This window comes from Schistocerca serialis, chromosome 1, assembly GCF_023864345.2.
Source record: "Schistocerca serialis cubense isolate TAMUIC-IGC-003099 chromosome 1, iqSchSeri2.2, whole genome shotgun sequence".
NCBI classification, from domain to species: domain Eukaryota; kingdom Metazoa; phylum Arthropoda; class Insecta; order Orthoptera; family Acrididae; genus Schistocerca; species Schistocerca serialis.
This window is the reverse complement of record NC_064638.1, coordinates 1,206,489,369-1,206,633,547: the sequence shown is the minus strand read 5'-3', so window position 1 is coordinate 1,206,633,547 and position 144,179 is coordinate 1,206,489,369.

Here is a 144,179-nt window from a genome sequence, read left to right as displayed (position 1 = left end):
TCGTACCTCTTAACTGGAAATTGGTGATCAACCCAGTATATCTTTTAACGAGCGTTATAAATCGCCTGAAAACGAACCTCAGGTTGGTGATACGCTAGCAAAGTCTATTGATGCAAACTTCTCATCTGTATTCCACTGATCTTCCTTTTCGATGTACGTGATTTGCGGTGAAAATAAAGATATCTTTCTTTGCAACCATAAAAATAATCTTTCCCTATATAGTCTTACCGTCTGAGAGAGCGCCGTTTTAAGCAAAATTCTTCCGGCCGTCAACAATGATGCGTGAATGGTGCACGTATGTCCATAAGATGACACTGATGAGGATATTTGCCATGATGAACGAAATGTTGGCGTCAATTGTATCAGGGCGCCGAATTGTTGCCGTAGAAGTCAGTTTTATCAATAAACAGAGAACTTGAAAAAAAAAAAAGGAGGAAGAGAACAACTTCTGGTTGGGTAAAAACGTCGTGTTTAAAATACTTTAAGTACTTCGGACACTTTAGGAACCCGAGATATAATTGCCTATCGTACTTATCATATGTTTGAAATTGCTAATAAAGACTTTGGTAAATCTGCTTATGATTCTACGTCTCCACTTGTATTGTATACACGTAACAAAAGAAAACTTAATCCTGATGAATCTGTATTTATTTGGATAAAAGGGAAAGGTGTATGTGAATATGTAAAATTTGTTGGTGATTGTACTGTATACTTCCATAAATAAAGATCTGTAGCGTCAGCCACTGACCGGTCAAGAGTACATCTAGAACCGGAGGCTCAATGATGCAACAGTTTTTTTATGTAAACACAGTTATCTTTTAAATGACGGACGAATCTTGGGATATTTTATTATATGGTTAAAGCCACACTCGGAATGTGTTTACCGAAAGTGGCTCCGGCCGTAGAAGTCTGCGCTCGCGTAGTGTGAAGATTTCCGCTGCCGTCATCGTGCGGTTTAAAACATTTTTAGCCCAGCGCATCGCGTCATCTACCGTAGTATTCTTCTCAACATTTTGGCGGCACTGTTGGGGCCTTTCTCCGGGACCTGAGGTGTAATTCCGACGAAACGAACAGCCGGGGATACCCGCGCGGCCTCAGTACTCTTGTCACGGTTCTCGCGGCTGCCCCTGTCGGAGGTTCGAGTCCCCCTCGGGCATTGGTGTGTGTGTTTTCCTTAGCGTAAGTTAGTTTACGTTAGATTACGTAGTGTGTAAGTCTAGGGACCGATGACCTCGGCAGTTTGGTTCCATAGAAACCTACCAGAAATTTAAGTTTTACCGACGAAACGAAAGGGGCGAAAAGTAACGAAACGGATGCGGTACCTCGTTCTGAGAATGTTATAGTTCAAAAAGAATGATTCACTTAAGATGTTAGTTGTAAAAACTCTGAGGTGTGCGTCCAGCATGAACAGTTACAGAGAAGTTAAAGGAAGTTTATGGTTTATTTGCACGCTGACATCGTTTTCGTCATAAATAAAGAGATAGCTCCATTTCATGTTGTTTATAAACTTCACTGGTTGTGCTCTGGAAGAGTAGTTTTCACATTCGCCGGCACAAATTTGGGGATGTTGTCGTTGTTGGCCGCGCGGGATTAGCCGAGCGGCCTTAGGCGCTGCAGTCATGGACTGTGCAGCTGGTCCCGGCGGAGGTTCGAGTCCTCCCTCGGGCATGGGTGTGTGTGTTTGTCCTTAGGATAATTTAGGTTAAGTAGTGTGTAAGCTTAGGGACTGATGACCTTAGCAGTTACGTCCCATAAGATTTCATACACATTTGAACATTTTTTGTTGTTATGGTCTTCAGTACGAAGATCGGTTTGATACCGATGTCCACGCTAGGCTATGCTGTGCCAGCCTCTTCATCTCCGAATGACTGCTGCTCAAACATCCATTTGAACCTGTTTACTGTATTCAAGCTTTTGCCTGCCTCTACGTGGTGTACCCTCCACAGTTCCTTCCATTACCAAACTAACAATTACTTGAGGCCTTGGGATGTCTCCTATTAAACTACCTGTCCTCTTAGTCGTGTCATAAATTTCTTTTCCCCGCAATTCGACTTAGTATCTATTCATTAGTTAATCGATCTACCGATCTGTCTTTGGCATTCCTCAGCACCATCACATTTCAGAAGGTTTTCTCCTCTTCTTGCCTGAGTTGCCTATCGTCCGTGTTTCACTTTCGTACAGAGGTACACTCCAGACAAAAACCTTCAGAATAAGGTTCCTAATATCTAAATTTATATTCCTTGTAAACAAACTTAACTTTTTCATAAATTCTTTCCTTGCTATAGCCAGTCTGCATTTTATATCTTTCCCACTTCGCCCGCGTCAGTTAGTTTACTGCCCAAACAGCAAAACTGCTTTTAGTGTCTTATTTCCTGATCTAATTCCCTCAGCATCGCCAGATTTAATCCGACTTGTTTTACTGCGTATGATGCTTATCTTATAACCTCTCCTCAAGACACTATGCATTCGCTTCAACTACTCTTCCACGTCCTTAGCCGTCTCGGCGAGATTTAGAATGTCATCGACAAAACTAAGAATCTGAAAGACCGATATGATGCTGCTTAACATGATAGTCCATCCTGGGCAAGCCTCTTCATGTCCGTTACCAAAACCAATAATGTGGCCAGCATGAACCTCGCTTCCCTGTAACCATGAACAGTGCTTCAACCAGTTCGCCAACTCTCAAGGCTATAATCAGTTATACGACATACTTTTATTTAACATCTAAGCGAAAAAAAGCTTGTCAGTTGTTAAAGGGAAGAAGGAAGTACAGGAGTATAGCTGAAGGTCTCGTCCATTATGAGTTCGTTCGACCGCAAGCTCGGATTGGAGAAGGAAACCGGTCGTGTCCTTTGAAAGGAACCATCCCATCATTCGCCTTAAGGCGCAGGTAAATCACGGAAAATATAAATATGAGTAGCCGTACAAGGAAACTGATCCTCTTTTCTCTCGGTTGGAGAGTACTTTTAGTACTGATAACTGATACATCGAGTTATTAATATTGGGATAGATCTAGAGTGAAGCAGCAGCATGCGAATTAAGCATCCCATTTCTACATTCTTTTACTTATAGTGAAGAAATTTAAAACAGATAATTAGTGAGAATATTACGAAATCGATTATGTCTACGAATATAAAGTGAATAGCAACCGTTTTCGTGCGATAGGAATGGTCGGCTTGCATCGGTACGATCCACTCACCATTCTATTACTATGTTGTAATGTCTGTTGCACCCAGACTGACACACTGGTGTACGTTGTGCTTCGATTAATAGATAGTAACCCATGAGTTTCATATGAATTTGGTAAAAGTCTCGTTGGTAGAGACACACTAGTGATAGTGGATGATCGGCAGGATTCCATACAAGAAGCCTTGAACCTTAAGCAAAGCAATAGTATATGGTCCCACGTAGAACACTTTAGCAGCCAGGCGGCCGGAGTGGCCGAGTGGTTGGTTAAAGGCGCTACAGTCTGGAATCGCACGACCGCTACTGTCGCAGGTTCGAATCCTGCCTCGGGCATGGATGTGTGTGATGTCCTTAGGTTAGTTAGGTTTAAGTAGTTCTAAGTTCTAGGGGACTTATGACCACAGCAGTTTTATCCGTGACAAGATTACGATCGATAGTTAAGTTTTATCTCTGACAAAGGTTATCTCTGCATATCACGTGTAACTCTGGTCACGCCCACTTTCTACGATACATAAGTCGCTCTCAGACGTCCGACCCGTCAGTCGGCAAGACTCACCGGAGGAGAAACACCCCTCTGAAGATGTCCAGCGAAGCACTGGACGAAACGTTAGGAGCTGAAGAGTTTCATGGACCACGACCTTACATCCCGCAAGGTTTACCACAAGATATGTCATCCGGTCGTGAAAGCCTTCATACTATGAACACAGCAGTTGAGTTCCATAGTGCTCAGAGCCATTTGAACCAGAGTGCACTGAAAATACCTAACTGTTCAACATATTTAGTACCAACCTCAAAGCGTACAACTATAAAGGAGAAACGTAATTTCTACTCTTCTGAGCAATTGTTAATTCGCCTATATTTAAAATATAATTTAATCCCCTTTATGCGTGAACTGCCTAACGGTGGGGAATTACGAAGGTAAGGAGATTAATGTTTATCATTTCTTCAACGACCAAGTTTTTACTGACAGTGCAAAGGTATAGAATTGAAAGATAGATGAAGTAGGAAAGAGAGCGTAGTCTTTTCAATGAAATCATCCCAGCACTCAGTGATCTAGGTAAACCATGCAAAAGCTTCTTCTGAATGGCCCAGATAAGTATTTAACCTCGTATCTCTGCGCCTGCGAATCTAGCCGAAGCGCAAAACTTCTGACAATACCACGAGCAAATTTTAAGTTCCCTTATGTGACTCTGGCATTTATTAGACAGTTGTGGAAGACAACGAGCCAGTGGTATCTGTCTGAAACAACAACAACTTCGTCCACATTCAAAGACTTGCTCGTTCCCATCTGTATGTGCATCTACATCTATACTTCGCACTCTGTGCTACGGTGTCTGGCGGAGGGTACTATGCGTACCACTGTCGCTTTCCCCTTTACCTGTTCCAGTCTTGAATAAATCACGTAAGAGCAATTGTTGGTAAAACAACGTGTGAAATCGAGCTTCTCCAATTTTACGCTCATTTTCTTTTCTCTAAGTACACATAGAGGAAGCAATATAGTGGCTGCCACTTTAGTTGACTCAGAATTTCAACGGTAAACCACATCGTTTGGTTTGATCCGTTAGCAACGTTTCGTGAAAGCGCGCGACTATAAAAACAATGGGTTTGTTGATGAAACGATTGTTATGGTATCAGTAACGATTTTATTTATATTTATATTTTGTGAGAGGCGTTTCGGGAAATGATTCCCATTTTCAGGCGCGTTTTTCATAATTTTTAATTAAGGTTAGATCGTTATATAGTAGCGAAATTTGGAAACAACTTCTACTTACAGTTTTATTGTCGTTCAGTGATGCAGAAACTCTCACGTATTAAATAGCACGCACAAAATTTCCTGTGCGCAGTACACAATGAAAGTAGCAAATTTACATAAGCAAACAGTCGCAAGGTGTTTTTGCATGAAGTTAGCAGAGATAACGCTATAGATCGTCCACAGAATTTGAATACGTACCTTCGTACAGAGGGTGCTTACCTTACTAATATGGATCTTTATTTGCTTATATAGTATATTCACACTGGTATTTAATTCTATGTGTCACTATTTTATTTAAGGATACTGTCGAAGGATCTGAAGAAATTCATTGATTCAGTGTCCAGTTTTTAATATTTACATGTCCGCCCTCGGTAGCTGAGTGGTCAGCGCAACCGAATGTCTATCCTAAGGGTCGGACTCGGTACCCGCCTGGGTCGGAGATTTTCTCCGCTCAGGGATTGGGTGTAGAGTTGTCCTAAACATCATCATTTCATCCCCATCGACGCGCAAGTCGCCGAAGTTGCGTCAAATCGAAAGACTTGCACCCGGCGAATGGTCTACCCGACGGGAGGCCCTAGTCACACGATATTTACATTTTTAATATTTACGTAAATTTTATATTGTGAATGTGGCTCCAGTCCTTTCAACAGATCCATTTTATGATCTTCATTTAGTCGGTGGAATACTTGCTCTACTTTTCCAAATGGATGTCCTGTATTGCATATGTTTGTAGCTACTGGTGATGTTGTGTCTCTCTTGTGTGTGTGTGTGTGTGTGTGTGTGTGTGTGTGTGTGTGTGTGTGTGGTGTCTGTGTGTGTGTGTGTGTGTGTGTGTAGGCTTCAATGTGCCCTGTATACCCACTGTTGTACTCTTGGCTGGTTTGTCCTCGGTGGGCCATGGAGCTTTCCTGTTGTGTTATACTGTATATGCCAGCGTCTAAATAGGAAGAATGATTACACATTACGTTATGTATTTTTATTTTGCAGCTTCTAAAGATACTTGCAATCTTTTGTGATATATTAACAATGTATGGAATACTAGATAATCATTTGTTTTAATCTTTACCGTCTGCGTGGTGTGGTTTGTGTCTTGGTCCTTCTTCACTGTGCCTAGTACTCGGTCATCCATGGAAGCAGCATAGTCAAGAACATCTCTCTTTCAGCGTCTGCCACCCGAGATGTTCCAACATCTCCATGACGCTTACGCGCTGGCCATTTGAACCTATAACGAAATGAGCTCTTCCTCTTTGAATCTTCTCTTTCCGCTGTCAATCTTCTGTGAAACGGATCCCAGACTGGCGAGTAATATTTAAGTATTGGTCGAACGAGCGTTCTGTAAGCTTCCCCTTTGTATGTAGATTAGATTTCTTGAGGATTCTTCCAAAGAATCTCCATCTGACATCTGCCTTATTTCTATGCAGCTGTGGCATCTACCTTATGTCCGCCCCAATAGCTGAACGGTAGGCCGGCACGGTAGATCAGCGTGTTCGGTCAGAGGGTTAGCTGCCCTCTCTAATAAAAAAACTGAGTCAACGGCTCAACACTGAACCTGAAGGGGTATCATGGGACATCCGCAACGAACAAATGCAACGAACAAAATCGAACAAAATGAGAATAATACAAAAAATGGTCAGCGAGTTGCAATTCCACACACGGGGGCCCGGGTTCGATTCCCGGCTGGGGTGGGAAATTTTCTCCCCTCAGGAACTGGCTGTTGTGTTGTCCTGTCATCATCATTTGTCAACGTGCAAGTAGCCCAATGTGGCGTCGCACTCAGTAAGACTTGCATTTGGCGGCCGAACTTCCCGTCTGAGAACTCCCGGCCACTGAAGCCATACGATCATTTCCATCTACATTATTTCTATGCGACTGTTCCATTTTCAAATACGCGATCTCTTACATATTTTATGGATGCGACTGCTTCCAGTATTTCTACTGCAATCGTGTATTCATACAATAATAAGTCTTTCTGCTTATTTATTCGCAGTACGTTGAGGGTCAACGTCAATTCTCTACGGGTCTCCCTGCATTTCTCTACAATTTTCTAGCGTTGCGACTTCTCTGTATCCAAGAGCATCATCCACGAGAAACCTCATTGACACACTGTATGCTGTGTCTCAGAAAATCTCCGATACAGCCATACTTCTGGTCTGATATTCCGCACGCTCGTATTTCGTTCATCAGGCGGCAGTGTGAGACTGTATCTAACGCCTTCAAATAATCCACAGCCTATCAACAGAACGGCTAACGCCTCACTACTATGCGTGTGTATGTGAAACTTTCAGAAGCATTAATGCTCCAGTAAACAATCTGAGTAGTTGAAACTTCCTGGCAGATTAAAACTGTGTGCCCGACCGAGACTCGAACTCGGGACCTTTGCCTTTCGCGGGCAAGTGCTCTACCACTTGCCCACAGTTTTAATCTGCCAGGAAGTTTCATATCAGCGCACACTCCGCTGCAGAGTGAAAATCTCATTCTGGAATCTGAGTAGTTCTTTGAATTTTGTATCCAGTGCCCCGTAATTCTGACTGTATTTTTCGTTCTTAGCACTAACGTATAAAACAGACACTGGCAAAATAATTTCTGCTACTTTGAAAATATTTGATTCGTGAGACACGTACGAAACTGCCTCGTGTGGAATAACTCAACGCAACTCTCCGCCGGCAAAGAACACACGTTTGACCCGCGTGGTCCGAGCTGATAAGTGGGGCTCCCTAATTACGTATTCTATTATGTCATCAATTAGCTGCTGGTATCGGCGACAGGTCGTAAGAGCCGTCTCATTGCGATATCGGCCCGGCCAATTGTCTCCCCTGCTGTGCTCGCTAGCGGGGAGATTATTTTTTGTCTCGTCCAATCCCCGGTGGCTCAGTGCGCCGCTACGCCGCTTCGTGGAATTCGATACCTTCCCTCCCTCTTACATCTTGCTTCAGTGGCTCGTCTGCAGTGGCCGGGATTTGTGAAGGCGACTCCTCGTAATTTGGATATAAGACTAATGAGCGTATTAGGGCAAGCATATCAATTTGTGCTGGCCTTTCTTATTGGATTAGTACCGTCTGAAAGCCCAGAGACGCCCGACTATCAATAGCCATTAAAGTATACTGACCGCACGAAAAACGCGACACTTCGATCACTCAAATAAAATTTATTTTTTATTTCTTTATTTTAAATTACAATCACTTTAAAGCAATCTACTGCTTTATGATAAAATATTTTGTTACATTTCCATCTAGACGTCCATTAATGGAAAATAGCGATTATAAACAAAATTATATCAGAGATGCGATAATGACACGAATAGATTCACACTTCAAGCAAATTTCGAGGAAGCTCTTAAAAGTAATACACGTCGGTTTTCATTTTCTAAACTTCATAGACCTTTCTTCATATCTTCAAAAGCGTGTACCACCCCTTCTTGTACCAGTTAAGGCAGCCAACGATGCAGGCATGCTCTTGATTAATGCTGCAATGTCCTCTTCGGGAACCATCTTCCATACTTTTACCGAGGGATTTCTGTAGGTGCTGTAGTGTCTCTGAACAGTGTTGACAGGTTGTTTCTCCCATGTGGACCCATACATGCTCCATAGGATTCAAATAAGAGATTCGAGCAGACCAAGCCATAGGTTGAGTCTCGCTTCATCCAAGTACTTGCACAGTTGTCGCAACATTTTGTCATACGTTGTCATACATTAGTATAAAACACTCATCAATAAATGGAGCGGAAGGCACAAATTCTCCAAACGGATTTCCTTCACATACTGATATGCTGTAAGCCTCCTACGCTCCTCGAAGACAAAAACCGTCCTCGCAGTCGTACTGAGTCCTCGCCACTCCGTCAGAGAATTATCCCGAAAAGGTGTAGTGTACGAGAATGTGCAAGAGGAATGTGGAATACCTTTCCCCAGGCCTTCTCCAGGCCCTTCCTCCAACGACAGTTATTGCAGGCGTAATCGTGACCCATCGTTGAACAACATTTGCTCCCATTGTACACTCCAACTGTTTTGGTTGGCAGGAGAGCCAACATCGTGTTACTAGAGGAGGCCGAAAGGCACGCGTTTTAGCTCACGCAGGCTGGCGTGAGGTCTGGAACAGGACAAGGAAATTAGAATTTAGAAAAACGGACGTATCTGGTGGAATACTTAACTTTAATCCATTAATGGTGAACGTCGGTCTGGACGGTACATAATTAACAATATCAATAGTAACTGATAATGGCGCCTTGCTAGGTCGTAGCAAATGACGTAGCTGAAGGCTATGTTAATCTATCGTCCCGACAAATGAGAGCATATTTTGTCAGTGAACCATCGCTAGCAAAGTCGGTTGTACAACTGGGGCGAGTGCTAGGAAGTCTCTCTAGACCTGCCGTATGGCGGCGCTCGGTCTGCAATCACTGATAGTGGCGACACGCGGGTCCGACGTATACTACCGGACCGCGGCCTATTTAAAGGCTACCACCTAGCAAGTGTGGTGTCTGGCGGTGACACCACACTAACCGTGATATTCCGTTGCAAAATGTAGAAGAGCTGTGCAATGCTCTCTGGTGCGTTCTGAACCTGTAGCTGGTCTTCTTGATTGGAGATTGGCTTCTTCCAGTCTTCTTCGGGCGGTTTTATCACAGACATTGACCACTCGCACTTGCTGGAGTGGATTTCGTGCTTCAGTGGTGCTGGTGTGACGGCTGCGGAGAACTTTTAAGTTGTAAGAAGTGGTTATATCTTATCGATATTTCCCGTGTCTTCGTATGATTCTGGAAACCGTGGTAGGTGAAGTGGGAGGTATAGTTCTCGTCTTCAACATAAAGCATGTTGCGACGATCTTCCGCCACTGTAACAGCTTTTGTGCCATCTTTAGGGTGTGACGGCGTGTTTATTCCGGAGTCTGACCATGATTATCACAGAAAGATACAGCAAACACGTTTGACTAAAACGAAAGAGGTTCAAGGTACAAAAAAGATGCTACAGGAGCTCGATAACATTATCGCCTGACATCCAGTGATGTGTTTTTCAGGTTGCGCGGGGAAAAACATTTAAGTCTAGTGCAGTAAGCAATTGACGCATTTCAGCAACATGCCGCGTCTAAAAGTGCACGATATGGTGCTACACTTTGATATACTATTCTTGGTTTTCAGATTACTGACGGGGGTGACCTTCCACGACTTCCAGTTCTCCTTCATTACCGTTCACATTGAACACTGTCAAATCTTTGTTGCTCAGATTCTCGAAGTCAGAGTTTACGAGGTTACGCACACTCTCGTCATTGACATCAGTGCGTCCAATCTGCCGTGCCATTGCTGCAATTTCTCTCGTTGCAGCAGTCTTATCACTTCACCTTCTAGCACTGACACAGCATGGGCTCGCAGTTTTCCCCATATATTTTGGAGTAATGTCAGTCCATGTGCCTCTAGTAAAACATCAAAAGATGAATGTCAACAACACGCTCACCTTTCTCATAGCGATCTAAAACTTCTGACTTTGTTCCTAACGAATATGACTTTTACACACATTTCTTTCCCTTGACAGACACACTTTCCTACCTTTTACCCGACATTTTAAATATAGACCCTGCCAAGCGCGGCTTCATAGATCTATTGACCTTAACTGACGACTCACTCCCGACAAAGACAACAACAGATGCTCTTACGCTTCACTGCTTTCCCGTACTGTTACCAGATTGCAACACTGTACTTAAAATTAAAATGTCATGTATGTGGTAACGTGGATAACGAATCTTCGTATAATGAAGTCTACCTTTACTTGCATACAAACATACGTGCACAGTATACTGATAAGCAAAACGTCATGACCACTGCCCACTGCCTATATAGGGAGAGAGTGGCCAACCGGACGATACGGCGGCCATTTTTCTGCCAAACTGCGGGCGGGACTTTTGAATGGCCAGTAGTGGAGTACACACTCACCGAATCAAAAGCACAAGACAATATGGCGAAATCATTCGTTAAATGCCTTTGTTTATAAGAATAATGTGTTATAATAATTTTCACACAGTCAATTTTCAGGTCTGTTTTCAAATTTAACTATTTATATTGCAAGTTGTTTTATATGTAGTAAAAAGCAAAAACGACTTACTTAGCATAGGTAAGAGTACTTGGTTGGTTTCCACAAGGTTCCTGTTTGATTTATGTCAGCCCTGTTGACTGCGACTGCCCACTGCTTTCGTCTTTCTTCATTGCTTGGAAATGCTAAAATGCGAAATCCACCTTCACCTCTATTGAGCCGGCCGGTGTGACAGAGCGGTTCTAGGTGCTTCAGTCTGGATCCGCGCGACCGCTATGGTCGCAGGTTCGAATCCTGCCTCGGACATGGATGAGTGTGATGTCCTTAGGTTAGTTAGGTTTAAGTAGTTCTAAGTTCTAGGGGACTGATGACCTCAGAAGTTAAGTCTCATAGTGCTCAGAGCCATTTGAACCATTTGAACGAGCCTCTATTGGTACAACCAAATGCAGCACAACCTGGCATCGTTTACAAATGTCTGCAGAACGAATTACAGGTGTCAAAAACAATACTGTACAATTACTAACGTGTTTACTTCAGATATGTAGGCCTGCCGACTTCATCACAAAACGCTTCATTATTTCAACTCGTATATAAGATCGCAAACGCTACTTACGTACTAAAAACGATATACAACTAAATCGAACATGCTTGCGCAACGCATAACAAGTCTCTCAATAATTCGAATACCTTTTAATCGTTTCCAAAAGTCTTCTGAACTTCAATTCAACTCAAAAGCACGGCGAACACGGAAGCGCGAGAGACGTTTGACGCCATTTTTCTGCCAAAGCTAATCAACCAATCACGGGCAACTTCACCTATGGCCACTCTCTCTCTCTATAGAGGCTCTCTAGCCCTCCGCGACGTCGGATGGCACCTGGTGGCGCTGCGCGAAGTGAAGTGGTAACAAAAGCATGTAAGCGGAGCACACACGGACGGAAGATCACCCTAGCGAAAATATGGGCAGTAAATGAGGAAGTCCACTGAGAAAAGCGACTCTGACAAAGGGCAGATTGTTATTACGCATTTCCTTTGAACGAGTATCTCGAATACGAATGTTCACGTGCCACTGTCGTATCTGCGGAAAGAACTACGACAGTGAAACTAGCACTAGACGCTGAATGGTTGGACGTCCACGACTCTTCACACAACGTGGCGTTCTGAGGCCTGCCTGTTCTGTAAAGTACGGTAGGTGGTGATCTGTGGCACCCCTGCCGAAAGAGCACAATACTGGTGTACGCATAAGTGTTTCGGAGCAGATCGTTCATCGTACATTGTTGAGCATGGAGCTCCATAAAAGACCAATCCTACGTGTCCACTTGCTGATCCAGCGACATCTTCAGTTATGATCGCAGTGGGCACGGGACCATCGAGGTTCGACGTCGATCAATGGAAACGTGCCGGCTCTTCGGGTGAATCACATTTTTGTTACACTAGGTCGATGGTCGCCTCCACAAACGCAGTCATCGAGATGCACGCAGGCTTCAAACGTGCAGCACGCTACGGACGAAGGTTGATGGGAGTAGTATATGCTAAGGGAGACATTCTCCTGCACTTTCATGGGACCTGTGGTAGTAATCGAAGACAGTCTGGCAGCTGCCAATCACCTGCATCCCTTCATGCTTGATGACTTCCCCGACTGCTGTGTCTTCTTTCAGCAGTATAATTGTTCTTGTCTTGAAGCCTAAACCGTGCTACAGTGGTTTCAACAGCATTATTGTTAACCCACGTTGATGTTCCGGCGACCAGATTTGTCTGATATAAATCCTATGGAATCCATCTAGGTAGCTATCGGGCGCCATCACAGCGTACTCAAATCAGCTGCTGTTACTCACGCGAATTACATGACCTGTTCAAATCGTTCAAATGGCTCTGAGCACTATGGGACTTAACATCTATGGTCATCAGTCCCCTAGAACTTAGAAGTACTTAAACCTAACTAACCTAAGGACATCACACAACACCCAGTCATCACGAGGCAGAGAAAATCCCTGACCCCGCCGGGAATCGAACCCGGGGACCCGGGCGCGGGAAGCGAGAACGCTACCACACGACCACGAGCTGTTACATGACCTGTTCGTAGTCATCTAATGTCACATGCCTCCGCAAACCTACCGAAAAACTGTCGGATCCCTGATACGCAGAATATGTATTTGTTTCTAAACAAGGACAAACTAGCAATTAAGCAGGTGGTCTTTTGGCTCGTCAGTCTGCATTCGCATTTGTATATAGAGACTGGAAAAATGGTTCAAATGGCTCTGAGCACTATGGGACTTAACATCTGTGGTCATCAGTCCCCTAGAACTTAGAACTACTTAAACCTAGCTAACCTAAGGACATCACACAATACCCAGTCATCACGCATAGAGACTGGAAAGACAATAACACGTACAATCAGGTGGCATAGCTAGTTGCTCACGGCCTTCGAGAACTATGCCAGAACACACACACACACACACACACACACACACACACACATACATACCGACAAATAAATCTTTCTTCACCGAAGAACTTATTTCTGCTGTCAGTACGAAAACAAAAAAGGCGTTAATGGTAAACGAAGTAATAAATGCCTTCTACTGTCTTTATAGCATTTTTAATATGCCAATATGCATTTCGAAGTCACGGCTTCATTATCAGGGTTGTCTGTTGTTATACTCGGACGTTCTACGCGATGCTGACACACCTGACACGCGTTTATTAGTGCCCTGAAGGTGAAGCTGTATAAACTGTTCTGTTGTCATGTCTAGATAGTACTTATACACCTGGAAAATATTCATTTCTCCATCTGCAGCTTTTGAAGGAATTCTTACAGGTCATACAAAGAACATTTTATGATTAATTTTGATATGTAGTCATTAATATGGCCTGAATTGGGAATATCCCAAATGTGTATCAACGGCGATATACAGTTTCTTATTGTGTTACCAGTAGGATTCTTATACTATACTGCCATTCTGTATCCTGCATTCCACTTTCGTCGTGTTTAGTCTTTTTAGTATACACTGGTTGTAAATCTTGTTTTATGTGGAATCAGTGCTTTGTTAATCCTATGTTACTTCATACCAGTGACGACTTAAAATAATGTCTAGCATAAATTGTCAAACCAAATTATGATATAACATTACCTGTGTTGAGATGGCTGTATGCGAACGTTCCGAAAGACAATAAATTTTTAAAAAAGTCTGAAGCTGTGACTTCGGAATGTCCATTGGCGTAATAAAAATGCTGCTTAGTATTAAGTGTACCATTTTTTCCACTGTCTCGGCATGCCGAAATTAACCACTATGGCAACTATAAAAATATCGTTTATTATCAGGTTTTACCTTAACACGACGTGTATGTGTGAACGAATTTATTTTGTAGTATAAGTACCGGTACTTAAATACACCGCTACGCTCGCAGGTTCGAATCCTGCTTCGGGCATGGATGTGTGTGATGTCCTTAGGTTGGTTAGGTTTAAGTAGTTCTACGTTCTAGGGGACTGATGACCTCAGCAGTTAAGTCCGATAGTGCTCAGAGCCATTTTTTTAACTTAAATACACCCGTTTCATGGACCAGGTGAGCTCTATGACCGCCTTGCGCATTTTGTAAACAACACAGTTTGGAACTTCATAGAGTTTGATAGCGATATTGTTATTAAACTTGACTGAACTAGTTAATAGTATTACTTATGAAATAGTTATACTGTTAAAAGCATGTACACAAAATAATTTTCATTAGTATAAGTCCATTCGGTTCATTTTTCTGCGCAGTACAAAACTGACATAATAACTGGACCACCGCAGTAGTATTGTGCATAAAAACGACATCGTCATTCGTGTTGCATTCCAGAAACGATACCTTACATCTGTGTCACGAGTTGCCTCACTTGCCGAGGTGAAACAAGGGGTGTCTCTAATTTCCCACCTCGTAAACAAAATCTGTGAAATTCTATACAGTCGAGCGCACAATCGGAACCTGCTCGTACAACTTGTCGCGAGCAACAGGCCCACCGTTAAACTGTGTCAATTTTAATGAATTATCGATAATTCTGTAATATAAACTGGAGTGGCAGGAACTCGGTAGCGGCTCGTCATCAGCTCTCGGCTGTCGGAGTACGTCGATGTCCAATTTACGCCGGGATTAAAATTTCACAAAAACCAATACACTGGGCGCTGTTCGCATTTCATCGCGGAATGTCGGGCTACGATTAGCTGGTAAGCAGGAATGGTTGGGGAGGGGGGGAGTGGATGGGGAGGTCGGGTAAAGGAGTAGTTGTTGACTGTGAAAGGTGGGGGGGGGGGGGGGTGAGAAAGAGGGGGAGGTTACGGCGGGGTTGAAAATAGCAGCCTCGTTTACAGCATCTGCCTTCGGCTTAGATACTTATAATCCCTGCCGCAAACGAATCGGTTAATCGCGGGTGAATATTGAAAATGGCAGCGGTTACACGCCCGATATCGGTCTATCGGGTTGGCTGCACTGCACTGCGTGTGATAACGCGTCACTCCGCGGGGAATACCCGCAACGGCAGTCGATAGCCCGTAAACGATTAGCAAGAGGCGCGTCGGGACGCGACGCTCTGCTACTGGGAAAATTTGTTTTACCAAACTTTTCTCCACTTTTTCCCTTTTTTTTTATTTAACGGAGAACTCGGCCGGCTCTGCTGTGCGGCTGCGCCGTCCCTCGCGAAAGTTTTCCGGGTCGCTTTAGGAAACTGGCCGCCAATTACGACAACATTTTGCGAATTACCGACCGCCTTCTCTCATTAAAAAGAATGTTCACAGTCGCGAAAATAAGGTGCCCGGATGAATAATGTATAACAGGGCACGCAGCTCTTCAGCGAGTCAAAACACCGCGTGGCGACACGGCGATTTTCCGCGCCGCTGAATGCCGCCTGCCTGAACATAGAGTGTCGCTCTCTGCATTTTAATACTCGTGTCTCGTCTCTCCCGCTACGCGATGCGGCAGCACTCTCAAAATTCCACCGAATGGCCGTTGTTTTGGGACGACAGTTTACATTTCGAAAACACGCACGGAATCACCTCGATTAGATATCAATGTCAATGTGGTCTTAACTTCAAAATGAGGACGCCGTAATTCATTGCGTGTAGGCGTTCGCTTTAAACTTTTTACGTTACTGTTTGTATATGGGATGACCTTCCGTATTGTTCGGAAAACTCGAACGTCCCAACCGATAATGCTGAAAGAAAGATTAGATACACTACCATTTTTCATACATACCACAATTTAGAATGCTGCCGCTACTTTTGTGTTAAAAAACGATATAAAACTGACTAACTGTGATGTGAAACACTCACAGCTTGGGAGTCATTCGGTAAAAGAACTGGAGATATTTTCGAAGTTTCAGAAAAAGTCTGTAAATTGTGGTTCTAGAGGGGATTCAGTTTGTGTTTACTAGATGTCATGAACATCTCTGTGCGCTAATTACTTAGAACGATCGTCTTGAGTACGAAGTCGCAAGTTCAATCTTTAGTATGGCTCATTTCAGAGTGCTGCGTTGATAATTGTGCCAGAAGAATGACTCATGCTAATGACTCATCGTGTGCATCAGCAGGGCGATAGAACAATGAGTTCGCGAGGTGCAGAAATCAACCGTCTAGAGGAAGCACTTATTACACTTCACAAACTGGACATTGTCGGCCGGCCGGTGTGGCCGTGCGGTTAAAGGCGCTTCAGTCTGGAACCGCGTGACCGCTACGATCGCAGGTTCGAATCCTGCCTCGGGCATGGATATGTGTGATGTCCTTAGGTTAGTTAGGTTTAATTAGTTCTTAGTTCTAGGCGACTGATGATCTCAGAAGTTGAGTCGCATAGTGCTCAGAGCCATTTGAACCATTTTATTTGACATTGTCGACATTTAGCTGTTGGCCAAAAGCAATGCTCATATCATAGTTGTAGTGATCTTACACCCATTTCCCCACTGTAGCTTGCTGTGACGTAAATATTCACTACTGTCTGTAGAGAACATGCGCACGAGAGAGAAGCTTTGGGGAGAGAGCACCTCCAACTTCTCGCAGGACAATAAATAACTTTCCAGCCAGTTTACCATCCAGTTTAACAGTTGTAATAGTTGTATACGAATGCGTTAAGGGCGCTGGTGTTAGTTGATCTTGATACAACTACTTTGGTACCCCTAATTTCCAGGGTTCTTTTCATATATTTCCTCTTTAAACCCTGATTGATCGGAGTTGAAAACAAATTCCCTACCTGACGATGGGAAAGGTTTGTTTACCTCACCTACAAATTTTCGGGCCGATTCTGCGATTTGATGTCTGTCGTCAAAAAAATGGTTCAAATGGCTCTGAGCACTATGGGACTCAACATCTGAGGTCATCAGTCCCCTAGAACAAAGAACTACTTGAACCTAACTAACCTAAGGACATCACACACATCCATGCCCGAGGCAGGATTCGAACCTGCGACCGTAGTGGTCGCGCGGTTCCAGACTGAAGCGCCTAGAACCGCTCGGCCACATCGGCCGGCGTCTGTCGTCAAGCTGACTCTTTCGAGTTTGGTTATCTTACGTCTCCCAATTCTGTAGCACCGTTTGAATTTATTCAGTGGATTACATCTATGACATTTACAGTCGCCGGCCTGTGTGGCAGAGTGGTTCTAGGAGCTTCAGTCTGGAACCGCGCGACCGCAACGGTCGCAGGTTAGAATCCTGCCTCGGACATGGATGTGTGTGATGCCCTTAGGTTAGTTAGGTTTAAGTAGTTGAAAGTTCTAGGGGACTGATGACCAGAGATGTTAAGTCCCTTAGTGCTCAGAGCCATTTAAACCATTATCTACAGTCTTTTGCATTCTCTTCAGCCGGCTCAACTCTTCACGCAACACATGAAACAACGGGCAAAACCGCAGACGAACACATTGTATTTTGCTAGCGCCGAAACAGAGAATACACGAACTTCCATTGATGGTTCGTTAAAAGACCGACAACCAGGGGAATACGAGAGAGCACTAGCCAATGCGAACCGAACACGACCGAATGCTGTCTGCTCGCGCTCACCTACTGTTGACACAACTGGGAATTCCCCTTCTCTGATACTCGCTTGTGTTCGCTCCGGCGTAAATCGGGCTTCATGGTCGTCCAACGGCGATACTCTCTGGTAGACAGCAGCATCGTCAGCAGTCTAGCAAATCAACAGGAGTACTGCACAGTTGCTGTTTGGTCACTAAATAAGAAGCCATCAGCTGATAAACCAATAACTATAACTGACGCGTTTCGAGTTATACACTAAATGCGTGAATATGAATAATCATCAGCTATGTTATGGAATGACGACAATGATAAGTTGTGGATGCATTTCCGAAGGACCTTTTCATTGTATTTCTGAATAATACAGGCACTGTAATATCGTAACTATCCACCTACAATGGGCAAGCGACTTTCAGGTAAAATGTGTCTCCTGTACGAAAATTACATAATTGACGTGCGGGCACAGGATGTAGACACCCGGTTGACGACATATGGAACTTTGGATATGGCTGAAAATCGTGCTCGGTAGCCAAACAGTAAAGCTACTGGTCACGGTAAACGAGAAATCCGGGTTCGAGTCACGGTCCGCTACAAATTTTTGTTGTCATTTCATTAGACAGATGATGGTTATCCATGTTCGCAACTGCCAATACATTTAATGTATTTCATAACGGCTGTAGTTGCCGCAGTGCAAGGAACTTTGCAGCTTATTTCTGAGTAATACAAATATTGAATTATTACACATCTTCAGATCGTTTCCAAACCAGAAATGCAAAGCAAATAATAGAAACTGTATCCATACAAAGAATATGCAAGAGTATGAAACTACACACATAGTCAAAATTAAAAAGCTGAAATACACACCACAAACATCCTGGTGATCAGATATATAAAGAAACAGTATGTAGCAAATAAAGTTGTCATGGCAGACTAACTGACCAGCTACGCCGTGATGGCTTTTCTTATACGTATTTCTTGAGGGTTCGTGTCCCCGGCATTCTTGACGTCTAGTATACGAGGGTAATCCCAAAAGTAAGGCCTCCTATTTTTTTTTATAAGTTCAGAACTCTGTTTGTGTGGCAGTTGGTCACACTGTTGTGAAAGTGCTTCATGCGCTGTGTGTAAACATACGCACGCCTCTCTGAGACGCTCAGTCTTGAGAATGGAGCTACCGTTGGACGTCACCTCCAAGTTCGCATTGCGCACAGTTATTCGATTTTTGAACGCAAAGGGTACCGCGCCGATTGAAATCCATCGCTAATTGACTGAAGTGTACGGTGAGTCGTGCATAGATGTCAAAAATGTTCGTAAGTGGTGTAAAGAGTTTGCAGCTGGTCGTCCCGAAACTCACGACGAACAAAGGAGCGGGAGACCATCAATTTCTGAGGAGACAGTGTTGAAGGTTGAGCCACTGGGACCACAATTGACGCTGACGGGTACTGTGAGACTCTGAAAAAACTCAAACGGGCAATTCAGAATTGTAGAAGAGGAATGTTGAGCAAGGGCGTACGCATTCTGCATGACAACGCTCGCGCCCATACATCGGTCGGCAAACCGTTGGTCTCCTGCGACAGTTTCAGTGGAACATAATCACCCAGCCACCCTGTTGTCCTGACTTGGCACCCAGTGACTGTCACCTGTTCCCTAGGTTAAAGGAACATTTGGCCAGAAAGCGATTCAGCTCGGACGACGACGAGGTGAAACAAGAGGTTCATAACTTTCTGAACAGCATGGCGGCGAGCTGGTGTGGCATAGTCATACAAAAACTGCCACAGCGTCTACAAAAATGCATCGACAGAAACGGTGATTATGTCGAAAAAAAGCTAATTGTTCAAGCTGTCAAGTGAAGTAAACCATTGTAGAAATAAACAGGTCCATGTACTTATAAAAAAATAGGAGACCTTACTTTTTAGATTACCCTCGTAATTAATGCTCATGTACCGAATAGGTTGTTCTTACCACTGAGCCTACTACTTTCGGAAATTGTATTACGCCATCTGTTTTTCTTTGCGTTCCTTTGGTCTTCTGTTATCACATTAATTTTATTTTTTAACGAGTTTTACTTACACGATCACCCTCACCTAATCTTGCTAGGGCTTGAGACCCTCCCCTAACTTACGACTGCTGTCATTATTTCTGTTTTATTGTACTTAGTAGATTGTTTTCCTCCACTTATTTTACTTGCGTAATTTTGTATAAAGTTTTGAGTTTATATAAATGATCTGAAATTTTTGTTCTGTTATCTGTCATTTTACATGTATGTCTTTTTCGTCGTCTGTATTTTCTATACAACTGTAAATCTATGTTCATCGCTCATTTTATTATTCACACTTTGTAAACTTTTGTAAAAGTTTAATTTTGTGTATTACATTTCTTATGAAAAAGACAAAAATTTTTATGCTGCTTTTGTCGCTACGTGGTACTACTTCTGCATTCATCAGTGCTCTCTGATGGCGTTAATTGTCTTCCTGGTTATCGCGTTGGAGCTGGTCAGTTAATCCGCCAAGACAGCAGCTATGTTTGTTACACACTGTCTTTCTTATATCTCTGATCGCTAAGATGTTCATGATGTGTATTTCAGCAGTTTAATTTTGACGATATTTGTCGTTTCATACTTTTGTATATTCTTTGTATAGGTCCACTTTCTGTTATTTGCTAAGTGTTTCTGCTCTGCAGACAATCTGAGGATGGGTCCTACTTGAAACACGTCAAATAAAGTCATTGGTTAATAAGCTGGTGGCTTCTCATTAAGTGTCCAATATAGCAATTTTGCAATACTCCTCTTGATCTGCAATATGGTCGTATTCTTCTTGCGTCACGTTATGCCACAATTACAAGGAACAGTCTCGCAATGTTTAAACTTCTAATAACCACAGAATCTTCATCTCTACTCTGTATATCGCGGTGCCTAATAAATTAACACACAAGTAGAGACCTAAGTGAATAGTGGCTACTCCAGACCTTTTTCCTGAGTCGTTCTGAGGAGTAAACATCTAGACTGTCGGACACCGCTGTGCGATATCGTCAGAAGAGAGTGTTTCCGCGGAATGGCGGACATCACATCGCGAACCCCCACGGTGTTCGGAGGCCCCGTCCCCCCAGCCGCACGTCAAAACAATGCTCCTTATCCGGCGCCCTCGACCACAACTGACGTTCCCCGATCGCGAGCTACGTGCAACGGTATTCGTGCATATCGGGTGCGCGCCGGGCCGTGAAATTCTCTGAAAGGGACACGCCGCCATGGAAATTGGTTTCGCCGGCCGGGACGAAGACGGCGCCGGTGGAGCTATCTGTGCGCCTTCCTCGGGGCGGGGCGGGCTTTATCTCCGCGCCTAACGGCACGTGTATATTTTGTCAGCGGGGTAAACGAGACATAAAGATAGGGGGGAAGCGTTCAATAAAAGCCGAATCGCTGTCCCGGGCCCGGCTACCGCCGGGGGCGGATCACAAGTCGCCGACGCATCGCAGTCACTGCCGCCACCCCTCCCCCCTCCCCTCACCGCTAATCGGCGGGGGCCTATCAGCTCATCTCAGCGCACGAGATAAAAAACTCGTACGTCAACAATTAATGGGAACAAAACTGTTTTGATAGTAAGGAGATCGGGCTTTTGCTGTTGCGTGCAGAAAGTTCTTATTTCATTCTCGCGTTAGTAACATACAAATTTACAGTAGCCATAAACACCAATATATATATATATATATATATATATATATATATATATATATATATATATATGATTGGTGTTTTGCCCTTAAAGAGCGCAGTTGGACTAAACTACATGGCCAGTTCCTTTTGCTGTCTTCCTTGCTGCCCAAACTTCCCTCATCCACTCGCTGTGTTTCTGTTTCCGGTCCTCTGTCCATGCTTCTTGTCGGCTTTGTTTCTTCGATTTCATCTTGATTGCCTTTTTGGTTGCCCATATTTCTTTCATCTTCCGTCTGTGATCTTGCTTGCGTTCTTCGGTCCACTTTACGCCTGTTCGTTTGTCACAGTGTATCTCATGTACTTTACTTTTCTTAATGATGTTTCTGAATTTTATTCTGTCGTTTATTGTGACTGCTGTTATGTTGAGTTGGTTCAGGTCGTTTTTTATCTCTGCCACCCATTTGTTGTTTCTAGTGGTTACCCAGTCAAAGATCTGTTTGGTCAGTCTGTGTGATGGCATTCTGTATAGGTGTCCACAGAATTGTAGTCTGCGTTTTCTAATCTTTTCTGTGATTGTCTCTGTATGTTTGTATAGTTACTCTGTAGATTTCTTGACCCATATTCCATTGTTGTTAGTTGCGCCAAATATTATCCTAAGTATTTTCCGTTTTACTTTTTCTAGTTGTCTGATACGTGTATGCCCTAGGATTAGTGTGGTCTCTGCTGCATATAGTGCTTCGGGGAGCACCACCGTGTCGTAGTGGCGTAATTTGGCTTTTTGTGAGATAGACTTCATGTTGTAATGATTCCACACTACTTTGTATGCCTTGTCTAGTTCATATATATATATATATATATATATATATATATATATATATATATATATATATATATATAGTATTTATATTACACGTGCCCAGTACTTTGCAACCTCCAAGCCGCTTGGAGTGGCTTGCAGGAGAACAATCTTCGTGCAGGATGTAGGGCACAAAAGGCACTGGAGCATGTGGCTTGTGGTTTTATCTTGTCCACAATCACAGGACGTATCTTCTGTTGTGAAGCCCCATCTCTTCAGGTTGTCTCTGGATCGTCCAACTCCTGATCGTAATCCGTTTAAAGATTTCCACACCAGCCAGCTCTCTTTGTGTCCAGGTGGTAGTTATTCAGGTTCTGGTGTCTGCAGGTGAGGCGTCGACTTCTTCCGTAACTCCAGCCTTGCCTTCTCTGGTGAAATGGTGAGCTTCTCGGATGTTCTCAGGAAGCTCTTTCGCGATCTCAGCCGTTGCTGTGGTGGATTATGTCGGTGCAGTGGATGGGCACTGTCCTGTTCCACTTTCAGTCTCTCTTTGTTGGCAGCCACTGTTCTGCGGACCCATGGTGGCGCTATTCCAGCCAAGCAGTAGAGCTTATCAGTTGGAGTAGGTCTTAAGCAACCTGTGATCAACCTGCAGGTTTCATTGAGAGCAATGTCTACTTGTCTGGCATGAGATGACCTGTACCAGACTGGAGAAGCATATTCAGCAGTAGAAAAGCACAGTGCCATTGCACAACAGCGAATAGTTTGTGGATGTGATCCCCACTGTGTCCCCGCTGGTTTGCGAATTAGGTTGTTTCGAGTGGAGATTTTCATTTTGGTGTTCTTGCAGTGAGTTTTGAATGTCAGAGTTCTATCGAGAGTGACTCCCAAGTATTTAGGTGCTTGATGATGCTGGAGTTGGATGTCTGACCATGCAATATGTAGCTCACGATTTGCTTCCCTGTTCCTTAAATGAAAGGCACACACTTGTGTCTTCGAAGGGTTTGATCTGAGTTGGTTCCGATTGCAGTAGCTTGACAGTGTTCTAAGTGCTGTTGTCAGGTTTCTTTCCTCTCTTTCAAAGCATGGGCTCTGCGTCGGTATGGCTAGGTCATCTGCATATAAGAATCTCCTTGTGCCTGGGGTCAATGGCCGGTCGTTGGTATAAATGTTGAAGAGAAGTGGAGCCAAGACGCTTCCCTGAGGTAGACCATTTTTCTGCGCTCTCCAGCGACTGCGTTGTCCTTGAAATTCAACAAAAAAACTGCGGTTTTGGAGGAGGGTGCTGAGTAGTCTAACGAGGTGGGCGTTCTTGATCATATTGTATAATTTTGCATGGAGTAACCGATGATGGACAGTGAGATCCACGAAGACCACGCCCGTTACTTGACGGGTTTCAAAGCCATCCTCTATAAACTGAGTGAGATTGAAAAGTTGCCCTGTGCAGCTTCTGTTTGGTCGAAATCCTGCTTGTTCGGGAATGAGGAAAGGGTGTATTACTGGAGGGATTCTACTCAGAATCATACGTTCTAACAGTTTATAAAGGTGACTCAAAAGGCTAACTGGTCTGAAATTCTTGGAATGATTTGCTTCCTTTCCAGGTTTCAGAAGAGCTATCACCCTGCTCTTTCGCCAGATCTTTGGTACTTGGCACTGGTTCATGCAGTTGTTGCAAAGCTGCAGGATCCACTTTCTTGTTTCTGGGTACATGAATGGAGACTCCACGAAGATTGCGATGATTTTCGACCAAGATAAGACTTGCAATCGGGCGTACCCTGCGCGTCAGGTTTCTCTGGCGGCTGATCCTTTCACACCACAAACATCATCTTGGTCCTTTTCAGGACCACAGTTGACCATCATATCGTGCAGAAAGTACGTCCCTGTAATAATTTAACGAGCACGATTGAAATTGTTATACGGTATCACGAAACACTAGTTCGATACATATCAAACTTTGTGCAGGTTTTCATCACTTAATGGGTACCGTATTAAAAGACTAAAATTTCATTCTGTTCAGAAATGACGACCATCGTCGACATCAGTATGAGTTCTGTGGCATGAAAGAAGACAGAATCTGAATGTCATCTTCTTACTGTGCCTGAAACATATGCCGTGACAGTATAAGGAGGGTCAGGCCTGTCAAGGAGTCTTACTTTCCACAGGCGTTTCTGGTGCCAACTGCAGTTTGGGGTCGTGCGTTATAGTGCTGGAGTACGCAGTTGGGTCCCCTGGTCAGGAAGAGAATGACAATAGGGGTTACCATTCGTGACATATAACTGCGAGAATTCAGTTTCTATTAAGCTGTAAAATCAGTGCTATTGTTAGATCCAGTAGCTCCCATCACCACGGTTCAAAGAGCTGGAGAGGTTTGGGTTTCGAGAAGCGCTGAATCCTGTGACCCATTGAGTAGTTAGGGTCCATCTGATTGCGACAAACGATACGAGACTCAAAGCTGAACAACACATCTATATCTACGTGATTACTCTGCTATTCACAATAAAGTACCTGGCAGAGGCACTCAGAATGCTACTGTACATCCAAGTTAACAGTGGTTATGCACCATGCATGTCTCTGTTGCCCGTGATGTGGTGGCAGCGGTAACTGACGCATGATAAGGCGAGATCTCAATACAAGTGCGAGTAATCTGTTTCCCACGGTTCTTGTTGACGATATGCCCGTAACCTCTGTCCGAATTTCAGCTGGTCTGTTCGTCAGCTTCAGTCGAACATACATACGGTCGCCTTCCTTCACTTGTCCTGAACGCATCTCTTTACCAGTCTCCTGCACTACAGCCAACCTTTGTCCTGCAGTCGTAGAAGTACTGGAATGTCAGTTTGATACCGTTCGGACAAAGTGTTCATGGTTGAATTCTATCCGTTTCTTTTAGTGTATGTAGAGAAGATGTGATGAGCCAGTATGTGACTCGAATGTAGTACGAATTTTGATGTTATGGTGTTGTGACACTCTTATTTTGTGTCTTATGACCCCTTTTTATCTTAACAGTTGTCTAATGATGTTCCTGAGACTGAATGCGCTCCCGATAGTAATTGTGAATGAGATAGTTTCAAACAGTCAACACTTTATAGAAGTGATTTGATTTGAATTGTATTAACTCAGACCTTTTGCCATACTTTTTTATGTAAAACAAGATTCGCTACGGGAGTAGGAGATGAGGGAAAACAGGTGGAGGGGCCCAGTCAATTATAGAGTGTCGATGCTGAGTAAATTGGGTATGTATTAAATAGCCACTCCATTTCAGGACACGATGAATAAAATGGGAAAGAAGTTGTGTGAGAAAGAGGGAGGGAGGAGAAGAGACGGGGTTGAAAAGAGAGGAACAAATAGTAAAACAAAACAAAAAAAAGGAAGAGGAAACGAGACAGTGAGAGAGAGACAGACAGACTGAGTGACAGAGACAGGAAGGGAGGGAGAGAGAGAAAGACAGAGAGAGCGAGTGTGTGTGTGTGAGAGAGAGAGAGAGAGAGAGAGAGAGAGTGACAGGGAAAAGTGGGATTCGGGGTCTCGAAGTGTGTGTGAGAGAGGGACTGTAGAAAAGATAGATGTTAAGAAAAAACAAACGTGAAAGAAAGGGAACGGAGATAAAGGAAAAGAGCGACTGAGGGTTGGTGGATAGTGGTAGAGAGAGGGAGAAAGATTCTAAGCAAGGAAACAGTTTAGATCACGTTCCTTCAAAATCTGCCTGTTATTATTCGGCCCAATTACCACGTCTTGAGACCTGAAACTAAATTACAAGAAAATTATTGCTACCATCTGTATAAAACGGTGTACACTGTTAAACTTTCGTTTCAGACTGGTTTCAAATTGCAATAGGACTGGCACTTTGGAATCCAGGGGCGTGATTTCGATCTCCGACGATATCTCAAATCCAACCACTGCTTCTTTACGCGGTTTTTGCCGTTAGTTTTCATAGTTACCGTTGGTGAGGCAGAGGCCAGCTAAGTCTCTCAACGACGACGAGTAACGTAGCCGGTACGACGTACGACCGGTAGGGCGCGGGGCAAAACCGTGGATCTGCAGAAGCGGCCGCAAGTTGTAGGACGGCAAGAAGCAGCAGAGTCCTCGGTGGACCGCGGCAGCTGTTGCCGCTTCTTGCCGGACACAGAAGCGGACCACTGTTGCTGTGCCGGGAGCAGCGGCCAGAGCACGGTTAATTAGAACGCAGCCGGCCTGGCCTGCGACAATTACAGGAACAAGGCAGGCGCTGGGACCGGCCGCGTGTGCCTCCTAATTACATTAGCCGAGCCCGCTGGCCAAGGCCAAGGGACCGGCGGAAAGCCGCGTCTCCAGTAGCAAGCGGCGTTCCGCAGCGCGGCAACGCTACGCTGCGACAACCTGCCGATGTCATTACAGACGTATTCGTGTACGTACGTACCAACCAGTGTCCGGTGCTTCATATCAGTATTATCCAATTTCAGGCTAAATCGTCTGCACATACTGCGTACAGTATTACACTACTGGCCATTAAAATTGCTACACCAAGAAGAAATGCACAAGATAAACTGGTATTCTTTGGACATATATAGTATACAAGAAATGACATGTGATTAATATTTCACGCAATTTGGGTGCATAGATCCTGAGAAATCAGTACCCAGAACAACCACTTCTGGCCGTAATAACGGCCTTGATACGCCTGGGCATTGAATCAAACAGAGTTTGGATGGCGTGTACAGGTGCAGCTGTCCATGCAGCTTCAATACGATACCACAGTTCATCACGAGTAGTGACTGGCGTATTGTGACGAGCCAGTTGCTCGGCCACCATTCACCAGACGTTTTCAGTTGGTGAGAGATCTGGAGAATGTGCTGGCAGGGCAGCAGTCGAACATTTTCTGTATCCAGAAAGGCCCGTACAGGACCTGCAACATCTGGTCGTGCATTATCCTCCTGAAATGAAGGGTTTCGCAGGGATCGAATAAAGGGTAGAACCACAGGTCGTAACACATCCGAAATGTAACGTCCACTGTTCAAAGTGCCGTCAATGTGAACTAGAGGTAACCGAGACGTGTAACCCATTGCACCCCATACCATCACGCCGGGTGACACGCCAGTATGGCGATGACGAATACACGGTTCCAATGTCGTTGTCGCCAAACATGGATGCGACCATCATGATGCTGTAAACACAACCTGTATTCATCCGAAAAAATGACGTTTTGCCATTCGTGCACCCAGGTTCGTCGTTGAGTAAACCATCGCAGGCGATCCTGTCTGTGATGCAGCGTCAAGAGTAACCGCAGCCATGGTCTCCGAGCTGATAGTCCATGCTGCTGCAAACGTCGTCGAACTGTTAGTGAGAACGGTTGTTGTCTTGCAAACGTTCCCATTGTTGATTCAGGGATCGAGACGTGGCTGCACGATCCGTTACAGCCATGCGGATAAGATGCCTGTCATCTCGACTGCTAGTGATACGAGGCCGTTGGGATCCAGCACGGCGTTCCGTATTACCCTCCTGAACCCACCGATTCCATATTCTGCTAACAGTCATTGGATCTCGACCAATGCGACCAGCAGTATCGCGATACGATAAACCGCAATCGCGATAGGCTACAATCCGAGCTTTATCAAAGTCGGAAACGTGATAGTACGCATTTCTCCTCCTTACACGAGGCATCACAACAACGTTTCACCAGGCAACGCCGGTCAAGTACTGTTTGTGTATGAGAAATCGGTTGGAAACTTTCCTCATGTCAGCACGTTGTAGGTGTCGCCACCGGCGCCAACCTTTGTGAGAATGGTCTGAAAAGCTAATCAGTTGCATATCACAGCATCTTCATTCCGTCGGTTAAATTTCGCGTCTGTAGCACGTCATCTTCGTGGTGTAGCAATTTTAATGTCCAGTAGCGTTCTTTGGATGGCGGCTACAGCTGAAACAATAGGTTTTCGGTTAAATCTTTTCTTTTTCACCCCAGTTTAACCTGACTGTTACAATCACTCAAAATAACAAATTTCCGTAACCGATTTTCGTCTTTTTAGTTCTGTTACTTTCTATAGTAGCCAACAGCCTTGCCGCAGTGGAACACCGGTTCCCGTCATATCACCGAAGTTCAGCGCTGTTGGGCTTGGTTTGTGCTTGCATGGGTGACCGTCTGGTCTGCCGAGCGCTGTTTGCAAGCGGAGTGCACTCAGCCCTTGTGAGGCAAACTGAGAAGCTACTTGATTGACAAGTAGCGGCTCCAATCACGAAAACTGACAACGGTCAGAAGAGCGGTGTGGTGACGTCACGTCCGTCCACATCCGCATCCAGTGACGCCTACAGGCTTAGGATGTCACGGCGGTCGGTCAGTACCATTGGGTCTTCCGAGACTTGTTCGGACGGAGATAAGTTTTTGTTTCGTATAATAAACGTAGAAACCGAAAAAAGATTGAAAAAATTTTGATTTTCTCAGGTTCAGGTTACATGCAATCAAAAAATTAAATTAAATAGCCAAATAAAAGAAAATTTGCAATGAAATGAGTACCCCTAGCTGCATACAGCCGTTGATATAAGTCAACGGGGTCAGTTGAAAATGTGTGCCCCGATTGGGACTCGAACCCGGAATCTCCTGCTTACATGGCAGACGCTCTATCCATCGTTTTTTTTTTGTTTTTTTTTTCATTGTTGATCGTTGTGTTTGGTCGTTGCGGACGTCACATGACATCCGTTCAAGTTCGTTGTTGATCCTTTCATTCAGTTATTTATTACAGAGGCCAACTGGCTCTCTGACCAATCACTTCCCATCTGAGCCACCGAGGACACAGAGGATAGTGCGACTGCAGGGACTAATCTCTGGCACGCCTGCCGTGAGACCCACATTCGCAACTTTTGTTCCGCACTATATTCATAGTGCCCCTGCCCATCATACTCATTACTCGTGGCTTTACTGCCGATTCCCGTAAGAGTTCGGGCACTGTCTGTGCATCCGCACAGAAGATGATGCTCAAATGACTGGTGAGTCTTATATATATAAGATGGTATCTGTTCTTTCGGACATGTCTAAAAAGAAAAGTAAAGTTGGTCCGTCCAGAGTTCGCTGCTTTTGTCAAAAAATGGCTCTGAGTACTATGGGACTCAACTGCTGAGGTCATTAGTCCCCTAGAACTTAGAACTAGTTAAACGTAACTAACCTAAGGACATCACAAACATCCATGCCCGAGGTAGGATTCGAACCTGCGACCGTAGCGGTCTTGCGGTTCTAGACTGCAGCGCCTTTATCCGCACGGCCACTTCGGCCGGCCTGCTTTTGTCGAAAAGTGTTAGGTGGATGAATGCTAAAAAAAAAAAAAAAAAAAAACACCAGTATTCTCCTACTGATTCTAATTTTTCGAAAATCTGCCCAAAAATCATCTTGTAATTGAGGGTCATATCACTATTTCGGCATTTCGAATAATTTGCGCTAAAGCATGAAAACTAAGGTTGAAGAACTCTGTTTTTTTGTTAATTTGTCAGTTTTCAAGGGTTACAAGCAGATAAACGGATATTATGTAGACACAGGCAGCAAATCGGCTGCTTTCAATTTTTGTTGCATACTGTGAATGAATTGTTGATTTTTTAATTTATTACTGTTACCTTAATTCGCTTCTCTTTTATTATTTCTTAGAAACGAAAGACAAATCTTCACTCTTTGAAAGTAAATGAAGCATTGTACTTCATTGCTATTTCACATCATAAAAATATTTCCGAACTAGGGTGGGTGCCATTCTGCAACACAACGGTTGTCCGATGACGGTAGCAAGAAACTACCGCATAGACCAGGTGGGGCAAGTTTTGCACATTGTGTGTGCACGCGTACCTGAAGCCACAACACGTGGCGATAGGATGATTATTGTCTCAGGAATGCTGTACCAAATGTGTAGGCAGTGTGATTAAAACATCACTGATTGCTTTTCCCATGTTCTGTCATAACACAATATTTCAAACCGAACTACTCCTTTTTTTTGAAAAAAAAAAGGATATTTAGAAACAAAAAATTTTACCATTTGCACAAACGGCTATCACGCGCAACTTGTAAGCCACAGTTAGCGACGCTGTAAACGATTGTATTAACAGATTATGCCAGTACGACAAGTAATTCGACAAGTCAACCGTTTATTATTACAAACGTAACAGGTACAGTATTACGCTGAAACTGCAACAGAGGGAGCGATTTATTTTCACCTCTCTTTGTACACCATTTATTCTTTCTCTTGTTGCCATGTTAAAACTAGCGCTTTTCCAAAAACACAACGGCGATTACACAAAATAACCTCACTAACATGCTAATGCAGCTATAATTGCGACAGGATCCTGAAACAGCATTAACCAGAACAACTGAGGACAAGTAATGTCAATAGCTCATGAAAAGCTCATGCAAAAATAAAAATAAAAATATGATTCTTTCACTTACATTGTTACAAACTCATACTATTTCCCATTTCACCAGCTACCATTGAAAAAAATCTGTAGTCGCTTGTATACCGCAGTGGGTAAGAAAGTTCTGATGGTCAGCTATAAGGAAAAGTACTCTCCGCTTGGGACGCTATCATTTGCCAAAAATCTCGTTCGTTATCTCGAACCTTTTCTGATATATGAGACATGTTTTGAATATTTCACTTGAACTCTATCATTTTCGCACACAATCGGTCGTGAGTGCACTACATAAACTCATTTTCTCAAGGTGGAGCACAGATAGGTCTCGTCTCAAATGCAAAGAAAAAATCAGTTTTTTTTTTCATATGGCCTAGTAAGTACCAACTGTTGATTCACTGTGACCCCTCTTTTTCATTGCAGGGTATTCGAATTTCACCCTGTTGCTTACTTAATATAGAAAAACTATAATAACTACAACCGCTAACGAAACGACATGCAGTTCATCATGAAGCTGACAAATTACAGAATCACTTTTTTTGCCGTGTAGCTTCTTTAAAATCGTCGTAGAAACTTGCAGTGCAGATGGCGTGAGCTCGCCTCAGTTCCAGTAGTGTAACCGAGCGGGCAGGAAACGTTTCATGAGAACTGGCGAAGCACTATGTAATAGTGGACTCGCCCAGAGCTGGGAACGAGAATGCGTTTCTGCGCAACTGCCAAGTTATCATGCGTAAGCACTCCCACAGCTGAATGTTATGTGTGAAAGAAACAGAAATGAAAAGATTACACAACGTAGAATGACATTTCAACAGGATAGTGTGGTGGGGAAGATCAGAGCAGGAAAAGAATAGAAGAGAGGCGACGGATTTAGCAGTAAAAGAAAAACACAGTTGGCCATAGAGACGGAAAATCTGAATCAGAACGAGAGAGGAAAAGAAATTGGAGAAAGTGGAAGAAAATGATGAAAACTTGTTGGACCAGTAAGACGAGAAATGAGAAACTGGTTCAAATGGATCTGAGTACTATGGGACTTAACATCTGAGGTCATCAGTCCCTTAGAATTTAGAACTACTTAAACCTAACTAACCTAAGAACATCACACACATCCTTGCCCGAGGCAGGAATCGAACCTGAGACCGCAGCGGTCGCGCGGCTCCAGACCGTAGCGCCTAGAACCGCAAAGGCCACTCCGGGAGGCGAGAAATGAGAACTCTCCCAGAAAAACATTGACTAGCGGAAGAGATAGGACGGCAGGATATCAGGGAACAGCTTCTGTGGTGCTAGAGAGCGTCGTAGAGACCAGAAAGTTGAAGAAAAGAAAGAGAGTGGGATATATCCAATAAATAACTGAAGACGCTGGGTGCAAGTACAACTCTGACAAGGAGTTGCACAGAACAGGAAGTCGTGGCGGGCCGCATCACGTTAATCAGAACACCAACTGAAAAAGAGCTTCCATAGAAGAGAAGAAGACGAAGACCCTATGCAGAATGGAAAAATCAAGTAAAGCAAGAGGTCTGTAACGCTCGAGGGGCTTGACTAACTGGTTGCGAGAAACGACTCCAAGAGCTGTAAAAAGACTTGCAAATATACAGTGACGGAAATAAATTGCAGCACCAAAAAATAATTAATGTAGAGTAATGAAATTTCGGGAATACATACGTCTAGCTAGCATATGTAAATGAAGCACGTGCAAATGTGAAATGTTGGTACTTGAATAATCGGTGTCGCCGCCAGAATGCAAACATGCTGAAGTTCGTAGATAGTGTTGTACAAGTACCAGATGTCAGTTTGTGGGATGGAGTTTCATACGTATCGCTCTTGGTCGGTCAGTACAAGGACGGTTAGTGCTGTTCGTGAATTACGCTGGAGTTATCGTCCGATGTTGTCCCATGCGTGCTAGTTTGGGGAAAGATCTGATGATCGAGCAGGTCAAAGCAACACGTCGACTCTCTGTAGAGCCCGTTGGGTTACAACAGCGGTGTGTGGACGAGGTTTATCCTGTTGGAAAACACCCTCTGAAACGCTGTTCGTGAAGGGCGGCTCAACAGGTCGAATCACCAGACTGAAATACAAATTTTCAATCAGGGTGCGTGGGATGACCACGAGAGTGCTCCTCCTGTCGTACGAAATCACATTGCAGACGATAACTCCAGTACATATACAGTGTGTGTAGCAATCAGGCATGTTGGTTGCAGTCCCTCAAATGGCCCCCTTCTAACCAGGACACAGTCATCAGTGGCACCGAGGCAGAACCAGCCATCATCAGAAAACACAGCAGACCTCCACCCTGTCCTCCAATTATCTCTCGCTTGACAAGACTGAAGACGCAAATGGCTGTGGTTTGAGGTCAGTAGAATGCACGCTACAGAGTGTCTGGCTCGGAACTGTCCTTGAAGTAACCGATTTGTAAGTGTCGTGCCTGTCGCTGTTTAAATTTCTACTGCAGAAGAGTACGATCACTTATAGCCCTATTAGACGACCTCGTTCGACCTCAGTGAGGTGTATGTAATGGCGTTTTAAAGGTATTCTTAAAGTCCGACCATAAAGGTACATCTACATCTACATCTACATATATACTGCGCTAGCCACCAAGCGGTGTGTGGCGGAGGGCGCAATTCGCCCCCAAGTCATATTTCTCCCACTCTGTTCCACTCGCGGATCGCGCGAGGGGAAAACGGCTGTCTGAACGCCTCAGTACGAGCTCTTATTTCCCTTATCTTTGAATGGTGATCACTGCGCGATTTGAAAGTTGGTGGTAATAATATATGCTCTACATCCTCGGTGAAGATCGAATTTCGGAAATTAGTGAGCATCCCCTTTCGTTTAGCGCGCCGTCTATCTGCAAGTGTCTCCCACTTCAAACTTTCTGTGAGATTTGTAACGCTCGCGATGGCTCAATGTACCAGTCACTAATCTTGCCGCTCTTCTTTGGACCTTCTCAGGCACTTGAATCAGACTCAACTGGTAAGGGTCCCATACAGATGAACAATACTGTAAGACTGGACGAACCAACGTATTGTAAGCAATTTCCTTTGCTGAAGAACTGCATCACTTCAGGATTCTACCAATAAACCGCAATCTAGAGTTTGCCTTACCCGTTACTTGTGTAATCTGATCATTCCATTTGAGATCATTTCGAACAGTCACACCCAGATACTTGACGGATGTTACCGCTTCCAAAGACTGGGCATTTATTTTGTACTCGTACATTAATGGGGATTTTCACGTTGTTGTAGGCAGTAGGTTACACGTACTAATATTGAGAGATAACTGCCAGTCATTACACCACGCATTTATTTTCTGCAAATCCTCATTGATTTGTTCACAACTTTCGTGTGATACTACTTTCCTGTAGACTACAGCATCATCGGCAAACAGTCTAATGCCGCTGTCAATACCATCAACCAGATCGTTTATGTATATCGTAAAAAGCAGAGAACCTATTACGCTGCCCTGGGGCACACCTGAAGTTGCGCTTGTTTCTGTTGAAGTCACCCCGTTCAGGGCGACATACTGCTCCCTATCTGTTAGAAAACTTTCTATCCACCCGCATATGCCATCGGATAGACCGTAAGCGCTCACATTTTGGAGCAAGCGACAGTGCGGAACTGAGTCGAATGCCTTTCGAAAGTCGAGAAATATGGCATCAACCTGGGAGCCGGTATCTAGAGCCTGTTGTATGTCATGCACAAAGAGGGCCAGCTGTGTCTCGCACGATCACTGTTTCCTAAAACCGTGCTGGTTTCTGCAGATGAGCCTCTCAGAGTCTACAATGGTCATCATGTCCGACCACAAAATATGTTCCATGTAACTACAGCTCGCGACCGTGATAGCGTGTATGTAAAGCAAACATGATTTTCATACTCATAGTTGCGCTACCAACGGCGCTGTTATGAGACTGGAGCGAAGCTGAAATAGACGTCATCTTTCAGATGCAGAAACACGCTTACCAACGTTGATTTATGTCGCAGAACTCCTACTTGGTGTTGCGATCTTTTTTCTGTCTGTGTGCATGTATGTATTACGAACGGCTGAAGATCGACATCTACATTTATACTCCGCAAGCCACCCAACGGTGTCATTACCTCCCTTATCTGTTCCAGTCGCGTATGGTTCGCGGGAAGAACGACTGCCGGAAAGCCTCCATGCGCGCTCGAATCTCTCTAATTTTACATTCGTGATCTCCTCGGGAGGTATAAGTGGGGGGAAGCAATATATTCGATACCCCATCCAGAAACGCACCCTCTCGAAACCTGGACAGCAAGCTACACTGCGATGGAGAGCGCCCCTCTTGCAGAGTCTGCCACTTGAGTTTGCTAAACATCTCCGTAACGCTGTCACGCTTATCAAATAACCATATGACGAAAAGCGTCGCTCTTCTTTGGATCTTCTCTATCTCCTCCGTCAACCCGATCTGGTACGGATCCCACACTGATGAGCAATACTCATGTATAGGTCGAACGAGTGTTTTGTAAACCACCTCCTTTGTTGATGGACTACATTTTCTAAAGACTCTCCCAATGAATCTCAACCTGGTACCCGCCTTACCAACAATTAATTTTATATGATCATTCCACTTCAAATCGTTCCTCACGCATACTCCCAGACATTGTACAGAAGTAACTGCTACCAGTGTTTGTTCCGCTATCATATAATCATACAATAAGGGGTCCTTCTTTCTGTGTATTAGCAATACATTACATTTGTCTACGTTAGGGGTCAGTTGCCACTCCGTGCACCAAGCGCCTATCCGCTGCAGTTCTTCCTGCATGTTGCTACAATTTTCTAATGCTGCAACTTCTCTGTATACTACAGCATCATCCGCGAAAAACCGCATGGAACTTCCGACACTATCTACTGGGTGATTTATATATATTGTGAAAAGCAATGGTCCCATAACACTCCCCGGTGGCACGCCAGAGGTTACTTTAAGGTCTGTACACGTCTGTCCATTGAGAACAACATGCTGTGTTCTGTTTGCTAAAAACTCTTCAATCCAGCCACACAGCTGGTCTAATATTCCGTAGGCTCTTACTTTGTTTATCAGGTTTATTTGATGATGGTGATGATGATGATAAAGTACGCGTTGCTGATGACTTTATCGCTTCAGTACAGTATTCAAGAGCTGGCGTGTCGTGCCGTTCCCCAACAGAGAATAGGATATTAACACGCACCGGGCGCAGTACATTTGAGTTCTCACTGAGCTGGAGACTGCTGCAGACGCGGAGTCCGGCGGCTAGCCCGGAGTCTCCAGTGCTCAAAGGGCGAACACGGCGACGACGCGGCCCCGGATTTGGAGAGAACGCGGCGACGTGCTGGCGCTCCTGGCCCACCGGTGCCAGGACACCGAACCATTACGGCGCCTGTAAATAATAAATGGCCGGGTAATGGCGGCTAAACGAACACGGCGCATCGCAACAGTAGCGCCGGCAGCAGCGGCCGCCGCTGTGTGTATAAAAAGAGCGCTGCGTTGGGAGCGCCGTATTGGCGCACAGTGCGTAGCTGTTACAGTGTGTAATTAGCGCGCTGCCGGCCATTGTGCGCCTTGCTTTAATTCGCCCTTTGTCATTTCGCCCGCCCCCCACCACACACGCACACCGCCCACCGCCGTCCGGGCGGGCTCTTCGCTGCTTCCCGCTGCGGTGCCGCTGCTGTAGCCACCCCTTGCCACACACCGCGCCGACCCGATGCCATCGACACATTACCCGGTGTGTGTGTGCGCGCGCGCGCTCTTTTCGCGTCCGTTTGTCGGTCTCTCCTGTGAAGGGACGGTGGGGGAGGTAGGGGGAGGGGGGAGGGAAAAAAAAAGCGAATGTAGCGCGAGCTTTTGGCCGAATTCCGCTTTTCCTGCACCAGCTGCCGACAGCTGTCATCCACCTTCCCTGTGCGAGTCAGCTGATCAGAGGATCTTCCCTTTTAGCTTTCTACGGTCGCCATCGCCAACTGCCACATCTACTGCCTTGATCTATTTTTCAGCAGCCGTTAATGGCGATGATAACGCACGCGAATGCTACGTCACCACGCGAGACGCAAATAAGGAAGTCATTTACTCTCATACAATCGACATTCCGCCGCTTACCTGATCTTGACAGGAAAAGCGACCAAGGCAAGACAGATGCAGTCCATCTGGTCTTTTTGGCGAATGGACTGACCAGAAAATATTCTGTTTACAAGAGCATAACGAGACGCAAATAAGGAAGTCATTTACTCTCGTACAATCGACATTCCGCCGCTTACCTGATCTTGACAGGAAAAGCGAGCAAGGCAAGACAGATGCAGTCCATCTGGTCTTTTTGGCGAGTGGACTGACCAGAAAATATTCTGTTTACAAGAGCATAACGTTGTAAAATATCACAGCTACATCTGACAGCGTGTCTTGATCTATTATTCAGAAGACACTAATGGCGTCGATAATACGTAGCATGCGACTGCAGTAGGCAAGAACAAAAGCTTCCTGTGACCCGTCCGACGTTCCATCGCTTCCATAATCCCAACGCAACTACCGAGTTTAAGTTGCTGATCCTGCCTGGAAAAGTTTTGGGAGACATCTCCGGGTAATGAAACCATTCAGGTAAGATCCCTTTGACAAAAAACAGGTCATTTTCAATCAGCAGACTTTTGTCTGGAGACCGGTGTTGATCCGTTTCTCAGCTGTCGTTAATGTCGTTGATAAAACGTACGAACAGATCACCAAAAGAGACGCAAATTACGGAACTCTTTCTTTTGATCTATAAGACATTCCACCTCTTTGCTGATACGTACTCCTGCGCTGAAGATTCTGTTCCGGACAGGAAAAGAGCTCGACATTCTTTTGTGGAAGCCGACTGATCATAAAACGTTCTTTATTAGTGTGAATTCAGACGATTTACTTTAACATACGTATATGTCGTACTATACTTCATTGCTGCTGCCCCTTTTTCTTTCAATTTCTGCTTTACTTTAATGTCGGGAGGACGACGGTTCAATCCCGCGATCGGCCTTGCTGATTTAGGTTTTCCGTGATTTCCCTAAATCGCTCCAGGGAAATGCCGGGATGGTTCTTTTGAAAAGGCACGGCCGGCTTTCTTCCCCGTCCTTCCCTAATCCGATGAGAACGGTGACCTAGCTGTCTGGTCTCCTCCCCCAGAAACAACCCAACAATCCAACTTTAAGTGTTCTCCACCATGTTTCAGTGAGGTCAGACTAAACGAAATTCACGAAAATGTACATTCATAAGTATCAACATTGGGTCTTTTTTATGTGTACAATTCCGATATCATGAAACTCAGAAAAGCCGGCGCTGGCCATAGCTCAGCCCGAAAACAAAAAGCGTAGGCCACAGGCCAGTATGAAATATTGGTTTGTGTAAAAATGATGTGAAGTGCCTGCAAACGTTCTAAGTACGTCATGGCACCTGTGTTCAGAAGTCCTCAAGTCCAGGATGCAATTGTGCGCAGGGTTCCTTTCTTATAATATGTAGCTCTGATCAGTCCCAATTTATACAAGGGACAGTCAAATGAAAATGAGACACGTGGAAAAAATAGTAATCGTCATACTGTTAGTACATTCATCTCACTGTAAGACAAGACGTTCAGTGTCTTCATGAAGAGATATTTGCGGTTGTCTATGGAACCATGATTCTACTCAGGTGTGCACCTCTTCGTCCGAAGCAAATCGGAGACCAAGAATGTCTTTCTTCAGCGCACCAAAAGTTTGGAAATCACATTATTGTATGGAGGATGTGTAGTGCCTTCCCAGCGAGACGTCTGCAGCGTGCTCGAGGTAACCTTGGCAACGTGTTTACCAGCCAGGGTGTTGCCAATGTCGTTTCGACTACGCTGCAGAACTGTCTGCTTTGTTAAGTAAACGACACATTAACACTGTCTCTGTAAGTCTATCTTTGTACAAGACGGTTGAGGGACTTCGGCTGTTCAGAAAATGTAAAATTAAAAACACCTTTAGCGTGCTGTATTTTGAATTTCATTTATTTGAATGACCAGTATCGGCGTTTGACTACGCCATCTTCAGGCCTCCTGACCAACTTGTAGGAGGAATCGAATCTCGTATGCAATCGAAATAGGGGCCTGTGTTAAGTAAGTAGACTTGCATTTTCAACAACGCGATCCCTTCTTTCGTCAACTGAAGACTACTAGAAAGTTTGGTTTGAATAGTTGTCTAGCAGTCTTCAGCTGATGAACCAAGGGATCGTGTTGTCGAAAGTAGAAGTCGTGCGGATATCAGTTACTTTATGCTGGCCTCTAGTTGCTATGTTTTATATTAAAACTGTCGCCTAAGATATTAACATTTACTGAACTCATAGACTGTGTTAATATAGGCCAATTCGCTGTGCATGATGCGATCCAGAGCCATTGCTCTATGCTCAATTACTTCGCCACGATTTATGACAGGAAAATTTTGCGTCCACTGCAAATACTTTACTGAGATGACTTATAACTGTGCAGATTACGGCCACCCCACGTCCTTGACGATAGAAAAGTTTCGTCGCACTGTATTGAACAATACCAACTTCGCCAATTCAGAACATCAACTGTACTACTTCGCTGCCTAGAGCCTAATCTCATTCTGTCTTCAGTTCTACCCTTGAACGCTAAACGTGTCAGTCATAAAAAATTAAAAAATAAAAACAGCCGTGCCAAAGGAAGTGACAGTGTGGTTCCCCCTCTCGGTTTAATTGAATGACTATTGGCTGTTGTGGCCGAGTGGTTCTAGGCGCTTCAGTCCGGAACCGCGTTGATACTACGGTCGCAGGTTCGAATCCTGCCTCGAGTATGGATGTGTGTGATGTCCTTAGGTTAGTTAGGTTTAAGTAGTTCTAAGTCAAGGGGACTGATGACCTAAGATGTTAAGACCCATAGTGCTTAGAGCCATTTGAACCATTTCGAATGACTATTACAAACACGAATTCAACATAATATGAAAGTAGAATAGTCGTTCACAATTAATAGCCCGTGCACATAGTTAAAATACTTAGCTCTCTGAGTTCAAAGATAGTACCATAGTTCTCCAGTTTTTCTGCTCTAGTTACTGTCGACTCACAATAACATTGATTTTTAACTTAAAGAAAAATTTCAGAAACACTGAAATTCATAGTTTCGTAACGTTATAAGCTGCATAAGTTGATGCGGTCTTTAAAGCACGTGCTCAGTCACTGGACGTTTTCTGCCTTAACCAAACAGAAACCTAGCTTGCATTGGGCATTGTCCACTGCTAAACATCCACCTCTCCTGCAATGATTTACTAGTCAACTTTGTTTGCATTTAGGACTAGGTCCTCCACTGTCCTCACCATATGAGCTTCTGAATGTGTTCATCCATGCAGTTTGGAAAATTTCTTTCTTTTTTCTTTTTGGTCATCAGTCTTCTGACTGGTTTGATGTGACCCGCCACGAATTCCTCTCCTATGCTAACCTCTTCATCTCGGAATAGCACTTGCAACCTACGCCCTCAATTATTTGCCGGATGTATTCCAATCTCTGCCTTCCTCTACACTTTTTGCCCTCTACAGTTTTGGCCCTCTACAGCTCCCTCTAGTACAATGGAAGTCATTCCCTTATGTCTTAACGGAGGTCCTGTCATCCTGTTCCTTCTCCTTATCAGTGTTTTCTACATATTCCTTTCCTCTCCGATTCAGGGCATACCTAATTATTCCTAACCTTATCAGTTCACCTAATTTTCAACATTCTTCTGTAGCACCACATCTGAAATGCTTCGATTCTCTTCTGCTCCGGTTTTCCCACAGTCCATGTTTCACTACCATACAATACTGTACTCCAGACGTACATTCTCACAAATTTCTTCCTCAAATTAAGGCCTATGTTCGATATTAGTTGACTTCTCTTGGCCAGGAATGCTCTTCTTGCCATTGCTAGTTTGCTTTTGATGTCCTCCTTACTCCGTCTGTCACTGGTTATTTTACTGCCTGGGTAGCAGAATTCCTCAACCTCATCTGCTTCGTGACCATCGATCCTGAAATTAAGTTTCTTGCTGTTCTCATTTCTACTACTTCTCATTACCTTCGTCTTCCTTCGATTTACTCTCAGTCCATACTCTGTGCTCATTAGACTGTTCATTCCGTTCAGCAGATCATGTAATTTTTCTTCACTATCACACAGAATTGCAGTGTCATTAGCGAATCGTATCATTGACATCTTTTCACCTTGAATTTTAATTACACTCCTGAACCTTCCTTTTATTTCCATCATTGCTTCCTCAATGTACAGATTGAACAGTATGGTCGTCCACTCTTGTTATTCCCTCTTGGCTGTTGTACATATTGTATATGAACCGTCTCTCCCTACAGCTTACCCCTACTTTTCTCAGAATTTTGAACATCTTGCACCATTTTACATTGTCGAACGGTTTTTCCAGGTCGACAAATACTGTGAATGTGTCTTGATTTTTCTTTAGTCTTGCTTTCATTATTAACCGCAACGTAAGAATTGCCTGTCTCGTGCCTTTACCTTTCCTAAAGCCAAACTGATCGTCATCTAGCGCATCCTCAATTTTCTTTTCCATTCTTCGGTATATTATCCTTGTAAGCAACTTGGGTGCATGAGCTGTTAAGCTGACTGTCGGTAATTCTCGCACTTATCAGCTCTTGCCGTCTTCGGAATTGTGTGGATGATACTTTTCTGCCGGCCGTGGTGGCCGAGCGGTTCTGGGCGCTACAGTCTGGAACCGTGCGACCGCTAAGGTCGCAGGTTCGAATCCTGCCTCAGGCATGGATGTGTGTGATGTCCTTAGGTTAGTTAGGTTTAAGTAGTTCTAAGTTCTAGGGGACTGATGACCTCAGATGTTAAGTTCCATAGTGCTCAGAGCCATTTGAGCCATTTTTTTAATACTTTTCTGCAAGTCAGATGGTATGTCTTGAGACTCATACATTCTAAACACCAGCGTGAATAGACGCTTTGTTGCCACTTCCCCCAATGATTTTAGAAATTCTGATGGAATGTTATCTATCCCTTCTGCCTTATTTGATCTTAAGTCCTCCAAATCTCTTTTAAATTCTGATTCTAATACTGGAACCCCTAACTGTTCTAAATCGATCCCTGTTTCTTTTTCTATCACATCAAGCAAATCTTCCCCCTCCTAGAGGCTTTCAATGTTTCTTTCCACCTATCCGCTCTCTCCGCTGCACTTAACAGTGGAATTCCAGTTGCACTCTCAGTGATATCTCCCTTCCTTTTAATGTCACCGAAGGTTGTTTTGACTTTCCTGTTGCCTGAGTCTGTCCTTCCGACAATCATTTCTTTTCGATGTCTTCACATATTTCCTGCAGCCTATTCGTCTTAGCTTACCTGTATTTCCTATTAATTTTATTCCTCAGCGACTTGTATTTCTCTATTCCTGAGTTTCGTGGAACATTTTTGTACTTCCTCCTTTCATCGATCAATTGAAATATATCTTCTGTTACCCATGATTTCTTCGCAGTTACCTTCTTTGTACCTATGTTATCGTTCCCAACTTCTGTGATGGCCCTTTTTAGAGACGTCCATTCCTCTTCAACTGTACTGTCTACTGACCTATTCCTTATAGCTGTATCTATAGCTTAGAGAGCTTGAAGCATATCTCGTCATTCATTAGTACTTCAGTATCCCACTTCTTCACGTATTTATTCTTCCTGACTAATGTCTTAAACTTCAGCCTACTCTTCATCACTACTTTATTATGATATGAGTCTATACCTGCTCCTGGCTACGTCTTACAATCCAGTATCTGATTTCGGAATCTCTGTCTGACCATGATGTAATCCAACTGAAATCTTCCCGTACCACACGGCCTTTCCCTCCTCTTGTGATTCTTGAACAGGGTATTCGCTATTACTAGCAGGAACCTGGTACAGAACTCAATTAGTTTTTCTCCTCTGTCATTCTTTGTCCCAAGCCCTTATTCTTCCGTAACCTTTCCTTCTACTCCTTCCTCTACAACTGCATTCCAGTCTCCCATGACTATTAGATTCCATTATCCTTTTATATACTGTATTACCCTTTCAGTATCCTCATACACTTTCTCTATCTCTTCATCTTCAGCTTGCGATGTCGGCATGTATACCTGAACTATCGTTGTCGGTGTTGGTTTGCTGTCGATTCTGATAAGAACAACCCTGTCACTGAACTGTTCACAGTAACACACTCTCTGCCCTACCTTCCTGTTCATAACGAATCCTAATCCCGTTATACCATTTTATGCTGCTGTTGATATTACCCTACACTCATCTGACCAGAAATCCTTGTCTTCTTTCCACTTCACTTCACTGACCCCTGCTATATCCAGATTGAGCCTCTGCATTTCCTTTTTCAGATTTTCTAGTTTCCCCACCATGTTCAAGTTTCTGGCATTCGACGCCCCGACTCGTAGATCGTTATCCTTCCGTTTATTATTCATTCATTTTTTTATGATAACGTCCCCCTTGGCAGTCCCCTCCTGAAGATCCGAATGGGGGACTGTTCTGGAATCTTTTGCCAATGGAGAGCTCATCATGACACTTCTTCAATTACAGGCCACATGTCCTGTGGATACACGTTACGTGTCTTTAATGCAGTGGTTTCCATTGCGTTCTGCATCAATTGCTGATTCTTCCGCCTTTAGGGGCAGTTTCCCACCCTAGGACAAGAGAGTGCCCTGAACGTATGTTCACTCCTCCACCCTCTTTGACAAGGTCTTTGACCGAATGAGGAGTGACTCCTTATGCCGGAGATCTTCGGCCGCCAATGCTGATTATTAATCAAAATTTAAGCAGCGGCGGGATTTGGACCCGAGACCGAAGACGCAACCCCTAGACCAAGGTAGCAAGCAAATTTCTAATTGCTGTTTATTTCTTAGGTGATTTTATTTAGCACTATATTAAGACATAAGGGGAGACAGTGCAAATAATATTACGAAAAATAACAGAACGGACGATGTTAGAAAACAGAAATGTGAGAAAGCCACAAACAAATACACCTTATGAAAATATGATGTTTTGCCCCTTCTGCTGGCGAAATTAACATTATTTTCGCCTTCGAGAGACCTGAGAAGCATCTCGGTTCTCTCTGCGGCAGTAAAACGTTTTAACGATGGGATGTTAGTTATTTGTTCCCTCAATATGTGAGTGTTTTTTGGTAAACGACAGTCCAAGTTTTATAGCTTCACGAGAAAATCTTATTACTTCCGCCTTGGTATACCTTACGTTGGCGTCGATGTTCGTATATTTCTTTTCCAATATCCGAAAGGCGGGAGCGGGGCAGAAAAATATTATCGCAATAATATTTCAGAGAAGCTTCTTAAACGTTCCTGGCGAATTGCCTCTGCTTTAAGGACTGCGCACTAACAGTAAATTATGGGCGACAGATATGAATATTTCGGACGGCCTCCCCCACGTGTTCGCGGGCAACACTTTTCAGCGGCCCCGTTTAGCTGCTATACATTCCGCAAGCCGTCGCCAAAAATGAGATCTGGACCTCGCAGCAGTAAGGGATGGCCGTGCAGCGGCTCCTGGGGCAAGTTACGGGGCGGCACCGAAGAACGCCGGCCTCGAAGCGACACATCGCCACCGAGCTTCTTCGACAAGGCAGGAATAATGTGGAGCTGAAGGGTTCCCCTCCGCAGCTTATGAAAATAGCTGGCATATTTGAGGGCGTAAAGGAATTATTAGACGGAAGGCCTCCTTCTTGTACTTTTTATGAGGTTGAGGCGAAAATACTTGTGGCCTGGAACAAAGGTGCAGTTTATATATCGACGAATTTTGTTTCTGTTTCTTGATTTCTCATTGACATAAAACTATGGTAATAGCAGTTTCAAATGGTTCAAATGGCTCTGAGCACTATGGGACTTAACAACTGGGCTCATCAGTCCCCTAGAACTTAGAACGACTTAAACATAATTAACCGAAGGACATCACACACATCCATGCCCGAGGCAGGATTCTAACCTGCGACCGTAGCGGTCGCGCGGTTACAGACTGAAGCGTCTAGAACCGGTCGGCCACAGCGGCCGGCGATGTAGAGGTAATCAAAGCGTTTTAACAATTTATTCCCACTTCCTCCGTTTGGTGAAACATTAAAGTGGCATATTTTATTGATTATTTATGTCCATATCTAAAAGTGTTTCTATAGCCGTCCTGATTTATATATATATATATATATATATATATATATATATATATATATATATAAAAATCTCCTTCATAATTTCAGTGTCAGCCAGACAGTAGTAGAATATAGTAATTTGTGCGATATCTAGTACTTACCCTGGATGTAACCATATGACGATAAAATGTCAGACTGATGGATAAAAAAAAATGTAGCTTCTACGTAAATCTTAATAATATCAAAATATTGCATACATCACCGAAATATGCATACCGTTCAGGTAACTAAGTAATCTACCATAATTATCATTCGTTTGAGATACGGTTACTTTTATGTACTTCCTGTCAAAATTAGTACTTTGGGCACGACACTTTTTCAAACTCATCAAATCAGTGGAATCCTCCCCTCCCCCCTTCCTCGTGAATGAATTTCTGCGAACGCCCAAAGCGCTATCTAGAATATATAGTGTTAACTATGGTGATTGTAACAAAGTTTGTACAAGAAAACTTGTCGGAAGGTACGTACAAGGCGCAAGGAACAAATTTGCAAAAGTGATAACAAATGTAGAATTTTATTAGTATTTCAAAAGCGAAGATCATATTTTTTCGAATACAGATGATAACCTAAAATTGTTACACACAACTGACAGAGGCATTGATATGGACATTTAAGAAGGGGGACTTTATAGACATTCACAGAAAATACCAAACCCTGTTTCATATTTCAAAGCAATAAAATTGGAAATGTTACGGATAAAATAATTTTCAAGGACGTGCCTATAAGATTTCCGTTTAAGATGTTTCCACCAATTTTCTCACTGTATTACACAAAAAAGGGTATGGTGGTGGTTGTTGGGATGTTTAAGGGGGACTAAACAGCTAAGGTGAGGGTATGCAAAGTGCCATCTACAGAGGTTGGACAAAAATAGGTAAACACCAAAAATATAACAAAATGCAAATGGCTCTGAGCACTATGGGACTTAACATCTATGGTCATCAGTCCCCTAGAACTTAGAACTACTTAAACCTAACTAACCTAAGGACAGCACACAACACCCAGCCATCACGAGACAGAGAAAATCCCTGACCCTGCCGGGAATCGAACCGGGGAACCCGGGCGTGGGAAGCGAGAACGCTACCACACGACCACGAGATGCGGGCAAAAATATAACACATTCACTGTCTAATACGCTGTAGAAAAACCCGTGGGTTTCAAAATAGCTTCCAGTCTTCCCGGAGTGGATACATACAAGAAATCTTACAACATTTTGCTGCCAAATACTGGCAAATTCACGTAGCAATCATGGAGGTGTGTATAGATCACGCAAATTTTTGTCGAAAGTACACCACAGAATCTGAACTATATTGGGGTCTGTAGACTGTGGTGGCCATGCGAGTATTGAAAGTTCATCCTCGGTCTCATAAAACCAGTCCTGGGCGATCCAAGCTGGGTGAACGGGGACCTGTTGTCTGGGAACACAGCATCACCATTGGGGAACAAGCATGGACCTGATCAGACAGAATAGTCACGTAATCCTTGGCAGAGTATCCACAGAGTCCATTGAATACCATATCATTGCTGACCAAATAATCACCGAACCTCTGCCGCATTTGCCGCGCGGGATTAGCCGAGAGGTCTAGGGCGCTGCAGTCATGGACTGTGCGGCTGGTCCCGCCGGAGGTTCGAGTCCTCCCTCGGGCATGGGCGTGTGTGTTTGTCCTTTGGATAATTTAAATTAAGTACTGTGTAAGATTAGGGACTGATGACCTTAGCAGCTAAGTCCCATAAGATTTCACACACACATCTGCCGCATTTCACTCATGGGACGTATACTGACCAGAAGTTCACTATGCAACCAGTCTACATTACCCATAGTCCAGTTTTTGGGGCTTCGGTACCACGTTTTCCTGTTACAGGTATTTGCATCGCTCATCAGTGGTTTTGGAATTCCAGCCAACCATGCAGTTCCGTGGTTACGGAACTCTGTACTGTTTTGGTGCTGAAAGGGTGCGCGGGTGCGATATTCAGTTCTGCAGTGCCTTTTGCAGTTGCCACCTTCTTATTTTTCGTCACACTTCTCTTCAATGACCATTCGTCACGATCATTCAACACACACTTTCGTCCAAGTTGTGACTTCTCGGTCGTCGTTTTTCGGCTTTACCTGTGTGATCTTCGATTTACTGCGCCTCTTGAAACACCAAACACGTCGGATACCATGATTACGGTGGCACTCACCATACGCGCACCAACAATTTGCCCACGTTCAAATTCACTTAGCTCTGATTTAATGCACTCACAACTACACAGAACACTGCTTTGAGCACGACGGACACTTGAAGCGTACTGGGGGCAGTGCACAAGTACCTCAGTGGTCAAATGCAAAAGCAAAACCAGCAAGCTTGGCCGGCATCTGAATTATGTTCAAACATGCATTTCTCGTGGCGTTCCCAAATTTGTATCCAAACATTGTAAATCAGTAGGGAACATATGCAGTAAATGGGCAAAATACCGAGGCCGGCCGCGCGGGATAGTGGCGCGGTTTGGACATCTTGTCACGGTTCGCGTGGCTCCTCCAGTCGGAGGTTCGAGTCCTTCCTCAAGCATCTGTGTGCGTGTTGTCCTTAGCGTAAGTTAGATTAAGTTAGATTAAGTAGTGTGTAAGACTAACGACCGATGACCTCAGCAGTTTGGTCCCATAGTACAAAATACCACAGATTTCCAAATTTCCTAAGCTCAGTCAGTTCTAAAAAATGTATTTTACTCTTGACGGCAATGATACAGAATGGCTTTTTTATAATTCTGCTTCTGTTATTGACGCTACAAAATAGATGTGATACCATATAACTCACTACAATAATTTTATGTTGCTTAATGACTTCTTAAGTAATAGAACCCAGTTCGTTGTCCTCGATGGTGAGTGTTCATCGGAGTTGAGAGTATCATCTGGAGTGCCCCAGGGAAGTGTGGTAGGTCCGCTGTTGTTTTCTATCTGCATAAATGATCTTTTGGATAGGGTGGATAGAAATGTGCGGCTGTTTGCTGATGATGCTGTGGTGTACAGGAAGGTGTCGTCGTTGAGTGACTGTAGGAGGATACATGATGACTTGGACAGGATTTGTGATTGGTTTAAAGAATGGCAGCTAACTCTAAATATAGATAAATGTAAATTAATGCAGATGAATAGGAAAAATAGTCCCGTAATGTTTGACTACTCCATTAGTAGTGTAGCGCTTGACACAGTCACGTCGATTAAATATTTGGGCATAACATTGCAGAGCGATATGAAGTGGGACAAGCATGTAATGGCAGTTGTGGGGAAGGCGGATAGTCGTCTTCGGTTCATTGGTATAATTTTGGGAAGATGTGACTCATCTGTAAAGGAAACTGCTTATAAAATACTAATACGACCTATTCTTGAGTACTGCTCGAGCGTTTGGGATCCCTATCAGGTCGGATTGAGAGAGGCGGGCTGCTAGATTTGTTACTGATAGGTTTGATCATCACGCGAGTGTTGCGGAAATGCTTCAGGAACTCGGTTGGGAGTCACTAGAGGAAAGGAGGCGTTCATTTCCTAAATCGCTACTTAGGAAATTTAGAGAACCAGCATTTGAGGCTGACTGCGGTACAATTTTACTGCCACCAACTTATATTTCGCGGAAAGGCCACAAAGATAAGATAAGAGAGTTTAGGGATCGTACAGAGGCATACAGGCAGTCATTTTTCCCTCGTTCTGTTTGGGAGTGGAACGGGGAGAGAAGATGCTAGTTGTGGTACGAGGTACCCTCCGCCACGCACCGGGTTGTGGATTGCGGAGTATGTTTGTAGATGTAGATGTAGGTTCCATCAAAATTGATAGGAAATAACATTTGTTTTATGGGGAGCTATTGTGTGACTTTCTTTAAATATTATAGGAACATTAAATCACAAGGACACCATCTACCTTCTGTAGCACTCTTTTAGCATGCATCCGGCTGTTTTATTTATCTCATTTATGTATTTAAATCGTGTTATTCCTTTGTAAGTTTCAATGAGATTCTGGGCAGTACAGACCTTACTACTTCGTTTGTCGCCTGTCTGAACCTCTAGCTACTTCATTCTGGGTCACCGGATGTTGCGTGTAACGAACCCTAGGTCGATGAAATATGTTCGTCACTAATGCTCAAGTTCTCTCCAATTCACAAACGATTCTCTGACTTCACTGACAAGGACTGTCATCTTTCCCAAGCTACCTCATGATCAAGAGTCTTTAGTTGTGGCTCTTTCTAGTCAACTTGTAATGACAGCCTTTGCAGACAGGTGAAGTTAAAGGTCTTTAAGCTTCCAGCTGCCCTCTCTTTGAACAAAACCCAAATTATACCTTTGGCTCCCTAGAGCAGCTTAAAATTACAGCCACAGTAATGGAGTGCAGAGTTTTTGGAACACAATCGACATGCGAACAAACGTTGTACGTTGCAGAGTGCGCATGGAGCTTCAAGATAAAAGTGTGTTATCATGTATTGGCCTTTAACTTCTGCGAGTAATGAAATCGCTGACTCTTTACTTAATTGTAATGTTGCTCTGTAAAGAAGGTAGAGAGAACCGACTTTTCGTGAGGGAGAGTATTGTACCTTGTTACATACACTTGTCAGAAATTCGCCTCTACTCAGCTCTGATTTTTAAATGGTGGCGTTCACTTCTTAGGTGCTACAGTCTTTCTCTGAAATTACAAATACTACACCCGTAAATTAACGTTGTTTTCCAAATGTGAAAACTTGTTGCACGATACAATGTAGTTATGTTCCTACGAACAAAATTCTATTGAAATTTGGAAGTGTTTCAATCAAGAACATCTTCTCATTTTATACAAGACTATTCCCTCACCTCAAAATTTGTTATCTAGTTAGTTAGCTGTTTATTCATCAACAGATCATTTAAAAAATGATATTAAACATGTCATCTTAATTTTAAAAAGAAACTTTTCTTTAAGTTCTAGTTAATGCATATACAGGAAGCAGGTTCAGAAAGGTACAGGTTGCAGTAGTTGTTTGAAGATGAAGGGGCTTGCATGGGATAGAGCAGCAAAGGAGAGCTGCGTCAAACCAGTCCTCGAACTAAAGACTAAAACAACAATTCATGCTTACTATAATATTATTTTAGCAGAAATCTACTTTAACAGTATTCATTTGTATCACTACACCGATATCACTACTCAAGTGCGCGCACACCCCTCCCCTGCCACCTACCCACCCACTCAACCACCAACCCCCCCCCCCCACACACACACACACACAAACACACACGAGCGCGCACGTAGGTGAATGACAGGAAGTAAAATGTATGTTAAATATAAAATTACTGGCATAAAACTTAATATGATCATGTGAGGTACATTAGCAATTCCAAAAACATCTTATTTTCCAAATTAGTATTCTCTTCCAATTTTCAGTATAAATTGTAGGATAAATCATGCTTCCATTGTGTAACATGATATTTAACCACATATATAAACCAATATAAATTTAACTACTAATCATCATTTTTAATTATGCTACCACCATTTGACTTTAATAATTTTTGTATTATTGTTATATAAGCCAGAATTAGGTCTTAGGCCATTTTCTAGTACAAAAACTTATTTATATATCACAAGACATCGGACTGGTATGAAACACAGACCTTGTTGAAATTTTGACACAGACTTGTATTTCATACCAGTCTGATGTCTATTGACATATAAACAAGAGTTTGTACTTGAAAATGGCTCAAAACCTAAATCTCGATAGTGTAACAACAACATAAAAACTATCACAGTCAAATGGTGGCAGCATCATTCAAAAATTTCACCTTCACTGCGGCTCCATCCAAAATAAAAATTATTAATTGGCTCTGAGCACTATGGGACTTAACATCTGAGGTCATCAGTCCCCCAGAACTTCTAGGCACCACAGCCTGGAACCGCGCGACCGCTACGGTCGCAGGTTCGAATCCTGCCTTGATCATGGGTGTGTGTGATGTCCTCAGGTTAGTTAGGTTTAAGTAGTTCTAAGTTCAAGGGGACTGATGACCTCAGAAGTTAAGTCCCATAGTGCTCAGAGCCATTCTTCAATCCTTATCATAATAATTGTCAGACAGAATAATAAACTAAAACCCACCGAGGACAGCGAACAGAGTGCTGAAACGTGTTTGGATAAGGCAAAAATAAATTGACAGAGTGTTGCACAAGGTGAAACTTCTCTCCAATTTTTGAATGAAATTGCTTAAAAATTCATTTGTTCCTTATCACTGTGGCGCATAGTGCAAGAGAGTAAAGGAAAGGGAGAGTGGGATCGCTGCAGTGTCACAAGACTGAGTGTGGCGCCACGCAAGGGTGGGAGGGCGGCCAGCACTGGCGCACGCATCCTGTCACGGTCGCCAGTTCTCGGCTCCCGGCGGGGCCCCAGCCAGCGGCGCTGATTACTGCGCGCGGCTATTCACTTTGCGCGCCAGATTACGCGCTCCCAACTCTGCCCTCTGCCACGTCTGCCGACGCCCCATTTGCACTCGCGCAGCGCAAACACCATTTGCTGCCCATCCCATCAATCGACCCATCGCTGCCAAGAAGTGAAGAGCTGCGCCAGTTCCTGTGCCCTCGTCAGTTAGCAGTGCCAGGTGCTACAGTTTCGCCAGCTAAGCTTTTTGTCCGAATTTGAAGCTGAAAGCCGATTTTTTACTTGTTAGCTCAGCCATGTGTAAGAGTGTGCAGTTGTGTCTGGCGGGTCCTTTATGAGGTAAAACTGACGGTTTCTTTGCGTTGGACGAGAAAATTGTGTAATTGATCGTCACTAACTACTTTAATAGGTTAACTTCTTCTATGCTACAGTTAATCTATGTCACTTCCTATTGAATGTGGGAGGTGGCTGAAACAAATGTTACCACTGCTTCTCATTCTGCGCTCATGCAAAATATATATGTGTTCGATTGTGACGTGAATTATCGCCGTCAGACGCAGGAAAGCATATTTTAAGCGTATCTTTGAAATCGGGAAGTACAAAAAATTGCTCTGAGCACTATAGGACTTAACTTCTGAGGTCATCAGTCCCCTAGAACTTAGAACTACTTAAACCTGACTAACCTAAGGACATCACACACATCCATGCCCGAGGCAGGATTCGAACCTGCGACCGTAGCGGTCGCGCGGTTCCAGACTGAAGCGCCTAGAACCGCTCGGCCACTTCGGCCGGCTCGGGAAGTACAGCTCAAGCAGCTCATCAGTTAAGGAAAAACTGCATGGAAATGTGTCCTGGTCAAAGAGTCTCATGGTAGCAGAATTTCCGATAACATGATACCACGTATTCATACGTTTGTGACTGTTACATCGCCATCTATCACAAAGCCAAAAAAAGTGGTCCAACTAAAACATTCATATTTCTTTACGTACTGCACGAATATGTAATAAAAAATGTGGGTTCCTATTTAAAACAACGCATTTGGTATCCGTCTGACCTATGGCAGCGCCTTCTAGCGGGCCAACCACAGCACCATCTGGTTTCCCCCTTCAAGCTAGACGAGTTTCGTTCTTTGTAGTTTCTTCGTTTGATGCTTATTTCGTGAGATATTTGGGCGGGTCACTATCAATGTTGCACCCTGTATATCACATATGCTTGAATATCTAATGAAAATGTCTTCTCCGAGTTGCAGGTAGTTCCTGCAATGGACCAGAAATTTCTTCATTATTCACTTCGAAACGATAACGATTTACAACATAAATCAACAGTAACTAAGGAATGCTACAACAGTGCGTAGGTCCTAAACAGTATTATAATAATAATTATTATTATTATTAGTGAGAGTGGTCAGATACCAAGCATTGGCAACCTGACGGACTTCCAGTTTGCTGAGATCGGGAGGAAGGAGTGCTTCAATTAAGTGATTTACAAACAATAAGTATAGTGGATACATTTAACCTGACTGATTTTGGGTGAAAGAAGTGTTGCTAGGTGTCTGAGTGGTTTAGAGGAAGTATACCCTCAATATGGATAGTTAGCTGCCTTTTATGAGGGGGGATTTTAGATGGCACTCACGATGCACCGAGAATTGCTTCAGCGTTCTATAAAAACAGGTTTTTAGAAATAAGGAGTATCAGTTGTCTCAATAAAGCTTCCGTTCTTAGTTTAATAAAACACACGCAAAAACTAAGTATTGTTTATCACTCACCATCTTAAAATTGAAAATGTTAAAGAAAAATCTTTTTATTTTTGAAGTTTAGTTAGGCCCTAATGTTAATATTGGTGGTAGGAAGTGGAGGAGGAAGGTGAGGCGGTAACAGCTAATATCTGACTGCACTCGGGGATAATGGTCTCAACAAGATCGGAAACCACTGAGCTACACTATGAGGACAACAGACACTGATTTTGTCTGGCGGGCCGCTTGAATTTCCACACCCAGCGGCCTGATTCTATACGAAAAGAGCCCGGAGAGCAAGGATCGACATCAAATTGAACAGCACGGCTTCATACGTGGGAGGTCAACAGCTGACTCTTTGCAGCGAGGCAGCTCCTGGAACACCACTATGAATTTGGGAAAGACTTAGTGACGGCCTTTCTCGATACAGAAAGGGTATTTGATACCATATATAGAAGAAAGGTCTGAGAAACAAAGAAAAGAAGGGAATGGAAAAAGAGACAATAAGCAGAATGAGTGAGATGTACTGTGGAAGTCCGACTTGTGTGAAGGTGGGAAATGAAAAGACGGATTGGTCCCAGAAAACAAGTGATGTGAAACAGATCTGTGCATTGTCACCTCTCCTCATCATCTTGTGATGAGATAATGACTAGGAGAAGACAAGATTAATGCAATGGTGTTTGCGGATGACTTGATGATCCGGGGAAAAACAGGGAGCAGGAGATTTAGGAACAGCTGGATCTTTGGGAAAAACTGTGAGACAGGATGGAATGAAATTTAATGCCAACAAATGTGAGATCCTAGTTACGACTAGAAAGGAAGATGGAGCAACTAGCGGAGTAAGGGTAGGAGGTGAACAACTGAAGAAGGTGGAAAGTATCAAGTACTAGGGAAGTGTGATAGAGGAAAATGGAAGAAATGAGAGAGAGATCAGTCAACGTGGCAGACAGGCAGAATAATTATCGCGAAGTGTTAGGAGCCAGATATGGAGCAAAGACGTCCTACAAAAAAAGCAAAGAAGAAATATATAGAAGATACTGCATGTCACAAGGGGAAGGCCTCAGACACGGCCAACCGATTCGGCTCAGATTTGGCAGGTCGCTTGTGTACAACCCAAAACGAAGGAATCTAAGATGTTACGACGAGCAGTCGACTCAAAATTGGCGGGATCGATAGATAATTGTAAATAGAGCATTTTTCATAATCAGGTATGGGGTCCGAAAACGCATACTTTTCCAGAAATCGAGGTAAGAAACTTTTATAACTGACGCTTCTGTACCCACATGGTAAATACGTTTCGCCGACAGCGCAGAGAGCGCAACGGCCAAGGCTGCCGGCACGGTAGCTCAGCGTGTTCAGTCAGAGGGATAGCTACCGTCTGAAACAAAACAAAACTGAGTGAATAGGTCAACGAGGAACCTAAATGGGTGTCATTTGACGTCCGCCCCGAACGAATTCAACGAACAACATAGAACAAAATGGGATCAATAAAGAAAAAAGTAACTGGCTGGGAAACTGAGAACCGGGGTTCGAATCTCGAAGAAACCTATCGGATGTTCTTCTTTTCGTTTGTATTTTTCCATATCTCAATTGATAGGGATAGGAGGGTTAATAAGGTAGGCAAATAAATTTCTCAAACGTCTTGAGATAATAAACAAGTAAAATGTTACTCCAGGTCACTTTACAATGGCTTTTCCAGTCACTGTTACGTGTCCTCACTTTTCTTCGAACAGCTAGATGGATGGTACTTCTCATATAAGCATTCGCAACAAATGTACTCACGGCACCAAGAACATCTAATGAATGCAATCTTTCGACAGCTACACTATTCCTTCCGAAGAGTCGGCGGAAAAAAACTTGGTTTACGTTTAAAAATATGTCTTTCTCGGGAATTAATTTTGATGCGTACCACGCAGACGATATCATGGCCCGAAAACTCGGTGCTGAAAGTTGGTTATGAATTATGCTGTGAATAGTTATTGCATCCGTGCGGTTGTGCAATTCCTGCTGGGATTCCAGAAGTACACTGCATTTCTGAAGCCTGGAAATGAAGTTTTTAATCTGGCGATTGAAATAAACATCACACGGCTGGCACATAGATGTGCAGTTTGGCGGTACTACTTTTACTGTGCACGTCGGCTGACCCTCGTCACCTATGCATATTGTGTCATATATTGTAGTATTAACTTTTCCACTCCAGGAATCCAATATTAGACAAAACTTGTCATCAGAAAAGTATGGCTTTAAAACATTCTCAAGAAATGTTCTCTAAATCGCATTCGTCAGTTTTCCGGATTTGGAGCAGGTAATGTAAACATTTTTCAACGAGTCGGTTAAACGAATGACCTCTTCTATAGCCCGAGGACCAAATGTAACATTCGTTTCTTGTAAACACAGGAAAACTTTCCAGAGGCTTTGATGGCATATTGCGCGGTGTACGAATGTGTTAGTTTGCTTTTACTACCAACTGCGACGGGGGTTCGTCTTTCTGCCTTATGCGATAACGTGCGTCGAATGTTCGCCCAATACTCGCATCCTGTTTGATCGGTGTTTATCACGTAATCACACCGTTTGCGTGCAGAAAAGAACCGCCGCTTTCTGCATATCTTCTATTTTTTGTACCTCCTTATGAGAGACGTATTTAGTGACGTGCCATTGACGAATTTTATACTCCGATTTGAAATTTCTTGCCCAAGATAATGATGCAGCAAATGTAAAATCCTTGTTGGCCGTATATTGAAGCGCTGAACCTGCAGCCCACGCCTGCATACTCGTTGTTACATTCTCGTTACGAGAACAAGATTCGACAAATCTGTCTAATGTCCACTTATTTGTCGTCTAGTATTTGTCGTATCTTGTCCCTCCTTTAACGATATCACTTTCCCACAATTTCAAGTCTTTCTTCCTTTTCAGGGCTGTTGTTGCTCCATTCTTTTGCAGTGTTTGTAAGTTCCAATTTGGATGATTCCTGGCTAGCGTTACTTTAACTTCTAGGGGTATAGCGCCGTGGTCCAATCGTTTAGTAATCGGTTCGTAATACTCATCGGGAACACATATTGGAGATTTCCAAAGTGTTATGACCATTTTGCGATTCACTAGTCGGGGTATCTTCCACTGAATCACCTTCTGCTTCGTCTTCATGATATAGTACTTCAGTATCAACAAAAGTCTTTTCGTTCGTCAGCTCCAAAGATCACTCGACGGTAGCCGCTCCTATCAATCTGGAACGCCGAGAAACAGAACTGCCTGCTTCCGGTAGTGCATTGATAATGCATCTGTCTTGCAACACTTCTACAAACCAAAACACAGCTTCGGTAACTTCCCGCTTGCCATCGTGTGTGACAGGCTCCCAACTATATATCACAGCGCTAGTCGAAGGGACTAAAGATATGACACAACAAACAATAACTAGTTACTACGGCATAAACAGACGAGCTAATTACTACAAACTACATACAGTACTCGTCATATGTTACTTACGGATAAACACTGTATTCATTCACAAAATGTATTTCATTCGGTGCATTAACCATGGAAAAATCACTACATGTACCCACGAGGTTCGCGGCAGCCTAATGACGGAAAACAACTCTTTCCGGTTGACTTCTATCATATCAACTATGATATGACGAAGAGGCAACCGGGACAACATAATTCTTCCCGCGTGCGTTCTGTCCAGTGCCTCGCTGTAAACAAGCGTCGCGCGGTTGGCTTTATGTGATCCCTCGTGAGAAATTCTCAGCACTATTACTCAGAGTTGTTTCCATGTGACAAGACTTCAAAGTTTAATACTTTACTAACTCACGGCGTTTGGGAAATTAGTTTGCCTACCGTATTATCATCATTCCTTATTGATTTACTTATCTTATTAACCCTCCTACCCCAATCAATTGAGATATGGAAAAATACAAATTAAAAAAAAGCGTCCGCTACGTTTCTCCGAGATTCGAACCCGCTTTCTCCGATTCCCAGCCAGTTATCCTTGCCGTTGCGCTATCGGGGCTGTCACTGATAAGCGTTTACCATGTTGGTACAGAAGCGGCAGTTGTAAAAGTTTCTTTCCTCGATTTCTGGAAAAGTATGCGTTTGCGGACCACCTGATGATGAAAAATGCTCTATTTACAATTATCTATCGATCCCTCCAATTCTGAGTCGATTGCTCGTCATAACCTTTAGGGGTGATTTTCTCAAAATTGACACAAAATATCTTAGAGTCCTTCGTTTTAGGTTGTACACAAGCGACCAGCCAAATCTGAGACGAATCGGTTGGCCGTGTCTGAGGCCTTCCCCTCGTCAGTACTGACCTATGCATCTGAAACATGGCTAATGAAGAAAGGATGTGTAAGCACATTACAGGCATCTTAAACGTTGCTCATAAGTAGGTTAGGAGCAGCGTGCAGAGATAGGATGAGGAATGAGAAGGAAAGGAAAATAGTGAAAGAGAAACACTTGCAAAGCTAGAAACGTCACGGCAAAGCTGGTATGGGGACTTCAAGATAATGGAAAACAAGAAGTTCCCCAACAAGATACATGAAACCAACAAGATACATGAAATGGTGACCCGAAGGAAACGTCCAAGAGGAAGACGAGAGGACAGATGATTGAAAGGTGTGGAGGAGTATGTTGAAAGAAGAGACGAAGGCTGGACCAGAGAGAAAAAGAAATGTTGGGAAAACAGTACTTGATGGTGAGACTAATGTTCCAAACAGCCCCAGCACGGGGCTCGGAACAGTTGGAAAAGATGATGATGTTGATAATGATGATGAATAACAACCTGATTGGCTGACTTTAATGCCAGTTAGCACGGAAATGGCTCAACGTATCGAAATTTTTTCTTAACAGTTATTTCTCAGCCGAACCTACCCTGCAACATCCTGAGAAGCTTTTAGGCTGTTTCTGACCACTCTGTATAGCGACAATGAAATTTGAATTTCTAGTTCGTTGAAGAGTCGGTTACAAGATGGCTGTGGGCGAAGACCACATTTAGGCCTATAGATTAGCGAAACTCCTCGAAATCAGTTGGAATGTGTGTTAACTAAGTTGTGTAATCGTTTTCCGGAAGCCCAAGACTTTGCACCAAATTTCTCGGTTTGTGTATGGATGCATTATTACCTGTGCAATAGCGCATGGAGAGCCATGGTAAGTGTCAGTTATGTGGTGCAGGTTGCAAAACGGACTGCACCACGCAAGTAACGAGCAGCCCTTAGTGCCTCGCCATCACATTTCTTTACCTTAAATTTCTTTGTGACTAATGCCCTTTTGGCATATTTATTATTTTATAAATGAGATATTAGTACTGCCAGTCTTTCACGACGATTCCGTACTTATATTCTATCATACGTTTTTGGTCATAATTCTGTGACCATGTTATAGAATATAGACCATTCTTTGTTTTAAATTCCGAGGAAGACACTCCTAGCAGTGTCGAAACCAGGTTAATTTGTTAAAAATAGTGACCGAGGGCTGATTTTCTTTCAATTGTAACTATTCACGGTCTCTGAACGTGCACCATGTACAAGATTTTGCTATCTTGAGGTCTCTCTTCTCTACAGCAGCCTAGGATCCGGCAGCAACCGCCGCCAGTCTCCACCCCTGCACGCACACGCAAAGGCAAACACACACACACACACACACACACACACGCACACACACGCACACACGCACACACACACACACACACACACACACACACACACACACACACACACATCTGCCACCCGCGCGTGCTTTCGTCACAAGCTCCTCTCCGCCGTCTACGCATTATACGCCAGCCGTGACGATTTCGAGTTCCGGCATTAATATTAATGCCAGCCGAGGTGAGTGTCTATGTCCGTCGGTCTGGACCTTTGGCTCTTGTTCGCCAGTTTTCTTCTCCGAATGGATCCAGGCTTTCAAGAGAGCAGATGCCCGAACGATAAACTCGGCGAAACACTGCGCACCGTTTTCCAGGCGGAATGTATTCCTTATTTTAAGTTACGTAACGGCTGCACGTCATACTCAACAGCTTGGTCTTTGTCAGCATAGGCAATTTTAAATTCGTTACTCGACGCGGAAACAAAATCAAAATATCAATCTTTCGCAAGATTATGAGATCATTGTCAGGTTTATCAGATGATCCTGTCCCGCTTCACTTGTAATCCTCTGATGGATTTCGTGCACCATTGTCCCCTCCAGGCCTACGAAGAAACTATTTAAATCGGTATTATAAGCAGTCCTGACCGCAATAAAATATTAATTGGCAATAGTACCCGGTTTCGGCCAAAATGTGACCATCCTCAGCTCATATTACACCGTGGTGGCATACGGTGGCGCTGAATGGAGCAGAGACCGTCAACTGTTCCGTCCACGATACCTGCTCTCTTCGCAGCCACTGGCTGCCACCATGGTGTAATGTGGTCTGAAGATGGTCTCATTTGGCCGAAACCTTTTACCATTACAATTAAATATTTTACTGCGGTCAGGACTGTTTTTAAATCAATTTTAAAATGTTTCATCAAGACCGCTGATGTTCCCCACGAGCACTGTTCTAAAAAAAAAATCACTGATTTTAAAGAAATAGTTTTCTTGGTCTATCTTTGCCCAGTTTTATCTAGTATTCTCCTTTACGAAGACAGTATTGCATTTATTATGCCTGAGCATGAGGTCTTCAAGTTTTACCTTCTCCCTACATATTTTTTCTGCAAAACAATTTTTGAAGGACAACATTTTCGTCCTAAGCTCATTAACTGCAATCACCATGATTGAAATTTCAACGTTACTGTCATTTTCAAGTATAAGATTTCGTGACTGAGAACATTAAATTAAAGAAAATTTTTAAAAGTTCTGTCATACACTCTAGTTCTTGAAATGTGTGTGACTATGGGGTGAAACCTTTTGTACGTCAGACGATTTTTAAATTTTTAACTGCACTTAGGCCTTGAATTGTTCTCTTTTAAAATTAAGACACTTACCTCATCTTACTTTGGGTATTTGCTTATCTTTATTTCCACTTTTCACTATGCGCTTTCTGAAATTCAAATACAGGCTTCTGCCTTACCTTCTATTCAAATGGTTCAAATGGCTCTGAGACTATGAGACTTAACTTCTGAGGTCATCAGTCCCCTAGAACTTAGAACTACTTAAACCTAACTAACCTAAGGACATCGCACACATCCACGCCTGAGGCAGGATTCGAACCTGCGATCGCAGCCGTCGCGCGGTTCCAGACTGTAGCGCCTAGAACCGCTCGGCCACAGAGGCCGGCCACCTTTTATTTTTTATCTCAAGACTCACTTCAGTAAAGCAGAACACTCCAGACACAAAAATGTAAGTATTTTTCTTGGTGTAAAGAATTTTTGCGTTCAGGGACGTACTTTTAGTAAATGGCACAAGTTTCGAGATACCCGGAGCATTTTTTTCTGTCTTCAGACGTGATGTTCACTAAGTATTAAAGATTTTATTCTTAAATTTTTGGATTATGATGCCCAATTTATGCATTGAATGGTCATGAGCGTATGGTGATTTTATAAAATTTCACATTTATAAGATTTTTTCGGTAAAGTGAGCTTTACGCAAACAAATTAAGAATGAAACGATTGGTGCACCCAACATTGCGAGTAATCTGCTGTAAGCAAATGGAGCTGCAGAATGTTTTTATATATTTAGGATTGTCGAAAAGAGCTGTAACAAATCTCAATGAAATCTGTAGTAATTTTCACAATTTTCATGCATATCAGTAAATGTACATAGCGTTAATCGGGAACAGACCATTTAGCCAAACCGTTGGCATTAGTGGATTTCTTGCTAATACCTGATTCCTTAGATATCAGTTACTGATAGAGAATCCAATTTAGTGGCAGCATAATCGCACATGATGAACTTTATCTAGTTTCATATTTCTTGACACTCAGTTTGAATGTGACGCATGAACTGCCTCGTAGAAGTGTTCGAACCAGTCGCAAGTGCATCATTTGCTCAATCCTTCTGCATGTAACAGCCGAAAACATGTTTTAGGAGTCTCTGTACCAGAGGAAAGTAGCGTTTGGTAAATACAGCGCAATCTGAATCTCCTCATGGCTTTCTTTTATTCATCTCCGCCCATTTTACTAGCCTCCAATTATTTCCTTTCTTCTTTTTCCTATCCTTCCCCTCCTACTTTCCCTTTCTTTTTTCTTTCTTCAGTTTTTCTCACGTCACAAATCCGCGCCTCAAGAGGACAAGGCTGTGAACGGGTGCGACCGCTGCCAACATCACACGCGTTTCCATCGTCATTTTTCCCAATTTGTAACTCTGATACAAGTACCGGTTTTGATAACTGCGGACGCGGCGTGACAGAAAAGCAATACCAGCTCAGTCGAATACCTAAACCGAAATAGCTTCGATGGTTCGACCAAGATAGCAACAAGAGACTGTTGCCAATTACAGAGATAGTAAACGAACAGATGACAGATAACAGGTAAGCTATTCAGTCGTTCAGAAGCAATCAGGACCGCGGTGAATATCGATGAATAAATCGCCCCCGATACAATGGCTGGCGGAGGCCGGGGGATATCAACACGTAAACAGAACGGCGTCTGGCTACCTGCCCGTTACAAATCGCCGCCCACGCCACACGGTCCGCTACCGCCGCTCCTATCAATTGACCGACAGACTGGGTGCCGCGGGATGGCCGTCGCCCCGCTCCATTCTCCCCCCCCCCCCCACTCCCCACCCCCACCACCCCCTTCCTCCGCTGCCACCACACGCTGACAATCGCCTCCTAATGAACCGATCCGGCGGACTTGCACGCTAAGCCATTCGCCGGCGGCAGGCAGTGAAACTCGCTGACTGCTCCGAAAACGGACGCCAGGGCGCCTGCGACAGCTGCGCTAATAGCCGGGGAATTAGCGGCTCCCCCTCCACCGCCCAGGGCCTTCCCCCGCCCACCTTCTGGAAGCTACCCACGCCGTGGGAAGGCGGACGCTGCTCCTTGCGGAGAAGCGGTTCTTCTGCTATAGCGACGCTAGGCTTTCTCTGCCGGTGCGAAATTGAGTGAATCCTGTACTGTCAAAGAAGAAAAACGGTGCACCTAGCCACAGTTTTTGAATAAATGATTTATTTCTTCGTAACTACACTACTGGCCACAAGGTTGGCGCCGGTGGCGACATCTACAACGTGCTGACATGAGGAAAGTTTCCAATCCATTTCTCATACACAAACAGCATTTGACGGGAGTTGCCTGGTGAAACGTTGTTGCGATAACTCGTGTAAGGAGGAGAAATGCGTACTATCACGTTTCCGACTTTGATAAAGGTCGGATTGTAGCCTATCGCGATTGCGGTTTATCATATCGCTACATTGCTGCTCGCATTCGTCGAGATCCAATGACTGTTAGCAGAATATGGAATCGTTGGCTTCAGGAAGGTAATACGGAACGCCGTGCTGGATCCCAATGGCCTCGTATCACTAGCAGTCGAAATGACAGGCACCTTATCCGCATGGCTGTAACGGATCGTGCAGCCACGTCTCGATTCCTAAGTCAACAGATGGGAACGTTTGCAAGGCAACAACCATCTGCACGAACAGTTCGACGGCGTTAGCAGCAGCATGGACTATCAGCTCAGAGACCATGGCTGCGGATACCCTTGACGCTGCATCACAGACCGGAGTGCCTGCGATGGTGTACTCAACGACGAACCTGGGTGCACGAATGGCAAAACGTCATTTTTTCGGATGAATCCAGGTTCTGTTTACAGCATCATGATGGTCGCATCCGTGTTTGGCGACATCGCGGTGAACGCACATTGGAAGCGTGTATTCGTCATCGCCATACTGGAGTATCACCCGACGTGATGGAATGGGGCGCCATTGGTTACACGTCTCGGTCACCTCTTGTTCGCATTGACGGCACTTTGAACAGTGGACGTTACCCTTCACTCGATTCCTGCGAAACCCTACATTTCTGCAGGATAATGCACGACCGCACGCCGGTCGGTGTGGCCGTGCGGTTCTAAGCGCTTCAGTTTGGAACCGCGTGACCGCTACGGTCGCAGGTTCGAATCCTGTCTCGGGCATGGATGTGTGTGATGTCTTTAGGTTAGTTAGGTTTAAGAAGTTCTAAGTTCTCGGGGACTGATGACCTCAGTAGTTAAGTCCCATAGTGCTCAGAGCCATTTGAACCATTTTTTGCACGACCGCATGTTGCAGGTCCTGTACGGGCCTTTCTGGATACAGAAAATGTTCGACTAGTGCCCTGGCCAGCACATTCTCCAGATCTCTCACCAATTGAAAACGTCTTGTCAATGGTGGCCGAGCAACTGGCTCTTCAAAATACGCCGGTCACTACTCTTGATTAATTGTGGTATCGTATTGAAGCTGCATGGGCAGCTGTACCTGTACACTCCATCCAAGCTCTGACTCAATGCCAAGGCGTATCAAGGCCGTTATTTTGGCCGGAGGTGGTTGTTGTGGGTACTGATTTGTCAGGATCTATGCACCCAAATTGTGTGAAAATGTAATCACATGTCAGTTCTAGTATAATATATTTGTCCAATGAATGCCCGTTTATCATCTTCATTTCTTCTTGGTGTAGCAATTTTAATGGCCAATAGTGAACTTTCGGACTTAGGCCTATCATTAAACGGTGACATGGACTTATCGTACGAACTCCACAATTTTGTCCTATAATACACTGCCGGAAAAAATCGTAGCACTAAAATATTATTAATGTAGAGCAATGAAATTTCTAGAATACATTTATCTTGGATAACACACTTAAAACGATGAATGATCGAAGCAGACGAATTAAAATTTCTGCTGCGGCCGCTACTCGAACCCGGTTCTTCTTGCTTGCCAGGTAGGAATGATAACCATTACACTACCACAGCAAAATAAACAACATTCCTGTGCGAACTACATAAGCTTAGTGCCCTCCCAACACAAACTTCAGTTCATTTTTACCTTATATATTGTCACTACTGCCAGGGCTCTCCGATATTGGCAAGCATCCCGGCATTGGACGTAATGGGTCGTCCTTGTACCATTCGTGATCCTTTTCTTTAAAAAAAAAAAGTGTGTGAAATCGTATGGGACTTAACTGGTAAGGTCATCCGTTCTTAAGCTTACACACTACTTAACCTAAATTATGCTAAGGACAACCACACACACCCATGCCTGGGGGAGGACTCGAACCTCCGCCGGGATCAGCCGCACAGTCTATGACTGCAGCGTCTTAAACCGCTCGGCTAAACCCGAGCGGCGTTCGTGATCTTATAGATATTATAATTAAATTTTTCCCTGAGACAATTAAGTCTCCTTTTATTATCTACGATAATGATCGAAGCAGACGATATGAATCAAAATTTGTGCTGCGGCCGGGACTCAAACCCGTGTCTACTTGCTTGCTTCATTTCGTCTGCTTCGGACATTATCGTAGATAATAAAAAGAAACTTAAATGTCTCAGGGAAACATTTAATCACAATTAAACGGTTAACGTTGCAAGTTCAAAGGTTAATGGTTCAAAATGGTTCAAATTGCTTTGAGCACTATGGGACTTAACATCTGAGGTCATCAGTCCCCAAGAACTACTTAAACCTAACTAACCTAAGGACATCACACACATCCATGACCGAGGAAGGTTTCGAACCTGCGACCGTAGCGGTCATGCGGTTCCAGACTGAAGCGCCTAGAACCGCTCGGCCACATCGGCCGCCTCAAAGGTGTAACCGCCAAAATGTTGAATAAAAGCATGCAAACGTGCATGAACTGTGTCGTACCGGTGTCCGATGTCTGTCAGTTTGTAGGATGGAGTTCCATACCTATCGCTGTCGATCTGTCAATACAGGAACATTTAATGCTTGTTTTGGGACGACGCGGGAGTTGTCCGTTTATGTACCGCATGTGCTCCGTTCGAGGCAGGTCTGATGACCGAGCAGGCCAAGGCAACAGGGCGACACACTATAGAGCATGTTGCGTTACGGCAGCAGTATGTGGGCGAGCGTTATCCTCTTGGAAAACACCGGAATGCTGTTCGTAAATGGCAACACAACAGGTCGAATTATCAGGCTGACATAGAAATTTGCAGTCAGGGTGCACATTGTTCTCCTGCTGCCATACGAAATCGCACCCCATTCTGTAACTCCAGGTGTAGGTCCAGTGCGTCTACGCCTCAGGGTGGTTGGTTGCAAATGCTCAGGTACCTTCTCCCTAACCAACACCCGGCCGTCATTGCCGCCGAGGTAGAACCAGCTTTCATCAAAAAATACAACAGAACTCCACCATGCCCTATGTGTATGAGAAATCGGCTGGAAACTTTCCTCAAGTCAGCACAATGTAGATGTCGCCACCGGCGCCAACCTTGTGTGAATGCTGTGAAAAGCTAATCATTTGCATATCACAGCATCTTCTTCCTGTCGGTTAAAGTTCGCGTCTGTAGCACGTCATCTACGTGGTGTAGCAATTTTAATGGCCAGTAGTGTAAACCAGATATTTACGGTTATTGCGTAACTGCTCACTCTTAGGTACGGTTCAGCTATAGCAGTTCCGTATATTAGCAAGTGAAACCTTGAGGCTGCGGCGTCACAGAGTGTCGGTCGAGTTGTTCCTTAAGATCCGTGGCCACCCTCGATACCGGCTGTGAACGCCACCACGGAGCGGCGGCACCCACTGGCCGCCCAGCAGCGGCGGCGGGGGCGGTGGCGGTGGCGACCGCTTGCGCGGCATTCCTCGCGGCCGTAACCGAGTTTGTTGCGCGAGCTCATCAGGCGGCGGCCGGCTAGTTAACAAACCCGGTTAGCGCGCCTCCGCTCCCCGCCCGGGGCTGCCCTGGTCTCGCCTGCCCTGGACTGCTGGCTCGTTAGCCGCCGGCCGGCGCCTCGCGCGCACCGCAACAATGCCCGCGCTTCGTCAGCGCGCTTTTTTCCGCTCCGCTGTTTATTGTTGTTTGCTCTCCCAGCCTGGCGACCACTAATCTCTTCCCTAGAAGGTACGTTTCCTGCCGTCGCTCTGCTCATTTATGGTCGATCTCCCCACCGCTCAACGAGACACGATTTTTCTTTCCGCGCTCCAAACGAGGCTACCTAGTAATGACCAATTATAAGTCAGTTAAATTTCTCTCATCCACGTCCTGTTAGTACACAACAGACGAAGGGACAGCACGCGCTCCCCTATACAGCTGATGAATAAACAGAAGCTGACATACAGCATCTGCTCAGAACTGTCCAGACATCCCCATGCAACCTGGAATTGATCACTAGGGGAGGCGCACCTGGCAGTATAAAAGGAGCCATGGAGGATCGTGTTAATACACTGAAGAGCCAAGAAAAAAGTGGTTCAAATGGCTCTGAGTACTATGCGACTTAACTTCCGGGGTCGTCAGTCGCCTAGAACTTAGAACTAATTAAACCTAACTAACCAAAGGACATCACACACATCCATGCCCGAGGCAGGATTCGAACCTGCGACCGTAGCGGTCGCTCGGTTCCAGATTGTAGCGCCTAGAACCGCACGGCCACTCCGACGGGCTGACCCAAGAAACTGGTACATCCGCGTAATATCAAAAATGTTCAAATGTGTGTGAAATCTTATGGGACTTAACTGCTAAGGTTATCAGTCCCTAACCTTACACACTGCTTAACCTAAATTATCCTAAGAACGAACACACACATCCATGCCCGAGGGAGGACTCGAACCTCCGCCTGGACCAGCCGAACAGTCCATGACTGCAAGGCCTGAGACCACTCGGCTAATCCCGCGCGGCTGCATAATATCGTGCAGGGCCCCCGTGAGCACGCTGAAGTTCCGCAGCGTGACGTGCCATGGACTCGACTAATGTCTGAAGTAGTGCTGGGGCGAACTGCCACCAAGAATCTTGCAGAGCTGTCCACAAATCCGAAAGAGTACGAAGGGAGGAGATGTCTTGTGAACAGCATGTAGCAAGGTATCCCAGATATGCTCAATAACGTTCATGTCTGGGGAGTTTGGGGGCCAGTGGAAGTGTTTAATCTCGGAAGAGTGTTCCTGGAGCCACTCTGTAGCAATTCTGGACGTGTGGGGTGTCGCATTGTCCTGCTGGAATCGCCCAAGTCCGTCGGAATGCACAATGGACATGAATGGACGCATGTGATCAGACAGAATGCTTATGTACGTGTCACCCGTCAGAGTCGCATCTAGACGTACCAGGGGTCCCATATGACTCCAAATGCACACGCCCCATACTATTACAGAGCCTCCATCAGCTTGAACTGTCCCCTGGTGACATGTAGTGTCCATGGATACATGAGGTTGTCTTCATACCCGTACAAGTCCATCCACTCGACACAATATGAAACGAGACTCGTCCGACCAGGTAACATGTTTCCAGTCATCAACAGTCCAATGCCGGTGTTGACGGGCCCAGGGAGGCGTAGAACTTTGTTTCGTGCAGTCATCAAGTGTACAAGAGTGGGCCTTCGGCTCCGAAAGCCCATATCTATAATGTTTCATTGAACGGTTCATACACAGACACTTGTTGATGGCCCAGCACTGAAGTCTGCAGCAATTTGCCGAAGTGTTGCACTTCTGTCACATTAAACGATTCTCTTCAGTCGGCGTTAGTCCCATTCTTACAGGATCTTTTTCCGGCGGCAGTGATGTCGGAGATATGATATTTTAACGGAGTCCTGATATTCACAATACATTCGTGAAATGGTCGTACGGGAAAATCCCCACTTCATTGCTACCTCGGAGATGCTGTGTCCCATCGCTCGTGCGCCGAACTACAACACTAAGTTCAAACTTGATAACCTGTCATTGTAGCTGCAGTAAGTGACCTAATCACTGCGCGAGATACTTGTTGTCTTATATAGGCGTTGCCGGCTGCAGCGCCACATTCTGCCTGTTTAAATATCTCTGTATTTGCATACGGAATGCCTAATTAATGAAATAAAATCACCGGATCAGGCATGAGAAGAGAGAGAAGGAGAAACCGAAAAATGTGTATGACTTCATGGAGGCGACGACAGGCATAGCAGCACAGATCAGTGCCTCCCGCGCAAATTCTTAGCACAGCCGTACAATACAACGGTCCCAAGGCCCGTCCGTATTCACATAGTTGGTTGGTTACTTGATTCGAGGTAGGGATGGGTGATGGGGGGGGGGGGAGGGGGGGGGGGGAGAGGAACAAACAGCGAGGTCATCGGCCCCATCGAATTAGGGGGAGGGATTGGGAAGGAATTCGGCTGTGCCCTTTCAAAGGAACCAACCCGGCATTTGCCTGAAGCGATTTAGGGAAATCACGGTAAACCTAGATCTGGCTGACCGGACGCGGGTTTCAACCGTCATCATCCCGAATTCGAGTCCAGTGTGCAAACCACTGCGCCATCTCACTCGGGTATTTACATAGTGCTTATATGTGAATGATACGAGCTCACGCAAAACATTGGGTTCGTAGTCATGAGAGTTGCCATGCGGCTCTGACGTCCGGTGCACAGTGATAAGGGCGGAGGAGAAATTTAGATAGTAATGGATCAATTAAGAAACAAGTAAAACAGTAGAACATATGGGATCGATTTTTGAAGCTTCTTATGCTTTTATAGTAGTCCAGGGTAGGACCACGCCGGATTTATTGTAATGTCGTCGTCCCCTTATATTATCAGAAAAGTTGATGATACCCTGTCCGGACGAAACGCGTCGTTAATTTAATAAAGAAGATTCTGCAGTGTATTACAGTTTCATAAATAGTGTAAAGCTCAGTGACGTCCAACGCGGAGTTGTCACTGGATGTCATCTGAGTAACAAATCCATCAAGAACATTTTAACCCCACTAAAGCTGCCCTGTTCGGCTGTTGGTGATCTAATCGTGAAGTGGAAATGCGAAGGCATAGCCACATCTAAACCAACACGAAGGCATATCTCAACTACCGGGGTTAGGGTGAATCGAGCATTGAGGAGGGTGGGCACCTAAATCACAGGAAATCAGGAAAAGGAATAAATCGTGAGCTCCAAAGTGCCATTAGCGGTCCGGCTAGCACATGACTGTGCGTAAGGAATCGAAAAAATATAGCGTACAATTATCCACAAATTTTTGCAAGCGATGCTTGAGGTGGCGTAAACAACGACGCCTCTGACAGTGGGTGACTGGAAACGAGTGGTTGGGGGCGATGAATCTCGCTACACCTCGTAAGAACTCCACGGAAGAGTCTCGGTTTAGCGAATACCAGGAGAACGTCACGTTCATCGTGTATAGTGCCAGCAACACGAACTACAGAGGAGGTTGTGTTTCGGTATGGGTTTGTTTCTCCTGGTTATGGCGTAGTACCACTACTACGTTTAAGGAAATGCTACATGCGGTAGGATATCAACACATTTTAGATCATACTGTGCTAGCTACAGTGGACTAATGGTTTGGAAACGAAGATTGTATCAGCTTGACAATGCACCCTGTCATAAGGCAACGTCTGTAAGTTTCCACACAGATTTTGATTACGGACATTAACATTGCTGAAATATACCATAATTCCCGGAATCTCGATCAGAACTGAATGGAATGCCTTTGGCGTGAGTTAGAACGCCAACTTCGCTCGGTACCCAGGAAGAATGGACTACCATTCCTCTACAGACAACGCACTGAAAGTGTCCACAGTGGAGTTCAAGTTATCATAAAAGCGGAGGGTGGCCACACGCATATTAATGTCCACTGAAGAAACTGCAAAAAGGCGGGTATTTAAGGAGATGGGACCTGGATAAACTGAAAGAACCAGAGGTTGTACAGAGTTTGAGGGAGAGCATAACGGAACAATTGACAGGAATGGGGGAAAGAAATACAGTAGAAGAAGAATGGGTAGCTCTGAGGGATGAAGTGGTGAAGGCAGGAGAGGATCAAGTAGGTAAAAAGGCGAGGGCTAGTAGAAATCCTTGGGTAACAGAAGAAATCTTGAATTTTATTGATGAAAGGAGAAAATATAAAAATGCAGTAAATGAAGCAGGCAAAAAGGAATACAAACGTCTCAAAAATGAGATCGACAGGAAGTGCAAAATGGATAAGCAGGCTTGGCTAGAGGACAAATGTAAGGATGTAGAGGCTTATCTCACTAGTGGTAAAATAGATACAGCCTACAGGAAAATTAAAGAGACCTTTGGAGAAAAGAGAACCACTTGTATGATTATCAAGAGCTCAGATGGAAACCCAGTTCTAAGCAAAGAGGGGAAAGCAGAAAGGTGGAAGGGGTCTATACAACATTATGGAAATGGAAGAGGATGTAGCTGAAGATGAAATGAGAGATACGATACTGCGTGAAGAGTTTGACAGAGCACTGAAAGACCTGAATCGAAACAAGGCCCCGGGAGTAGACAACATTCCATTGGAACTACTGACGGCATTGGGAGAGCCAGTCCTGACAAAACTCTACCATCTGGTGAGCAAGATGTATGACACAGGCGAAATTGAACGGAATGGACAGTGTCTTGAAAGGAGGATATAAGATGAACATCAACGAAAGCAAAACGAGGATAATGGAATGTAGTCGAATTAAGTCGGGTGATGCTGAGGGAATTAGATTAGGAAATGAGACACTTAAAGCAGTAAAGGAGTTTTGCTATTTGGGGAGCAAAATAACTGATGATTGTCGAAGTAGGAGGGATATAAAATGTAGACTGGCAATGGCAAGGAAAGCGTTTCTGAAGAAGAGAAATTTGTTAACATCGAGTATAGATTTAAGTGTCAGGAAGTCGTTTCTGAAAGTATTTGTATGGAGTGTAGCCATGTATGGAAGTGAAACATGGACGATAAATAGATTAGACAAGAAGAGAATAGAAGGTTTCGAAATGTGATGCTACAGAAGAATGCTGAAGATTAGATGGGTAAATCACGTAGCTAATGAGGAGGTATTGAATAGGATTGGGGAGAAGAGAAGTTTGTGGCACAACTTGATTAGAAGAAGGGCTCGGTTGGTAGGACATGTCCTGAGGCATCAAGGGATTACAAATTTGGCATTGGAGGGCAGCGTGGTGGGTAAAAATTGTAGAGGGAGACCAAGAGATGAATACACTAAGCAGATTCAGAAGGATGTAGGTTGCAGTAGGTACTGGGAGATGAAGGAGCTTGCACAGGATAGATTGGCATGGAGGGCTGCATCAAACCAGTCTCAGGACTGAAGACCATATCAACAACAACAGGCCCGGATGTGTCTGACCAGATAGTGTACGTAGGGAAACCTTTTCCTCAAGTAAGTAAAATCAATAAACGTTGCATACGAAGTAAAATCGTATGTCAGTCATAAAATTATGAACGTATTGTTATACACTGACTGTAAAAAAATCCCAACTCCAAGAAGGAGTTGTGCGAGACCAAAAAAAGTTGATAGGCGTGTTTCTTCATATAAACGATGACGTCTGTTCAAATTTCGCGCTAGTCACACAAGAGTGTAGATAATATGAGGTAGCGACGAACATGAATGCTCTATTGAGGGGGTGTCCCGTCTTCGTAGAAGATGAAATTCTCGGAATCAGCAGGCAGTTCTGCAAAAAACCACAGCTGCAGAATGTCAAGGTAAGAATTACCTGTCACAGTCTTCCCACAGAAGAAACGCAGCCCATGCAGCGTCATCTGTGATACTGCACATAAAAAATTAACTTCATGCGAATCTCGTTCATGCACCACAATTTCATGAGGGTGTTCAGTGCCCCACATTCTCAAAATTGTTGCGTATGACCTTTCCAGATTTTTGGAAGGTTATTTCGTCGCTGATTGTCAGCTTAGAGCCGAAATGTTTACCCTCAAGTGCTGCCTGCATTATGATGCAAAACTGAAGGGGCCGGTCATTGTTGCACCAGCTGCAGAAAGTACTGTTTGGAATGTAACTGCCATCGCAAAATCTTCCACGCAGTTTTCCACGGTATTCGAAGTTTTTGACTTGCGCGACCGTTGATTTTTTTATTTTTTATTTATTTACTTATTTATTACTGCACACGAAATTTTTCCTCGCTCTCTCCACGGTTGTACCTGGCACACATGGTCTGTACCAAAGCACAGTTCTTTGTTTAAACGGCGCAAGAGAGTAATAAACTGATCGTGATGCATATTCTGGATTAGAGTCCAAAAACCAGAAAAATTCAGATTCATCAAACTTCGACGGAACATCAGACTCCAAAATCAATAATTAATCACTTTTCAAATTTAGAGTCTGTTGAATGAACGTCTGTATATTTTTTGAAAGCGTGTTGCTATTTATCTTTAGTCAGAGACTCATAGTCTGGCTCGTTTGGCTCAACTTAACCCTCAAGACTTCTTCAACACTAACTCCGTTTCTGCATTTATTTTTAACCTGTATCGACTCAGGAAACTCATTCCCACCCATGCAAAAATAGTTTTGCTTGTTTGAAAAGAAAAGGGCGTTCTGTTTTTGTTTGCATCAAAAAAGAAACCAAGTTTTGAAACTCGATTCCGTAAAGAATCGCGGCTTCTGTTGCACGGCAGTAGGAGATAGAGAGCGCGGCGCTGGAGTACTGGTTGTTCCTCCTGCTGTTCCTGAACACATGTCGCGTTAGAATAATTGGGGTCCGCTCTATCGAAAGCGCATGTACAATTACGCATTAAAATGATTTTATTCGTAATGGGAAACAAACATACGCTTTCCGTCGACATTGGGCGTCATTTGAAAGAAGTGATAAGCGGCATTCATTTATGGTGACTGCAGCAACTCATCGCAAAAACAAAATTGCAAAATCTGCTGAAATACCAGACGACCTGTAGAAGGGACACCCTGTTTATTTCAATTCGTAGTGGTCATATAGTCTCGCTTGGGGGACCTCGGAAATTACATCAGTCGATTTCATCCAGTTAAGAGTAAAGTATGGAGTTCTGTCTCTTAGAGCCCTACAGACAGTGGCAAATCTGGTCTGATATCAGTTAAACTTGTATTTCATTCACTAAACGACAATGTTAAAGATTAATGAAAAATCTTTATTGAGGTTGGGAGGCTCAGTTATAAAGTACCAAGAGTTCAATGGTCTCAGGTATGATTCCCGGTCAGTGCAGTATTTTCATATGTCACTTATCACTTCTCTCATCCCCCTGATGTTAAACTGTAGGTTCCCCTGTAATTTATTGGGCAAGTCATCTCAGTTGGGGGAGAAAGGCAGCAGCATACCAATTCCAATAACACCGTGGCTGGTAAAGCACGGTGGTGTTCAAACCAATATTCCGGTTCACTTCAGATATATTTTTAGTATATGAGTGAAAAAATTTGAATATACACTGACGGAAGTGGGAATCATTACATCACGATCATGACCTAACGTTGCCAAACTGATCGTCCAGTATCTACATATCTGTGACATATATGAGGTGCGCCTGAAAACTTCGGTGAATGGTCTCAGCAAGTACAGGAAACGAAAAAGAGTTACCAAAAATACCTTTGCTGGCCTTCAAAGTAATTAGCATCAACTGAAGCACAGTTCTGACATCGGTTGTAATGCCGTTGGAAACTGCCAGAAAATTCTTCGTGTGGAATCGCTCGAAGCACGAAGTGTTGTTGGCTACCCGCATCCTTACGGTATATTAGACCTGGTGCTACTGATACGATCCGAAGACCAAGCGACAGTCAATGGCGTGGTTATCATCGTCTTTTCCAGCTCCCAAAAAAGAGTTAAAGTTAGTGACTATAAATAGATGTAACATTTGCCGAAGTTCGAATGAAAGGAACACGTACAGGTGGACATGCAGCAAATTCTTTGTAACTTAATTTTAAATAGAGAAAAATACTATGTCTTGCTCTCTGTCTGTTAATCTAAGTTTGAAAACTAGAATTAACAGTTTACTTCTCATTCCTTCTTTATTCCTGTGACTATTAATTGCCTTTCGAATAAGTAGAGTACTTTATGCAATAAATCGACAACTTACAATTCTGCCAAATACTTCAGTCTGTGTTTGCGAAACATTTCCAAATACGCGAGAGCGAAGAAACAATAAATTGCCTCCTAATGCAAACAGAACTTTGATAGCTTGGGAAGATCACGACCTCTGGATATTTGCAATCTTAAATTACTTGCCTAACTTAGAAGAGGAATTCGTCCTTTTCGTGTAGCCCTCACTTAACTAATTACATCAGACGCGAACTTCGCGTCATTAGCTTAATGCTTGGCGTTGGCAAATTGTAATGCAGAAACAGAAGAGATGCAGTGAGGATTCCCTATTTTATAAACGTTTAAGCCGTTTTATTGACGTTCTTCCGTAACGACAGGAGAGACACAAAGTCACCGATCGACTGCTGATGCGCCAGAGCACAGTTTACACTTCCTACCGAAATAGATTCGAAGTGCCTCGTAAGATTGCACCCTCATACTTTCTAATTGGATTTCTTGTCGCTAAAATAAAGTGTTTGAAAATAAGTGACAGAAATCCAAAGAATTTATAAATTAGTTCCCATGAAATCATGAATGACAGAGTATAAATTTCTTATGGATACAAAATTTGTTTGTCAGACTGGTAGATGACGAGTGTAATGCAATAGGCATAGTAGATTTCCAACAACGAAGTGACGTGGCGATTACTTATTATATAATTCTGAAAAGCTTCACGACACCCAAACACTAACAGTAATTAATAACGCAGAAAAGTTTAGTAAATCAACTAAATCAAATAAGTTTAGTAAATCAAGTAATTGTGCTGTGCACAAATGTCCATGGCACGGGATTTTTAAAGGAATCGACAATTATGATATCCACATTTGTTACCACAGGTAATTACAGCGTTGATTTAACTCTGAATCAATGTAGCTGTATGACATTTATGTTTTATTTCTCTTTAATTCTCTTTTTTAGATGGACTTGTGATTGGATTCTGCAGCATGGGTAATGCCCGAAACTTTTAGTGTAAATAAAATATTTCAAATGCATCTTGGTGGAATAATGTCCTCCTTCAAATATATTAAGACTTTCGGACACACCCTGAAGAAAATGATCAGGTCAATTTTTGTAGCTGAAAGAATTGAAAAATTAGGAACATTACTGTTTAGTGGTGTACGTGGAATGAAGTTTCTAACCGCTACGTACATCCACATTCAAAATGGTTCAAATGGCTCTGAGCACTATGGGACTTAACATCTGAGGTCATCAGTCCCCTAGAACTTAGAACTACTTAAGCCTAACTAACCTAAGGACATCACACACATCCATGCCCGAGGTAGGATTCGAACCTGCGACCGTAGCGGTCGCGCGGTTCCAGACTGAACCGCCTAGAACCGCTCGGTCACTCCGGCCGGCCACATTTTCGGCTAAAAACATACCTAGGTTGAACTGATTGCTAAGGAGGTATAATTTCTCTCAAGAACATACGTCCAAAAATAGGCAATGTCCTTGACACAAATAAAACATAGCTGACTCAAGCACGTATCGTTTCTTGACAAACGTTCCTATGCAAAACTGCAAGTCCTCTCTACTAACTCTGAAAGTGTGTGAGAGGGAATACGCCTCATGCGATAGTCGACACTATATATATCCTGATCCATCTTCTAACACATTTCACAATAGAAACGAAAAGCTACGTAAACATTTTTTACATGATTTCTGTCCACACCTCCTGTGGTGATAATATTTGTACTTCGCTTAAAGTCAGATTTATCACAGGTCGTATTCACTGTCTGACTGAACCTCTATACAGTGTATATTAACACATTATCTATAAGGCACTGGGTTTGCAGTTCTAAATAGGCAAGTTTCAAATACCATACAGCCATCCACTTTTCCGTAGTGTCCTCAAGTCACTTGAGGGTAATGCCTCTGAATAAGACACAGACGATTTCTTGTCCAGCCTGTGTCAGATCTGAACCTTTGTGATGATCTCACAGTGGGCGGGTCGTTAAATCTCAGTGTACATTTGCTACAGACCTTTCTCTTTCCACCAAGACTGCTATGTAATTCTCTAAATGAAACATGTTTTTTCTCTAACTGTATCGTAATGCATGCCTCCAAGAATGTTTCCTTGATTTTATCTCGTTATTATTTGACATCTGATGTTGGGTAACAACCTCTTGCAGTGTTTTCCAAACACTGTGGTCTACAGTGGCACGACTTGTTACCTCGCCATGTTTTCTAAGTCCACTGCCTTAGTCTTTCCGTGAAATCTTGAAACCTAACAGAGATCTTCCTTGTCCATCTTCTATCAAATGTATCCACTAACCTCCAATTCGTCTTCATCACAGACAAACACCTATTCACTTTTTGAACATACGAAATGACACAAAGGTGGATGCAACCAAATAGTAATGTCCAAATCTGACAACCAGTCCTGAGCACTCGGAGTCATTTGGTGTAGAGACCTCAAATCACCATCAAGTGCGCCAAGTAGGCATTGTTTTACAAAATGTTTTGTCGTATGCTCCTCCACTCCGCCGTCGCATTCAGCAAATGAACTGAAACCCTACTTCTTCAAGGTGCAAGCACGCCTCCCTTGACCCATCATGTGCGGCTCATCTTCGCACAGGCATGGCGTGGTAGTTGCAATCCCTCATCTTGCTTCGTTGGATCTGGAACCAGGTGAGCATTGTCGGGTGGATATTCATTCCAAAGGTGTCGCTACTTGGACGTCACGTGGACAGAACCGATGCTTTCAGAACAAACCCCATTGTAGTTTACCTGATTTCAGGCAAGTTGTTGGGGGATCCTATAGGGCATTGCAAAAGGGTGAGTTCTTACGAGATGTATTCTTGAGAATGTTTACCGTAGTTATTTTGCCCATTAGGTCTAGTGAAGCAACATTAGCTATGACAGGTAATCAGTGAATGACAGTAGATCTAACATTACCAGTTATAGCTCTCCTGATTTCACTAAGCTGCAGATCAAAGTTTGTAGTGCGGGCTCCGTCTTCCCATACAAGACTGTAACATTCATCAGAAGAACACACAAGACCGAGTGAGGCACAGCGAAAAGCATTTATGTCCGCACCCCAACCTCTCTCAGTAACCTTACGAAATAGATTCACTCTTGAGCCTATTTCTTTAAACACCTCGACGTATAGTTGTTTGGATGTCAAGGACCGATCCAGAGTGATTCCTAGATCAGGAAAAAAGCCCCCTCGAATATTGTGGATTCTGCAATCAGACGATCCTTGGACAACGGTTTAATATCGACTAATTCTTCCACAAAGGTACAACAAGGCAATAAGGATGCAAGAGAACATTTTGAGTGGTATTTGGGCTAAAAATCGGCTTGCCATCACGTTAAACCACACCGATTGTAAAACTTCTATTTCAGAGACGTTTTAAGAACTGAATTTATTTTGCCAAAAAACACAGACAGTTACTTTTATTTTGTGCTGATTTTTCTATCCATCCAGTCTTCCTCTTCGACTATACTAAGATCAAAAGCTCTTAAACTAATTGTTTGTATACCATTCTTTTCGAAGAGATTTTGAATTCTACATTCAATCACTGTCATATGTTCTTGAAGTTATCCTGCACTAAGAGGTAGCAGCACAATTCTTGTCGTTAGTTTTCTGACTGCTTTTGAGTATGTTGTTTTGTTTCTGCTGCTTCCACAGCATAAACTTATTCCTTAACACCACTATCAATGTCTCAAGCAAGTATTAGACTTATGTCTCCGAGCAACATACCAATAGCTTATTCTCTTCATAGTTCGTTTTGTTGTCTCCAGGACTGCTGGCCCACGGCTACATTTGACTTCTGATAAGACACTGAGGACTCAAAAAAGGGTAATATTCGATGACTCTCATTCAAAACGAAAATTGACATTAAAAAGACCGATAATTTCAAGCAAAAATCTATTTTAGCCGATAGTATCAATTACGTTACATTGGAACCAACAATTATTACGCAGAAATATATTTTATTGTCAACAAAGACCTTACAGTCAAGGTACAGTTAAACTGATTGCAGTAGCGCTTTGATTTATGAAAAGAGTGGAGAATTCCACAGAATTGTATCACAATCTAATGTGTAGTGTAAAGGTCATTTCGTCACATTTATTCCAAGTAGTATTGTAATTTTCAAATGGGTTGGTATGTGAAACTTCCCGTCAGATTAAAAGTATATGTCGGACCGAGACTCGAACTCGGGACCGTTGCCTTTCGTTGGCAAGTGCTCTACCGACTGAGCTACCCAAGCGCGACTCACGACCCGTCATCTCAGCTTCAATTCTGGCACTACCTCGTCTCCTACCTTCCAGACTTCACAGAAGCTCTTCTGCGAACGCGCGACTGCTACGGTCGCAGGTTCGAATCCTGCCTCGGGCATGGATGTGTGTGATGTCCTTAGGTTAGTTAGGTTTAAGTAGTTCTAAGTTCTTGGGGACTGATGACCAAAGATGTTAAGTCCCATAGTGCTCTGAGCCATTTTTTTCTTCTGCGAACCTTGCAGAACTAGCACTCCTGGAAGAAAGGATACTGCTGAGACATGGCTTAGACACAGCCTGGGGGTTGTTTCCAGAATGAGATTTTCACTCTGCAGTGGATTGTGCGCTGATATGGAACTTTCTGGCAGATTAAAACTGTATGCCGGCCCGAGACTCGAACTTGGGACCTTTGCTTTTCGCGGGCAAGGGCTCTACCGACTGAGCTACCCAAGCACGACTATCGACCCATCCTCACAGCTTAAATTCTGCCAGTACCTAGTCTTCTACCTTCCAAACTTCACAGACGCTCTTCTGCGAACTTTACAGTCTCGGTCCGGCACACAGTTTTAATCTGCCAGGAAGTTTCATATCAGCGCACACTCCGCTGCAGAGTGAAAAATCTCATTCCGGGAACAAGCCCCAGTCTGTGGCTATGCCATGACTCCGCAATATCCTTTCTTCCAGGAGTGCTAGTTCTGCATGATTCGCAGAAGAACTTCGGTGAGGTTTGGAAGGCAGGAGATGAGGTATTGGCAGAACTGAAGCTGTGAGAAAGGGTCATGAGTCGTGCTTGGGTAGCTCACTCGGTAGAGAACTTGCCCACGAAAAGCAAAAGCCTCGAGTTCGAGTCTCGGTCCAGCACACAGTTTTAAGCTGCCAGGAAGTTTCATATCAGCGCACACTCCGTTGCAGAGTGAAATCCCATTCTGGAATTGATTTGCGTTAGCTGGATCACTTCCATCTACTCTAAACTATGCCTTACGCTACTGTGACTTAACGGACAGTGTGCGACGCTTTCGAAATGCGTGCTGTGTCACGGTCGCTGCCACAGAAGGGATCCGTGAGGGGTGGAGACAGGTTGCGTGTTTGTTTACGCGTCCCCGCCGCCGCCGCCGCCGCCGCCGCCGCCGCCACCGCCCAATTCCGCGACGGCGTTTAGCGTCCAGGGCTCGTTAGCGTGAAATGTTGCTGTGCAATGGCCGCCACTCTCTCTCGCTGCCTCCAGTCACTTGCAGGCAAATGCCGGCGCACGGTGGGCTGTCAGACCTCTCCCATTTGGGAGTAATTACTATTGAAGTAGGTGTCGACGGAGTTACGGGAAGACTGGTCCCCATTTTTGGATGAAAAGCATAAAGAAAGGGAAATCAATTGGAGGAGTTATGAATTAGAATGGGACTCAGCCACATCATTTTCGAAGAAGGAATTCGTGTTATTGGAAGATAATTGGACAACCTTTACTTGTCTAATGAAATTGTATTGTAGGTATTAATAGAGGAAGTTTAAATAGAGAATTCAGTCACCTCGAACATAAAATACTACAAATTATTAGTTAACGCCTTTTTATATTTACGGGAAGAACTACATGATCTGTTGAATAAATGTACTGCCTAACGGAACACACTGCGGGTTGATGGCTAACCGAAAGTAGACGAAATTAATGAAGAGTTACAGAAATGAGATTGGCGGTGATCATAACATAACTGGGGACTGTGAAGCAAACAAAACGAAAGTGTTGTGCTCTCTTGGAAGCTAGATAACGTATGACGGGCATATCAAGAAGAGTAACAGAGGCGAAAAAAAAGGCATTCCTGATTGCTAGTATCACACACTGGCCTTAGTTCGAGAAATAAACTTCTGAGAATGTACGTTTGGAGCACAACATTGTATGAAAGTGAGTCATGGATTGCAGAAAAACTGGAAAAGAAAACATCGAAGCGTTTGAAATGAAGTGCTACAAAAGGATGTTAAAGATTAAGTGTATCGATGAGATGAGAAGTGAAGAGGTTCTCCGCAGAATCGGAAAGGAATATGTGGAAAATATTGACAACAAGAAGAGACGAGAGGGCAGAACACGTAAGATATCAAGGAATATCTTTCATGGTACTTGAGGGATTTGTTGATGATAGCTACTGTAAGGGGGGAGGGCGGGGGACACAGAATGGAATATAACGAAGAAATACCTAAGTCGTTGGGTGCATGACCTTATCTCATGTCGAAGTTTGAATAGGAGAGGAATTCGTGGGGCCCGGTCCTTACAACAAGCGGTTCTAGGTGCTTCAGTCTGGACCTTATCCTTAGGTTGGTTAGGTTTAAGTAGTTCTAAGTTCTAGGGCACTGATGACCTCAGATGTTAAGTCCCATAGTGCTCAGAGCCATATGAACCATTTTTTTGCAATTCGTGGCGGGTCACATCGAAGCAGAGCACTGATAACGCCTGAGGGGACGACGTGTCCATTATATCAAAATAAACTTTTCCTCAAATGTTCGTCTACATCCACTAAATCATTTGGAAATTTTTTTTTTTACCAACAGCTGTACAATTTTATTTACGCTCTACTGGTTTCTGTACTGGCTGCCATCTTCATAGGAGATAACTGACCATATGATGAGCATTATTAACTCCTATGAAGACGATAGCTGTTACCGAAACCTTATCGAAACAAGTAGACAATAAATGAAATTTACAATTGCCGGTAAAAAATGATTTTTTCAGAATGTACCGAAATACTCCGAAAAAAAAACAATTTCCAGTTAATACTAGTGAAAAAGTTTTATATCTATACTCTTTATAAATGATCACAGATAAAAATTAAGTTTAATTCATATTTGACACAAGACGACAGTGTGTGACATCATGACACGGCAAAACATCGACGGGGTGTATCCAAACACCGCCGTCAAATCATCATAGCATGTTCGGGGATGTTTTCGAACAGCCTCCGAAATGGTAGAGCTCGGGTACACCCTATCGATGTATCGGCCTGTCATGATTAAACGTAATTTTTGTGATCATTCCTACAGAATGTGTATGTATATAAAGGGTGATTTTTTCCACCGTGTACGAACTCTAGGGACTGATCGATGAGAGGAGACTGAAAAAAAAAATGTCTAATGAATGTACGTCCAGAAATGCGAGGTTTCCATGTTAGAGACCATTTATTCAATTATACATTGTTACAGAGGTTACGGTCTAATACGTGCTGCACCATGCAGATACAGTACTGTGTTGAAAATGGTTTCCATGTTCCTCAACGCATGCGTATACACCCGTAACATGTTCTGTCTCACATGTTCGCATTGGCCAGGCTGCATCCGAGCTGTGTCAAAGGCAGTATGAATACGCTTCTCCAGTGTCTCCACATCTGGAATTGGTGCTGCATACCATGTTCGCATTGGCCAGGCTGCATCCGAGTTGTGTCAAAGGCAGTATGAATACGCTTCTCCAGTGTCTCCACATCTGGAATTGGTGCTGCATACCATGTTCGCATTGGCCAGGCTGCATCCGAGCTGTGTCAAAGGCAGTATGAATACGCTTCTCCAGTGTCTCCACATCTGGAATCGGTGCTGCATACCATGTTCGCATTGGCCAGGCTGCATCCGAGCTGTGTCAAAGGCAGTATGAATACGCTTCTCCAGTGTCTCCACATCTGGAATTGGTGCTGCATACCATGTTCGCATTGGCCAGGCTGCATCCGAGCTGTGTCAAAGGCAGTATGAATACGCTTCTCCAGTGTCTCCACATCTGGAATCGGTGCTGCATACCATGTTCGCATTGGCCAGGCTGCATCCGAGCTGTGTCAAAGGCAGTATGAATACGCTTCTCCAGTGTCTCCACATCTGGAATCGGTGCTGCATACCATGTTCGCATTGGCCAGGCTGCATCCGAGCTGTGTCAAAGGCAGTATGAATACGCTTCTCCAGTGTCTCCACATCTGGAATTGGTGCTGCATACACTGTACTTTTGAGATGGCCCCATAACGAGAAATCGCCCGGTTTGAGATACGATGAACGAGCAGGTCATGCAACTGGACTCCCTCGTCCGATCCATCGACCAGGGAAGTCACGATTCAGATGCGTTCGGACGTTAACGGCGAAGTGATCTGGAGCACCATCACGTGGCAGCCACATAACCCTTCGAATCATCAATGGCACTTCTTTCAGCGTGGGAGGCACAGTCACCCGCAAGAAACTCCAGTACTTTCGGCCTGTTAGGCGACGTGGAAGGAAGCCTGGTCCCAAAATACGGTGGCCAATTATTCCGGCCCAAACATTCCGGCTGCACCGATGCTGATGGTTCGCTGTCACCATACCATTGGAGTTCTGCATACCATCCCACAGTATGGAAGTTGAAGACATCACTCCGCATAAAGGTGGCCTCATCTGTGAATAGGATGGATGACACAGATCTCGAAATCATGGTGAAGAAACCAGTGACAAAACCGCTCCCAATGTGGAAAGTCTGTCGCTAGTATTAATGCTCTACACGGTCGTCTGGCTTACCCTGTAGTGGCGGGCCAATTGCCTGATACTGACTCGGTGGTCGCTTCCCACATTGTTAATCACATTTTCCTCCAAGTCCGGTCTCCGAACATTTTGGGTACTTCATTCATGATTTCGTGCTTCCTGGATAGACCCTTTCTCTGGCAAACGGTGAAACACTGTTGCAAATATTGAATACTGTGGTTGTCGTCGGCGGAGATACGTCTCCAGGTACAACGTTCCTGCCCACAGCTCGTTGCCATTTGCCTTTCCATAAGTAAATACCACGTTGAAAAGGTCTCTATTCGGACACGGAACCATTGTGTATAAAGCTGTATCACATCCACTACAAGGTGAGTCAGCAAGAGAAATGAATCGAGCACAACATTACCAATTACTGTGGCAGGAGAGGGTGCTAGGGCATGACATATGAGGAACAGTACCACCCTCTATAAGGAAACCATGCATACTGTAACTGTGGCTGCGTGGTGTAGCTCGTATTAGACTGCAGTCTGTGTAATAAAGTATGATTGAATAAATGGTCTCTGGCCCGGAAACTATGCATTTCTTGACATAACTTCATTAGACCTTTTTTTTGTTCTGTATTCTCACAGCGAGCAATCGGTAGAGTTTGTACTTGATGGAAAAAAATCACCCGGCGTACGCATACACATTCTGGAGAAAAAAATGGCTCTGAGCACTATGGGACTTAACATCAGTGGTCATCAGTCCCCTAGAACTTAGAACTACTTAAACCTAACTAACCTAAGAACATCACATACATCCATGTCCGAGGCAGGATTCGAACCTGCGACCGTAGCAGCCTCGCGGTTCATTCTGGAGAAATGCTCACAAAAATAATTTATTTGAATTCTTATTTGACACAGGATGTATACTGTGTAACATAAGAGGGCAATACATCGATACGGTGTACCCGAACTCCACCATTTCAGAGGTTCTTCACTTAAAACTTCCGGGCTGATAGGCCGTGGTTGAAGTATAAAACTATCTCCTGACGTTTCGTCTCCGACTGCGAGAGACATCCTCGGAGGTAAAGCGGCCAACTGCGAAGAGAACTCGAGGAAGCGCTGATTATATAAGCAGTACAGAGGGCGCCACAGTCGATCACGTGGCGTCGGCTATGAGATTGTCTCTGGTGATGCCAACATTCTCGATTGAAAGTAATCGATCGTCACGCTTGCGGTGCAACGCTCACATCCAAATTTTATCCAGTTTAACACCTTCGTCTTTCCTGTTAAAATTATTACGATGTTTATCAATCTCGATAGCCTCTCTATACAAGCGTGCATAATAATGCGAGGTTTTTGATATGACGCTTGTCTCGCTGAATTTTATTTCATGATCACCTTCCTGGTAAACACGTTCCGCTACGGACGATTTATCCGTGTGACCCAGGCGGCAATTCCTCTTATGTTCAACAAGACGGGTGTTCACACTTCTCTTTGTGGTACCGATGTAAACCTGTCCACAACTACAAGGAATTTTATATACCCCCGGTGTGGCCAAAGGGTGTCGTGCATCTTTTGCCGACCTTAAAAATTCTTTTATTTTCCTAGTGGGTCTGAAAGTAGTTTCCACCCCATACTTGCCTAAAACTTTCCCAATGCGATCTGTGACCTTACTAATTAACGGAAGAAAAACTTTGCCCTTGGGCCACTGTTGTTCGTCGTTGCTCCTGATTCTCTGCCTAGAACGCAGTGCTCGATCTGTATCCTTGCTAGAATAGCCATTCTTCACGAAAGTTGACCGTAGTTGTTCAATCTCATCTTTTAAATAAACAGGTTCACAAAGTTTGTACGCCCTGTCTACCAAAGTTTTCATTACACCTCTTTTTTGTCTAGGTTTAAAAATGGCTCTGAGCACTATGGGACTTAACTGCTGTGGTCATTAGTCCCCTAGGACTTAGAACTACTTAAACCTAACTAACCTAAGGACGCCACACACATCCATGCCCGAGGCAGGATTCTAACCTGCGACCGCAGCGGTCGCGCGGTACCAGACTGTAGCGCCTAGAACCGCTTGGCCACTCCGGCCGGAATTTTGTCTAGGGTGGTGGTTTGAATCTTTATGTAGATAACGATCAGTATGTGTGGGCTTTCTATACACCTTATGGCTCAACGTTCCGTCCCGTCGTTTAATCACAGACACATCCAGGAAATTCAATTGCCCATTCCTTTCCGTCTCCATAGTGAATTGGATTTTCGGATTAATGCTATTTAAATGTGTCAGGAAGGCATCCAACTCCTCTGCTCCGTGTGTCCATACTACGAACGTGTCATCGACATAGCGATACCATCTGGCTGGTCTCTTACTGGCAGTCCGCAACGCCCGTTGTTCAAAAGTCTCCATAAATAAGTTAGTCACAGCAGGACTGAGTGGACTACCCATAGCCACCCCGTCAATCTGTTCATGAAAGTCATTATTGTACTGAAAGTAGGTTGTGGTGAGGCAGTGTCGGAATAATGCCACAATATCGGTAGGAAAAATATCCGCTATGCACAAGATAGCTTCGTTTACCGGAATCATGGTAAATAACGACATAACGTCAGAACTGACTGCCTATCAGTCCGGAAGTTTTAAGTGAAGACAGTACTGGCCGTGAAAGCTTACATTGTATGATTTCAGAGGTTGTTCGAGAACGAGGTGGAAAAAAATCATTCTGTATATACACACACACACACACACACACACACACACACACACACACACATATGTTAACCTGAAATTGTGGTTGCATTTCTTTTTCCTTTTATTTCCTTATTTCATAAATCTCCACAAGTTACAGAACAACAATGGCATTAATGGAATGAAACCCCGCAGGCATGCTGGCCGTGCAGTGTTGTACTTTAATTAAATGCCCTTAGCCTTCTGGGGCCCATGGATGAAGGAAGGCGGGCGCTGATCGCCTCCAATTTGGGCGCCACGCCGGCAGCCGCTGCCGCCGGCCAGGCTGGCATTGTGCTCTGCAACACGGCTGGCCGGGGACTCCCCGCTAAATTAGGCCCGCTCGCGCTTCTGCAGCGCCGCTCCTGGGGGAGTCCCCCGGCGGCCATATTGGCAGAGTGGCAGCGCCGCCGCCGCCGCTGCAGTTTAGTATGCCCGGCTCCTCTCTCGCGGCCGCGTCACGCCTGCGCTCTCGCCACTGTGTCATTGGCCTGGCCTACTTGGCTCCATAGTAGACAGGGAGCCGTGCTGCTGCAGTTGCAGAGAAATGAAGAAAACTCCATTACCATTCTCACCTCTCGCTTTTTATTTTTCCCCCAGACATAGTCTAATATCCGTATTTCAACCCTCCACCCCCCACACTGCTCTTCTACTTAATAAACCTCTAGAAAAGTTCTTGCCATCAAGCTGGTAAAGTTCTCAAACGACTCCAGTGTCCCTGGATGTTGCATGGCACTGAAAAAATTACTTTGTCCTAAATTTAGAAAGACTTTGTTGCCAATACAAACTTATACCTGAAGCAACGGAAATCTGTAAAAAAGAATTGTTCCCACCTTAATTGCCCTGTCTGGCACAATCCAATCTCTGTCCCAAACAGCCATGTGACCATTAAAATTTGCCGACTGTTTCTTCTGTAATGGTGCCGCCGTACATTTCACAGTCGTCATACTGACACCAAAGTCGCAGGAAATATCCCAAACTTCGCAGTGTCTCGTGGGGTGGAGGCGTCCAAGACACTGTTTATAACGATCTTCGATATTCTCGAGGAGTAACCTACATAACGGCGGAACAGATATATGGGGATAGTCGGAAAGAAGATAAGTATAAATTTGGGCTAAACCATGATCTCGAAACGAATGATTCGAAACATACCACGTCTTTATAATCAAAATGCAGCTACTCGTGGCTGTCCAGTGTGAGCTGTAATTATCGTACGGAACATACGTTGGTAGATTTGCTGATGCGTTAAAGTACAACCGATTGACGCTGAAGAAAAGATATGTCTGATTTTGGCCGCCAGGTGTAAATCTGGCGCTATACTGCATCTCGTTGACGTCCCCAGTGCTGATATTGAATACACTGTGCAATCGACGATTAATAATAAAATCATCATTGTGCCTTTCTCATGCGTTTGAACTTTTCTCCCCACGTCCTGTTCCTAGTTCATTATACATGGAAATATTTCAATACATCTTCCTTGCATTCACAGCGCCAGATTTACACCTGGGGGGACAAAACTGGAAGTAATTTTTTCCCAGCATAAATTGGTTGCACATTAACGTATTAGAATATGTGCCAAGTTTCGCTGACATACGTTAACTGCAATCCATACTCGACCTGTGTGTCTAGTTGCACTCGAATTATAACAACCGGTACAAACAAAAACGAGAAAGATATACGAGGCCTATCCACAAAGTACAGTACGTTTTGGAATTAAAAATAAATAAAGTATTGGAAATTTTTTTTATTATATACTGATGAAACCCACACTTAAATAATATTTTTCTACATAGTTGCCATTTAAATTAAGGCACTTACCGTAGCGATGGACGAGCTTGGAAATTCCTTCGTCGTAAAATTCGGCCGCCTGCGCCTTCAACCACGTGGTTACCTCTTCTTGAAGCTCTGCGTCGTCATCAAAACGCTGCATAGCCAACCACTTCTTCATTGCTGGGAATAAGTGGAAGTCGCTCGGTGCCAGGTCGGGACTGTACGGCGGATGAGGAAACAACTCCCACTTAAAAGATTCGAGAACTTCACGAGTGGCATTCGCCGTGTGGGCCCGGGCGTTGTCGTGAATCAGCAACATCTTTGAGCCCAACTTTCCCCTGCGCTTGTTTTGTATTGCTCTTCTGAGGTTGTGCAGAGTTTGGAAATACCTTTGAGAGTTTATTGTAGTGGCTCTTTCCAGGAAACCCACAAAAATCACACCTTTTCTGTCCCAAAAGACAGTCGCCACGTGGTTGAAGGCGCAGGCGACCGAATTTTACGACGAAGGAATTTCCAAGCTCGTCCATCGCTACGATAAGTGCCTTAATTTAAATGGCAACTATGTAAAGAAGTAGTATTTAAGTGTGGCTTTCATCTGTATATAATAAAAAAATTTCCAATACTTTATTTATTTTTAATTCCAAAACGTAATGTACTTTGTGGATAGCCCTCGTATATTTCTTTGCTGACGCTATTAGAGATTCAAGTAGGCTAATTTCTCTATTTATTAATGTTTTCTTTCTGGTTAGTACTATATCCACAACATTGTATATTGGCCCAGTTAAGAAGGAAGAAAACAGAAATCAGTGGGTTTTAGCAGTTGTTGATTAAAAATACCCTTCAGGAGCCACATACAAGCTGTTTGATTGAAACAGACACAGAGGAAAGTCGCGACAATAAAACAAGCAAATCACCCTTATAAATAGAGGTCCAGAAATCAGTAGTTTCCCCAGTACGATCTATGCACAACTGCAATCGCATTACTGTTGATGTTAGTCAGGATGATGTTGCTTGTGGGGAAAGGAAGCATATATGGTACATGCCTGGTAGTGCAAAGGCAGACTTTCATGTGGCTGTTTGGAAATATGTAGCACGAATCTTCGACAACTGTTGTATTGGTTGTCACTCGCTGCTATCATGGTCCTTCAGGTCCCGACTTGAACCTACTAAATTTTGTTGTGTGTGGAGACATTGATAAAGGTTTGGTGTATTCAAGCCCTGCTGAGTGTGACAATGAAATCTGAGAACGCATTGTGGATGCCTGTCACTGCGTACGGAACCTACATGGAACTCTTGAATGTGTTCAGGCATCGACAAGAAAACGTACTGAATCCTGCCTTCACATGAACTATGGCCATGTGGAACATCTGCAGTAATGGATTTATCCTGAAGTGCATATCTGCAGTCTGAATGCTCGCGAACTCTGTTACGATGTCCATGCACTCAGTCGTAATACGTTGTATCGGCGAAACTGTTGGTTTCCAGACCTATATTCATTATGAGTACTCGTATTTGCTTGTACCAGTGTCCTCTACCAGCATTTTCCTTTGTACGTGTTATAGTCCAACAAGCAGGAAATTTTTATGCAGAAGAACATAAATCACATTTTCAACACAAAGAGAACGATGAGTTTCTGATTAATGTAAATGAAGCACTTTCCACGAAGGTAATATTTCTGTTATTTTAGAAACGCGAGAATAATGGACATTACTGTTGTTGGTTGTTGTGAATGTTTTGCATCTGTCAATCGAAATTTCAAAAGAAACTGGTAATGAGAAATGGGTTTTAGGATGTCAGACACGGGGTGGATGAATAGTCTGGTTTATAGCCATAGATATGTCAAGCATTTAGATGAAAGCAGTGCGGATCTGATATCTGACTCTGGATCTCTGACGGAATTTAGAGCAGACATAAAAGGAGAAGGTTTACGATGTGGGGATGGGAAACGAAACATCTTAGAACGGACAGATATCGAAACCAACTTTATGATACACCTGGAGTTGGAAGTAGGGTATGTCTAGTTCCTAAAAAAATGGCTCTGAGCACTATGGGACTTAACTTCTGAGGTCATCAGTCCCCTAGAACTTAGAACTACTTAAACCTAACTAACCTAAGGACATCACACACATCCATGCCCGAGGCAGAATTCGAACCTGCGACCGTTGTGGTCGCGCGGTTCCAGACTGTAGCGCCTAGAGCCGCTCGGCAACCCCAGCCGGCTCTAGTTCGTAATCACAAATTAAAATTGAGTACGGTTCCCATGACAAGCTGCCCCTTCGGGAAGTAAATCATTACACATCAGAAATTGTTTCTATTAGAAATGGAAAAAAACTGGGGGAGTTGGACAAATTATGAAGCTCTAACAGTGTTAGGCACTTGAATAGTGCATAAGCAATCACCATAAGAGATGACTTCCACTCCAGAAAACAATAGTGGCAATGTTGGGGTGGAATTCCAAGCTTGGATTCACAACATACATAATGGTATTAGTATGTTTATTGTAAGTAAGTACGCCGATATATTTTTATTGTTGCTTTAATTGTAACTATTGTTCGATAGAGGTAGTTTTGGCGAAATTTTATAAGAGTTGTTATTAAAGCTGTGTGTTTTAGGTTGGTTTAGATTTGACAGTATTTTCGATATAGAAGAAACTCACTTTTTGTGACAGGGATAGCACACCTTATGTGGTTGCAACTTGCTTTAGGCATAGGTAGAAGTAATAATATGGTATTATTAAATTTGTGAAGTACTATTTCTGACATGATAAACAGAACTGAACAGCAGAAAATAAAGGTGAAGGTCAATAGTGTATAGTTCGAATGTTTCTAAAATGTTCAAACGTGTGTGAAATCTTATGGGACTTAACTGCTAAGGTCATCAGTCCCTAAGCATACAAACTACTTAACCTAAATCATCCTAAGGACAATCACACACACCCATGCCCGAGGGAGGACTCGGACCTCTGCCGGGACCAGCCGCACAGTCCATGACTGCAGCGCCTGAGACCACTCGGCTAATCCCGCGCGGCTCGAATGTTTCTATTATTGTACCTTAACATCATATAAAATCATGAGGATGTTTTGGTATAGAACCAGGTTTAGAAATAAAGGGTAGGGAAGTTATGATTCAATATTTGGTGTTAGGTTTAGAGGAGATACAGGATGTTTGAAGCTTTTCGATATAGCAGGGAAGGGTATTTCACATATTACATACCATGCGTGTTGCAGAAAGTAGTTAGACGCAAAAAGGACGCCATAATTTTTGAGATGCAAGAAGTACAATTTTTAAACAAATGTGAGCTTGAGATGAGTTTTGGTTTTGTTCGTGTAGAAGATGACGGAAAAGTGGCGTTTCCTTTATTTGAATGGTTGGCAGTTTGAGAGTCCATATCAATTTTCTGTTGTGTGTTAGTATCGGACGTTTTACTGAATTGGTGCGAAGCATAGAACGATTGAAGATTGTGATGTAGACATCAGGACAGTTACCTTGCATATAATTGGCTCGTAATTATTATGCATGGGACTTGTGAGGTTTAATTTTGAGCAAGAGATGCGGTTGAGGTATAGATGAGGGAACTTTGAGAACTTCTTAAGTGTTGGGTAAAGGGCGAAGAATGCTCTGTCATCGGTGCCGGAATAGTCAATTGACGATAACTTGCGTCTCGGTTATTCCGACACTAACAGTCGACAAAAAGTGCGTATAAGGGCCGGAGACACAAGCAGTTAGTCATCTTTGTTTCCGGAGACTTTGCATTCTACTCGAACGACATTAATCAAAGCCGTTATAGCGACTGCCGTGATAAATAGCGACGGTACGGCCCTCCCGAGAAGCGGCGGCTGTAACTGGTGTAATCTAGTGCACGCTGGGCGTTGTTTTCAATATACGGGACCCGGCGCTCCGGGAACAGCAGCGCGGGCTTGCCTAACTGGCAGGCGGGGCGCGCGAATTCCAAGACGCGCAACTATGCGCCCGGCGAGCAGGAGCAGCCAAGTTTGCAACTTGCGCCGCGCGCCACCAGGGAGGGGGTGGCTGGAGGGGGGGAGGGGGAGTGGAGGTGAACCCTGCGGTGCGCCGAGGCAGGCGGGCCCGTGGCGCCGCTCTGCCTTTCGCTCGCTCGTTATGCGCCGGATTGATTTAGTGGGCAATAAAACAGAGCTTTGAAGCGTCACTTGCGGGAAGTGAGCCTGTTGCAACAAACAGCTACAGTGACGGCAGCTGGATGCAATGCCTTGCGTCTCCCAGGAGTCTAAGCACGAACTCGGCGTCACGCTTGCCAACACTGCTATTAATTGTGCACGTATGAAAGAGACCACTCGCGTTAGGAAGGAACTGGAAACGTATTCTGTCACAATTGCCGCACCGTTCAGCCATGGGGCCACTATTGTTCTCCTTGTACGCCTTTGACATTTCTTCGTTTCTGTCGTAATATCGGTGTATTGAAAGTTTGTGTGACAATGTTAAAAATAAAATATCATATCCGTTAGACTCATAGGTTTACCGGTAGGGACAGCAGGAAATTACTAGCTACTGTTAACGCTATCCATCAAAAAATGGCTCTAAGCACTATGAGAGTTAACATCTGAGGTCGTCAGTCCCCTGGACTTAGAATTACTTAAACCTAACTAACCTAAGGACATCACACACATCCATGCCGTTATCCATCATAGCGCGCTAAACTGCTGTGAATGCTAACCAGAGAAACTGAAAGCAGCGTATTTCTTTACTTATTTATCATTTTTACCTGGCAACGTTAAGGCCCTTCAGGTCCGCTATCTGTATTACTAAACGACTATACCGGAACCAAGAATAGTTGCAGGTTGCGTATGTAGAAGTCTCCAGGAGCGACAAAACTTTGATTTTAAATATTTCGCGTGATTCTTGACTGAATTTAAAAATTTTAAATGGTGTCGTAATTTACGTATTCAAACCTTTACTAAACTTTTCCTCGCTGACATCCCCACAAAATTATGAATGGAAAGAGGTTTATTCCTGACTACATTTTCGCTTTCGTGAAGCAAAACTTCAGCATCAGAGAAGACGTTTTAATTTATTACTTCGTTACAGTCGACTCTGTTCGCAACACAGTTTTCAGACAGTATCCTACATACATCAATGAGTATACCAGCAAATTTATGTCCCTGCACGAAACGTATTTCAGAGGATGTGATGTCACAGACATTTAGATGCATGACAGACTAGATTTTGCTTCAAATGGCGAGCAGTAAGACTTCACCATCGAGCATGAAGTTTTAATTAATGACTTCTTTACTAGTTACTCTGTTCCCAACGAACTTTGCAGACAGTTTCAACACACATCACTGAAGCTACTTGTAAAATTACGTCATTGTACGAGACATAGTTCAGGAGATGTTACCTTTTAAACATTAAGACGCGTGAGAAATTTGTTTTTGCTTGAAATGAAGCACAATTACCCAGACTATTGTCATATAGTGTTTCATAACGAGAAAATTTAATGAATTCCTACCAGCTTGAAACGTACTTACAGTTCTTTTGTAAAACTGAAATGCCCATTGAGCTAGATGTCTGGGAGTGATAGGTCTAGGCCGTCAAATAAACATCATTCGCACAATAACTGCAATCATAAGTAGCTAAATACAAAAGGTTGCCCAGATGTTTACAGTTCAGTTATAAATGCCAGCAGGTGTCCAGTTAGCTTCCTTTTGCCATCGACTGAATGTTGGGAGGACTCAAACCTGTCACCGGTTCACAGTACGCGTCGTTCTACAGGACGCGGGTCAAATAACGCAGTCTTTGTTATACCTAAAGCAAATAAACAAAATGCATTTAACAAACATACAATACTCAGTTCCCCAAAGCGGGCAGTCCTTCAGAGTTCCACAAATTACACTTTGGATTGCCCATGGCCAGAATTGTATTTAAAATAATCCTTTACTATAGCAATAAATAATTTAAACGCAACAAATAATAGGTTAAAACAACACTGCTTTTGTCTAACGCCAATAGTAGTAGCTCTTGAATAACAAAGAACAAGAAGTTCTGGTAAATCTAATACAAGCACGATACAGAAGGTTGAAACTTGCAAGGAACAGTGCTGATGACAGAAGCCTAATGAAATAGAATTAATCAAAGCAAAAGTCCAACATCGTTCAGAACGAGTTACAATATTTACATAATAAAAACCATAAAAGTGGAAGCACTTACTGAGCAAGATCAGACCAGCTGCACCACTCAGATCTATTCTCCCCGTGCACCTCGGTACTACTCCAACGAATAAATGACCAATTTAAGTCTGAGGCAAATGATACTTAATTCAGATCCACGACGACAAGAAACAATTAACGGGCGGAAGGAGTTTCACCAAGCAATGAGTAATGAACTCTTTTCAAATCTGTCGGAGTCAGTAACAAGCACAAAGTAAGAAACCGACAAATAGCAGTTAACAGACTGGGCTCCATGTTAAAATTGGCTTCGCGGGACACGTTCACAGCAATAGTCAATTTTCGGAAGCGTGCTCATCAAGTTTAATTGTTTTTGGTTGAACAGGATCTGTTCCAAATGGCAGATGGTACACCACTCTTCTTCCTTCGGCCAAGCCCCGCGAAGACGCCTGCTCAGTTCCACTCCGACTCTGCTCTTCAGTTGCCAGCTGAAACCTCCCTTCTTGACCTGCAGAGAGAGAGAGTCCTCCAAGCGAGTCGGCGCGCTTGTAAAAGACACAGAAGACACGGCGTACGCAGGGAAAGAGCGTAATCAGGCGCAGTGTCTATAAAAGCCAACACGGCTCAAAGCTTTTTCTCGTTTACACGTTTTACGCCAAATACATGAGATATTAACTTATTTGCAAAATAATCAGACGTCTCAAGCTTTTTCATACATGAGAGTTCAATTCTGTAAAAAAATCAGGTAATATGTAATGAGACATCATTAGTGGATCAATGTTACGTTATACACGACAAGTATATAATGATAACAATAATGATGGTGACAATAATAATAGTAATAATAATAATAATAATAATAATAATAGATGTAGAAGTTAATATATGGAATTTTAAAGAAGACATTGTTATTAACATTTCAAGCCTATTTGAACTGATTGAATAACGTTTTTAATACGATTATAAGATTAACATGAAAGTACATCAAGGTTAATGGAATGTAGTAGAATTACATAAAACATGCTGAGGAAACTAAAAAATGTGAGACTAAAAGTGCTTGATGTGTTTTGCTGTTTGGTCATGGCTGAAAAAGAGAGAATTTAAAATGGAAACTATCTATAGTAAGAAGGGTACCATCGGACATAAATTTAGAGACTAGTCTAGTGGTGTCCAACCTTTCGGCTTACCTAGACCTCACCGGAGGTTCAGTCGAACTTGTTGCACTTCTCTGGCTGTACTCAAGCTGTTCATCTGAGATTTTGGTATGTTTTTACTCTTCGTGTGCTTACTCCTGAAGATAATTGTTCACAACTTACGTGCTTCCAAAGAAAGGTGACATATACAACGCTCGACCGTGCAGCAAGGGATATCTGTCTCTTGGTAGGACGATTTGTAAACTCCAACAAAGATAGACCAGTAAATTTTTCTTTTAGTTGGTTGTCAGTTTTATATCAGCGCACACTTCGCTGCAGACTGAAAATCTCATTCTATGTCATAACCTAAGTCCTAATATCTGTAGTGACGCATGTATGTTGAATAAAGTGTGTGCACGCCGTAGTTTGTAATTAATTCAAGTTTATTTTGTTCATCTAGTTTAATAATTGTCACACTGTATCAGCAGCTCATCCACAACAAGAAATTCACTAAGGAATCGTGGTAACATTTTTGTTTCAGTTTTCACTCACATCCGTTAACCGATTATTGCCGTGTCTGAGAACGTTTCGCAGAGTCATTGCTAAACGCGGCGGCGAAGGCCATAGTAGTGTTTGAGTCGGACGTCAAGTTCCCAAAAAGGGCGCACGCGAACAGAAAACGAGTGAGATTTACGGCTTGGCACCGTCCGACAGCTTTTTTGTCCGCAATCAGATTTCCGCTCCAGTGCTCGGTAATCCAATTCACTCTAGCGGAATGGCATTTATTATTCGTCCGCAATCTTTATTCGCCGGCGGCGTTTCTATCGGCGACAACTTATATCCCTCAGTCAGCCATTGTGTCGGTGGCGTCTGCCGCCGCAAATAACGGATAAAGGACAGGGAAACAGAAAAAAAGTAAAGAAAATAAAGGAACGACGTAAATACGACACACAGGGCGGAAAAGGAGGCGCTTATCTGTCGTTGCACGCACGCGTGCCCTCGCAGCAGAGGACGAAGGAGCAGAAGCAGTCTCGTGTGTGTATGTGTGTGTGTGTGTGTGTGTGTGTGTGTGTGTGTGTGTGTATACATGCGTGTCGCATGCCAAAGGCAAGCCGTAGCTGCAGCCGCGCGCCCATTTGTCGCTCGACAAGGCGCGTCTGTGCTGTTAATGCGAGCGGCGCGCGCCGACCTGTGGAGAACGAAGCCTCTTCTCTCTGACTGTGAGTCACACAGCAGGTGTGCGGGCGAGTTTTTACACAGGTATGCCAGAGGACACGCGAAGACACGAGCGACCACCAAATTAAATGCTCACAGTCTCTCGGAGCGAGGTGTGTTAACTACTGAAATCGTGTCACACGTCAGGGAATGACAATTTCATTCAGCCCGGGAATGCGAACGGTGCTGGAGCACGATTACGTTGCGGACAGATCGACGACAAGTCTTTTACTTTCTCTGTGTTATGATGAGTAACGTCGGTTTTTTTCTTCAGAGGATAGAGCGACTCTTAGCTTACTCCTGTTCCGGAACTACCTGTGGAAAATATAAAGCCGAACTACATTTCAGTGATTTTTTTAAGTGTTTTCTCCCTAGTGCGATATAATTTATTAACTTACCGCTCTTTTCATAAATTCGATATCAACTCGATTGTTTCAGATGAAACTTCCTTAACGAAAAAAAAGAAAAAAAGTACGAGCTTACGGAGTATCGGAGCAGACTTGTGATTGGATTCAAGACTTTCTTGCAGATGAACCCAGCACGTCGTCTTAACCGAACGAAATCGACAGATGTAAAGGTAACCGGAGTAAAAAATGGTTCAAATGGTTCTGAGCACTATGGGACTTAACTGCTGTGGTCATCAGTCCCCTAGAACTTAGAACTACTTAAACCTAACTAACCTAAGGGCATCACACACATCCATGCCCGAGGCAGGATTCGAACCTGCGACCGTAGCGGCCACGCGGTTCCAAACTGTAGCGCCTAGAACCGCACGGCCACACCGGCCGGCCAATATCCGGAGTACCTCAGGGCAGTGTGATACGGCCGTTGCTGTTTCCAATATACAGGGTGTTACAAAAAGGCACGGCCAAACTTTCAGGAAACATTCCTGACACACAAAGAAAGAAAATATGTTAAGTGGACATGTGTCCGGAAACGCTTACATTTCATGTTAGAGCTCATTTTATTACTTCTCTTCAAATCGCATTAATCATGGAATGGAAACACACAGCAACAGAACATAACGTACCAGCGTGACTTCAAACACTTTGTTACAGGAGATGTTCAAAATGTCCTCCGTTAGCGAGGATACATGCATCCACCCTCCGTCACATGGAATCCCTGATGCGTTGATGCAGCCCTGGAGAATGGCGTATTGTATCACAGCCGTCCACAATACGAGCACGAAGAGTCTCCACATTTGGTACCGGGGTTGCGTAGACAAGAGCTTTCAAATGCCCCCATGAGTGAAATTCAAGAGGGTTGAGGGTAGGAGAGCGTGGAGGCGATGGAATTGGCCCGCCTCTACCAATCCATCGGTCACCGAATCTGTTGTTGAGAAGCGTACGAACACTTCGACTGAAATGTGCAGGAGCTCCATCGTGCATGAACCATATGTTGCGTCGTACTTGTAAAGGCACATGTTCTAGCAGCACAGGTAGAGTATCCCGTACGAAATCATGATAACGTGCTCCATTGGGCGTAGGTGGAAGAACATACTGGCGAAACTAAAATGAGCTCTAACATGGAAATTAAGCGTTTCCGGACACATATCCACATAACATCTTTTCTTTATTTGTGTGTGAGGAATGTTTCCTAAAAGTTTGGCCGTACCTTTTTGTAACAAATGGCTCTGAGCACTATGCGACTTAACTTCTGTGGTCATCAGTCGCCTAGAACTTAGAAGTAATTAGACCTAACTAACCTAAGGACATCACACACATCCATGCCCGCGGCAGGATTCGAACCTACGACCGTTGCGGCGGTCGCTCGGTTTCAGACTGTAGCGCCTAGAACTGCACGGCCACGCAGGCCGGCTTTTTTGTAACACCCTGTATATAAACGATCTAGTAGCAGGCGTCGGATATTCTTTAACGCTATTCGCAGATGATGCAGCTGTCTATACTAAAGTAGCAACGCCAGAATGTAGTAATAATTTTCAGAACCACCTGCAGAGAATTGATGAACAGTGTAGGGTCTAGCAGTTGACGCTGAACGTAAATAAATGTAACATATTGCCTATACGCAGGAAAAGAAATTCACTATAAATAATTCAAAAGCAAAAATTGCTGAAACAGTGTTTACTAGATGGCCGGTTTCAACACACTAAAGGTGCCATCATTGGATCTCGATGTAGCTTAACATGCATAAATCATTTGGATATAACGATGCATGAAGCAGACCAGCTAATGTAAAATCATTGTCGCAGAAATAAAAATTAAAAAACAACTGACCATGAGAGCAGTTGTTTTTAATTTCTATTTCTGCGACAATCATTTTATATCAGCTGGTCTGCCTCATGGATCGTTATATCCAAATGATTTATGCATGTTAAGCTACATTCAGATCCGATGATGGCACCTTTAGTGTGTTGAAACCGGTCATCTAGTAAACAGTGTTTCAGCGATCTTAGCTTTTTAATTATTTATACAACAGAGTGATCGTCCCACAACACACTATGTGTTCACTGCAAGAAATTCACTACTGTACAGCTACGCTATTGATGACAAACAACTGGAGATAGCGTCTGCCGTAAAATATCTAGGCGCAACTATCAAGAGCGACCTCAGGTGGAATGATCACATAAAATAGATAGCGATAAAAACAGATACCAGACTCAGATTCATCGGAAGAATCTTAAGGAAATATAACTCATCCACGAAAGAAGTGTTTTATAAGGCGCTTGTTCGCCGCTTTCTTAAGTATTGTTCATCTATCTGGGAGCCCTATCAGGTATGACTGATAGAGGAGATAAAGTCCAACGAACAGCGGCGCTTTTCATCACAGGATCGTTTAGCTAGCGAGAGAGCGTTACGGCAATACCAAACGAACTCCACTGGCAGACATTACAAGAGAGGCGCTGTCCATCGCGGAGACATTAACTGTTGAAATATCGAGACAGCTCTTTTCAGGGGTGGTCAGAAACATATTACTTCCCCCCGCATACATCTCGCGTATTGAGAACTAGGGGAAAATTTGAGAAATCAGAGCCAATACAGAGGCTTACCGACAATCATTCTTCCCACGCACTATTCCCGAGTGGAACAGGGTTGGAGGGATCAGATAGTGGTGCAAAAAGTAGCCTCCGCCACACACCATTAGGTGATGTAGATGTTCGTCATAACCTATAACCGAAGCACTACGTAACAGGTAGTCTGATGTATCAGAACACTTTTCGACCACTACGTGAAACTGTTTGAAATCCGTACCTTCCTCTTTTACTTATCCATTGTGTGCTAAACATAAGAATGAAAGTAAGTTTCGCGTTATGTGTCACTGCCAAGAAATATACCTCGATAAAACTTGGACTGATACTGTGTAATACAGAAGGCAAATGAAAGAAATACGCAACGAGACGAACAGAAATGACACTTTTATTCATTCAGAGACAATAACTACACTGAAGTCACTGCGATTCGCGTTCATTCCCTGGATGTTAAAAAGACGGGACTTGGGTTTTAATATGGTGTGTGATCACCATGGTCATCAGCTTATGCTCTGAAGCGTGCTCCCATGGTTATTAAGGATTTATAGTGGTAGTGCGTACCATTCCTCCAACAACGGGGCTGCCAACTTCTGGATGGTCAAAGGTGCATGCCGGCGTGCTTGCTATACATCTGTCCATCGCATGCCACATGTGCTCAAAGGGATTTAAGTCGGGGGAACGGACGGGCCAGTCCATTTGCCGAATACCCTCTCGTTTCAAGAGCATCTCCAGCTGCGCTGTTCAATGCAGACACGCACTGTCATTCGTAAAAATGAAGTCCGGGCCGAATGCACCCCTGAAAACATGGACATGGTAAAGGAGTATAGTGTCACACTAACGTTGACTGGTGAATGTGTCGTGTTCAAAGTCTGCTGGTCAGTGCGACTTTGTAATATTATGGCTCCCACACTATAACCCCTAGACCGCCAGAACGATCACGTTCGACAACGCCCCTGGGTGCATTACGTGTTGCCACCTTGTTGTGTTGTATAAGTGTAGATATTTCTGTTGATGACTGAAGACAGTGTACTGAACGACATTACACCAGTATTTATTTCATTTGTAGACTAATAATTGTAGCAATTACAAGTAGTATGTTTTTAGTTTGTTAGTACCTCCGGGCCAGCAATTGTGTTTACTTTCCCCTGGGCAGCAGGTCAGGTTTTGAAATGTGGACTCATGGATGCAAAACGGAAAGGTAGGGACTTTTGCAATGAGTTTGCAGGAAAATTATTAGACATAGAGAAAAAACAGCCAACACACTGAAGTGGGTACATATTAAAGTACCAATGATCACAATATTTGTACCCATTCCCTTAACACCCCATGTTTGTGTGGCAATCCTATTGCTGGTACATCACCGGCCGCTGTGGCCGAGCAGTACTAGGCGCTTCAGTCCGGAACCGCGCTACTGCTACGGTCGCAGGTTCGAATCCTGCCTATTGCATGGATGTGTGTGATGTCCTTAGGTCAGTTAGGTTTAAGTAGTTCTAAGTCTAGGCCACTGATGACCACAGGTGTTAAGTCCCATAGTGCTTAGAGCCATTTAAACCATTTATTTGCTGGTACATCGCTCCTCATCGAATGCCTTTGCCCTACCACTGACCATGTCGCGAGCTGAATGTGAAGCGAACTATGTCACTGCCTCTTCTGGAGTCATTTATAGGGATTCGTTAGCCACAAGAAACTAGTCATAAGCAAGGAGAAAGAAGAGCGACCGAAGAATGTACCTTTGAACATTCACTCTACAGATACTTCGTCATATCTATAAACCGCTGTGCAGAGGACTTTTCCAGATAGTTATGAATGTTGCAACTAACTTTCCACATGTTTAAATATTACTGAACCATAAATAGCTAAGCAGATCAATTTTCTTCCCAAAATTGTTTATGCAGTTTCTGTGGAGGCGCAATGGTGAGAGGTAATATTTCGTCTGTTTTTATCTACTTCTTATACAACCACTGCAAAACAGATATTACCTGCCAGAAAATTCAAATACAGCGTACGCTCTACTGCAGAATGAAATATCCGCTCTGGAAACATGTCTACTTCCCATATATTCTGCTTCGTTCTAACGGCTTGTATTTTGCTGCAAACAAAAGAAAAAAAGCAAAGTGGTTAAATACAGCGCTAGCAGTATACCACACCATTTGAAGAGTGGCAGATCATGAAGAGCAACTGAAGAAACGTTGTGTCCTCGAATCCTGCATCGTAATAATCTTATTCTGTATTTTAATTTCACATCAAGTACTACAGTACTGTTTCTTTGTTGCTGTTTTTATGTAATAACAAGTTATATGCCAACTACAGAACAGAGCGGTAGCTGGAACACACGTAGTGGAAAAAGCAAAGCTCTTACATTTATTCTTCTTTGTGACTCAAGAATGTCGGCGAATGGATGTTGTGGAATTATTCCTGGTAACTGTTTCGAAGAACAATTTCGCAGGAAGCCTTCTGCGAAGTGAATGACGTTCTCTTTCCAAGCGTTTCGGCGTTACGATTACTCAGCCTTTCCACGAAAGTCTGTCATGGACTAAAAAAGACCTCTGTGTTATTCCAGAGCGGAGTTGCTTAGGTTTTACCTCAAGCTTTAAGTCATTGCGAGAGGAATCAAACAAATCAGTTTTACAACCATTCCAATACAAATACAGGAACGTAAACCTTACGTACAGCAAGTTAGCTTTCTTACAAAGTACGTAACTAACAAAATCTGCCGGTTTAGTTCAAAATGGAAAAAAGTGTATTGTGAGGAGATTAAATGTGTTATGTTTGGCGGTTGACACCAACGTAAAATATTCTCAAGCACATTTCCATCTGGCAGCTGCATGATCTGAATTTGAATCAGGATTGGCCATTAATAGACGTCAGAATGGTGGGAATATGGAAATAATCGGTTATTAATTACGTCCATTCTCTCTCTAATTTAGTCTGGAGACTTAACTACTTCTTTGTCTTCATTTTTTGGAAGAAGTCGTGCACTGATAAATGACAGTGTGTAAATAGCAAATTTTTTTAAGCTTCTTATACAGTTTCACGTTTTACGGAAATCGCAGTCTTCAGTATCAAATTAAAATAACAGACACTATGTGTCATCACGTCTAGAGAAACTAAATTAGAATTCTGTGCCGGAGGGAGCGAATTGAAAGAGCAGTAATTTAGAAACGAGACGAACTTGGCGAGGTGTAATAGAAGACAAAAAATTTCGTTTGCCCCCATGTAGGCCTTAAGTATTCTGTATTGATGCGTTTTTTTCCCCTTTTTGACCTCTATTGTCCTGTTTTATTTATTGAAGAGATCATCGGTGAGAGTTCCTAGGAACCAGTCGGATGCGATCTGTGCATATTTGTTGTGTGCATTTTCCAGCCTTGTAGCCATATCTGAGACACCTTTGAAAGAAGCTGGACTGCTGCAAGGTATAAATTACTGGCGTGGAAGCTGACGATTTCAGTCCTGACTTGTGGGTCGAGACGAGGTTGGCAATCCTTTTATATGTTGGTTTGATAGTTGTTAGTGAGTATTACTCCGGGTCCAGCAATAAACGTTGTTTCATTCTGGCGTTTACTGCACATTTTGGACCACCAGCTACTAATTTGCTACTCGTGGATCGCGTCTATAGGCGGGCGTAAACTACCCTGCTTCTAGTGTGTACGTGGCTGATCTACCTAGAAACGGCAAAGTGTGTAGCGCAAGCATGTGACGGGCTATTGGATGCTGCAGGTACAGTGCAGCCAGCCATTCTTCGCCATGACAACAAAAGAGAAAGGGTCGTCCCGGTCACCTTTTACGCGAGGGTAAGATCGACAGTGCTCATTTGATAGCAGGTTGCGTGGACCTGGGCCTGGCCAGGACGAATTGGAATAGGGGAAAAATTCCCGTATCTATCTGCTACCGAACCCAGAATCTCCAGAGCCGGACATTTTGACAATTTGACAAGCTCCCTCTCATAACGAATTTTATAACATGAATGTTTTTAATGTTATATTTGCTATTGCCCTCTCAGGAGACACCACCTTTCCGAAATTGTCCTTGAGGGCGAGAGGATTTGTGCGTTCTGTTAAAACGGAGGGCTGTACTAGCGGCAGAATAGGTGCTAGCAGGGTCACCCAAGCCAACTCTTCCTCTGTAGAGGAACCAGACGAAGTGTGTCTCACAAAGCCCCATTTTCCCTACATTCTGTCTCGTTTCTCCTTCCTATCTAGTCAGGTAGGCAGAGCTCAAAATTCAGTCTGCCAAAGGCATAACCCGAAATATTTTCCGCTCATCCTGGGCGGGGGCTGAATCGCTGGGCCAGCTCCACAGCATTCATAAAAAACAGATACACAGCTCGAGATATGTCCAGAGCCTCGCACGAAAAAGGAACGTAGTGGAGACTAAGGTGGCTGTGGAAAAGACTTTGTTTGTGGCAACATGGAATGTGAAGTGCTTGAACAGCATGAAAAAAGAAGTTTTCCAGAAGCTGGAAACGTTAAAGAATGATGAGGGAATGTCACATAAACAAAGGGGGGGTCGGGAAGGAGGAGAGGGTCAAGTGAAGTATGTCAATAGTGGTCCACAGAAAGAGTATGGAGAGCATGAATGGTTGGGAACACATGAATAAAAGAATTATGACTGTGAACTTCTCCAATCATGGACATAAGTGCAATTTAGTAGAAGTGTATGCACCAAGAAATGAAAACTAAAGATCAGTTTTATGAGGAACTCACAAGTGTCTTGGAAAAGATAAAGCTTGTAAAGGAAGTAGTCCTTATGGGTGAGTTTAATGGAAGAATAGGTACGATGTGGATGATTCAATGGTACAAAGATATGGATACGTTAACTCCGTCCATAGGTCCCCGGAGTGCCCATCTGTACCCACCACCAGCGTGTCATCCTCTTCTCATCTCGTTACTGGATGTGGTAGGTAGGGGTGCAGGGTCACCATACCGCTCTGCCGGCCGTTATCAGAGTTCGTGACCTGGAGCTGCTGCTACTTGTTCGAGCAAATCCGCAATCGCCATCACCACGCTAAGAGAGCCCCATTCCAGTCCTCCCACCAAGAAAAAGCCCCTACCAGTAACGGGTATCGAGTTATAGTCCTCCATATGGCAGTAAGCCACGCTCAACCACTCTGCAACCCAGATGGACCAGATATGGAGAGGATGTCGTAAATGAAAATTGCGAAACACTAGCAAATACATGCACTGCATTGGATCTGAGAATTTTAAAAGGTTTCTTCCCCCGTAAGTGGATACATAAATACACCTGGCAGAGTCATTCAAGAGAGTGACGACGTAATTTATATTGCGATGTGACAATAGTGTAGTATTCATGGTTCAATAACCTGACGATCACGAGTTTATATTTCGCCTAACATGATGCTGTCAGTACTTTTATGAAACTGATGACGTTCAGATGACTGAAACTGCTTGTACAAATATTTTTCATTCAAGAGTTTTGAGAACAATCACTAGCTTAGACTACTCAAAAGAAAAGTTCTAGACCGAGAGTGAATGGTGTAAGGATACAGAGAGGCCCTGAATATGGCTATGACCATTTTATGCTTGAAGCAGTCTTCTCACTAAGTGGGAAAAAAGGTGCCTAAGAAAGCTAATACTCCTTTTAAACTTCCTGATATTGTAAAAAATAACCTAGTCTCAGAGATGAAACTGTTAATTTCTTGATATTCTGAGACTGGCTGCAAGCTGAAAAGTCCTGATTAAAGAGGAAGCGCTGAAGAAAAATAACGAATTAAAAGGTTTGTTCATGGGAAAGCATATGAAGAGCTCAGTTAGTTAAGTGTTGGAACAACAAATCCAGATTAGTGGATGGAGAACATAGGGGAAAAGTGAAGAAGAAAATCTGTAACAGTTGACTGAGGAAGAGAGACCTAGAGGATAGAAAAAAAGTATTTGGACATAAACAGAGACATTAAAAAAGAAATTGCTACAACAAAAAATGAGAATTGAGAAAAATAATGTGAGGTGATAAAATAGTTATATGGGGGGTACAAAGGTAGAAGAAGCCCGGGAAACACTGAAGAGTTTAAGAAGAGATATGAAAGAAGGGACAGTTATTACAGTTATTAGCATTGGAGAATGGGAAAATAATTTCAGTACACTGCTTGTGGAAGAGAGAACCAAGCATAAGGGTATAGACATTCGCCAGTTGGTCAAGGAGATTCTCATATCTCTTCATTTATCAACTTGCCTTTTCCACACCTTCACCTGCATATGTGTGCAACACACATACTGCACACACCTCCCCCATTACATCTCTGTGTCGACCTCTTCCTCCCTCTATGTGTCCACCTCCCCCACCCACCTCTCTCTATCTTCTCCTCACCTCTTCTCCTCTCCCTGTCTCTTATCCTTTCTTCCCCCTCTCTTTATCCACTTCCTCCAGCCCCTCTCTCTACGTTTCTTGGCTACCTCCCTGCCCATCTCCACCTCCTCCTCCTCTCTCTTCCTGTCTCCCCTTCTACATCTTCTACTTGGATCCCCTCCTTCTCCCCTCACTCTGTCCATACCCTCCTCTCTCTATCTCAAGCTGTCTGCAGCTATGCCCATTGGCACTTGCAACCCCTGCAATACAGTTCAATACAGCAGGAAAATACAACTCCCACAACACGCCTGTCATGCAGAGCAGGCATCACATCACAGGCATTCATGCCCCTGACATGTAGGCTTCCCTACAAAACGTGGTGATTTGACAGGCTGATGCTGTTCACATACAATGTAGCTGATATGCAGGGCAGCCTATGCTCCAGGGGCTTGGAAAAACACGTTTTGCCCATATTTCTGATCCTAATGGAGCTAGGAGATTATAAACCACATGGTGCTGATACTCACGAGGCCTGCGATTTCTGTGTTAAATTTTGTTGAATTTGATTCAGGGTTCTAGGAGGAAGTCCTGGACATACATATTTACACATGTACACTCTACTGCCTATATATAACAGATTAATCTCGTATGATTTCCCACATTTGAACATTCATTTTACTGTTCCGTTTAGGGTTTCCAGGAGAGTTCAGTATGCTTTTTGAGTCCGACTCTATCAGCAGGTCACAGAGCTTAACATGAAGCCACAAGTTTCACAGAATCTTGAATTACTATCGCTTTCTTGGTAAAAAGTTAGCAAAATGTGAGCTTTGAAATGCTGTGGAACATGAAATTCCACTTCTTGACCTCTTAAAACTCGACCACTCCTCGTCCACGAATGCTTCCACGCTCGATGGGAGGATGGTCTGACAGTGCACAGATTCTGAAGGTAGCAGCGAGCAATATTTGGCGCGACGCTTTTGAAAGCTCTAGGGACTTTTCGTGTCCACGACCCGCGGCACGGTGGTCACACATTCCTCCAGTCTGGTCGCCGGAGCGCAGTGGCGCCCAGCTTCGGCGCCGCCGTTGAAGAATGCCGGCTGGCGCGGCGACGCGTTTGATGTGCGGCTGCTGCTTCTCCGCATAGCGCCCCGGCGCGCCGGCTGGCCCTATGCTACCGAGGGCCTCTTATTAGGGGCGCCGCATTGACGCGTACAAATCGTGGCGCGGTAAATCATAATTAATAGGGGCAGCGGAACACAAAGGGGTGTCACCGGCGGCCGCCCTTGTGTCTCGACAAACAAGTGTCTCGGCACCCTCTTTGACCTGGGCCACATTTCTCATAATTTTGGACGAGGGGCAGAAGGAAGGAGAGCTTTGATGTCTCGCCCCCTGTAGAAGGTCCCATACAGCTGACATTTATCATCTTTGTTAGAGATCGGCTCCTACATTCCTATGTGCGTAGGAGCGATTTCCTTCTGCGGGTTCCATCAATTATCTGCAACAAGATCTGTATCATCCTAAGGATAAAGTGAAATACAACCAGTCAGTTGCAGACATGAACGGTTTATTCAAGTGATAGGTACACTTAAACAAATTAAAATATACACCATTGGCAATTAAAATTGCTACACCAAGGAGAAATGCAAATGATAAACGGGTATTCATTGGACAAATATATTATACTAGAACTGACATGGGGTTACATTTTCACGCAGTTTGGGTGCATAGATCATGAGAAATCAGTACCCAGAACAACAACCTCTCGCCGTAATAACGGCCTTGATACGCCTGGGCATTGAGTCAAACAGAGCTTGGATGGCGTGTACAGGTACAGCTGCCCATGGAGCTTCAACACGATACCACAGTTCATCAAGAGTAGTGACTGGCGTATTGTGACGAGACAGTTGCTCGGCCACCATTGACTAGACGATTCCAATTGGTAAGAGACCTGGAGAATGTGCTGGCAGGGGCAGCAGTCGAACATTTTCTGTATCCAGAAAGGCCCGTACAGGACCTGCAACATGCGTTCGTGCATTATCCTGCTGAAATGTAGGGTTGCGAAGGATTTGAATGAAGGGTAGAGCCATGGGTCGTAACACATCTGAAATGTAACGTCCACTGTTCAAAGTTCCGTCAATGCGAACAAGAGGTGACCGAGATGTGTAATCAATGGCATCTCATACCATCACGCCGGATGATACGCCAGTATGGCGATGACGAATACACGGTTCCTTACACGAGGCATCACAACAACGTTTCACCGGGCAACACCGGTCAACTGCTGTTTGTGTATGAGAAATGGGTTGGAAACTTTCCTTATGTCAGCACGTTGTAGGTGTCGACACCGGCGCCAACCCTGTGTGAATGCTCTGAAAAGCTAATCATTTGGTTATCACAGCATCTTCTTCCTATCGGTTAAATTTCGCGTCTGTATCACGTCATCTTCGTGCTGTAGCAATTTTAATGGCCAGTAGTGTATTAATATGTTGGATTGCTGATTAAACTGATTGAGAGTTCAATTTGCGCGCGTCAGTTGTTTTACTGTAGTCGCTCAGAGACTGGTATAACTGGTTTCGTACCGTGCAGATACATCCTCTTGTGTACTTAAGTTATTAAGTCCCTTGTTGTGTAAATGACTTAATGCGTGTTCCAAAGTGCAATGTGGAGCACCGCTGATACAATAACCAACGTAAGCCAAACTTAATAAAGCCAGTTGTCACTGTTAGTCTATGTTCGGAGAGCGCCACACGTCCATGTTGTTAGGTGAGATCGTCTAGACTGTTGAACATCTGCATATTGAGATGATATTGCAGAACGCACCAGTGTCTAACACTCCCATTTTAGCAACAACTGTATATCATCAGAAATAGTAGGTGTACTCGAGAAAGTGCTGCTGTACGTATGTGTGCGGAATAAACATTCATCTCCCATATTAGTAAGGTCGTCAGATCTCATTTTCTGGTTTAAAGGACGAAATAAACTCCGTGACGAACAAGTGGATTCCAGACGACTGCTCATCGGAAACCGGAATATGATCCCAGTTATACAAATATTTATTACTTTTTCCAAGATGTGTACTGCGGGTTCATTCGAAGTAGCCAAAGTACTTCATTGAAAATTTACCAAATGCATTTTGAGAAACACGAAGTTTTTCATATTATGTCACTCTAATAAGTATAAATCTGAAAGAGGAAGCTTTTCTTTCAGACTAAGCCTCTTTTGCACTACGTTTCATAACACCAAAATGCGGTTTTTAATATTCACTGAGCCATATTTTTCCCCTGTTTCACCCAATGTTTGCCCTAAATTTACTGCTAAATGGCCTCAAGTCCTTAGTACCCATTTCCATACAATTGTCATCCCCGAAGTCTTTGTCCTCTTTCAAAATATTTATGGAATGAGGAAATTGCTTGTCAGGTTTACAAACATCTAACATACTCGAAGTTCCCAAATGAGTATCTAGTAACTTTCTCTGCAATTTGCATTTTTTTAAGCACCTGATAAACACAAGCCAGTTATTCCCCTGCTGGTCTTTTGTTCTGTTTCGTGACTGATATATATTCCCCAAAACTTACTTTCTCCTCACGCTCCTTTAAGTTTAGTTTGTTCGTTCTGCTATTCCCACAGTTACCATCAATGAGCTACAGTGAAACTACCTACGCGAACATGTACGAGGGCTGTTCAATAAACGAATGATCATAATTTTTATGGTCATAATTTCTCGCGCTAAAATTTAATCTCATGATATTCTGTTATCTTAATGTGCAAAAAACACGCCGTAGTAGTTTCATTGCTGGGACTCCTGGTTCCCACCTGTGAGAGGGAGGCAAGGTCAGACATGTTCAGTATCGCTTACCGCTGCAATGGAGGTTCCACGCGAGGAACAATATGCGGCTTTGAAATTCTACTTTCGTCTCAACAAATCTTTAATGGTTCAAATGGCTCTGAGCACTATGGGACTTAACATCTGAGGTCATCAGTCCCCTGGAACTTAGAACTACTTAAACCTAACCAACCTAAGGACATCACATACATCCATGCCCGAGGCAGGATTCGAACCTGACCGGTCGCGCGTTTCCAGACTGAAGCGCCTAGAACCGCTCGGCCACACCGGCTGGCTAACAAATCTTTAGCTGAGGCCTATACAGTGTTACAGAAGGTCTATGGAGACTCTGTTCTGCCCTGCAGCACAACTCGAAGGTAGTTTCAAATGCTTAAAGAGGGGAGACAATCAATTTCAAAATAAGAGGGGCCCGGTGCTCTTACGGACGAAAACATCAACACTGCTGCTGTCATTGTGGGAGAGGATCGACGAATTACCTTAAGATCATTTTCTGAAATACTGACCATTTCATTAGGTGCCATCCACACGTTGGTGACAGAAAAATTATCTTATTGATTGGCGACTCCATAGTGTCCTGTGCACTACGACCAGATAATGGGTATCACATAGACTGTGATCGCCGTAAGCTTATTGACACCAGTGCTTACTAATTTAAGTTATATATTACAGCACTGAAGATGGTCACTAAGTGACCGAAAATCGATTTTGCGATAGTAAACAAAAATATACGACCAATGCTGTCTCTCCTTCCAAGAAAAATTACCCATGACACTTGTTTTTGCGCGATGGGTTCCAAGACTGTCGGTTCCCGAACAAAATGACATTCGGGTGCAGGTCTGCATGCAATTAAAGTTGATGTTAGAGGAAGATCCGGAGTTTCTTTCAAATCTAATCACTGTTGATGAAACCTGGCTACATCGTTTTGACCCTGAGAGCAAATAACAAAGCTCAGTATGGGAAAATCCTTCATCACCAACCCCCCAAAAAAGCAAAAATGGTTGCTTCTGCTGGTACAGTTATGGTCATCTCATTCTTTGATATTTGTGTAATGGTTTATTAGCATGTTGTAGCTGGACACACATCAGTAACTGGACAATACTGCAGGAATGTTCTGAAAGCATTGCAAGTCCATATCAGGTACTAAAGACCACATTTCCGTGAAGCAGGCTGGATGCTGCACCACGATAATGAGCGGCCGCATATTGCCAATGTTGTTCGTGAATATCTCCCAAAAATCAACGTGAAGTGCATCCCTCACCCTCCCTATAATCCGGATTTAGATCCAAGTGACATTTTTCTATTCCATAACATGAAGAAACTCCTTCGTGGGAGGCATTTTCAATCATCGGAAGCAGTGGTGAAGGCTGCGGAGGCGATGTTGAAGGACCTCTCAAAAAATAGTTTCCAGCCTGTATTTGAAGACAGGCAGAAACGCTGGGACAAGTGTATTGCATTCATGGGAGACTACTTTGAGAAGGGTCATCAAAAGTATGAGTATAAGTAAAGGCATGTCGTAAAAACAAATTATGACCATTTTTTTATTGAACAACCCTCGTATCTGGCTAGTAACGTTTGATTGACAGGGCAGCCTGATGTCAAGTGAAGCTGGCTGGCCGGCCAAAGTGGCCGAGCGGTTCTAGGCCCTACAGTCTGGAGCCGCGCGACCGCTACGGTCGCAGGTTCGAATCCTGCCTCGGGCATGGATGTGTGTGATGACCTTAGGTTAGTTAGGTTTAAGTAGTTCTAGGTTCTAGGGGACTGATGACCTCAGATGTTAAGTCCCATAGTGCTCAGAGCCATTTGAACCATTTTTAAGCAGGCTGTAACGGGTCGCGTGACACGTATCAGACTTGCGGAAACCCAAGCTGGCCTGCTTTAACAGATGTGCTTCAGTACACGTGTACTCTTGCGTCTCCTTTGCGGCAGGCTGAACTGCTGCGGCGGAGATAGGGGCAGGAAGACTAGAAGGAGAATTTTTACACCTCTAGTACGTACAACATATTTTCTTCCTCTACGTGCGAGGAATTTTTCCTGAAACTTTTGCCGTAACATTTTGTTACACGTTGTGGTTCACCAGTCCCATCTGGTCCAGTGTGACCGTCGATGGAAGTGCGGAGCGCCGCTGCTGACGAAGAATGTCCTGAGTGAGGGGGCTGCTGGCTTGTGCGTCCTCGGCGGGCGCGGTGATGAATTGCTTTATTTACACCTCCGGGACGGGCGCTCAGTGCGCGGGTCTCGGGATTAGCCGCCGGGCCTCACTTCGCGGCCTGCCGCCCCTAATGCTGCGCAGACTTCGGCGAAAGATTAATGAATTCCCGGGATGCGCGTTCTGAAGGGGAAGGCTCTCCCTGAGACTTTCTACTGCGCTTTCTCCCTCTTCGCATCTTTCCCTTCACTCATGCCATGAAGATCTTTTCCTTGTGTGTGTCCTTGTGTGTGTTTGAGCCGGACGGTGCTTGATCCATCACTGAAACTTTCCCACTTTTCATGTCCGAATCGCGGATGGAGCGTGGGTATAATGACTTTTGGTAAGTCTCATTGCGAGCCTGATTCTCCCTCATTTTACAGTCATGCTTTTCCTGTGAGAGACATGTCGACTTAGTCTTCTAGGATAGTACGCTTTGCCGGCCGGAGTGGCCGAGCGTTTCTAGGCGCTACAGTCTGGAACCGCCCGACCGCTACAGTCGCAGGTTCGAATCGTGCCTCGGGCATAGATGTGTGTGACGTTCTTAGGTTAGTTCGGTTTAAGTAGTTCTAAGTTCTAGGGGACTGATGACCTCATAAGTTAAGTCCCATAGTGCTCAGAGCTATTTGAACCATAGTACGCTATCGGAATTTTAACGGTAGGGGGGAGCGTTGTACCCTGGAACAGACTTTCGCCTGCAGCCAGCCCTATAATGGAAGTTCAACACACAGGTTGGTTACAATTAAATGTTCGCTACTTGAGACAATGTAAACGGAAAATTATTTACCGTATGGGGACCCAAATGTGTAGGAATGACTATCTGACCATCCGGCATTTCCTGGGTATGTATTTATTCCAGTCTCATGTAACTCCTCCTTCGCCCTCTCTCTCTCTCTCTCTCTCTCTCTCTCTCTCTCTCTCTCTCTCTCTCTCTGTCCATCAGTCCCTGCCCATCTCCTCCAGCCCCTCTCTCTGTCTGTCTGCTCCTACTCCTCTCTCTGTTCATTTTCTTATCGCCCCTCTCCATCTCCCCATCTGTCCATCTGCTCCTAGCCCCTACGTCCCGCTCCCCAATTCTATCTCATCCTTCCCCCTCTCTTTGTCCAGCTCCTCTTGCTCCCTCTCTTTTCCATCTCCTCCTGCTCCCTTTCACTGTTCATCTACTCATCCCTCCTCTCTCTGTCCATCTCTCCCTCTTTTCTTCCTCTGTCCATCCTCCGTTCTCTCCTCTCTTCATCATCCCTCTCTCCACCGACTTTATCCTCCCCCTGTCGCTGCCCATCTCCTCCTCTTTCGTTTCTTGTACCTCTCCTCCTCTCCAGTACGTTTGTCCATTTCCCCTGCCATTCTCCCTAACAATTCCTCATCCCCACCTACCCGTGTTCACATCCTGCTCCTCCTCTCTGCCTGCCCGTCCCCTCCTTCCCCCCCTCCCCCATTCATTCTCCACCTTATCACCCTCACCCCAATACAATGTTGGTGGTTCTTACCCCACACTATTTCTTTCCAGATCATAGCCAATATGTATACCAAATTTCGCTTAAATAGTTCCAGGGGTTTGGCGTGAGCGTCTTAAACCTGGCTTTACCAGCGTACGCACATTTCAAATTTATTTCACATATATTTACCATATTTCATTCGTATTTGAACACATATTTCACCTGTACCTCTAGCGAATTTCTCTCTGCAGCTTCATTATCACGCAGCTCAATCTTTACGATGTCGTATCTCCTAAACTATGTGTCATAGAGTGGTGTAATTTTGCAGATACATACAGTGCTATATTCAGCTACTGTCTGCTAATTGTGGTTCGAATAGTTAGTAGTAAAGAAGTAATAAATTAAAATGTCATGCATGATGCGGCAGTTCTTCACGCACCACAGAGTTTATGACATCATATCTCCTGAACTATCTGTCGTATGATAATATAATTTTTCTGTGACATTCAACGGTATATGTGGCTGATAAAGAAGTAATAAATTAAAACATGATGCTTCATGCGCCAGTATTACTGCATGAACAGAGAAAATGTAGTAAGCGATAGACTTTCGCCTTTCACCATTACATGTGGGGTGGCAGCGAGAAAAAGTTTCGTAATGGTTTGAAAGTATCTATAAAGGTTACTGCCAGCCACTCACTACTCTCACTCTCAATTAGTGGATGAATAAAATTTGTGTATTCGCGAGTCGTCGGCTACCCTGTGTTTCCGTCCCCACCCCCGCCCCTTTGTTAGGGAGATGGTTGTTATCCATACAGAAATTCGGTTCACACAGTAAGTGACATTTACACGAAGTTCCGTTGAAATCGGTCCAGCGGTTTAACAGGGGATGTGGAACACACATAAAAACTTTCTTGTGAATAGCAGGGTAATCACGTAGATGAACGATAGTTGAACTTCCAACATTATGCAAAAAATTAAAGCTTACTCTTTCTCACTTTCGTCTCTCTGAAAAAAAAAAAAACTAGTTCGTTTATGGTTTAAATATCTGTGCGTGGATACAAGAGTCGAAAATTAGTTTTGTCATGAAGACCCCGTGAAAAAGACGCTAACAGCAAGCTAGATCGTTACCATGGAACGCAGAAACTGTACATACATTTGCTACCATACAATATGCCAGTAGTGTGCTATGAGCCCAGTGGAGAAGCTGACGATGATTTGGGTGAGCTCTGCATGTCGCCGGTCCCCAGTGGTAACCATGCGACGTACCAGTCTGCGCGCCGCCAGATGTAGCTCTGTCAAAGGTCGCGCAATTGAGTTAACGCCATTCAGAGACAGCAGTCGGCTGCTGAGGAAGTGGAAATGGTGGCGCCAGCACGCGAGCATTTCCATCTCAAAGAACTGTGCCGCGCCCATCGCAGACGCAGCCCCGAAAACCGACACTTTCTGGTCTCCTTGTCGGCTACTCTGAAGAGCTGCTGCGTACACAGTGAGATGAGAGGCACAGTTTACGCTAATGTCCCGCGAAATACTGAGTCGGGACATCGACTTGTACTAACTAACGGGAAGATGCTGAGTGTATTCCGAAGTGAGTTCGGCCCTGGTGCAATGATACCATCACTGAGAGACGCGTGCCGGCCGGGGTGGACGAGCAGTTCTAGGCGCTTCAGTCTGGAACCGCGCGACCGCTAAGGTCGCAGGTTCGAATCCTGCCTCGGGCATGGATGTGTGTGATGTCCTTAGGTTAGTTAGGTTTAAGTAGTTCTAAGTTCTAGGGGACTGATGACCTTAGAATTTAAGTCCCATCGTGCTCAGAGCCATTTGACCAATTTGAGAGCCGCGTGTCTTCGGGAAATGTAACGGTGGTAGTTTCCACTAGCCTTCTCTCGTTCTCATTACCAATATAGCAAAGCCACGATGAATGAAGTCAAATGTACAGGTAAACCAATCATCTAGACTTTTGCTTCTTCAGCTACTGAAAAGGTTACTGTGAGCAACTAACCGTACCGTTGAGGCACCCAAGTCACCCGTCACCCTACTGTTCCAATTTCCATGGCCCGTGGAGAGTGATGGGGGGGGGGGGGGGGGGAGGTAGGGAAAGGGGAAGGGGGGAATGGACTGATCCACTTTTGAAGGTAGTTTCATCTCAAAGAGTACTCATGTCGAAGTAGCCTACCCTGAACGTTTCTTCATCTGCGGAGGACAGGGAAAGTTGAAGCTTCTGTGAAGGTCCGACTAACACCATTGAGTCGTAGTGTAAATTGCACCTTCATAGTAACTACAACCCTCATCCCCATCCCCCCCCCCCCCCCGCAACTCTCCAAACCCTGAAGGTAGATGGAAACTGGAACTAATTTCATCATGGCACAATAACATGGAACATTTTAATAAATGTCGCATTTCAAGAACTTCAAGAACTCTCTACCGTATGTAGTGTAACGACGTAAGTTTGTATAAGTGGTTTTCTTTTGCCATATGACCATGTGCAGACTTCGTCACCTACGTCAGTTACAACACACTTCAAAATTATTTAAGTTCTTTTTATTGTCTCTAAATGGTTCTTGAACGAAACTGTAATTAAAACATCATCATTTGAGTCGTATGCGCAGAATTACGTCACTCAGTCCAATTGGTTTGCGCAAACTTTTTCAATTTAGATGTCGTTTGTTTCTTCTGAGAAATTATATTAATGCATGTGATCTGCTTTAATAAATATTAGAACCACCTTAAATAAACTTTCGAGATTCAAACTCGCAATGAACGCTGTCAAAAATTAATAATCTTGTCAAATAAATTACGTAACATAATTCTTCATAAATAAATTCTCGGAACACGTATTTAAACTTTAGTAGCATCCACTAGTTTATTATCTTCCTACATATAGACGTGAACCTGAGCCTTGACAAGATAGAACTGAACATTTACAATATGATTAATCTTTCTATGACGTCATTGTTGGACAAACATTACAAATCCTTATTTTTTATTTTTTTATTTTTAGAAGCACGACGCAACAACTCGGTTTCAAGATCTTCTGTTGCTCTTTGGCTGTCGACCCGCGACGTATAGTGGCCAGCAATTCTCTCTCTGGTCCCGGCAGCGAAGATGCTGTCTCCGTTCGTTGCGCCGCCCTCTCCGTACATGAAACATAAAAAATAAATACAAAACTTTAGACAATTCACAACCATTACAAATATTACCAAAATGCATAAACAAAACAGTAAATTAACTTATATTCACCTGCAAACTGGGCTGACACTGGTGGATGGGTGACGCTTCAATTTCACATCCCACTACAGGTAGTCTATGGGCTTTGCGTTGACGGAGCTGTGGTGTCACGCTAGCATCAGTTTCAGTCCAAAGTTTATCTACTTTACATTCTGATATTAGCTTGGTCTAGGGCGCACGTAATGACACTAGTACATTTTCTTTAGTTGCTTGTTATTCTTCGTTTTATTGCTGTAGTGGCATGGAGAGTAAATACGATTCGCATATCATAGTGCTTTAAATCTGAGATTTTTCTCACTCTAACTGATTTGCTAAGCTTTGCCGTGCTTATTTCCTCTCTTCAATAAACGCTTTTCCTTAAGTTCCACTCTCTCCGAAATCTCTTTTGTAACGTCAGTTTAGCTGTCACCGTCCACTGTCTAAATTACTGCTTTATTTTCTTTACTGCTTCACTCTTCAAAAACATATGACCAAGTCATACAGTAAAGAAATAAGTGAGTAAATAATATGGGCATCAACCTGTAGTTTGCAGTGTTTTGAGCGCGTAAACCAGCAGCATCAAAGGAGAATGGTACGCACTTACTCCTTGGCGACATTTGCAAATTTACGTACGATGCAACGTCTTGAAATGATAATATTTTAGTGTTATTAATTAACGGATGAATACCAGTGTTTTACTTTGAGTCATAGTTACGTCACAGTTACTTCACTCAGCTCATAGTTCCATCCCGCCTAGTGCTGTTCTTCAGAAGTGTTAATGCTATGGTTCTGTATTTGTCTCACCTACTGAACGATAACTGTATCGTAATGCTTTGTTGAAAGTAAGAGGAACATTCAGTGTTTTCTGCAGTTAAAGCATTTAAAGCCTTTTTTATACGTTGCAAGAATAAATACAGACCAATAGACTTACCGAGTGGTATACTCGGTATTTAAACTGGCTAATAAGCAAAAAGCCCCTTAGGAGAATTCACCATTAACCATTAACGATATGTTGACACTCGTTCCGCCGTTTCCGTTGCGCCGCAGAAAGCTTTAAAAACTTTTGTTACGTAAGCTGTGGATTATGATGAGAACGTCACATCCTATCGTCGTACACACTGAAGAGGTGTTGTGATGAAAATCAAACACTGACCCATCAGTAGTGATAATCAAGCCCTGTAACTTCACTTTACTCAAAATATATAATTCTTATGCCCCAGAAAAGAAATTAGGAAGCACTGTCTGATTCGTCCATATTAATGGGAATAATCACACACACACATATATATATATATATATATATATATAAAATTCATCCCAAATGAAAAAAATGGGATCATGTGGTAATACTTGAATATTGGGCGGCAAATACTAGTTGGTAAACGCTGTGAACCAAATTGAACAGTGTGTTAGCTTTCTGATTATAGCATCGAGCTGCCCTAATGACGATGTTGTTTCCTTAGTTTTGTAAGCACCGGCCCTGAATATAAAAACAAAAAACAATAACCCATCTGAAAGAACATCTAAAAGCTGAGTACCGTCTTCACTTATCAGCGTAGTAATGTTCAAAATCCATCCGCACGATATGTAACAAATTGCAATCGCCAATACAGCTGCCGTTGTCCTGTATTGGTATGTAATAGCAAGCAAAGACTGGAGTGGTGTGGGGTCAGCACACCGCTAACCCTACCGTTGCAAGTTCTCGTGAGTTGGAGCAGCTAGTTCTCAATCAAATATTTTCTCAGTTGGTCTCACGGGGCTGAGTGCAACCCCATCCAAACCTCCCAGCAAGTAAAACTCTCTGCCAGTACAAGAAATCGAACCCGGGTCCTCTGGATGCCAGTCAGTCGCGATAACCGCTCAGCTGAAGAAGTAAATGTTATTTTGAATGGACACTACTGCCATTTGGACACTACTTTTCTTTTCAAGTTCTCAGCAGTTAACGGCAGACAAAACGAGGAAAGAAATGTATGTGGAGCTGATATTAGATTGCCATACTTTGTTGTCAAAAATGTTGTCAATAGGATGTATGATAATTTACACCGCAACTTATTTGCAGCGACATACAGCATGGTTCAGCTGCCCCTTCCGATGTAGTTTTATGCAACCCGTAATTCTATATCTGGCCTTCAAAAACCACGCTTGACATTTTCGTATTCTCTCGCTTGCTACGAGCAATTCATTAGTAGTACAGAAAAAAATGAACAAGGCCTTTCTGTGGTAGGTCCTCATGAGCCAGGATTTCTATATGTTGCTTGTAGGACTCTCTCCTAGCAGTGTACAAAAATTGCCGACTACACGAACTATTCCTAGTATTCGGCCTCTATTGGTCCCTATTGATTGGGTTATTACGCTACCAGAATAGTCGACTATTTCGTTAACATTATTAATTTAATGGTGCCCTTGAGTGAAATGAAAGAAAAATGACTTTTGTAAACGTTACACTACAACCAATTACGTTGACATTTACATCCGAACTTAACCCTTATAAGCACATTAGTTTCGTACTCAGAGCTTCTAACGAATACAATCTTGTAAGTGTTTATTTCATGCTGTTAAAATTCACAAAATTGTTAGGTAAAATTTACAGAAATGTCAATTTCACAATCTGTAAGCGCTCGACTACGCCTGTGGCATAATACGGCCAGTCAGTGAAGACCGACAAAGATCGAATGTGGGAAATAATTCGTACAATCGCAAATTTTTGTGCGGTGATAGAAGGGAGTACCATGAAGAACATATAGAAATCCTGACCGGTAGGGACGGAGAGTGATACCTGAAAGTCACTTTTTCTTGAATACATCGAAAACTACGACTTCTAGTGAATTTGGGACCAATATTTGCGCGTAGCGGGCGAGAGAATATGAAAACCTCGCGCGTAGTGTTTGAAGGCCAAATACAGAATTGCGGGTTGCATAAAACGACATCGTAGGGGGCAGCTGCATTAATCGGTGTATGTGTTCGTTTATTTTGGAGATATCAGTAAATTTATGTTATACTGAATGTTATTATGCAACCTCTCTGAACTAACTTTATGAAATTATTACCTCGAAAAAATTGTTACTCACACTAGGAGTGGGTAAACTTAAACGTGTAAGAAGAGCTCCACTATCCGACTGGAAGACATTGTATTCCAAGCTAAAAAGAATGTATAGGGAAGAGTTAATAAATGGAACGTACGCAGCATGACACTCGCGGAGAAGAGTGGGAAGTCTCAGTGCTGTTTTTGTAGCTGTGGAGGAGGATCCTCTTGGCAATAAGAAGAATATGAACGCGAAGACTGCAGAGCAGCGCTGGTTTGCTGGAGCCACGCAGCGCTTTAAGCGCGCTGTTCTGCACTGTTTGTCCCACTGAAACTCGATTCCGACGCAAAGAAGCAGCCGTGGGGGAGCAAGGAAGAGGCGGAAGAAGCTTGCGACACCGCGCGGGTCTGCGCAGTGTAAACACGCACGAGAACACGTGCTAGACTACGCTGCCGTAGCGGCCGCATCTGTTTGGAGAGCGAAATAGCGACCGCTCTATACCTCCCGTGAGCCGTGGATATCTTTATTGGCTCCCGAGCTACGCGTGAAAGCGTAGCGCCCGCCGCTCGTATCGATAGGAGGAGCAAAGGAACCTATCGAATAAGCTCTTCATTCCTTCTTACCCGCTTCATGCAGGTGGCACAGTAGCGCGTAGCACGGGAGTGGTGCCAAAGGTTTAATCTGAGGCAGTATCGGCGAGCCTTTATGAAACCCAGGCCCTTACGCGGTGTTGTCGCTGTTTATCGATTCAGGTCATCGAGGGATTTAATATGCATCGTCTTCCTAATCAGACACACAATATTCGAAAAGAGACACTTTCACAGTGGCTGTATCTCGTGTCACGTGACCATGGCAGCCACGTTAGCTTTCATACTCCTCAGCAGCAAAGCGTGAAACCCTTGAATGTTGGTTATACAACGGCATTCAAGTAGATGAGCACCCAATCATTAACGCCAGATGCTGCATTGAGTAGAATAATGACTTTGTGTTGAAGACGACGAGGAAACCGTGCTTTAAATAGCAAAAATGTTCAATACACCAGCTCGCGGCTGATGTCGGAGACTTGTCTATGCAGGGATTTTCCGTAAGAGCGTGCAAAAATGTAACATGACATAGAGAATGCTCCGCTGAACAACTTGAGGTAGGGAACCTGGGGTCGAAGAAGCCAGCTGAAGGAGATATGGGAGTAAACTTGTCTACCTCTTTGCCTAGCATTACTATTTTCCAGCTTATTTATAACTAACATGCATACAAGTTTACACGTACTGTGCTGTTTATTTACATGTATATTCTTTATACTGGAACGTGTTGCAGCGGACACCACTACAAGTACTCGCCGTACTGCCCGTGAAATGGGTGCTGCGCATACTAGCATGTAACAAGTACTAAACGAACAACAGTTACACCCATATCACCCAAAACGAGTCCGTGCGATGGTTGTGACTGACTTTGCACCAAGGGTCACATTCTGTCAGTGGTTGCTCCAACAATGGATTGAGCGACCAGATGTCCTCCAAATCGTGCTGTCTACTGACGAGGCCTCATTTAATCGTGCTGATATTTCGAACAGCAGGAACAGTCGTAAGTGGGATGAGGAAAGCTCTCATGCTGTAGTATAGTCACAGCAATAAGTATATGTTGCTGTGTCTATCTGGGCCGGCATTGTGCGCGACGATCTCACTGGCCCATGTCTTCTACCACGCCGTCTGACTAGCCATCTGTGCTTGAAGTTCGTGAGGAGAGTTCTACAGTTCTACCTGAGTTGCTGGAGAACATACCCTTAACTGTTCGTGAGAGGACGTGGATACAATATGACGGTGCACCGCCTCACTTCGGTCTGGATGTCCGCAACCATCTCAGTGCTGTATTTCAAGGTCTCTGGACTGGAAGCAAAGGTCCCATACCATGGCCTGCGAGGTCACCTGACCTGAATCCCCTTGATTATTTCCTGTGGGGATATCTAAAGTCACTTGCAAGTGAGAACCCAGCGGATGCGGACATGGAATTAGTTGCCAGAATTGTAGCTGCCCGTGACGTGATTCGAAACACACCAGGGGAATCTGTCAGGGTTCATTAGAACCTTGTTCGCCAATGTCATACTTGCACTGAGGTTGATGGCCGTCAGTTACAGCACGTTTGGTAAGATACAGTGCAAATGGTACGCTCATTAATCCAATGGCGGTATTTGGTGTTAACTTTAACTAATCTAAATACAAAGGTACACACTAAAGTGATTTTATTCTTGTTCTCTCCTTAAAGTGGCTTCGCCAACCCAAGGTTACCTGCCTCAAATTTTTCAGCGTAGCAATTCTCCATGTCCTGCAAATTTTTACAAGCTCTTACGGAAATATTCTGTACATTAATTACGTACCCTCTGCGGTCAATGCCTGCGTTTGCTGATAATGACAATGCTGATGTTCGAAATGTTTAGAAATTAAATATTTGATAACCTCTAATTATGTATTGACGGAGTTCCTAAGGATCAGATAACTGCGATGAGATGGCTTTATATCTCAGCAAAATTAAATTTTAATGAGTAGAAAATAGTGAATTACGCAGCAATTCTCTCGTAGGTACTCTGTTTAGAAATGATCTTAAAAATGAGCGTGTAATCTGTCTTCATGGTGCTTATCTCGAGACCTCTTGCGTCCGTGCCACCGTTGTTTTCGTTAACTGCTACTGCGTAAGCGATTTTATTTTTAGCTCGAAGAACTTCTCGATACCGTATCTGCTCCGTTATCCTGTTCATCCTTATCTGTGTAACTACAGTGAAAACCTTTCAGGGAGATAAGAGGAATACGTATATATCAGCAAACGTTTAAAGCTTTGTTTCGTTTGATTCGCCGAAAGCAGTCAGTATTTTTAGGTTTTTCTGCACTCAGTTCGGTAATTGCCATGCTGCTGATTGGTTCGCTTCTAGACTAGTGATACCAACACTGGGGTAATGTTTCTCAGATAGTCGTCATAATTGGTAGCAATATCTCTTAATGGATAAAAGTCTCATCAAGACTTTTCCATGCATTACAGTCTCCATGTATGTTGTTGCTACAGATTTTCCAATGTCACCTTCGCACTTTCCACTAGACCGCTATAACTACTCACTTATCTCTTGGCCTCTTGGAATGCAGTAAAATCTTCTCTGGCCTCTTAAGATCCATTCGCCAGGCTACATGTTCCATTAAATTCCAGTTTTTTGTCTTTCGTAACTGTCTTCCTCTTATTGTTAAGGACTTGTAGAGACCACGTAACAATTATATTTCTTAATCCTTGGTTGGTCTCTCCATTTCTTCCAGTATTCTTTCGTTGCGTCATTATATTTCTCCAGCTGTCTTTCCCTGCCTTTAGTTTTAAAGCTTTTGCCCTAAAATTTGTTTCCAAAACCTCTTCTTCTCTTGTTATTGCTTTGCAGGTCTCTAGCTGGTCGTTAATCCCCACCCCGTAAGATATTCGAAGATCTGCTTCGTGAATCTATCGTCATCCATTCGATAAATAAGCCCAAGAAATAGTTATCTCCTTCTCCTTATTTTTTCTGAAATCCAGGACTGATCATTAAAAGTGCTACACCAAGAAGAAATGCAGATGATAAACGAGTATTCATTGCACAAGTATATTATACTAGAACTGACATGTGATTACATTTTCACCCAATTTGTGTGCATAGGTCCTGGGAAAGCAGTACCCAGAGCAACCACCTCTGGCCGTAATAACGGCCTTGGTACGCCTGCAACATGCGGTCGTGCATTATCCTGCTGAAATGTAGGGTTTCACGGGGATCGAATGAAGGGTAGAGCCATGGGACGTAACACATCTGAAATGTAACGTCCATTGTTCAACGTGCTGTCAGAGCCAACAAGAGGTGACAGAGACGTGTAACCAATGGCACCCAATACCATCATGCCGGAGGATACGCCAGTATGGCGATGACGAATACACGCTTCCAATGTGCGTTCACCGCGATGTCGACAAAAACGGATGCGACCATCAGGATGCTGTAAACAGAACCTGGATTCATCCGAAAAAATGACGTTTTGCCATTCGTGCACTTGGGTTCGTCGTTGAGTACACCATCGCAGGCGCTACTGCCTGTGATGCAGTGTCAAGGGTAACCGCAGCCATGGTCTCCGAGCTGATAGTCCATGCTGCTGCAGACGTCGTCGAACTGTTCGTGCATATGGTTGTTGTCTTACAAACGTCCCCATCTGTTGAGTCAGGGATCGAGACGTGACTGCACGATCCGTTACAGCCATGCGGATAAGATGCCTGTCATCTCGACTGCTAGTGATACGAGGCCGTTGGAATCCAGCACGGCGTTCCGTATTACCCTCCTGAACCCACCGATGCCATATTCTGCTAACAGTCATTGGATCTCGACCAACGCGAACAGCAGTGTCGCGATACGATAAACCCGAATCGCGATAGGCTACAATCCGACCTTTATCAAAGTCGGAAAAGTGATGGTATGCATTTCTCCTCCTTACACGAGGCATCACAACAACGTTTCACCAGGAAACGCCGGTAAACTGCTGTTTGTGTATGAGAAATCGGTTGGAAACTTCCCTTATCTCAACACGTTGTAAGTGTCGCCACCGGCTTCAACCCTGTGTGAATGCTCTGTAAAGCTAATGATTTGCGTATCACAGCATCTTCTTCCTGTCAGTTAAATTTCGCGTCTGTACCACGTCATCTTAGTGGTGTAGCAATTTTAATGGCCGGTAGTGTATTATTTAAGCTGCCGACGCTGTGACCGAGCGGATCTAGGCGCTTCGGTCCGGAAACGCGCCGCTGCTACGGTCGCAGTTTCTAATCCTGCCTCGGGCATGGATGTGTGTGATGTGCTTAGGTTAGTTAGGTTTAAGTAGTTCTAGGTCTAGGGGACTGATGACCTCAGATGTTAAGTCGCATAGTGCTTAGAACCATTTGAATCATTTGACTGCGCGGCACAAAACTTTACTGCTCGCGTGGGTCCGTCAACACCGACATTGAACTGTTGATGACTGGAAACATGTTGGCTGGCGAGCCGAGTCTCGTTTCAAATTGTTCGAGCGAATGTACGTTTATGGCTTTAGAGACAACCTCATGAATCCATGGAACCTATATGTCAGCAGGGGACTGTTCAAGCTGGTGGAGGCTCTGCGATGGTCTCGGGCGTGTGCAGTTGCAGTGATATTGGACTCCTGATACGTCTAGATACGACTCTCCCAGGTGACACGTACGTAAGCATCCTGTCTGATCATCCGCATCCATTCAAGTCTACTGTGCATTACGACGGACTTGACCAATTCCAGCAGGACAATGCGACATCCCACACGTCCAGAATTGCTGCGAGTGGCTGCAGGAACACTCATCGGGTTTAAACACTCCTGCTGGCCACCGAACTCACCACACGTGAGCATTATTGAGCATATCTTAGATGACTTGCAACGTGCTGTTCCGAGATCTCCACCCCCTCATACTCTTACGGATCTATGGGCAGCCCTGCAGGATTCATGGTGTCAATTTCCTCCAGCACTACTTCAGACAATAGTCGAGTCCATGGCACGTCGTGTTGCGTCACTTCTGTGTGCTCGCAGGGTCCTACACGGTATTAGGCAGGTGCACCAGTTTCTTTCGCTCTTCAGTGTATTACATAAATATATGCTTCAAGTGCGATTACGAAATCTTCATGGACAGTGCTCCTCCTCTCGTCTTGAAGGTAAAGAGTCAAAAATTTCAAAGATAAAAGCCATTAGAAATTTTTTTAGGGTGGGGTTCATGACCATCATGACACCCCTTGAGCTCCATTTTGGGACCGCGCCGGTAAGATGACTCTACATTTTATGACTGCAACACTGCTTCTGGCCAATCCAGATCACACGTTGAAATGAGACTGCCAAATCCAACCGCAGAGGAGGCTACGACACGTCTGTCAGCCTGAAGCAGCAGTACAGTGCTCTTATGTGCTGGCGACGCTCCAACTGGGTCCCATTTGCTGGACCCTTTCACGCGCCGGCTTGCGCCACTGTTCGCCGGCTGTTGCTGCTGAGGCGCGCCCGCCAGCAGAGCACAGTGGAGCGCTGTCGCCCTGCCCCCGGCAGCACCCAGCACGCCACATTAATCCGCGGGACAGCCCGCTATTCGCGGGCCTGGGCGAGCCATCCGTCACCGGTAACAGAGCCGCGCCGCGTCCAACAGTCTCCAGTTGGGCGTCAAACGCGTAGCCCCGCAGCGACCCAGCCGCGCCGCGCCACGCTGTCTTCATATCGGCCGACAGCAGCCGGGCAAACGGCTCCGTAGCCCTGTGCCAGTCGTCCCACGCGCAGCATTCCTCGCTCACTGCGCCTCTGTTCTCCGCCGGCTATTCTCAAAGTCAGCTATTTCTTGCGCCGGCTATAGATACCTTACAGTTATGTTACTCGGACCGTTTCTTCGTAGAACAGCTTTTCGGCGTGAATACCTTTTGTTAGCGGGCAGCTCCATCAGAGATACGGACGATATCACATGGTTGCAACAAATTTTATGTAAAAAATGATTCATTCCTTTTCACGAAGGAAACACTTGTTTCCAAATTGTTCAAATAGTTCTAAGCACTATGGGACATCACTTCTGAGGTCATCAGTCCCCTAGAACTTAGAACTACTTAAACCTGACTAACCTAAGGACATCACACACATCCATACCCGAGGCAGGATTCGAACCTGCGACCGTAGCGGTCGCGCGGTTCCAGACTGTAGCGCCTAGAACTGCTCGGCCACTCCGGCCTGCAAATTTTATTTAAAATTTTATTTAGTCATCAGTCTTGTGACTGGTTTGATGCGGGCGGCGACGAGTTCTCCACAAGGGAAACTCCCCATCGCACCCCCCCCACCCCCCCCCCCACACACACACACAGATTTAGTGGCAAGTTAGCTCATCGGATATAGCCCGGCAAAAACTGAACACATATTAAACGTGAAAAGAGGAAGAAGCTTTGTTGAACTGTGGAAAAAAAGAAGAAAGACAGAAACAGTGAACGGTCGATATCTAATATATGCAGTATTGAGCAACGTTAAGCACGCTCTTGTTGTGGTTGTGTGGTGACTGCAAACGAGGGGGTAGGGATTCATATCTCATTCAGACCATTTTCTTTTTCACAAAATTACGAGCTTTCCGTCCGCTCATTGCTGTATTCAAACTTGTGTACTTGTCGTGGCGAAATATCAGTTTGCAACAAAGACGTGTAATGCAGTACCTCCGTAAGTACGTACCTTCTATTTCTTCTACACAGATATGACATGCTATGCCTCCAGCGCTCCGTTTTGGAAGTTTTGACTCTCGAATTCCTTCGTTGTAACATAGTTCACACTCGTTTATTTGTTGTTTTCATTTCTCTGAGAGGTCTATGCGGCATCTGCTACTCCTGCTATTATCATCGTTGTTATTGTTATATACAAAAAAATGGCTCTGAGCACTATGGGACTTAACATCTGTGGTCATCAGTCCCCTAGAACTTAGAACTACTTAAACCTAACTAACCTAAGGACATCACACAACACCCAGTCATCACGAGGCAGAGAAAATCCCTGACCCCGCCGGGAATCGAACCCGGGAACCCGGGCGTGGGAAGCGAGAACGCTACCGCACGACCACGAGCTGCGGACTAAGGACAAAGCGGTAAGCGATTGTGACAGAGTGTATGAAGTTACTATTCGGGTACTGAAAACATTCCAGATGGAGGTGCGGTCGCTACAGTGATAGAAGAAGAAAACAGTTCTGTACAGGAAAAAACAGGTAATTACTCAGAACGTATAGTATTTTTTTTATTATGGCCTTACGGTAATTACATTTACAAATAATCATTACATTTAAATACACCTATTACTGTTATTAGTATTATAATTATTGTTGTTGATATAAAGAATGGCAAACGCAAGAGAAATGAAACAGCTCTGAAAGGAAATTTGTGCAAGAAGAAGAGGAACTCTGGTAAACAGTATGTCAACAGAAAGAGAGAAACTGTTACTAGGAGATCTCTGTAACTATCTTGTGGCGACAACTGTAGATTAAGATGTACAACGTACACAAATATGGAATAAGGAGCAATCTGCATTCTGCTTTTTGGTAGACGGGAGATATAATACATCAGAGGGAATTTGGTTGCTATATACTCCTGTAGTGGAACCAAAATACAGATATGTTAAACAACATACTATTATTCATCACTCAAAAAATATTGCTTATCATTTTGAAATTGAAGAGAGAGAATTAGAGTCTGTAAACGCATGTTTCTTTCAACTCTGAGCATCACCCATCGGTACGTGGCAACTTCATGGTCCAAAAAGGTATGTGATGTTATAATAGAGGGACAATTAAGGAAGAAACATAGAAATAGAAAGAAAATAGATGAGCAGGATCTTAAGAAAGAGAGAGAACACGTTCTCTCTTTTGATCGTGCACAATCTCATTCCTGCAGAAGCGATTCGAAAAAGTAGTCTTTAGATGGAAGCCTGGATATTACGCCTTTATGAGGATTCCTACTTGAAGAAAGGTTTACCGCTTGTCTAAAAGCATGCAGACACACCAGAAATAGTCATATATTTAGTACCTACTTGCAGCGTTGCACTGAATGGAACTTCATTACCATTGCCGTGGCTATTTTCACTAGCAGTCAAAGATTTAACACCAGGTTCACCATGCGCTTACTTCTGATTTCTATGTTAATAAAACACTAAATTCACAAAAGGCTGTAAGTTTCCATGCGATGCGAAGACAAAAACGTAGCAAACATGCAGCCAGGGTTACCAACAACAGCATTATTTCGAATGGTGTGCCAATAATAAACCAATCATTTTCATAATAGGAAAATATTACAACTTAAAGTGCAATCGTTCTCAACTGAAAAAAAGAGTTAAACACAAGTGGTTTAAAAGTAGTGTATGTGCCGTATTGAGTATTTTTGAAATTTTTTGATCTGTAACAATTTCACACGGCGAAAGGTTCATTTGCAGCACTCAGACGATGGCAATAACTAAAAAATGACATTTTTTGAGTTTACCACTAAGACATTAAAATGTTATTTTTAGCTATCAGATACCCTTGCTTGACGAAACGGAGTCTTTTGCCGGCCACGGCCAAAACAGAGGAGACGAGACCAAGTGTTTCAGCTTATTTTGAATGAGAGGGCAGTCAGCTTCAGTAGTTAAACAGTTTTCTCCCCATGTTCAGTTAGCAAAAGCCACAGTTTCTGTATTGTCATCCTGGCCGTTCTTTTTGGTGCTTCCCATACGTTCCTCACTTGGCGTATTTTGAATAGAACGTCTTCATTTCTTACATCTGCATGTACATGATTACACTGCACTTCACAATTAAGTGCCACGAAGACGGTTGTTTCTCTAGGGTCCCACTCTCTGACAGCACGCAGGAAAAAACGAGCACTTAGATCTTTCCGTGGGAGTTCTGATTTCCCTTCTGATTTCTTTATCGGTCCGTCTCATTTTCAGCACTGCTCCATAGCACCAAATTTGAAATGCCTCGATACTCCTCTTTTCCCAATTTTCCCACTGTCTATGATTCACTTCTGTATAGTACTATGCTCCGAACGCACATTTGCAGAAATTTTTCCTCAAATTAAGGCCTATCACATTTGTACCTATGTGTGGTACTAGCTTTCTTTTGGCCACGAATGTTCTCTTTGCCTGTCTGGTGTGTTCTGTATGTCCTCCGCGCTTCCGAGATAGAGGTATTCCCTCACTTCGTGGTCCCCTGTAAGGAGTAGCATATCGCTAAGCACTTTTCTGCTACTCTTAATTATTCTAATCTTTCTTCGGTACTGCTTTCCGCAAATGGATTCAACATCAGTTGCGTACATGTTCCGTTATGTCGCACAGACGTATTTAGATTAGCCTACTGTTCGACAGTGCGGAATTTCAGGACCCTTCTGGGTGCCGCGCACGCGCTAGCACACAGCTTCCCGGATTCGAGGAGGCACTGCGACCCAGGATCGAATCCACCCGGCTGACGAGGGCCGATGCGCCGGCCAGTATGGATGTGGTTTTAGGTGGTTTTCCACATCACACTTCGCGAGTACCGGGCTGGTACCCACGTCCCACCTAAGTTAGTGTTCAGAAACGTTTCGGAAACGTCGTCAAGCTTTCACATGAATAATGACAGACGCAGGCAGGCGGGGAAAATAAATTCTGGCGCGAATGGGTAGGGTTGACGAGGGGAAGGGTATCCGGTCGCCCTCTTCGAGTAACACCGCCAGAAGCAGAATAACATGTCACCCCCGTGAAGACACGAGACAGAAGATGAGGAACTTCAGCGAAGAACTTCCCGAAGTCCCTAAATATGGCATTAACTTGTTCTGCTGTCTATAACAAATCGGAGTCTCGTGAACGAACAGAGCAATCGAAATGCTAATTGACCCATTATCTAGTCAACTATGAAGGAAAACTACCGTTCATTTCGCGCTTCAAGAAGTGAATACCAAACGCAGCTACATCTTCGATTTTTTTTATGTGTTTAAATATGCCTCATGGCATGCACGCTGTTCACACCTGAGTACAAAAGTCGTGTATACCCAGATATACATGCTGCGGTGATGCTGCATTTCCACAACAGAACTTGTTTTCGGGACGACCTGACGTATTTCCTCTGCACGTAAGATAATAAAGTCTAAGCACCGTCTCACTGCCCTCGCTGTATTTCCGTAATGCAGCTTCACTGCACTTTCTGTCCATGAGCAGCACTCATGAGTAATACCTCTCTACGAGTTGCTATAAAGTTCTGTTTGTGGTTCTGCGGCAGCAGTAAAGGAAGTTATGTGCTCCACTGTGCAGCTTAATATCGCCTCTGCTGGCGCTTTAGAATACACGGTCCTAATTGCTTTCTTTATAGTGGAACAGCAAACGCATATACACACACCAAGTGCGTCTTACCAAGTTCATGGCTGCCCAGAATAAAAAAGAAACTACCGTAAAAGTGTGAGGAAGGAGTGAAACCTCATTGGAGATATAAGCTCCTTAGAGGTGATAATGTCGAAACTGCAGCTAATAGGCCGGCAAAAAAGGCAGATCCTAAAATACGATGAGTACTGTGGTTTTGGAACGTTTCAGTCGGGTATGTATAGGATAAATTTGGTTGGTTATGTAGCGTGTGCCAGGGATGCTTTTAAACTTTACGAGCAAACTCTTCAGGAGCAATATCAATGTAAACATATTTCCTGACATCTTTCGTTCTAGAGTTGTTAAGGAAAGCATACATTAAAAACTTTCCAGACCTGATTAAAAAAGTGGATTTTGCAACAAATAGTTAACATTCATTTTATTAGATAGTCGAGTTAAACTTTTGGTGCTAATCAGGCTTGGGAGGTAAATTTAATTTTTTACTTTTTTATATTTTTGTCGTTCGCCCATTGGGCAGGTTCTTACGTGGACCACCATCTATATCTTCTGCTGTTCTTTTTGTAGTGGCATACTTGTTTTGCACTTTCACCTTTTCTATCAACTGGTATAATTACTTCCGTCTTTTCTTCCTATCTTTCACCAAACAATCTGAAGCGTCTGTCACTTGGCGTTGATTTCTTACAACTACATATAGCTCGATGAAACTTCTGCATCTAAATCTACATCGATACTCCGCAATCCACCTTACGGCGTGAGGTGGGAGGTACCCCGTACCACTATTAGTCATTTCATTTTCTGTTCCATCCACAAATAGAACTAGAGAAAAAAAGAGTGACTATATGCCTCCTTGTGAGCACTAATTTCTTGCATCTTACGTTCGTGGTTCTTACGCGCAATGTATCTTAGAGTCAACAAAATCGTTCTGTAGTCAGCTTCAGATGACGGTTCTCTAAATTTTCTCAACAGCGTTCCTCGAAAAAGACTGAAAGACTGTCGGCTTCCCTCCAGGGATTCCCATTTGAGTTCTCAAATCATCTCCGTAACACTCGCGTCTCGTTCGAATCTAACAAACACGATTTGGTACGGATCCCAAACACTCACGCAGTACTCCAGAACACGTCCTTTACAGGTGAACCACAGTTTCCTAAAATTTTCCTAATAAACCGAAGTCGACCATTCGTCTTTCTTACAATAATCCTCACTTGTTCGTTTCAGTTCATATAGCTTTGAAATGTTACGTTGATACATTTAAATGACGTAACTGTATAAAGCAGAAGCTGTATCCAAAATTACGGGTTTGTTTTTGCTACTCATCCGCATCAACTTAAATTTTTCTACATTTAGAGCCATTTATCACACCAACTAGAAATTTTGTCTAAGTCGTCTTGCATCCACCTACAGTCGCTCAACGACGGCGCCTTACCGTACACCACAGCATCATCAGCAAACAACCACAGACTGCTGCTCACCCTGTTCGCCAAATCATTTATATACACAGAGGAGAATAATAGGGGTCCTACCGCACTGGGGCGCTCCTGGCGGCACCCTTGTCTCTGATGAACGTTCGCCATCGAGGACAGCGTACTGGGTTCCGCAACTTAAGAAGTCTTCGAGCCACTCACAAAAGCTGTGAACCTATTCCATATGCTCGTATCTTCTTCAACAGCCTGATGTGGTGTGCCGTGTCATATACTTTCCAGAAACCAAGAAATACGAATGTGCCTGTTGCCCTTCATCCATAGTTCGCAGTATATCATGTGAGAAAAGGGCAAACAGTTTCGCAACAGCGTTGCTTTCTAAAACCATGCAAATTCGTGGACATAAGCTTCTCGGTCTCAAGAAAATTATTATATATGAACTGAGAACATTTCAAGGAACCTACAGCAAACAAATGTTAGGGATATTGGTTTGTCATTTTGCGTGTCCGTTCTCTTCCCGTTCTGATACACAGGAGATACTTGCGCTTTGTTGTTGTCGCTTGGGATCTTGCACTGGGCTAGAGATTCGCGATAAGAAAGGAGCCAATGCCGTGGAGTACTCTTTGAAAAACCGGATTGGGATTCCATCCCGACATGGTGACCTGTTATGAATTCCTTCAGTTGTTTCTCTACGCCAGGGATGATTATGTCGTTCACACGGCAGTCTGTTCCATGATCAAACGATGATATGTCTGTACGCTTCTTCTGTGTGAACGAGTTCTTGAACTTAAAATTTAAAACTTCGGCTTTCGTTTTGGAGTCTTCAATTGCCACAACAGACTGGTCAACAAGTGACTGGATGGAAACATTAGACCCATTTAGTGATTTTATTTGGGACCAGAATTTTCTAGGTTTCCCTGCTAGATCATTTACTAAGGTTGACGGTGGTAGCTGTTGTATGTTTCGGGCGATATCTTTTCACAGACCAACGAATCTCTACTAACCTTAGCTTGTCATTTGCGTGTTTCTCTTTTGAACCGTGACTGCAATAGCTTCTGTTTCCTCAGCAGTTTTCTAATCTCGTTATTAAATCATGGTGGGTCTTTTCCGCCCTTAATCCGCTTACTGTACACATAATTCTCTTGACCACGATTTACAGTCTCCTTAAACTTTGCCCATAATTACTCCACGGCCATCTTACTAGAACTAAGTGATGTCAGCTCACTGTCTAAGTGAGACGCTAACAACTGCTTATGTGCCACACAAAACCACACTTCACGTAAAACATTTAACCCGTTTTTCCCCCGGGATTTTGCTGTCGGTTTTCCAATTCCTGTTGAATTTTTGCTTATTCATTACAATTCTGGTTTTAATTTCTTGGGTGCATGTCATACCCTGCTTTACTTAAGTACCTAGGTATTTAGACTTTATTCTTTCTGCAGCTATACGCTGTACTAATCTTATGGGTGTCTTCTTTACCTTTATACCAATGACCATACTTTTAGTTTACTTACTATTAATTCCTATCCCATACTCCTGGAATGTTGCACGCACATCTTCTATAATTTTCTACGTTGTCAGTTCATTTCAAAGAAAAGAAGCATGTCGACAACGAATTTTATACATTCTATCGTTTCTCGCCGATACATGCAATTTTGCCCCAGTCAAAACAGTTCTTTACTATTTCCTCCAAATGTAACTTGAGTAGCGTGGCAGAGAGAGACAGCATCCATGTCTGAACTCTCTGCCTAAAAAGCTTCCATTTGTTGTCTCTTCTCCAGTTTGTGTCTTGGCTTTCTGATCCATGTGTAGGTTCTTAATTATCCTCTTTCCTCTTCAGTTCAGTTCCTTTTCTCTCAGAAACTGTAAGATGATTTAAAAGATGTTTCATTTTTCACGTTATATTGATAAGCGTTACGCTCGTTTTTAGTGGTAATACACAGACAAATCCCCTGCTCTAATTAAAAAACCAGTAAGTACATTGCCTGACACGCCGTGAAAACCACAATTTTTTCGTCCTTTATGTCCGTATAGGGAACATAAAAATAGTGCCACATACCAAAAATCTGGCAGAGTTAAAGAAAACTTGTTTTTGTCGTCTTACATACAGCGATTAGAGCGATTAGACATCTGACTTTGCCGTCTTTCAAAGTTTACATGCCACGTTTACTTCAGGATTCTCTTAGGTAGTCATTCATTTATAATTCTGTTCACATGTTGTTTCCATGTATCTCTGCATTCAGATATTTCCTCATTAAAAGCATGTATGTTCAACTCATTGCGCATGTTTTCGTTTCTTATTAAATCTTTCTTCTGTAGCCATTCACTCTCCTCAAGCATCTCATCTCTGGTACACGAATTGTTCTGTCAGCTTTCCTTTTAATGATCCAAGTCTTGCTTCCATACAAATGTAATGGTATCGCCAAAGGTTTGCAGAATATAATTTTTGTATCTTATCGCGTTTTGTAGTTTATCATTGTGTTCAATTTTCCACATATTGCTTGAAATTTGTGCAACTCTTCATCTATTTCATTATCATAACTCTTGTCGCAGCGTAGATATTTTAAAATTTGGCGCCCGTTCCATTATTTTGTTGTCAATTCCTTGTTTTCGACCATACTGGGTGTTTGTCTTGGAAAGACATACGTTTAGTCTGATGTAACGAAATTTAAGATTGTACACTCTACATATTTCGTTTAACCGATGCAGTGCTAACTATAGAACATCCTCAATTTCTTGTATTATTATTTTACTGGCCGGGAATAGCATTTTACTTAGAGTTGTGTGTTATGTGGTTTAGTTCCTAATAATTACCAGATTTACAGTTTTTAAGGACATTTTTAATAAAGGTGTTACAAAGAGTAGGTTACAGAGAACACCTCTGTCTCACTCCTTAATTTTATATGTGATTTGTCCTTAGTAGTCCTGTACTTATTACTATTTTTGTCTCTCGATACAACCTTTTGATATTAGGTGTGGTGACAAAATCGTTGTGACTCATGATAGCCTATCATTTATTTCGATCAGTTCAACCGAAAGCTTCTTCAAAACCTGCAAAAGCAGTGTATCTTTCAGCTAAAATTGCTTATTTTCCTTTTTTTTCCTGTATAAAATACTGTGGCTACATGAACGTCCTTTTCTACATCCACACAGTAGTTTCAGCATTCTCTTCTGTTGTCCTTGACCAGCGAGATAAGATCCACCGTGTTCCAGGAGCTTAGAATTTCTCACTTTTACCAGAACATGCAGATTCTATGTAGGTATTGAGATTAAGGAGATTCATCAATGTATCTCTCTCTCTCTTCCCAGCGATCACAGGCCCTGTAGACCACGCGCTGCATCAACGATCTGCTTCCGCCGCCTTCTATCTCTCGCAGCCTCTCTCCACGCTGCGGAAATTCCTAAAGCTGCGATGCCCTTCTCTATGTCATCTCTCCACCTTGTACGAGTTCGACCCAATGGTCTTGTTGCCAGGAGAGATCCTTCAAATGCTTTCTTGGCGATTCTGGTCAAATGTCCCGCCCATTGCAGTCTCCTACTTTTTAATTTCTGGATGATAGTGCGTTGCCTCATTAACTGATAAATTTCATTGTTCTTTCGAATTCTCCGTACGCCATTCTCCAACACAGGCCTGCAGATTTTTCTCATTCCTTTTCTTTCAAAAACATTCAGTTTTTCTCTTTCGTTCTTCAATCAATGTATGCTTCCTGAAATTTTTCACTTCTTGGAGTTATGTCTCTGTGGAATTACGCCCTCCATTCGTCCTGGGAGGAAAAATTTAATTTTCGTTTGTTAGTTTACTGGCTTGTGCTCTCACTATGCAGAGAGCAGACATGGAGAGACAGGTAGGTGGGGACCATTGCCCCTCTGACAGGTGTATCCGAGAGGACGCACACCGTTACGCCCTTCAGGTGCCGAAACGGGCGTCGGCTGCAGACTGCAGACTGCTGACTGCGGGCACAATGTTTTCCCGATACGACGGACAATACCCGGGGGATTCACAACACCTTTTTATTGGCAATCTGGCGCCGCGATTCGCGCAATACTACTCTTTCAATTTCTGCCGGGGGGCTTCGCGATTCCCCGAGGTGCTCGAGGGAGAACAGTGCCGCTGTCTGCGCGGATATAAAGTAGCAGCCCGCCGTCTGCTGCCAGCATGCTCTCTGCTACTTGCTGCTGTTTTGGTGCGAAAGTGCGATGCAGCCAACGGGGAAAGGCGGAATTGCGCTGCGTCGGTAGGTGTGTGTCACACGGAATGTACGCCTTTATTCCACGTTTCGCTTTGCCTTTCTAGTTAACGGAGAGCAGGTTTGCTGTGACGACAGAGGGAAGTCGGGAATTAACGTCATGTGAAATCGTAATGGGGTCTATACGACGTTACGACAAAATATTTCACGTACTCACCTAATAAGCTCATCGAAAAAAATATTCCTCTACCCCTTAAATGACTATACGGTCGCTTTACTGCGCAGTAACTGTTGACCTTTCATTGCACACGTAAGTCGTGAAAGTGAAATGGTGTGTGCCAAGCGATTGTATCAAGTACAGTAAAATGGTTCGAAGCGGACACGTGACATAATGGCAGACAGGACCTATCGCGTTTCGACGTACCCAGGATCACAACTTGAATGAACTTATGCACTTTGTAGGAGTATGCGAATAATATTAATAGACGCTATGATAATAGTAAAATAGCCACAATCATTTTTGTGACCACTCTTTTCAGTGACGCATTTCGAAAATACCGTCATCAGGATCTCAACAGAAATTTTTACCAAACCAATTAGAAGTTGTGAAAACATTGTACAAATGTGGTATAGCCACATATTATACGTAGACGCCATACAATGTACTGAATCTGCTACGTCCCCTTAGAAAAATTATTGAATTACTGTGCTGATAAACCTCTTACATTATTTGATTTTCAAACAGCTGAGCAAAACTGAACGTACTCGGACATTTCGCTCCTTACCTATTCTGATCATCACTAAATTGACACACAATATTTTTAGCGCAACGCAATCTGACTTTCAATAATCCCTACTAAAGAATGGCCCTGACTATCATTAACCTATACCTTTCACAAATCACTTACCTCACAAAAATCTTCGTTACTAGAACTACTGCAATACAGCGAGCGCCACTACTGCCAGCTAAATAAAAGATTCAAACTACTGAAGGCACTAACTACTGATAGGCATAGTTAGCAAATGAAAGATTTTGATTGAGAACAAACAGTGTATTTACCTTAATAGTGTTCAAAAGTCATTATATATATAGCAGTTCATGACATCCATTCTTACAAATGTACTGTTTCTGATGGACACGCGTCCAGATCATCCGCTCTCAAAACTCCGCCATTTCTCTCCCCACATCCACCACTGCTGGCGGCTCAGCTCCAACTGCGCAACGCTACGCTCTGTTAACAGCCAACTGCCCAACACTACAATAGCAAACAAAAATGCAAACCAGCCACAGACTGCACACAGCACAGCCAGTGATTTTCATACAGAGCGCTACGTGGCGTTACCAACATAAAAACCTATACAGCCTACTTACAAGTCAATTTAAGTGTGCCATATTGAATAGGAACAGAGCACAAAACTGAAGCGGCCGCAAAGTGCCAGCATATCATACAGAAGTGAAGGCAACGAATGCCAAAAAATGCATACAGGTAGGCAGTAATCATTGGAAAACATTAAAAAAAGTCATGTACATGTAGTTTGATATCGTGTAGTAAAAATTACAGTTAACGTAATAAAAAGTCTAAAAGTGCCTAGGTGGGGGGGGGGGGGGGGTAGAGCCGATCAGAAACGTTTATTTCGGTTCACGGACTGAGTCCAAGGAAGGCACGAAACATTATGACAGGAATAGTCTACGTACGTGTTATTATACAACCGTAAATGACACCAAACAAAAATGCGTGCACTCGAAACTATCACAGTGTATATAAAAAGATAATTTGTTGCGTGGTGAAGTTTTCGGGCGAAGAATTTCACTGGCGTTTATGCGAGCGTTCACTTACAGTAAATACCTTCTTTAATAAACAATAAATTCCAAAAGGATGTAGAGGATTATCTCACTAGGGGTAACATAGATACTGCCTACAGGAAAATTAAGGAGACCTTTGGAGAAAAGAGAACCAATTGCATGAATATCAGGAACTCAGATGGAAACCCAGTTTTAAGCAAAGAAGGGAAAGCAGAAAGGTGGAAGGAGTATATAGAGGGTATATACGAGGGCGATGTACTTGAGGACAATATTATGGAAATGGAAGAGGATGTAGATGAAGATGAAATGGGAGATACGATACTGCGTGAACAGTTTGACAGAGCACTGAAAGAGTCGAAACAAGGCCCCGGGAGTAGACAAAATTCCATTGGAACTACTGACGGCCTTGGGAGAGTCAGTCCTGACAAAACTCTACCATCTGGTGAGCAAGATGTATATAATAAGAATATAATAATACCAATCCCAAAGTAAGCAGGTGTTGACAGGTGTGAAAATTACCGAACTATCAGTTTAATAAGTCACAGCTGCAAAATACTAACGCGAATTCTTTACAGACGAATGGAAAAACTGGTAGAAGCCGACCTCGGGGAAGATCAGTTTGGATTCCGTAGAAATATGGGACACGTGAGGCCATACTGACACTACGACTTATTTTAGAAGCTAGATTAAGAAAAGGCAAACCTACGTTTCTAGCATTTGTAGACTTAGAGAAAGCTTTTGACAATGTTGACTGGAATACTCTCTTTCAAATTCCGAAGGTGGCAGGGGTAAAATACAGGGAGCGAAAGGCTATTTACAATTTGTACAGAAACCAGATGGCAGTTATAAGAGTCGAGGGGCATGAAAGAGAAGCAGTGGTTGAGAAGGGAGTGAGACAGGGTTGTAGCCTCTCCCCGATGTTGTTCAATCAGTATATTGAGCAAGCAGTAAAGGAAACAAAAGAAAAATTCGGAGTAGGTATTAAAATCCATGGAGAACAAATAAAAACTTTGAGGTTCGCCGATGACATTGTAATTCTATCAGACACAGCAAAGGACTTGGAAGAGCAATTGAACGGAATGAACAGTGTCTTGAAAGGAGGATATAAGATGAACATCAACAAAACCAAAACGAGGATAATGGAATGTAGTCGAATTAAGTCGGGTGATGCTGAGGGAATGAGATTAGGAAATGAGACACTTAGAGTAGTAAAGGAGTTTTGCTATTCGGGGAGTAAAATAACTGATGATGGTCGAAGTAGAGAGAATATAAAATGTAGACTGGCAATGGCAAGGAAAGCGTTTCTGAAGAAGAGAAATTTGTTAACATCGAGTTTAGATTTAAGTGTCAGAAAGTCGTTTCTGAAAGTATTTGTGTGGTGTATAGCCATGTATGGAAGTGAAACATGGACGATAAATAGTTTGGACAAGAAGAGAATAGAAGCTTTCGAAATGTGGTGCTACAGAAGAATGCTGAAGATTAGATGGGTAGATGACGTAACTAACGAGGAGGTACTGAATAGGATTGGGGAGAAGAGTTTGTGGCACAACTTGACTAGAAGAAGGGATCGGTTGGTAGGACATGTTCGAGGCATCAAGGGATCACCAGTTTAGTATTGGAGGGCAGCGTGGAGGGTAAAAATCGTAGAGGAAGACCAAGAGATGAATAGACTAAGCAGATTCAGAACGATGTATGCTGCAGTACGTACTGGGAGATGAAGAAGCTTGCACAGGATAGAGTAGCATGGAGAGCTGCATCAAATCAGTCTCAGGACTGAAGACCACAACAACAACAACAACAACAACAAATTCCAACATGGAAGAGGGTAAGAAAATTAATGCCTTGGCGCTCAGTAACACAAATAAAGAATTCAGAAAATTGCTGACACCAGAAGTAAAAGAATATTACCAATCGGAATAAATATGATAATTCTTAAAACAAATGGTCAACAACAACGTATAACAGAATTAATTGTGAAACACATCCGTGCATTACTTCGATAAGATATACTTGCTTGGCCCAGATAAACTTTACAAGTGTGCTCCAACTAAAACTGACCGGTTGTTTAATCCTGTGATTAACTTTACAAGTGGGTATGCTGAACCACTGAGACCTACAACTTATTCACTATGATATGTACAGTCTGCTGCTACCGACCTTCATCATAGACCAGAACAGCCCCAAAAGATCACAACTACGCAGGACTAACTAGTTCAGAGACAAGAAGAAAAGCAGTGTCATACACAATAACAGTCGTGGAATCATAGTCTCGCCGTGTGTATAAATTCACAATGAACGTATTACGCTCTCTTACACCGCAGCCCTGCCATGCAACACCGAAGTTCACTTGACGATATTCTTCATGGCCGCGCGGGGTATTCGTGCAGTCTGAGGCGTCCTTCACGGTTCGCGCGGCTCCTCCCGTCGGAGGTTCGAGTCCTTCCTCGGGCATGGGTGTGTGTGTTGTCCTTAACGTAAGTTAGTTTAAGTTAGATTCAGTAGTGTCTAAGCTTAGGAACCGATGACCTCATCAGTCTGGTCCAATAAGATCTTAACACAAATTTCCAAATTTTCCGCATTGTAAGGCGCTAGCTGATAATGGGTCAGAAAAGCACACGGCGCTTTGTGCTCTACACTGTATGGCCATAACAAACTTCTAAGGCTATCGTCACGGAAGAAAATAACATCGGTTAGTTGGTTATGGCATGGATAGAGATCAGGACTATAGGGCAGGTGCTTGACTGCCCTCCCACTTGAGTGCCGTAACTTCTGTGGTACGACTTTTGCGACTGGGGACGCGAGTTATCATGAAGCTGCAGCACCCCTTGGCGCACCACTCCACAACGTCTTCATTCTCTGATGGATATCTACCGGTGTATGTCCTTCGGCACCCCAGGAAAAAACAATAACACACTGGTCCTGTTTGGAAGCATTCGGTAATTTCGTCGCCATAGTTCAATTTCCGCATTTACCTCACGCACGTAGTAATGACACAAATAGCACACTATCCCTTGCCTAATATCGGTGCATATATATAGTTGCATCGGAGTAGCACTACGTTGCATATGCGCTGCAACAAAGCCCTCTAACATAAACTTTTTGATAGCCCGTTTTACCGGGTGATGAAAAAGTCAGTATAAATTTGAAAACTGAATAAGTCACGGAATAATGTAGATAGAGAGGTACAAATTGACACACATGCTTGGAATAACATGGGGTTTTATTAGAACCAAAAAAAGACAAAAGTTCAAAAATTTCCGACAGATGGCGCTTCATCTGATCAGAATAGCAATAATTAGCATAACAAAGTAAGACAAAGCAAAGATGAGGTTCTTTACAGGAAATGCTCAATATGTCCACCATCATTCCTCAACAATAGTTGTAGTCGAGGAATAATGTGAACAGTACTGTGAAGGCATTGGCATCGGATGTTATCTTTCAGCATCCCTAGAGATGTCGGTCGATCACGATACACTTGCGACTTCAGGTAACCCCAAAGCCAATAATCGCACGGACTGACGCCTGAGGACCTGGGGGGCCAAGTATGACGAAAGTGGCGGCTGAGCACACGATCATCACCAAACGACGCGCACAAGAGATCTTTCACGCGTCTAGCAATGTGGGGTGGAGCGCCATCCTGCATAAATATCGTACGTTCCAGCAGGTGTTTATTAGCCAGGCTGGGGATGATGCGATTCTGTAAGATATCGACGTACCTCTCACCCGTCACGGTAGCAGTTACAAAAACCAGAATCACGCATTTCCTCGAAGAAAAAAGGCCCGATAAAGGTAGATGTGGTAAATCCAACGCATACCGTGACTTTCTCGTCATGCAATGGAGTTTCCACGACAGCTCTAGGATTTTCGGTAGCCCACATTCTGCAGTTTTGGGCATTGACAGACCCTCGGAGCGTGAAATGCGCTTCGTCAGTCCACAACACGTTACTCAACATACGTCATCTTCCGCCATGTTTTGAAACGCCCACACCGCAAATGCCCTCCGCTTCACTAAATCGCCAGGTAACAGTTCATCATGCCGATGGATTTTGTACGGATAGCATCGAAGGGTACGCCTCAGTGCCAAACAAACGGTAGTGTATTGAATGCCAGTGCGACGTGCGACTGCACGAGCGCTGACTTCCCCGTGCACAGACGAACCCGCTACAGTCTCCATTTCTTCCTGAGCTGTCTCAGCACCATTACGGCTTGTGCTCGGTCGGCCACTACGGGGTCTATCGTCTAAACAACCCGTGGCTTCGAACTTCGAAATCATTCTCGCCCCAGCTGCATTCGTCAACGGACCTTTACCCGTTCGAATCCCCTTCCTATGGCGATAGGGATCGTAACGCTGAACTAGCACATTCCCCATTCTGGTAATACAGCTTCACTAAAAGCGCCTTTTCAGGTAACGTCAACATGCTGGGACTGCTGGCGCATCTGATTCTCTCTCATTACAGCTCCTTTTATACACAATCGTCATGCGCAGTCACTGACGTTTTGCTGTCCAACGTCATCTGTCAGACATTTTGTCAACTTTTTTTTTTTTTTTGTTCTAATATAACTCCATGTCATTCCAAGCATGTGTGTCAATAATGTTTACCTCTCTATCTACTCGTACATTATTCCGTGGTTTATTAAGTTTTCAAATTTATACTGGCTTTTTGATCACCCAGTATTACCACTTTAGGGCCGGCCGTTGTGACCGAGCGGTCCTAAGTGCTTCAGTCCGGAACAGCGCTGCTGCTACACTCGCAGGTTCGAATCCTGCGTCGGGCATGGATGTGTGTGATGTCCTTAGGTTAGTTAGGTTTAAGCAGTTCTAAGTCTATGGGACTGATGACCTCAGATGTGAAGTCCCATAGTGCTTAGAGCCATTTGAACCATTTGAATATCTAGTGAAAAATCCATTAAGGTAAAATTAGAAATCGTCGAGCTTAACGATTGTTTATGAGGTCTATCAACAATCGTTCTTTGCTTTTTCCATATGCTACTGGGACGGGAAAGCGGGTGTGGTATTGTTGCTCAGAGTACCCTCCGCCACACACCATAAGGTGCAGTACACAGCACAAATGTAGGTACATCGGACAGAGGGACAGACATTGTCAGAATCATTTTCTGCGATTCTGCAACAGATGGCACGTCCGTTTTCTAGCAGAAAGCTCTCAGAGTTAATTTAGAGAGTCGTGAAGTGCCTCGCTAATGGAGTACGCACACGTGAGTTCCACCGCGCTCGGAGCTTAACGCAGGCACTCTCGGGTTAAGGCGGAGCTGCTCGGGACTCTGATTCACTACACGGCTGTTTTACTGCTTCCCTCCGAGCAGGAAGATATTAGGATGCGCGCTGGCTGCGAATAAAGGCCGCATGTAAGACATTAGAGCGGGCCGAGTTTTCATAACGGAAGGGAGGCGCCGCGGGCACGGCCCATTCATAAATTGTGCTCTGGGCGTCGGCGGCGGTGCGCGGGGAGGGGGTGGACGCCGTACCAGGGTGGTGGCGGGAGTTGGAGGACGCCGACGGAACGCTGCAGAGACCGTGTGTGTGTGTGTGTGCGAGAATCTGCTACCGCGCATTACTCCCCAGGGACAGCAGAATTTTTGAAAGCTCTCGCTTCTTAGCATCAAGGGAATCACAATTTCTATAAATGTCTGAATAAATAAGACCATCTCTCTGAGAAGAAACGAGAATCGCACGAAAACTATGACAAATGGGGTGATAGTGGAAAAAGTGAAAATTTGTAATGAATAAGTTTTCAAATCACATTTTGGATTTGACGCAGCACACTGGTTTCGGACGCTGCACACACCGATTCGAAAATTACGCCGGACCGTCGGAACTTGAAAGCATTAGAAATGTTGCGGCGGTATCCGGCCGAGCCACATGACGTATTTATCCATCACCATGGACCGCAACTGGGGACCGCGGCTCGTGGTCTTGCGGTAGCGTTCTCGCATCCCGCGCACGGGGTCCCGGGTTCCACTACCGGCGGGGTCATGGATTTTCTCTGCCTCGAGATGACTGGGTGTTGTGTGTCTTTCATCATCATTTCATCCTCATTGACTCGCAAGTGGCCGTAGTGGCGTTAAAGAACTTGTGGAGCGCCGGCCGAACCGCCCCGCGAGGGGCCTCCCGGCCACCAATGCCATACGCTCATTATTATTACCGGAACTGGGTACCTTACTACATTGTTGGAAAAAATGCAACACCCTCAAGGACTGTTTTCAGTGGCGCCAGGGTATTATTCTGAAGGGCTATAGTGCTAGCGATTCATTTGTCACTGTCATCGGCTCAAATGGCTCTGAGCAGTATGGGACTTAACATCTGAGGTCTTTAGTCCCGTAGAACTTAGAACTACTTAAACCTAATAACATCACATACATCCATGCCCGAGGCAGGATTCGAACCTGCGACCGTAGTGGTCGCGCGGTTCCAGACTGAAGCGCCTAGAACCGCTCGGCCACACTGGCCGGCCTGTCATCGATGACCAGATGCGCCTTCTGGAGGCTTGTCTGTGTGCCCTTTGTTTTAGCACTGCAGATGGTAAGTGAGCTGAATTTAAGGATGAACAGTGTGTGCAGCTCTCATTCTAGGATAAAATCATGCCACACGGACGAGTACGTACTCCTGTTGAGGTTCAGCCATTTGAACAGGGTCGCGTTTTTGGCCTGTGCAAAGCTGGATAGATATATCGACGAACTGCTACCAATTTTGGGTACCATATACAGGTGGTGTGTCGCTGCTTTCATCGATATATTGTGGAACATTCCCGCACCCGTCGATTAGGTTCTGGACGTCTGCGTAGTACAGATGCACATCAAAATCGACATATTTTCGGATCAGCAGCTGCCCACCGAACGTAATCCAAAGAAAAGAGCTGGGCACATGTTGCACTTAATTTACCACCGAGGACCATCGGAAACTGTCTGCTTGCAGAAGGACTAAGATCACTTGTGCCTCTGGGCAGGCTACCGCCGAAATGCGAAGCGCAGCTACTCTGGTGCCGTAAAAGACTGGAGACTGGAATGCAATTCTGTTGTCTTCAGTGATTGGAGTAGGTCCTGATTGTATGTGGATGATGGATGCCCATGTGCACGGCGTAGACATACTGAGCGGTGTAGTCCTCTACTCCGAAGTGCATTCACGCACGACACACAGGTCTCAACCCACACTCCGTGGGAAGGGTGGGGTGTTTCTGCAGCGTAATCAGTGACCGTTACAATGCACAGGCTGCTATCCCCGTGCTACCGCCGTTTCTTCGTCAGGAAAGCAAAGTGCATTTTCAGTGGGACAGTACGCTTCCACAATGGCTGCCGCGACGCAACGCGCTCTACATGGTGTACATAAACTGCAGGGGCCAGCAGGATCACGAGATCACTCGCCAAATCGACAGGGACGGGACATGGCGAAACGGGAACCGGCGGAGGTTCGAGTCCTCCCTTGGGCATGGGTGTGTGTGTTTGTCCTTAGGATAATTTAGGTTAAGTAGTGTGTAAGCTTAGTGACTGATGACCTTATCAG